Genomic DNA, 139,829 nt, shown 5'->3' on the forward strand with positions numbered 1-139,829 from the left:
CGACATTTCATCATCACGTCTCCTTAGGCTCTTCTGAGCTGTGATGGTTTCTCAGACTTTCTTCGTTTTTGATGACCTTAACAGTTTTGAGGAGTGCTGGCCAGCTTTTACTTTCCCAGGGCTGCTGTAACGAAGTACCACAGACAGAGGGGCTTAAAACCACGCAAATGTATTCTCTCACAGTTCTGGAGGCAAAGTCTGAGACTAAAGTGTCAGCAGGGCCGTGCTCCCTCCAGAGGCTCTAGGGGAAAGTCCTTCCTGCCTTTTCTAGCTTCTGGTGGCTCTGTGTATCCCTGGCTTGTGGCTGCGTCCCTCCCGTCTCTGCTTGTGTCTTCACGTGGCCATCTCCTCTTGTGCGTGCCTGCGTCCAAATTTTCTTTTTACAGAGACACCAGTTACCCTGAATTAGGCCCGCCCAAACGACCTCATCCTAACTTGATTCTATCTGCAATGATCCTATTTCCAAAGAAGGTCACGTTCCCAGATACCTCTCATAAAACGTATTTTGTCAAACGTCCTTCGGTTGAGTTTCGTTTGATGTTTTTCTCATGATTAGACTGAGGTTTAGATTTTAGGTCAGAGGAGCACAGAAGTGAAGAAGGTTTTGTCCCATTATATCAAGAGTACGTGCCGTCAACATGACCTTGGTCCCCTGAGTTAGGCACCCAATTCTTATTTGTTTATTTATTTATTTATGGCTGCATTGGTTCTTCGTTGCTGCACGTGGGCTTTCTCTAGTTGCGGCACATGGGCTTCTTATCGCGGTGGCTTCTCTTGTTGTGGAGCACGAGCTCTAGGCGCGCGGGCTCAGTAGTTGTGGCACGTGGGCTCAGTAGTTGTGGTTCGCGGGCTCTAGGGCACAGGCTCAGTAGCTGTGGCACACGGGCTTACTTGCTCCGCGGCACGCGGGATCTTCCCGGACCAGGGCTCAAACCCATGCTCCCTGCATTGGCAGGTGGATTCGTAACCACTGTGCAACCAGGGAAGTCCCTGGTTACTTTCATTATCCCTGATATCATACCATTTCATCCACATCCTTGTAATATACAAAGACTCCCTTCTAAAAAGGATAAACATAATGCAACATTATCACATCTAAAAAAGTTAGCAATGACCCTTGGGTATTTGATATCCAGTCAGTATCCAGATTTCCCCACGTGTCTTGTAAATGTCTTTTCTAAAACTCCCCGCCGCCACCCTGCTGTGCTGCACGGCTTGCAGCTTTGGGGATCTTAGTTCCTCCACCAGAGGTTGAACCCGGACCCTCGGCAGTGAGAGAGTGGAGTCCTAACCGCTGGACCGCCAGGGAATTCCGTAAAGCTTTTCATTTTATAATAATATTAGATTTACAGAAAAGTTGCAGCAATAGTGCAGAGTTCCTGATCATCGTCCACCCACTTTCCTCTGATGTGAACCTCTTAGATAACCATGCTACAAGCCAGGTTATCAAAGCCGGGGAATTAACATCAACCATCATCCTATTACCTAACCTCTAGACTCGTTAGAATTTGACCAGTTTTCCCTCTCCTGCCATTTTTCTGGGCCAGGATTCCACATTGCACCTCCTGTCTTTGTCTCCTTGGTGACGGCTCCTCAGCCTTTGTCTGTCATGACCTGTTTAAGGAGTTCTGCCCAGGGGGCTTCCCTGGTGGCACAGTGGTTAAGAATCCGCCTGCCAATACAGGGGACACAGGTTCGAGCCCTGGTCCGGGAAGATCCCCATGCTGCGGAGCAACTAAGCCCGTGCACCACAACTACTGAGCCTGCGCGCTAGAGCCCGCGAGCCACAACTACTGAAGCCTGTGCGTCTAGAGCCTGTGCTCCGCAACAAGAGAAGCCACCGCAATGAGAAGCCCGCGCACCGCAACGAAGAGTAGCCCCTGCTTGCCACAACTAGAGAAAGCCTGCACGCAGCAACAAAGACCCAACGCAGAAAAAAAGAAAGAAAGAAAGAAAGAAAGAAAGAAAGAAAGAAAAGAAAGAAAAGAAAGAAAAGAAAGAAATTTATAAAATTAAAAAAAAAAGAGTTCTGGCCGGTTATTTTATAGAACGTCCCGCAATTTGGGCTTGTCTGATGTTTGCTCATGATGTAATTACCAGCATGCATTTTGGGCGAGAATGCCGCAGGGTCCCTCTTAGTACATCCCCCTGGTGGGCCCATGATGGCAAAATGTCTCATTGCTGATGATGAAACGTCATACGTGTTTTTTCCGCAGGTAGTTCCTTTGAGTCAGGACCCAAACAAAGCCCACACGTGGCATTTGGTTGCTGTATCTCTTGGTGTCTTTTCACCTATAACCATCACCCAACCTTTTTTCTTTGCCATTTATTTGTTGAAGAAACCAGGTCGTTTATCTGGTAGAGTTTACTAGCCTCCTGATTGGGTGGGTTGTTTCCCTGATGTGGATTAATGGTTTCCTCTGTCCCCTGTAATCCCTGTGAATCAATCTACCTAGAAACATGAGCGGACTTCCTAGGTGGTGTGAGCTCCACCAGACAACACATCTAGTTTGTTTTCTCTCTGTATCTCTGTGTCTCCGTGTCTTTGTCTCTCTCTCCGTGAGACGTGTAACAACATTAACACCCAGTTGGTTCCCTCCCCTACCTCGTTAAAAATGACCAGTGGGTTCAGGTGGCACAAGTCTGATTCATTTACTGTGAAATTTCCACGTGAACGTCTCTCATAATGGTGTTAATGGCCACTGGTGATCATTGCTTACATACATCATTAGGGGTTGCAAAAATGGTGACTTTGAACACTTTCATTTCTTCTGCATTTATTGCCTGGAATTTTTCTGTTAAAAAACCCAGCTCAAGCACAAGAACTGAAAGCAGGGTCTCAAAGAGATATTTGTACACCCGTGTTCACAGCAGCATTATTCGCAATGGCCAAGAGGTGGAAGCAACCCGTGTCCATTGAGAGATGGATGGATAAACAAATATGGTTCACCCATACAGCGGAATATGATTCAGCCTTAAAGTGGAAGGAAATTCTGACACACACTACAACATGCATGAACTTTGGGACCTTATGCTCAGTGAAATAAGCCAGACACGGAAGGAGAAGTACTGTCTGATTCCACTCACATGAGGTCTTAGAGGAGTCAAATCCACAGAGACAGGAAGTCGATGGTGGGGGCCAGGGGCTGGGGGAGGGGGATGGAAAGTCAGTGTTTCATGGGGACAGAGTTTCAGTTTGGGAAGATGAGAAAGTTCTGGAGATGATGGTGGGGATGGTTGCACAACAGTGTGAATGTATTTTTTTTAAATTAAGTTATTTTTGGCTGTGTTGGATCTTCGCTGCTGTGCCTGGGCTTTCTTTAGTTGCAGCGAGCGGGGGCTACTCTTTGTTGCGGTGCGCGGGCTTCTCATTGCGGTGGCTTTTTTTTTTTTTTTTTTTTTTTGCGGTACGCGGGCCTCCCACTGCCGCGGCCTCTCCCGTTGCGGAGCACAGGCTCCGGACGTGCAGGCTCAGTGGCCATGGCTCACGGGCCCAGCCGCTCCGCGGCATGTGGGATCCTCCCGGACCGGGGCACGAACCCGTGTCCCCTGCATCGGCAGGCGGACTCGCAACCACCGCGCCACCAGGGAAGCCCTGCGGTGGCTTTTGTTGCAGAGCATGGGCTCTACGCACGCGGGCTCAGTAGTTGTGGCTCGCAGGCTCTAGAGCACAGGCTCAGTAATGGTGGCACATGTGGGATCTGCCTGGACCAGGGATCGAACCCGTGTCCTCTGCATTGGCAGGCGGATTCTTAACCACTGTGCCACCAGGGAAGCCCCAATGTGAATGTATTTAATGCCACTTAATTGTGCACTTAAAAATTGTTAAAATGGTAATTTAATGTCACATGTAATTTACCACAATTTAAAGCAATTTACAAAATGGAGTATGATTAAAAAAACATCTTTCCCCTATCAAGTAATTGGTTACCCAGAAGTAAAGGCTGTGCAGGAAAGACAGGGTAAATGCCTGATTCTTGACTTTTCTTTAGCAGTTTTCACAATAATCTGTTACTTCCTCAATATCCACAAAAGATCACCAGAGAGGTTTTTTTTTTCCTTTTGTGTCACTATGAACTCATGGATGTAACATCTGATGTGTTTCTATCCACTGCATATCTTCTTATTCTTATGCCCACATTGTTTCATCTTTGGCCAGTGGAAACCTCTTTGAGTTGGTCCCTAAGTCCTTTTGTTTGTTTGTTTGTTTGTGGGTTTTTTGCGGTATGCGGGCCTCTCACTGTTGTGGCCTCTCCCATTGCGGAGCACAGGCTCCGGACGCGCAGGCTCAGAGGCCATGGCTCACGTGGGATCTTCCCGGACCGGGGCACGAACCTGTGTCCCCTGCATCGGCAGGCGGACTCTCAACCACTGCGCCACCAGGGAAGCCCCCCTAAGTCCTTTTGATGTGACCCAGTGGCCTTAAGGGCTCATAGTTCTGGGGACTCCCCTGGTGGTCCAGTGGTTAAGACTCTGCATTTCCAATGCAGGGGGCATGAGTTCCATCCCTGGTTGGGGAACTAAGATTCCACATGCTGCGTGGTGCAGCGGAAAAGAAAAGAAAAAAGAGCTCATCGTTCTGGCACAGCACAATGCTTTCTGCTCATCCCATACTTCACAGCCCCAGCCCTGGACCCGGCCATTTCTCCGAGGAGCCCTGCTTCCTTTTAATGAGAGATGATATTTGGAGACCATAATCTGACCACAAAGTTAGGAAATCCACATTTTCTTCACTCATCTTTTGACTTTGAAAATATTTGACCTACAGAAGTTGCAAGACGATGACAATGAACTCCCATAGACTCTTCCTCTAGGTCAGGGGTCACTACCTGCTCTAAGCCTGTTTTTGTAAATAAAGTTTTATTGGCACATGGCCAGGCCCATTCATTTACACATGTTCCGGGGCAGCTTTCCGGATGACAACAGAGTCATTGTGACAGAGACTGTCTGCCCCTCAATGCCAAAAATATTTACTATTTGGCTCTTTGCTGAAAAAGTCTGCAGACCCCTGAGCTAGATGCTCCCACAGTTAACCTTTTGCTTTATATTTCTCTATAAACATAATCTAAAACTATACAATCTATTCCATAAAGAATATACACATTTTTTATTCTTTTTCTTAATTTTTTTCTAAGTAATTTGGAAGTGGGCAACATGACTCCAAAAAACCAAAAAAAAAAAAAACAAACAAAACAAACAAACAAACAAAAAAACCAAATGTAGTTCCTGCAAACAAACACCTCCTGTTATGTAACCAGAAGGTGTTGGTCAAATTCAGGAAATCTAGCACTGATGCAACAATAGTATTTAATATACAGCCCATACGAAAATTTCACCAGTTGTGCCAATATTGTCTTTTATAGCAACTCCCGCCTCCCCCCTCCCCTGTTGTTGTATTCAGTTGGGGGTCACTCATTGCATGTAGTTTCATATATCTCTGATCTCCTTTCTTCTGAGACAGCTTTAGGCTGTTGTTGTTGTTGTTGTCTCTTATGACCTTTTACGACCTCGAGTCTTTCCAAGAGGCCAGGCCAATTATTCTGTGGGATGTCCCTCAGTGTGGGTCTGTCTGATGGTTCCCACAATCAGAGGCAGGTGATCCACGTTTGGCAGGAATAGCCTAGAAGTGATGTGTCCTTCTCAGTGCCTTGTATCAGGAGGCCCAGGAGGCCCACGAAGCCCATTTTTTTCCCCCATTCCCTGTGTGTTTACTTGGTGTCTTGGTTAAGCTGCTCTTCACCGGTTTCTAAGTAAGGCATTTTCCCCTTTGTAACTGATAAATCATCTGTAGGAAAATACTTTGAGATTACGTAAATATCCTGCTCCCCAACAAACTTCCACCTAATTACTTTAGCATCCACTGACGAATCCTGCTTGGATCAATTATTGCTGGGATGGTTACCAAATGGTGACTTTTTTTCCTTCTTTTTTTTTTTGCCGTACGCGGGCCTCTCACTGTTGTGGCCTCTCCCGTTGCGGAGCACAGGCTCCGGACGCGCAGGCTCAGTGGCCATGGCTCACGGGCCCAGCCGCTCCGCGGCATGTGGGATCTTCCCGGACCAGGGCACGACCCCGTGTCCCCTTCATCGGCAGGCGGACTCTCAACCACTGCGCCACCAGGGAAGCCCCCAAATGGTGATTTTTTAAACTCTGTTATTGAGTCAGCACCTGGGAGTGGGATTGCTGGATCATACGGAATGGTCATTCTTTTTTTTTTTTTTTCCTAATTGTTTTTTAAAATACACATAACATAAAATGAACCGTGTTGTACATTTCAGAGGTATGGCTGAATGAATACCTTCGTCATTTTGCAACTGTCACCACCATCCATCTGCAGAACTCTTTTCACCTTGTAAAACTGAAACTCTGTCCTCATTGAACACTAACTCTGAATCCCCCCCTTCCCTGCCCCTGGCACCCACCATCCTACTTTCTGTCTGTGTGATTTTTAAAAAATATATTTATTTTATTTTTGGCTGTGTTGGGTCCTCGTTGCTGTGCGCGGGCTTTCTTTAGTTGCCGTGAGTGGGGGCTACTCTTTGTTGCAGTGCTCGGGCTTCTCATGGCAGTGGCTTCTCTTTGTTGCAGAGCACAGGCTCTAGAGTGCAGGCTTCAGTAGTTGTGGCCCACGGGCTTAGTTGCTCTGCAGCATGTGGGATCTTCCTGGACCAGGGCTTGAACCCGTGTCCCCTGCACTGGCAAGCTGATTCTTAACCACTGCGCCACCAGGGAAGCCCCAAGTCTGTGTGATTTTAAGATTGTTCATCGTTGATGCTCAAATTGTCTCAGGTTTGGCCAGCTTGTGTTTCTCCCACGGGTCCCCATCCTTCTCGGAGCCCTTCCTTACTCTCTGGTGCATCAAGACATTCCAGGCTCACCTTGTATGCTTCCTGCCCCATCCCTGGAATCAATCATTTCTCCCTAGAGTCCTGGATCCCTTCTTTTTTTTTTTTTAGGGCATGATATTTAGAAGCCAAGATCTGGGTGCTAGGTGTGCTCATTCCTATTGGGTTATCTCAATGGATGGAGTTAGGAAATTGATTTGTGTTTAAATATCAAGTCCACATGGATACTTTAATCCCATTTCATCCCTGCGGGGCTCTTCTATTTCATCTTTGCACCTCTCTCCCCCAGTGAACACCTGATTCCTAATAATATCAACACACTTGCTACTTCGCCACATTTGCTACTTCACTCAGTCCCACAGTACAGGATAGTTTCAGAATCACTACATCTATGCCACTCCCAAAAACGAACGTACTGAACCAAGTTTAAATTTTTTTTTGCAGTTCCCTTTGCCTTTAGAGTGAGTAGTGTGTCCAGAAGTTCCATAAGCTGGTTCTTTTCTATTTCTGTGAGGTTACGTTTTTCATTTGACATACCGTTCAGTTCATTTGTTTTCTATTTATGGTCCATCTTAAAGCTTCCGTCCTCCATCGTTGTTGATTTAAATTTTGTTGAATATAGAAAGCATTAACAGTTTAAAAACTATACAAAGAGGAAAACTCAAAGGGTGTCATCCCCTCCTCTCTTCAATTTCAATCCCATCCACTCCTGTAGGTAACCAATTTGATTGGTTCTTGGTTTATCTTTCCTTTGCAAAAACAAGCTGATATATGGGTATTTTACTCCCCCCTTCTTTATTATACAAAAGGTAACATACTTGTTACTTCCCCCTCAACTTAACAATACATCCTGGAAATCACCCTGTTCCGCTCACAGAGATCACCCTCATTTCTTTTTCATGGCTGCATAGTACTCCACGGTGAAGTGCAGTGTAATGCATCAGCCTCTCTCCTGTGTACAGACATCTGGGTTGCTTCCAATATTTTACACTTACAAATGGCAATGAGTAACCTTTTGTGTACTCACATGTGTATTGTTAAAGCTGTGTTTTCAGGACAGATTTCTAGAAGGGGGACTGCTCTTCTGTAGCATGGGGATAATCGTAAGATTAAATAAGGTATAATGCACGTATGGCCTTTCACCCAGTCAGCAGGTAATTCATGGCAGAAGGTCACCACTGTTGGACAGTTTGGCCTCAAATTAGCCAAACTCTGCTCTCTCATAGCATTTTAGTCTAGTTCTCAATTTGCTCTCTCAGCCTGGGGTGAGGGGCTCAGCTGGGGTTGGGGTTTAGTTGGGGTTGGGGCTCCACTAGAATTGGGACTCAGCTTGGGGTCAGGGTTCAGTTCAGGGTCAAATCTCAACCAGGGTCAGGGGTCAGGGTTGGAGTCAGGCTGTGGTCATGGGTTCCGCCAAGGTCAGGATTCAGCCTGGGATCAGGGCTCAGTCCAGGATCAGGGCTCAGTCCAGGACCAGGGCTCAGTCTAGGATCAGGGCTCAGTCTAGGACCAGGGCTCAGTCCAAGGTCAGGACTCAGCCTGGGATCAGGGCTCAGTCCAGGATCAGGGCTCAGTCCAAGGTCAGGGTTCAGCCTGGGATCAGGGCTCAGTCTAGGATCAGGGCTCAGTCTAGGACCAGGGCTCAGTCCAAGGTCAGGACTCAGCCTGGGATCAGGGCTCAGTCCAGGACCAGGGCTCAGTCTAGGATCAGGGCTCAGTCCAGGATCAGGGCTCAGTCCAAGGTCAGGACTCAGCCTGGGATCAGGGCTCAGCTGGGATTGGGGGTCAGCCTGGGTCAGGGATCAGAGTTGGGGTCAGCCTATGGTCACAGGTTCGGCCAAGGTCAGGGTTCAGCCTGGGATCAGGGCTCAGTCCAGGGCCCAGGCTCAGAACGTGCCATGTGTCTCCCTGTGAACGTGCCTGGGTCAGGTGGTCCCACGTGAGGCCGGGACTGGGGCTCGGGTGTTCATCCCCTCCCCCCTCCCCCCAGCTGCCTGCACAGCCCCTCCTCTGACAACCCCCCCTTCAGATCCGTTTCTGCTTGGTCACCTCCAGTGACCAGATGTTGCTACTCCCCAGGGCGCCCCTCCCTTTGAGCTTCCCTGTAACTGTCCCGCTCCAGAGCTGAGCGATGAACTCAGGGTTCAGGGGGCCACAGTCCCTGGGCTGTCCTCAACCCCTGTGTCCTGCCCACCCGCCACTCACGGGGGACACCAGAGCCCCTCAGACACCTGTGTTTCCCCCCACAGACACTGGCCAGGGCAGTGTCCCCCCGCCTCAGGCCCCCCACACATCACTCCACACATCATCCCCGACTTCTTCTCCCCGCCTTGGTGCCCACACACCTCCGTCCTCACCCTTCTCTGGTTGAGTCAGTGTGAGCCGGGTCAGGATGGCTGTGCGGTGGCGGTGGGGTGAGTTCCCCACTTCTGTGAGCCCCTCCCCCTCCAGATGTGAGATGCTGCCCCGGGTGGCGGTCCCCAGCAGCTCTACTCCCAGCAAAGCCAGCTCAGGGGCAGGAGAGGCAACAGAAAACCTGGGGAGAGAGGGTCCTGCCACGGAAGCCCCAGGTAAACGTGTGGGTGCGTGGGATTCACCTCCTGGCTGTGTGCTCTTCTGCGGGACCCGGGGCGGACACAGCCTCTCCAGGCCTCGGTTTCCCCTTCTGTGGACTGCGTGGTCCTGGCCCTGTCGTGAGGCTAAAACGGGGTGCATCTGCGGTATCGCTGAGGAAGCTGGTGGTGCTCCTGTGTGTGCGGCCGCTTGACGCACACTTATTAAGCACCTACTGTGCGCCAGGCGGGTTTGGAGCAGTTGGGGAGCCGGTGACGGAACAGCGGGTCCTGCAGGGAGTAGCTCATGGGGGCGGGGAAGTCATCCAGCCCGGGTGTCACAGGGGAACAGGTTTCCCCCGCTCTGGGACCCCACCCGCAATGAGGGACCGCGGGCTCGCAGCAGGCAGCAGCCGCAGCGCCCTCCGGGAGTCCGGGTGGTAAGCGACCGTTGGGATGCCCCTCCCCGTCCCGGCCTCACCCTCACCCTCACCCTGGGGGTACCTTGAACATAACAGGAAATTTCAAATAACAGGAAACCAAGACCGGGCAAGGCGAGCGGCTCCACCCTGCCTGGGGCGAACCACTCCGGGCCTCAGTCTGCCCCCGGGGACCGCGATGAACGCCACGGGGGCCCCGACCGAGGCCCCCGAGTCCTGCCAGCTGCTGGCGGCCATCGGGCACAGCCGGCTCATCGTCTTGCATTACAACCACTCTGGCCGGCTGGCGGGGCGGGGCGGGCCCGACGAGGGCGGCCTGGGGGTGCTGCGCGGGCTCTTCGTGGCCGTGAGCTGCCTGGTGGTGCTGGAGAACCTGCTGGTGCTGGTGGCCATCGCCAGCCGCATGCGCTCCCGCCGCTGGGTCTATTACTGCCTGGTGAATATCACGCTCAGCGACCTGCTCACGGGCGCCGCGTACCTGGCCAACGTGCTGCTGTCCGGGGCGCACACCTTCCGCCTGGCACCGGCCCAGTGGTTCCTGCGCGAGGGCCTGCTCTTCATGGCGCTGGCCGCCTCCACCTTCAGCTTGCTCTTCACGGCGGGCGAGCGCTTCGCCACCATGGTGCGGCCGGTGGCTGAGAACGGGGCCACCAAGAGGGGCCGCGTGTGCAGCTTCATCGGACTCTGCTGGCTGCTGGCAGCCCTGCTGGGCCTGCTGCCTCTGCTGGGATGGAACTGCGTCTGCGCCTTCCAGCGCTGCTCCAGCCTGCTCCCGCTCTACTCCAAGGGCTACATCCTCTTCTGCGTGGTGGTCTTCGCCTGCATCCTGGCCACCATCATGGTGCTCTACGGGGCCATCTTCCGAGTGGTGCGCTCCAACGGGCAGAAGGCCCCGTGCACCCCGGCCCGCCGCAAGGCTCAGCGGCTGCTCAAGACGGTGCTTATGATCCTGGTGGCTTTCGTGGTGTGCTGGGGCCCGCTCTTCGGCCTGCTGCTGGCCGACATCTTTGGCTCCAACGTCTGGGCTCAGGAGTACCTGCGGGGCATGGACTGGATCCTGGCGCTGGCCGTGCTCAACTCCGCGGTCAACCCGGTCATCTACTCCTTCCGCAGCCGGGAGGTGTGCCGGGCCGTGCTGGGCTTCCTCTGCTGTGCGTGTCTCCGGTTGGGACTGCGAGGGCCTGGGGACTGCCTGGCCCGGGCTGCCGAGGCCCAATCCGTCGCCTCCACCACCGACAGCTCGCTGAGGCCGAGAGACAGCTTTCGGGGCTCCCGCTCGCACAGCTTCCGGATGCGGGAGCCCCTGTCCAGTATCTCCAGCGTACGGAGCATCTGAGCCCACGGTTGGGGCAGTGGTCGAGCTGCCGGGTGCACGCCCGGGCGCGCAGGGATGCAGCAGCAGGCAGGCTGGATGCAGAGGAAGGAAGAGGGCAGCCGGGGGCATGCGTCCCAGGGCCCTGCAGTCCTCCCCGAAGCCTCCTGAGGCTGCTGACGCCGAGTGGATTTCCCACGGTCTCCGTGGGGCAGGAGGCAACAGGAGGAACAGAGAGCGCGCTGGAATAGGGATGAATGGGTTTGCTGTGTACGCAGTCCCCGTCCTGTGAGATTCTGAGGAAATCCCAGCCCCACAGTGGGCCTCAGTGGGGCTCCCAGGCTGCCAGGGCTAGGCTGGGTAGGGGGGTGTCTATGCCCCGGCAACGCGAGAGTTCAATGATGGGATGAGATGCTGCAGCCCCTTATTCACATGTGGCATCAGGGTGATGGGATGAGGGCTGTGGGTCTGCTGGAGCTGTGCCTGCAGCCCAGGGAGGGCCACGACACCCACCCCTTCCTGTTCACTTCCCCTTTCCCTGCCCTATCTCTCATCTTGGGTCCTGGGCGGCCTCCTTCCCCCACCTCTGGCCTCTGCATCTCTTGGAACTCAGTCTGGAGACCAGCAGAGGGGGAGCCGACTGGCCCTCCTGACCTCGGGGAAATCTCACCCACTTCTCCCTTTAGCACTACCTGCCTCTTCCTTCCCCATCTGTGAAATGGGCCTATAGCAGACGGAACCCACCGCGGGAGGCGGTCGGTACTCGCTCAGTGTTTTTGCCATGGCGCGTGGCATCAGTGTGTTGACAAAACATTCAGCGACGGTGGAAATGTTCTACATCTGTGCTGCCAGTGTGGGACCCTCCTGTGGCTACTGAGCCCTCGATAAGTGGCCTGTGCGACTGAAGACTGAACTTGGAATTTCTTTGCATTTAGACAGTTCACAGGACTTGCGGCAATGGTATGGGACAGCGCCGCAGGGGTCCACCCTCCGGATGTAGCCACCTTTGGCTGGTAGAAAGTGCTCTTTCCATCTTCCTAGCCAAGAAAGTGTCCGCAGGTCTTTCTGCCTCCGTCTTGCCAAGTTCTTGGGTCAGCATCCCGTCTGCCACTCTGGATGGGATAGCTCCGTTCTGAGCCTCCATTTCTCCCCTGCAGGATGGGGGATGCGGCGATGGGAAACTGTTTACTGCACTGTTTCAATAAAGCAGCCATTAGCCACACGTGGATATGTAAAATTAATTAAAATGAATTTTTAAAATTCAGTTTCTTGGTGCATTTCTTGGAGCTGCCGTATCAAAGTATCACAGACCGAGGGGCTTAAACAACAGGAATGCATTCTTTCATGACTTCCCTGGTGGTCCAGTGGTTAAGACTCCACGCTTCCACTGCAGGGGGTACAAGTTGGATCCCTGGTCGGGGAACTAAGATCCTGCATGCTGAGCGGTGCGGTCAAAAAAAAGAAAAGAGAAAAGAAATGTATCCTCTCATGGTTCTGGAGGCTGGAAGTCTGAGATCAAGGTGCCAACAGGTTTGGTTCGTTCTGAGCCCTCTCTCCTAGATTCTGGGGGTTTGCTGGCAATCTTTGGCATCCCTTGGTTTGTAGACTCCATTTTCACATGGGTTCTCCCTGTGTGCACATCTGTGTGCAAATTTTCCCTTTTTATAAGGACACCAGTCCTATTGGATTAGGGCCACCCTATTCCAGTGTGACTCAGCTTAACTAATTACACCTATAACCATCCTATTTCCTAATAAGGTCCTATTCTGAGGTCCTGGGGGTTAGGATTTCAAGACGTGAATTTTGGAGACACAATTCAGGCCATAACACTTGGTCACACTAGCCACACTTCAAGTGCTTGATGGGACATGGGACTTGTGGCCACTGTTTTGGACAGTGTAGACACAGAGCATGTCCATCATCACAGAAAGTTCTGTTGGACAGGACTGGAAAACGTTCCAAGCATGTATAAGCTGGGATACTTCTTACATTTTCCTGATTCCTGGTCCACGTGTGTTTATTCGGGACAGTGGCAGGCAGGGTGAGGTCTCGGTGGAATTTGGTGTGAGTGGAGCCTGGGCCTCCTTGAAGCTCTCAGCCTGTGTCCTGGGCCTGTGTGAGCTGGCCCTGTGGCCCCCTCTGCCCTGTGGGGTGTCACACTTTGCTTTGACTGAGCTGCACTCTTTGCTGCTCCCTCCCATCTGGGGTCTTTGCACCTGCCTTTGTTGTCCCCAGTAGAGTGGCCTGCCTGGCACGTGCCCTGCCCATCCTTCAGGTCTCAGCTTTAGCATCACCTCCTCCAGGAAGTCTCCCTGATTTCTCCTCCTCAGCCCTCTTCCGGGCTCCCACACCTGCCTGTGCAACTCCATCATAGATCCGATCGCGCCTGGTTACTCATCCACCTTCTCCCCTGGACTTGGAGCTCCATGAGAGTGGAGGTAGTGACAGTGTTTGGGCCACAGCTATGTCCCTGGCACCCAGCACAGGACCCAGCAGATAGCAGGTGCTCCATGACCTAGAGTGTTGGGAGAACTAGTCCTAGCATCATGCCTCACAATGAGCCTGGGAAACTTCTTCCTCTCTTACTCTCCACCCCCACCTTCCTCCCTGACTACGATGAAACTGTTCCCATGAATCCTGACTTCTGCTCTTAGGCGGCTCAGGTGTCTGTAACGCATCACCGTTCCCCAGCTCTGCCGCTCACCATGGGCTTCAGTTTCCTCATCTGTAAAATGAGGATATTGATATCCCCTGCCCTCCTGGGATGTTGTCAAGACAAGGAATATAAAGGCCCTCAAACTTACGTGTCTGATTTTGTAATAGGGAAGAACAAATCTGACTCTTTTTTTTTTTTTTTTCGGTACGCGGGCCTCTCACTGTTGTGGCCTCTCCCGCTGCGGAGCACAGGCTCTGGACGCGCAGGCTCAGTGGCCATGGCTCACAGGCCCAGCCGCTCCGCGGCATGTGGGATCTTCCCAGACCGGGGCACGAACCCGTGTCCCCTGCATCGGCAGGTGGACTCTCAACCACTGCACCACCGAGGAAGCCCCTGACTCCTTTTTAGACCTGTTCCTTTTACTTTAACCTTTCTGCCCTGTTGCCTGTGCTTAGTCATGGTGGCTTTGTACCTTTTGTACAAGAATGTTGCCTATAGCCTGAAATATGCAGGTGAGCCTATTCTCAAGGCTCTGACGTTTAAGAGTCCCTTCACACAGAGGTAAAATGTTTCAGAATAGGGAATAACATTTGTTTTGTTGGAGGTTTACAGGAACATCCTGACCTGACCTGACCTGCACAGCTGCAAGAACAAAGGATTCCAAAACCAAGAAGTTTGCAGCAACTAACCACGTCCCTCTCTCACTTGCCTTTAAAAGTGCTTTGCTGAAACTCTTTGGGGAGTCGGGGTTTATGGGGCATGAGACACTGGTCTCCTTGCATGGCCCTGCAATAAACCTTTCTCTGCTCCAAACTCCAACTTTTGGTTTGTTTGTCCTCACTGTGCATTGGGCACAGGAACTTGCGTTTGGCAACATTTTTTTTTTTTTTTTTTTTTTGCAGTACGCGGGCCACTCACCGTTGTGGCCTCTCCCGCTGCGGAGCATAGGCTCTGGACGCGCAGGCTCAGTGGCCATGGCTCACGGGCCCAGCCGCTCCGCAGCATGTGGGATCTTCCCAGATCGGGGCACGCACCCGTGTCCCTGCATCGGCAGGCGGACTCTCAACCACTGCACCACCAGGGAAACCCCCTGACAACATTTTAAAATGCCTTATATATCACTCAACGTTATCCTAGTCACCTTTGTACTAACTCATTTAATCCTTGGAAAATCTCCAGGAGGCAGGTACCATCATAACTCCATTTTATAGTTGGAGAAACTAAGATCCAGAGAGGTTTGGTAGCTTACACAAGGTCACACAACTGGGAAGAGGCAGAGCTGGGATTCAAACCCAGACAGGTGACTTTTTTTTTTTTTTCTGGGATCTTAGTTCCCTGACCAGGGATCAAACCCACGCCCCCTGCAGTGGAAGCGTGGAGTATTAACCCCTGGACCGCCAGGGAAGTCCCCACAGGTGACTTCTGGATCCCTGTCTGTTACTGCCTCTTTGATGAATGAATATAAAATGAATGAAACAAAGAATGAATGCCAGTTCCTTCTCTCCTTTGGAAAACTCGGAATGAATGTTCCATTTCATTCTTCGGACTGCCCCAAGGTTTCATCTCCACAAAGCAGGATTAGTTGAACCTCCCCATTTTACAGACAGAAAAACAAAGGCTCAGGAGAGGAGGCGGAATGGGCAGCCCTAAAGTCCAAGCCTCGTTATCTGAGCCAAGTTTAGGCCCCTTTCTTGCTTTGTCTCTAGGTGAGTGTGCGGTCTTGCCTGTTCATAGCCTGGCCTGGAAGAGTGGGGGTAGATGGAGAAGCAGGTAATAAACATTTGCTGATGAAGACCATGTGGGCCAGAATTTCTCAGTCTTTTCCCTGCCCTGCCAAGCCACTCCTGACTCCTCATGCCTAGGACCTGCCTGGGGATGGCTGGAAGCAAGGGACACAGCTGGAAGGGAGGGGCTGGTGTGTTGGTGTTTTCATGACTCATTCATTCATTCACTCAACAACTGTGTGTCAGGCTCTATTCTGGGCAATGGGGTTGCAGCTATAAACAACCTGGTACCTGCCCGCGGAAAGGTCACAATTTGCTGGGGGTGGCAAACGTCAAACTAAGAAATGTCCAACATCATTTCAGTAAGGAACTAGCCATGCAGAAAGTGGGAGGGGGCCCGCGAGTGTTTTGCAGGAACAGTGGATGCAGCAGCTCTGAGGCTGCACGAGCTTGGTGCGTTCTCATAATACCAACACTTATTGAGCGCTTCATGTATGCCTCATCCTTTCTAAGTGCATTCACGTGGATTATCTTATTGAATCCTCACACACCCCTGGGGAGCCGGGAAAGAGTGTTTGATTATTTATCATCATATTTGGCAGCTGAGGAAATAGAGGCTCAGAGAGGTGAAGCGACTTGCCCAAGGTCACACAGCTGGGAAGTGGAGGAGCTGGGACTTGAACCCATGCTGTTAATCAACACAACTGCCACCTTTCACTTGGGACCGAAGGGAGGCCCACTTCCCTAGACAACGGTATCAGAACCTGTGGGCCAGCGCCATGTGCTCTGCACCCTCTGGCCTCAGTCTTCCCATCTGTACAAGGGGGTGTGAGTTACTGATGCCCCCTACGGCCCCTGGCCCAGAGAGAATTGGGTTCTCAGGGGGGCCAGATTAGAAAATACAAATTTAAGGCACCCAGTAAAATGTGAATTTCTGATGAATGAATATTATTTTTTTTTACTGAGTATGTCCCAAATATAAATACGCCTATGTATAAATATATCACCAACCCCGGCACAACACCAAGCTGCAGACTACAAGTCCCATAATCCATTGCGACATCCCTTTAGGAACCTTCTGTCATGATTTCTTGATTCTTCTTTCATTCTTTTATCCAAAAATTATATAAACCACCCACTGTGTGCCAGGCCTTGTGTTAAACTCTGAGGAATACATAAGTGCACAAGCAGACACAAGTCTTTGCCCTCATGGTGTTAACATCTATATTTCTTGGGAGTTTTAAGTGATTTTTTTTCCCGAACTTCTGCCAGGAAGACTTCAGCTCCCATGACCCCTTGTGCTTGTTCAATGAGACTACAATTCCCAGGAGACCTAGCGCATCAGGCCGGCCCCTCTCTTCCTTATTCCCAACTTTCCTCCGGGTCGCAAGGTCACGTCCTGCACAACCCCCTTCCCCCCTCCACCTTCTATCACAGCAAAGACAGGGCCTCAGTAAGTTCCGCCGATTATATATATATTTTTAAGTCTCCGTATTTTCTGACTTGGGGTTTATGTGAAACCTTAGTCAAACGGTCCACCACAGCTTCTTCTCTCGGGGAGTAACGGAATAGGCCTACAACTCCCAGGTGGCTCCGTGCGCGCCGGTCAGACTACAACTCCCAGCAGGCAGCGCGGCGGGCGGGCGGCCCTCGGCGGTGCCCGCAGGACCCCGGAGCGGGCGCGGGCTGCCCGGCGCGGCGCCCGCAGGACCCCGGCACCTACTCACGCCTAGGTGAGTTCGCGGGAGCCGCCGCTGCCGCCGTCCCGTCCCCGCCGCCGCCCCGCGCGGCCCCGCCGCCGGCCAGGATGCTGGAGGAAGCGGGAGAGGTGCTGGAGAACATGCTGAAGGCGTCCTGCCTGCCGCTCGGCTTCATCGTCTTCCTGCCCGCCGTGCTGCTGCTCGTGGCGCCGCCGCTGCCCGCCGCTGACGCGGCGCACGAGTTCACCGTGTACCGCATGCAGCAGTACGACCTGCAGGGACAGCCCTACGGTGCGTGGACCCGGGCCCCTGGCCTCCCCCCGGGGCCGGGCTTTCCCCATGGGCTCCTGACCTCCCCCACCTTTGCCTCCCCGCACCAGACCTTCCGCTCAGCCTCTCCCGTCTCCGGGGCTCCGGCCTATGCCGGCCAGGATGCCCCCTCCCTCGGTTCGGTCTCTGCTCCCCGGGCCCCAGGACCTGCCTGTCCCACCTGTCCAGCAGGAGTCCAGCCCGCAGACCTCACTTGGGCCGCCAGACACTTACCCAGATCCCAGGCAAGTCCGAGCCTGGATACCTGGACCGAAGCTAGGCCCCCAGCTCTCTCTGCCCCAGCGACCCGCTGCGCTGGCTGCCACAGCACCCCGGCCCCGTCCCCGACAAGGGCTACATGCTCCAGAACGCAGAGCTTCCTCCCACCTTCAGGCCAAGCTGTCCCTGCTCCTTTCCTCCTGGGTCCTCTCTCTCTGATTCCCAGCTGGAACAGAGCCCCAACCTTGGGTCGTCTTCACTTGGAGTGGAGCCTCTCAGCGCGGTTCTGCCAGGCCGAGCTGGCCACCCTTGCACAGCTCCTGGCACCCCGGTGTGTTTTGTTCAGTGTCTGCATTCTGACCCCCTTCAGGGCTCAAGAAGCTCTGATCGCTGACCCCAACCTGGCTCCGTGTCAAGGCCCATCTCTCCCCAGGCTCTGCTCCCCGGTCCCAACTCATGAGCCAGGTTCCTCAGAATTCCTTAGCTAATCCTTCAGTCCCCTGCTTTTGGGCTCCTGGAATCCCTTGCACCCTATTTCTTGCTCCCCCCTTAGGTGCATACCCACCCCTCGGCTTCCTGGAACAACACCGGCCCACCCTGGCTCCTTCTTTCCAGGATTTCAGGCCCCCCCGGCTGGATCCTGCCCAGCTCCTGTTCCCCGGCCCTGCTCCCTCATCTGTCAAAGTTCTGACCCCAGTACCCAAGTCATTCTGAATTTCCCTCTCTTTCCCCAGCCTTGCTGTATCTGGTGTTCCAGAACCTTCTGGCCTCTGGTTTCTCTTCCAGCCCGGTGCCTTAGGCCCCCACAAGTCAAGGCCCGCCCTCCCCAGTCCCCCTGGTCCCCTCATGTCTGAGCTCTGGTTCTCTTGGATTAGCCTCTGTTGTTGGGACATCCGGCCTAGCCTGAGCCCCCTGGATCCCCTGCCACTGCCAGGCCCCTGGGGAGCCCCAGTGTCGGGAGATTCCCCTCAGATTCCTCATCACCCCGGAGTTATGTCGTTTCTGTTTAGTGCAGTGGTTGTCAACCCAGGGGTCGCTGAGTGATGACATCGGGTTGTCATGACTGGGGGGCTCCTGGCATCGAGGGGGTAGGGCCAGGGGTGCTGCCCCACACCCCACAGCGCCTGGGACGGCCTCTCCCAGAGAATGACCTGGGCCAGATTGTCAGCAGTGCTGAGGGGGAGAACTTGGGGTTACAGTGATGTCTCTAGACCCCAGGCTCTCGACCGGTGGGGAGGAAGGCCAGGAGCCCCTAACGAGTGGGCAGTTTGTATGCGTTGTTGACATCCCCTTGGGGAGAGGGTTTCAGCCGGTGCTGTCGCAGGTGGTCTTTTGAGATGTGGCTCATGCAATGGAAGAAGGGGATCTTCAGCACCTTTTGGTGGTTCATTGTAATAAGCTTGAATAGCCACGTGTGACTAGCGGCTGCCGTCCTGGTCTAGAGGATCCTGCAGTCCAGGATCCTAGAACTCTCCAGGTCAACCCGGCAGTCCTTCCCGCACCCAGTCACTCCGCTGTCCCCTCTCGCACTGCACTCGGAGCCTTGCCGGGAGCTCTCCCAGCACACCCAGCTCCACTCCGGGGCCCTTGGGCAGCTGTAATCCAGCAGCCTGGATGCCCCGGATTCCCCCACCGCCTGCTCAGCGCTGGCCTGCTTGCAGTTGTGGCCCCCTCTCCCCGCCCCAGACAGGTGCGCAGACCCGCTCCCTGACTGCATCATTCTCCTCACAGGTCCTCGGGAACCTTCTCTCCTTTCTCCCTGCCCTCCTTCCCTCTTCCCTTCCTTTACCTGAGTTCTTTCCCCTGTTCCTAGATTCCTTCCCGTTCTTTTTTCTGACCCGGTGTCTCCCCCCACCCCACATGCCCTCCTTTCCGGCCCCCATCTTTGTTGCTCATGGTGAGAAACCCGGATGCCGAGTGGGCTCGGGTGAGCGGAGGGGCCTGGCAGGGCGCCCACCTGTCTCAGCTCGCACGTCTACACCTCCACCCAGATCACACCAGGCAGCGTCCCCCATTGGCAGGGATGTGAGGTCCCCACCGCTGCCTGGGGAGATACTGGCGGGATAGTTCGGGAAGGCCCAGTGGTGCAGAGGGAGTTCCGGCTCCTCCCCGGTTGCGGAGCCTCTGAGGGCTGGTCTGCTGGGTCACTGCTGATTGCAGCGTCCCCAGCATCACGCACGCCCTTGGCTCCTGCCTCCTGGTGTAACCCTTGCTCTGGGCCTCCTTTCCCAACTTCCTGTTCGTTCCTGTTGAGAAACAGGCGGGCAGGGTGCCGGGAAGGGGAGGCGTGTGCTCTTTGAGCTGGGGTGTGACCCCACCCCCGCCCCCCGAATGGACTCTGGCCTTGTCTGGGCTGGGCCGCTCACGCCCATCCCACTTGGTCCCCTCAGAAACAGCCCTGGGAGGTGGGGATGTGGGCACCCACACCGGGCACGGGGACGGGCTCTCCGCCCCTTGCTGGTTGGTGGCTTCGCGCTACAAAGGACCAGTGCAACCCGCAAGGAGAGAGGACTGGCCCTGGGCCCTCGGTAGAGAAGTCTGTGACCTCTGTCCAGGTGTGGTCCCATTGTGGGAACCAGCGACTTCCGTCCAGGTGTCCAGCGCCCGCCCAGACGCAGGGGTGACCGAGGCTGCACTGGCTTCAGCCTCATGCCAGCAAAGACGGTCTCTGCTCTTGGGGCGCTCAGCCTCTGGGGGCACTTAAGGGGCTGGCGTCCACTTGATTCCGCTCTCACCCCCTCCTTCCCATCCCCTGGGAAGCCGGTCTCTGTAGGCTCCACAGGCGGTCCTCTGTGTCCCCACCCCGAGGTGACAGGTGACATCCGAGGCTGCGGGCTCCTGGGAGGCTGCGGCTGGGACACGTGGGACACGGGGGAGGGGCCTGTCCGGCATTCCCAGAGCTTCAGGGGCCCCTGAAGGTTTTTGCCGCTCTCCCCCGCCAGGCCCTCCCAGGCTCCCACGTTGCCCTAAAGCAGAGGAAAGGCCCCGGGGGGTTGGGGGGGGGTGGGGAGAGGCACACAGCCCCCAGCCTCGGGCGCACAGCCCAGCTTGGCTCCTTGGTCACAGACCCCGCCGCTGAGACAGCCCTGCCCTTTCCCACCTGGGGCGCTGTCCCTGCTGTGTTCTGCTGGGCCCCTCCAGCGGACCAGCCCTCAGGATGAGCTGTAGGAAGCCACCCTTCTCCCGACGGCACATTCTTGGGAAGCAGAGGTGGGGACCTCGCTCCCGGCCCTGAGCCTGAGTCCGTCTGGGCACAGGTGTCGCCTTGCCCGGCAGGCTTGACCTCCAGGCAGCACGCTCTGGCTCCCTGGGGGAAGGAGACCTGTTTCTCTGCGTTGTTATTTTGACGCTCACCGTGTGGGTCTCCGGCTGGAGGCCCTAAGGGCCATGTCTGGCCCCCGTGTGCAGTAGGGTTTGTTTGCTTGTTTTGTGCACCCTGGGTCAGCCTGGGCTCGCTGTGTGCCGTTGTCACCTGGGTGCTGGGGGCCCTGGCAGCTGGGGGCCTGCCTGAGCCCCCTTTCCCATCAGTCCAGGGATGGCCCCGAGGGCCCGCCGCTGCATGCCGTGCACCCGTGGGTGCTGGCGCCCCCTCCTCGTTCCGCTGAAATGTCCACGCAGCTTCCCGCCGCCTTTCTCCAGTAGAGCTCTCAGGACAGCAGTGCTCTGTGTCTGAGGGGACCTGCTGGCCTTAGGAAAGCGCTCTGCAATCCTGGCTGTAGCCTACTTCTGCTCAGGCGGGGAGGGGGCAGCTGCCTGGAAAAGCTTGTGAGCGGGGAGGGGTCCAAGCCGGAAGCAGCCTCTCCCTCCCTCCCTGATGCTCTGGCCCTTTCTTGAGCTCCCAGATGAGAGAAACGCGGGTGGTCCTGCCCGCAGGGCACACCAGGCCGCGTCTGGCATCATCTGTGGTTACCCTGACTAGGGGGCTCCTGGCATCGAGGGGGCGGGGCCAGGGAGGCTGCTCTACACCCCACAGCACCCAGGACGGCCCAGGGGGAACAGTGCAGCCCTGACTGGAAGAAGATGGACAAACCCTGGTGTTTCCCTTCCTGAGGGGCTTCGGGGAGACCGGGCGTTGGTTCGTTCCATGTCCTGAGCCTGCTGGGCTGGGAGTCACCAGGCGATGCTGGGTTTGCGCTGTGGTGAACGAGGTCCCTACCCCTGGAACCCCCAAGCTAGTTAGGGGAGTAGATAGCAAGGGCTCCGGGGACATGGACAAGGCCGTGTTAGAGCTGTGAGGGGAGGGGGCCCTGGTCTGGGGAGGGTGGGACGGGGGCCACTGATCAGGTCAGCCAGGGCAGGGTTTGGGTTTTCCTCAGGTCATTGGCAACTGTGGGGGGCAGTCCTGTAGCCTGGGGGCTCCCTCTGCTGGGGACTGGACCCTGGAGTGGGTGCTGGGCTCTGTGCTGGGGGTCTCCTGACACCCTGGGCAGGGCGTGAGGCACCTGTGGGGCACTGCGTCCCGGGAGCCACGGGGAACCTAGGGGAGGAGGGCTGGGGGAGCAGGACCGACTGGGTTCCAATCCCGGGGCTCCTGCTGACGGTCCTGCCTTCCAGGTGGGTGGCTTGGGGGGGTTACTGGCTGCCTCTGTGGGCTGGGGTGGGGGCACCCGCCCCTGAGCTGCTGCAGGGACATGGGGCGGGGGGGCACAGCACCCAGCCTGGCAGGCAGCCCGCATATCTTCGCGGGGCGGCTGGGTGGGCAGGGACCACGTCACTTTCTGAGGGATGACTGTGGCCGAGGTGCAGTGGCGGGGGAGGGTGCCGGAGCGGTGGGCCCAGCCCTGGTTTAGGAATGTAGGGGCGGGGGGTTGGTCCAAGGAGAAGGGTCTTTGTTTTCGTTGAGTTCTCGGAAGGCCCCGCGAGCCGGGGGTTGGAGTGGGTGGGCGGCCAGCTGAGGGACCACTCCCTGCAGGCACGCGGAACGCGGTGCTTAACACGGAGGCGCGCACCATCGACGCGGACGTGCTGAGCCGGCGCTGTGTGCTCATGCGGCTGCTGGACTTCTCGTACGAGCGCTACCAGCGCGCCCTACGCCAGTCGGCCGGTGCCGTGGTCATCATCCTGCCACGGGCCATGGCTGCGGTGCCGCAGGACGTCATCCGGGTGAGGCCCGCCCCGCCCCACCGGCTCCGGCTCCATCCAGTCCAGTCCCCGGTGCCAGCCCTCCAGGGGCAGCCCCGGGCCCCCCTGCCGGAAGCCGCCTGAACATTTGTCTCTCCCGCAGCAATTCATGGAGATCGAGCCCGAGATGCTGGCCATGGAGACCATCGTGCCCGTGTACTTCGCCGTGGAGGACGACGCCCTGCTGTCCATCTACGAGCAGACGCAGGCTGCGTCCACCTCCCAGGGCTCCGCCTCAGCCGCCGAAGGTGAGCTCGGGGCGGGGGGTGTGCGGAGAGGGGCCCCGCTGTGCAGTTTCCAGGACCCCCTCTCCCGGGCTGGGGGATGCTGCGGTGAGCTTGGCAGTCGGGAGCTCTGCTGTTTGACCGGTCCGGGGGCCATGGGGGAGAGTGAGCTAGCAAAAGTGGTCAAAGAATTGAGCCAAAAGGATCCAATCGCTGGTGTAGGAAAAGGAAGCTGGTGAGAGTGGGCAAGGCAGGCAGGTTTGTCCACACAGTGGACTCACCCAGCTCCTTGGGGAAACAGTTTGTGGGTATGTGTTTAAGCTGTAGAGGAAGGGTCATTCCTCCTGGCCAGATTATTAGCTGCGTGGATGCTAGACTGGGGGGTGGCAGACTGTGGCCCTCGGCCGCCTGTGCAAATAAAGTTTTATCGGCACACAGCCAGTGTTTCACACGGCTTATGGGCTTTCACACTACAGTAGCAGAGTTCAGTGGCTGTGACATACTGGCCCACAGAGCTGAAAATTTCGACTCTCTAGCACTTTACAGCGAAGGTTTGCCAAACCCTCGTCTGGATTAAAGTCTGGACAGTGGTCTTCTCCACTGTGGCAGCACAAGAGTGAGTTTTTGGAAAGATCTTAATTTCTAGTTAGAGCGGAGGGGAGGAGGAGGAGTCAGCTGCCTGGTGGAGTATTACGCAGCCATTAAGAAACGGCATCGGGTGTGAGAAAGTGCTTATTTTACATTGGTTGTGGAAAAAACGGAATATAAGATCATAGATCAGGATCACAACACTTTCTTAGGCGTAGCTTGTTTGTTTTGGAATAACGCTAGAGTTTATAAGAAGTTGCGGACATACCACGGTTCCTGAGAGACACCCTCCCAGCTCCCCCAGTGATGACACCTCCCATGGCCATCACGATTGTGGTTTGTGTCATCGTCGTCGTTGTTTTTCAGCCGCACCACACGGCTTGCAGGATCTTACTTCCCCGACCAGGGATTGAACCCCGGGCCCTTGGCAGTGAAAGCGCGGAGTCCTACCTACTGGACCGCCAGGGAATTCCCACTGTTGTATTTTTAAATGTGTAAAGAACGGAAGGGCTTGAGACAGGGTGAGCTCATGGGCGTTTTAGGGCAGTCGCTGCCCCCAGGTGAAAAAGTGGCAGGCGCAGTGGACCACTGGCTCACATGGAGCGAGGTGGGCACCACCTCACCTAGGCTCAGGACAGGATGGAACTTTCCTTTCTGTGAAACTTTGAGTTCTCACGCCATCTTCGCTTTCGGGGCTGGGCTGGAGGGTCCTGAGCCATCTGATGGGAAACTCCTGTTTTGGGGTCACTGCTGAAGTGATCCTTGGGAAGCTGGGTCAGAGGTCATGCACGCGCCTTCGTGATTTAGGAACGGTCCTGCAGGGCGAGGGCGCGTACGCACTCCTCACCGGCCTCAGTGGTGTCCAGGTGACTGTTTCACTGGCTCTTATACTGGACACCCAGCTTCTTTCCCGTGTCCAGTTACCACGTTGTATTCTAGTCTGTGTGGTCAGTTCTGCTTTTGCTCAGACTGAACCCCTGGAGTCTGGGGTGCTGGGGTGGTGAGCATGCCGGCTCTGGTCCGGGAAGCACCCTCGGCTCAGGCCGACCCTCCCCGCCCCTGTCCTCAGTGCTGCTGCACACCGCCACCGCCAACGGCTTCCAGATGGTCACTAGCGGGGTCCAGAGCAAGGCCGTGAGCGACTGGCTCATCACCAGCGTGGAGGTGGGTGCCCGGTGTGCCTCACTGCCCGTCCCCACTAGAGGGAGCCTCTGACCGGGAAATCGGGTCAGATGGCCGCCCGCCCGCCCTATGGAGAGATGGGCCCCCAGCCACACACCCTGCCTTGCCTCCTCCCTCCCCCCACCCCTGCCCCACCGAGAGCCCCCTCCCCGAGTGACCGGCCCTTCCCCTAACAGTAACATCGCGGGAGCTCTGCTGAGCAGGCGGAGAGCAGAGCTCTGGGCAGCAATTAAAGCCTAATCTCCCACCGGGAGGGTGGGTGTATGCAGGCATCCAGGCCAGAGCAAGGTCCAAGTCCTCCCCCTCGCATTCTCCCCACCAGGGTCAGCTCCACGGGACGCCCGTGGGGTTGTCTCGCTGCACCCGCCCCCCCCCAAAAAAAGCCTCTGGCGGTTTTGTTCCCTTCCCCCGACAAGGAGGCCGCAGCTGAGGCCTTGCAGAGCTGCCCTCTGTCCAGAGAGTAAGGGGCGTGGGGCCTCAGCACATGCTGCCCCCGGCTCGGCCCCGTGGGCCCTCCTCCTGACAGGATGACTTTCCCGACTGTTCCCTGCGGGACTTGACCGGGGGCCGGTTTACGCAGGAGGACCGGCCAGGGTGCCGGACCCCGACCCCCCGAGCTCTTCCTGCGCTGTCAGGACCTTGCCATGCCTGCCATCAGCAGGGCTCGGCCTTTGAAGGGTGGGCCTGGTTTCCCGCGGCCACCCCCCGTGTCCACAGTGTAGCCGGCAAAGCCGAGAACACTGCCGCCGGGTGGGGGGTGGCCACGGCCTCGGGCCGGCTGCCCCTTCATGCCTGTGCCTCTGCAGGGGCGGCTGACCGGGCTGGGCGGAGAGGACCTGCCCACCATCGTCATCGTGGCCCACTACGACGCCTTCGGGGTGGCCCCGGTACGTCCGTGCCCTCAGGGCCCCGTGAACACCCTGCGGGGCCGGTGTCGTCGTGAAGCTTCACTCCCCCACACGAGACGTGACAGCAGAGGGAGGGGCGCTCCCCGGGGAGGCCCACGAGACCCAGCCCGGGGTTCTCACTGGGGGCCGGTCATGCAGGCACCTCGGCCCGGCATGGCTGAGACCGCAGACCCAAGAGGAGAGCAGGTGCCCGTGCGGACCCCATGTCTGCACAGACAGTGTTGGGACAGGGGGCCCCCGAAGTCCGGTTCCCGGCACCCCCGAGGGCTGGCCTGGCCAGCGTCCCTCCAGGCTGCAGGCCACCCGGGGCTGTGCCCTCAGAGCCCCCGGCACTTTGGGGTGGGAGGTTCCTGCTGGAGAACCAACAGCCGGCTGAACCGGACAGTGGGTGCTGGGAGGGCCTGCAGCCGGGCGTGCGCCCCTGACCGCGCCTTGCGGGCCGCCTCCCCTGGGAGGCCAAGGCTGTCCTTGAGGACGCAGGGGCCCAGAGGCCGGCCCTGGACAGTCGGCTCACAGCCACTTTCTCACCCTTTTCATCATCCACCCCCACGGAGCCTTTTTAGACACCTGTGTCCTCGTTTTCCCTTTCTTGTGAAATTTTCTTAAATTTTTGAGATGTGATTCCCATAACATAAAATCCATCCTTTTAAAGCACGCAATTCAGAGATTTTTAGTGAATTCACAAAATTTGTGTAGACATCACCATTTTCTGCTTCCAGAGTGTTCCATCCCCCCAAAAGAAGCCCCGTCCCTATGAAGTCACCCCACCCCTCCCCCAGCCCCTGACAGCCAGGAACCCACTCTCGGTGTCTGTGGATCGGCCTGTCCTGGATGTTTTCCCTCAGTGGGGTCACAGCCTGTGTGTCCTTCTGTGTCTGGCTTCCCTCACTGAGCACCCTGTGGGCCCCTCCCTGTGAACTTGAACGGCGTCGTGTGTCCGTTGGTGCACTGTGACTGTGGGAGGGTCCCAAGCCATGCAAACAACCCAGTTTTTTTCTCTCCAAGAACCAGTCGTTCCCCGTGGGGAATGTCGCCTTAGAGCGCAGGACTCAGACGCCGGGTCGGGGTGGGTGGGGGGGTGGTGTTCACAGCGCGGGGGGGCAGAAGGCCGGAGGTCCAGCTGGAGGGAGCTCCCAGGGCAGATGTCCAGGCTGGACGGAGGCTGCGCACAGGGCTTCCCACGTGCGTGGGGGCCGGGCGGCACCCAGGGGCCGTCGGTCTTGGGTTTGGGCCGCGCAGGGCGGGTGAGCCCAGCTGCGCTGGAGATGTGGACCGGGGGCGAGATGCGGAGGGGGGTTGGGGGGGTGCAAGGCGCCACACGTGGACGTGGGGTGACGTCGGCCTCCTCTCTGCACACCCACAGTGGCTGTCGCACGGCGCGGACTCCAATGGAAGTGGCATCTCTGTGCTGCTGGAGCTCACCCGTCTCTTCTCCAGGCTCTATACCTACAAGCGCACCCACGCCGCGTAAGTGATGGGGGCAGGGCGGTTCCGACCCTGGAATCACAGCGTCAGGTCGTGGGGCCCAGCTCCTCCCGGGTGCACCCCTGGGAATCCTCCCCAGGACGTTGGGCTGCCCTCGCTCCCGGAAGAGCCGGGGACACTCCAACGGCAAGAAGCAGAAATACCTGCGAGCCGGTCGCTCAGGCTGGCGTCTCCCCGTTGCGGCCCCGGGCGCAGCTGGTCACCGGTGTGGGCGCTCGTCCCTATGCCACACTGCCCTGGGACGGCAGGGGCCCAGTGACGAGCGAGTCTCCCTGAGCTGCCGGGCCTGGCCCCACGCATGCAGGTGCCCTGAGCAGCAGGAGTGCTTACGTCCTGGGCAGGGAGGGGAGGTTGAGATCAGGGTGTCAGCAGGACCGCGCCTCCTCCTGAAACTCCAGGGGAGGGTCCTTCTTGCTGCTGCCGGGTTCCAGCAGTGATGGATTCCTCGGTCCCAGCTTTACGTGGCCTTCTCTTCCTCCAGGTGTCTCCCCTCTTCTATAAGGATCGCCGTGGCCACGGCGGGATGGATGGGGCTGCGGGGGGGGGGGTGGCGCGGGGACATGGTCCTTCACGACACCCCTGGCTTCAGTCCTTCTCGAGGGACGGGGTGCTGAATCACCTGTCACTTTTTATTTCCCGGTTGGTCCACCCAGTCTCTCCTGGTTTCGAGAGTTCAAAGAGGCCCCTGAAGCAATGCTTCTCGCCAGAGGGGCAACAGAGCTGTGCTTCTCACCTGGAGCCCCCTGGGGACACTGGGCCATGTCTGAGGACATTGTGATCATCATGACTCGGGGACTCCTGGCATCCATTGGGCGGGGGCCAGGGATGCTGCTGCATACCCCACAGCACCCAGGACGCCCCGATGTCAGCAGTGCCAGGATAGGGAGGCCCAACCCTGAAGGCTGGTTGGATTTCATACTTGGTGGGGGAACCACTTCCTCCTTGTCGGGGACCTGGACTCCCACGTGTCAACGCTGGTGCCCCACTGCTTCCCGCTAGGTACAACCTCCTGTTCTTTGCGTCTGGAGGAGGAAAGTTCAACTACCAGGGCACCAAGCGCTGGTTAGAAGACAATCTGGACCACACAGGTGAGCGGCCCCAGCGGCCAGGGTGGGGTCTGGGCCGCCGGTACTCCCCCCACCTCCACCCACCAGCCCTCACTGCACTCAGATTCCAGCCTGCTCCAGGACAACGTGGCCTTTGTCCTCTGCCTGGACACCCTGGGCCGGGGGGACAGCCTGCACCTGCATGTGTCCAAGCCGCCCAGGGAGGGGACGCTACAGCACTCCTTCCTGCGGGAGCTCGAGACGGTAGGTGCCCCGCCGGAGGCAAGGCTGGGACATGGGAGCTTCGTGCACCCTGGGGCCTCGGGTGAGCCTCAGGTGGGTTTTCCGGGGAGGGGGGCAGGTGGGCTTCTCCCTGGGTTCCAGAAGCAGGAGGTTCGGGGAGGGACTTGGGACCCGCCAGACGCGAGGGACCACCGCCACAGAGACAGGCGGGGTTGGGGCGCAGCCCGCGGGCACCGGGCAGAGCCTGACAGTGCCCCTCGCAGGTGGCCGCCCACCAGTTCCCTGAGGTGCGGTTCTCCATGGTGCACAAGAAGATCAACCTGGCGGAGGACATCCTGGCCTGGGAGCATGAGCGCTTCGCCATCCGCCGGCTGCCTGCCTTCACCCTGTCCCATCTGGAGAGCCACCGTGACGGCCAGCGCAGCAGCATCATGGACGTGCGGTGAGCACCGCCATCGGAGCAGGCATGGGCCGGGGCATCCACTGGTCCTGGGGCATCCGGCAGGCTTCCTGGAGGAGGTGGCGCTAGAATTGGGGCACAAGCCAGGAAAAGGGTGTGGCTCAGTGGAGGGAAGACTTGGGGCGGGGGAGGCAGGGTACCTCCCGGGGCAGCCCCGCACCCCACGCCCACGCTCACTCAGGTCGGGATGTGTTGCCTCTGAGGCTCCTCTTCTACAGTCCTGTGTTGCTGGCAGCCCTTGGTGTCCCTGGGCTTGTGGCCGTGCCACCGTCCCCACCTCCGTGGTCACGTGGCCTCTCCCTTGTGCCTGTGACCAAATTCCCCTCCTTACAGGGACGCCAGCCGTGGGACTTCAGGTCCCTCTACTCCAGTGCAATCACATCTTAGCTAATAACGTCTGCGGAGACCCTACTTCCAAATCGGGTCCCATTCCCAGGTTCCGGGTGGGCGTGAATTTGGGGGACACTGTTGCCCCCACTACAGGGCGTTACAGCAACTCCACCCTCAGCAGCCCGTGGAGGTGTGGGTGTCCTGACCTCCCCCAAGGTCCAGAGGAGGAGATAGGCCCGGGGCCGCCAGTCACTGAGGCAGACGCGCGTCCACGGGGCGCAGGCTCGGCCTGTGCGCCCTGGGTGCAGGGCAGCCCCGTCGGGGGCGGGCCCGGCCCAGAGAGGAGCCTGCAGTGTGGGGGGCGCCCGTCTGCTTGGAGGGCCGTCACCCTGCTTGTTTTTATCGTTATCAGGTATATGCTCGCTCTTGGTTTTTGGCGATTATGAACAATGCCAATTCCTGATACATGTGTTTTTAAAACTTGCCCTCGAAGGTCCCGGGTTGACTCCAAAACTCTGACCCGAAACACGAGGCTGATCGCCGAGGCCCTGACCCGTGTCATCTACAACCTGACAGAGAAGGTGAGCCCCCGCCTGCAGGCCCCCCACCTGCCTGGCCGCTCTGGACTCAGCCCCATGCTCTCCTCTCTCTGCAGGGGACGCCCCCGGACATGCCAGTCTTCACGGAGCAGATGGTAACGTGCGGGTGGGCAGGCAGGCGGGCGGGGGGTGCCGGTGGGGTGGGGCAGGGTCCCGTGACCACGGTCGCTTCCCCGCAGCAGATCCAGCGGGAACAGCTGGACTCGGTGATGGACTGGCTGACCGCCCAGCCGCGGGCTGCCCAGCTGGTGGGCAAGGACGGCACGTTCCTCAGCACGTTGCAGCACCACCTCGGCCACTACCTGAAGGAGGTCAGGCCGCACCACGTCAAGGCAGACAAGCGGTGAGGCCGGGCGCCGCCCCGCCAGCCAGCGGGTGGGCTCTTCTGGGGCCTTCCCCCAGGGCCAGATGGAGCAGACAGAAACACTGGACGAAAAATAAAATGATAAGTGAGAAGTGCAGGTGCCCCGTTAAACGAGTTCCAGGTGAACCACAATTGTCTCAGTGTAAGTATAGCCTACTCAGTGTCTGGGATATACTTACACTGAAAGCCCATTTCTTCTGTATCTGCAGTCCTCGTAGAACTGAAGCCCTGTGTTTTATGTGGCAGCCCTATACTCCCAGCTACCCTTTGTGGACCTTTTGTGTTCTGGGCCTCGGGTGACTCATACCCCAGGTCCCCTCCTGCCCTCGGGATGCTCTTCCCCACTGCAGGCCTCCTGAGTTTTGTCTTCTTTCTGTTCAGGGCTCCCATGCTCCCTGGTTGGGCTGAGCAAGGCCTGGGGAGGGGTGTCTGGGGGATCCATAGGCAGGAGACACCCCCCTGGAAAGCTTGGTGCCCCTCGCTGGCTCTCCACCTTCCTCCCAACTCCTGGTGCTCCAGGGAGAGCAAGCTCTTGAATAGAAGAAGAAACTGAGGCTCAGAGTGGACCTATGGCTGTGGAGCTGGGGGCCTCCAATTCCTAGGCTGTGGTCATTCTCCCTCTGTAGAAAGACTTCCCAGACCAGATAATTTCCACAGTAACCACGCTTGGTTTTGGAGGGTATACCCCGGAAAGCAACAGGAGAGACGTTAGTTGAGAACGAAGCACGGCCCTTCCCCAGGGGGCGGTGGCGGCCTGTGCAGGCACACGCCTGGGGTGCCCCCTTCCCCCGCCACGTTCCTAGGCTGGTGGCACCTCCGGTGGCCCTGCTGTCGGGGTGAGCCTGCTGAGAAAGCGCTCTCTCGCCAGGGACCCTGAGTTTGTCTTCTACGACCAGCTGAAGCAGGTGATGAACGCCTACAGGTGAGCGCCCTGGGTCACCGTCCAGGGGACTGGGTCCTCGGGACAGCTGGGGAGCAGCCCGCTGACCCACCCCGCCGCCCCCTCCCCTCCCCAGGGTCAAGCCGGCCATTTTCGACCTGCTTCTGGCCGTCTGCATCGGCGCCTACCTCGGGATGGCCTACACGGCGGTCCAGGTGAGCAGGGGACTGGGGAATGCGCGGCCTCTCAGGAGACCCCTTGGGCGGCCCGAGGGCCTTCCTGTTGGCGGGGTCGCCCGACCTCACTGGAGCCCTCCCGCTGCCCCCAGCACTTCGACCTCCTGTACAAAACAGTTCAGAGACTGCTGAAGGCCAAGACGCAGTGACGCGGCTGCTGGGCGCCGGCAGGAGGGCAGGGCCTTGCCCCTCGGCCTCGGCGGCTGTAACCCCGAATTACAGAGCTGTTCTGTGTTGCTCTTGAGGATTTGGGGGCTTCTTTCTCTTGTTTATCCTTTGAGCTCCCTCGGAGGAGCGCTGGTGGAGGTCTGTCTGGTCTGGGGCCTGGCCGCGGACTCGGGGACAGACGTGTGGATGAGCCCCTGCCCTGGAGTCGGCCCCGTGGCCCTCGGGGCGCGTAAGCCACGCCAGGAAAGAGGAACTGTGCCCAGCTCAGCCTCGGCCTCACCCCCGCCCGTGATGCTGACCGTGGACCTGGTGGTCGCAGGCCAACAGGGTCAGGGCCAGGCCACCCCCGTGCTGGCTCTGCGTCTGACCTCGAGGCTGTCCCCAGCCCCTCCGTCGACCCGGGTACTCCCTTCCCTCCCGTCTGGAGAGGGTGGCACCGCCTCTGGGTCCCCAGGTTCTGGCCGCCCCCTCGCAGCCTTGTGCCCTCACCCAGCTGGCCCTGGGACGCGACTCCCCTGAGCCCCCTTGGGCGGCTGGCGCCTTGAACACCTGGCAGCCTCCCCAGGGGCCCTTGCGCTGCTCACCCTGCTTCGTGCTGCCTCTGCCCCTCCTGCCCCTGCCCCGGACTCTTGGGGCTCCGCGCTCAGCCTGTCCCCCTGCGGAGCTCCCGGGGTGGGGGGCGGCCCCTCTGCCCCTTTCCCTGGGCCTTGGTTTTCTCATATGCAAGGAGGAGGATGCTTTCGGGGGGAGTGGGCACCCCCCCATCCCAGGAGGAGACGTGACCATGGGAGCAGCTCTTCCTGCGACCATGAGGGGGTGGGTCTGGGCCTGAGCCCCACAAACCAGGTGCCTGGTGGGGCCTGAGCCGCTTGGAAGGGGTGGAGGGGGCAGGGCTGGGACTGACCTCAGGGAGACCCAGATTCATTAGCAATACAGTCAGTTAAGTGTTGAGTGCTGGGGGGCCAGAGTCCAGGAGAGGGGACTCCAGGGGCCTCCTGGCCACCATGGAGGCCTCGCCTGCCTTCCAGTTCTGAGGGGCCTGGAGGGGCTGGGGACTGGCTCGCTCCCAAAGCCTCCCGACGCTCACTGGAGGGAACGGGCTCCTGGGGGCTCCTGGCTCGGCTGGACCGTCCTGTCAGGCCTGGGAGGGGCAGGCGTGGAGGCTGCAGGTCCTCTGTCTCATCCCATCCTCTCCCTGCCCGGTGGCCCATCTCCCCCAAAGACTGTTTACCGAGTGCCCCGCCACCTCTGGGGCGGGTATGGGCCCGGCCCCGCCTGGCCCATCCTATCCTTCCCCACATGTGAGTGTGTGAGCCGTGGACGAGCTGTGGTTGCCGCGTGAGCGTCCTTCCTCCCCAGGGCGCATGGTCAGGATCGCTGACCAGTTGGAGTCAGGATGCTTGTGGGACGCGGCCGGACGATCAGAAATAAAGCCATAATGAATGACAGCCTTGCGTGTCCTGTCTTGTCGGGGGCTGGGGCCTCAGGGTTCAGACCTGCCCACCTGAAAGTGGTTTGCGTTTCCCCGGGGGGTGGGGGGGCCTGGTGCCCGTATGGAGAGCAGGGTCAGCATCCCTCCTGCCCCCAGCTGAGACTGCTACCACTCCCCACTGCAGAATGGGGGTAAAAACCAGTTCAGAGCTGATGGGACAGCGGGCCATGTTCCTTTCCTGCGGTGGCTGTCCACGAACTCAGTGTCTCAAAACAGGGATTTGTCGTGTCCCAGCTCTGGATGCTGTGAGGGCGAGGATCCCAGGTCTGTCCCGGCTTCTGGTCTCTGTGTCGTGTGGCCAGTCTTTTCTGTCTTCTCTCATAAGGATGCGTCTTTGGGTTTAGGGCCCATCCTACTCCGGCAGGACTGCATGCCAGCTAATCACATCTGCAAAGGCCCTATTTCTCCATAAGACCATAAGTCTGAAGTTCTGCGTGGACGTGACATTTGGAGGGACACCATTCAACCTGATGCAGGGTGCAATGGCTGTGTGAAGGCCACGCCCACTGGTCAGGGGCCGCCGCCGCCGCCGCCGCCGCCGCCGCCCCCCCCCCCCCCCCCCCCCCCCCGCCCCGCCACCCAGCCGCAGACCAGGCTACGGGGAGGCCCTGGCTTGGCTGTGGTGCCCCGTGCAGCTCAACGCAGGGGTTCCGGCGTCAGGTTCTCTGCTCTGGCCTGGGAGCTCCCGAGGGTCTGCCTTGAACAAAGCCCTGCCCTCAGGAGCTTGGGTTCTGGGGGTGGGGTAGGATACACAGTACAGAGACGTATGCTGCGGGGACATGAAGCCACAGGCGACGGAGGCAGTGCGGGGGGTGCAATTTGGACGAGGCATCGGGGGAGCCAAGGGAGGGGGCTGTGGGATCCTTTATCCCAGGGAGGTGGGACCCTGGGGGGCTGTGGGCAGAGGAGGGGGCGGGGCCTGACTCAGGTGCTCACAGGCGCCCTCTGCTGGCGGCTGCGGGGGGACAGACAGGGGAGGGCGCCAGGCGCCGAGGACTGTGCTTGTCCAGGTGGGGGCACAGGAGGGGAGGAGTGGGCTGGCTTCCCCGAACCCAGAGGAGGGGCTAGGAGGGTGCTCCTGGGACCGTGTGAGCCAGGCCGCAGGGGGTTGCTCAAGTTGCCTTAGTGACGCCCATAGGGTCAGGGTCACAGCTGCCTCTCCTCAGACCCCACTCTCCTCCCCCCACTGCCCTCCCCCACCCCGCCCCCCACTGTCCTGAGGCTGGAAGGTGGCTCTGGCCCCAGCACGGACTCATGTAAAACTCCCCACGTCTCAGGGGCAAAGCCAGTCCCTCATCTCCTCATTTCAACACAGGTTGATATTTCTTCCTCGTTTTCCACAAAACTGTTCCATTGACTGTAGCCAAGAAAAGGAAAATCGCAACAGCGGCCCGGCAGACAGAGATGGCCACCATCTACATGCTGGAGCCTTATCCTGTCCCCACACCCCCAGGTGCGTGGATGTGTGTACACGTATGTACCTGAAACCTCGTTCTGGAATTGAGGTTCATGTATAAAAATGATTTAAGTGTTTGTCTCCATAGGCACAGTGGACAGGCACCCATGAAGCCATCCCACATGGGGGGCGTGGTGTGTGCATCGTCCCAAACGCCCCCGGCTCCCCTTACACCCCCTCCCTCCGCCCTCCTCCTCCCCAGGCACCCGCTGGTCTGGTCACTACAGATCAGTCTTGTTCGACTGGTGTCAACCAGTATTTCCCCACCTCCCCGCCACATGCCAGGTACCGTGCGGGGGCCCGCAGACGCAGCCACCAAACGGAGACGGTGGGGCTCGCGGTCCGCTGGGGAAGACGGATCAATAAAAATAATGGCCGGTGGACACGAGGGGGCTCTTGAGTGAAATCGGGATGACAGGACGGTGGTCCAGGCAGAGGGCACAGCCCGTGCAAAGGCCCTGGGGCAGTACCATGCCCGGCGTGTTGCAGGAACAGCAAAGAGGAAGCCCGTGTGTATGCAGCAGAGTGAGGGAGGGGGAGAGAGGGAGGAGGGGAGGGCAGGGAGGCCCCCAGGACGTTGGTGGGCGTTTGCATTCTGCTCTCAGTGTGATGGGGAGCTGTAGGGAGGGGTGGGCTGAGGAGAGGAGAGATGTGGAGAGGTCACTGGCTCCCAGGGGACAGTTATGAAGATGACCACATTCCTTGGGCTCCCTCAGTGCCCATGAGCATCACCCGAGGTCCCCATCAACCCTGGGCGGCAGCAAACGGTTTGGGCAAAGGTGTCCTCCAGCGAGGGCATTGCACCCCCCCACAGGGACCCCCAGGGGGTCACATCCAATGGCTTTGATCTCTTCCCAGGGGTCTTTGTTTTAAGGCTGTAAAACAGGAAGAGCGTCCCATGAAACCACCTCGGTCCCTCCCCCTTCTGCACAGAGGCATCGTCCACTGTCTGTAACTTTGTCATTCTTTTAAAAGCGTTCACGTGCACATTTATGGATCCAGGGACGATATTCAGCATTGCTTGGTGTGCGGCCTACACATCTTATATGGGTGGCATTGTGCCGTCCCTCTCTTGCATTAACTCTTGTTTTGGCGTCTCCCACTTACACCCCACACCCCTTTTCCCTGCTGTGTAGTATTCTACCCTCAGAAGACACCACAACTTACCCACCCAGCACCCTGCTGATGGACATACCATCGCAAGCCTTCATAGGTGCCTCTTGGGAGGGAGCGTGTTTAACCAGAGGTCAGAGAACTGTGGCTCGTGGCTGCGTCCGGCCCGCTCCCTGTCTTTGTAAATAAAGCTTTATTGGCACACGGCCACACCCACCAGACTGTGTATGGTCCATGGTTACTTTCTCACCAGGGACCCACCAACCCCCAAGTGCTTACCTTTACGGCTCTTTCCAGGAAAATCTGCGGCCCCCAATCTGCCCTCTGGTTTTTCTCCTTTCTCATCGTGGGAAAACTTTGGCCGCTACCAGAGCAGGGTGGCTCTGTTGTCCTTTTGCGGGGGACATACATCCTTGGCTTCTTTCGACATTTCAGTCTCAGTTCTGAGAGTTACTGCTGATTTTAATCGCCGTTTGACCTGCAGCAGGTCCAGAGGAAATCAAGCGGGGGTGGGGGGAAAGGGGGCGGGTGGGCCATTGCAGGAACCGTGAATGAAGTGGGAGTGTCATTCCTGAGCGCAGTGTGATGTAGTGTCTGTGGGGCATCTCACCGGAGAGTCACTGTTTCCCCCTTTGTGATGAATAAGCAATTTGCAGGGAGATCCTTCAGTCTCTGCAAATACCACTCCTCCTCCAGGTCACCCCACGGTGTCAGCAGCGCCCACTGACGATTCCTGCCCAAAACCAGGACCCTGGTGCCCAACGGGGACCCTCCTTCCATCCCTCCTAAAGGTACAGGTCAGGCTCACATACCTGCTTTTATGTCCAGTTTACAGAGAACAAAAGGGAAATCCAGGCAGGTGAAGCATCTTGGCCTTGAGGTCGCGTGGCAAAAGGGCACAGCTGGCGTTCAGACAGGTTTTTTTAATTAAAAAAAAAAAAAGCCTTATTGAGATATATTCACATACCATAAAATTTACCCTTTTAAAGTATATAGTTCAGTGGGTTTTAGTACGTGCACAGAGACGTGCATCCATCACCTCTATCTAATTCCAGAACATTCCATCACCCCAGAAGGCAACCCCGTCCCCGTGAGCAGTCACTCCCGTCCCCTCCCCCAGCCGCTGGCAACCACGAAGCCACTCTCTGCCTCTGTGGATTTGCTTGCTCTGGACGCTTCACAGAAACGGAATCCTACAATATAGAAACCCACGCGGTTTTGATGGCAAGGGCCTGGATCACACTGAGGCTGGCTCATTCAGAAACGGGAATTTATTCTTGTCTTTCTCATTCTAACTTGGGGGGAAATAAAACCCCTGACGACTCTGGCGTTCAACATGGTGTGCACCCAGCCCCTCTTGTTCCCAAGCTCAAATTCCCAGGCCAAGAAGCCCTGTGGGACAGGTGTCCACTCCTGTGGCGAAAGGGTGGGGGGAAGGGGCCAGGGTCCCTGGGCGGCCACGGCCGGATCTCTATTCCTGTTTTCAGCCCCTCCTTCCTTCCTTCCCCTTCTCCAGGCTTTCTCAGGGTTGGCCAAGCTGTGCTTCAGACCTCCCCCTCCCCAACCCCGTCCTGTCCAGGGAGTGGGATTTGCTGAAAGAGGGAACAGGGAGGGGTTGGTCCAATGAGGAATCATTTCCCATCCCTGAAGCCAAATAGTGGGGACCGGGGAGGATCCGGGGTCCCTGCAAGAAAGTGGATGGGCAGCTCCTTCCCAAGCGAGGGAAGGCAGTGGAGTTGGAGGCACTGAGAACTGGAGAGCTCTGGCTGCTTTATGTCCTTGGGTGTGTGAAGGCGGCAGGCATCTGGGGCAGGTGGGGACTGCGGTGTAGTGTTTCTGGGGGACGCATCCTGAGCCCCTAGGCCCTTGTAGGATGGGCCTAGGGCTTCAACCCCCTGGAATGTGCCAGAAGAGCTGTACACAGCCTGGGCAGTGAGGGTTTTCGAGGCATGGAGGGGGCAGAGCCAAAGGGCACCAGGGTCAAAGGGGACGGGGTGCGGCTGACCATCACCCAGGAAGACACTCAGGCTGGCTGTGCAGAGACCACTGAAGGGAAGGGGCCACCGGCACAGGGCAGCTCCAGGCTGGGCCCCTCGCCCCACTTGCTGACTCTGTCCCGCTGGCTGACCTTTCCGCCACCACCAATAACCCTCAAGCAGAGAGGGACAAGGCAGGGACTCAGAAAGGACATTTCCCTTCGTGGGCTCAGCCTTCTTCACACCCACACCCTATGAAATGAGAGTCTTGCTAGTAAAAGTCAAGACGGGAACGCAGTGGATGTCTCCTCATAACTTTGCTGCCCTTACCTGGAGGCAGAGTCCCAGGCCGCACTTCAGACCCGCAGGATGGGGATCTGCATTCCTGGCAGGATGCCCAGGTGGTCTCGTGCACACTCTGCCCTCTGACTCCAACCTGGCCCCTCTGCTGAGGTAAGCACCTTACCTGTCCACATCAGCAGTTCTCACCTGGGGCAGTTCTGCCCCCAGGGGACCCTGGGCCGTGTCTGGGGACATCTGTGGTGGCCACGACTGGGGGTGCTCCTGGCACCGAGTGGGTGGGGCAAGTATGCTGCTCAGCCACCCACAGAGAATGACCTGATCCCAAATGTAGACAGTTTTCCTTTAAGATAAATTTATTTAAGTTTGGGTAATTATTTTGAGAAACCCTATTCTGAGAGATGAACACTAAGCAAGTGCAGAGGTCCTGGGGCAGGTTTTTGACGACAGATCCAGAGAGCCAGGCAACTTGCCAGAAACCTCCCAGCCCCGGATCCCCCAACAGGCTCTGTTCCCACCCTCATTGCCTTTTAAGTAACAGCCCAAACCGTGGGCCTCCTGCCATGATGCCAATGTGACAAGGTTTCCTCTGGCTGATAATAAATCAGAGAGTCGGCCTCGAGGGCTTCAGATGCTTTCAAGCGCACAGCCTCAGTTTTCTCAGCCATGACCTTTTCCCTGATACGGCTGAGGTGTGTCAGGGAATAAACTCCAGGGATGAGTATTGTTCAGGATGTGGGATGCTGAATTTAAGTTCCCGGAGGTCAGACTCAAGCTAGACTGGGCTGTTCCCCTCAGTGGAAGAAAGAGGCTGAGAAAAATGCCTCTTTGACTCACAGGAGAGCTGGTGGGGTTTTATTTTTATTCTTTTAAATGACTCTCCCGGCACATCAGAGGGCCACAGGGCTTCAAGCATCCTGTCTCCATGGAGACAGAGCCTGTCTCCAGCCTGGCTCCACAAGCCCAGCCTGGGGCTGAGCCGAGAACCAGGGGCTGGGCAGGGCCAAGGGGTGGAATGTTCTAAGAGGACTCTGGACCCCTCACCCGGGCTCTGCTCCTCCCCCAGTCCTGACGTCCTGCTCCTGTCTGGGGGTGGGCAGGTGGCTTCTGGTAACAGTCATGATAATAGCCATTTATTGAATGATAAAGATGTCCCAGGCGCTATGCTGAGGCTCACCTGTTAGCTCACTGAATCCATGCCAGGGGCTTCACCCACTTAATCTCACTTGGCAAATAAGGAAATGGAAGCTTGGCTGTGTAAAGCATGGGAAAGATGGTGTGGGATCACGGGAAGCGTGTGGGTTCTGGAGTCCAGCTGGCTGGGTTCAAATCCCAGTACTCTCACTGTGTGACCTTGCCCGAGTGACTTGACCTCTCTGGGCCTGTTTCCCCCTCTGTAAAGTGGGTATGGGAACAATACTTACCTCTTATGTTTGCTATGAGGGTGAGTTTGCCTGGGGAGCAAAGTTTAAGGGGGGGGGTGCCAAAAAACATCATCAAGATAAAGATTATTTTAATGCACTTTTTCTTTTCTTTTTATTTGAAGATCTGGGTTGTGTTATTTATTTATTTTTATAAATTTATTTATTTTATTTATTTATTTTTGGCTGCGTTGGGTCTTCATTGCTGCGCGCGGACTTTCTCTAGTTGCAGCGAGCGGGGGCTACTCTTTGTTGCAGTGCGCAGGCTTTTCATTGCGGTGGCTTCTCTTGTTGCAGAGCATGGTCTCTAGGCGCGCGGGCTTCAGTAGTTGTGGCGCACGGGCTTAGTTGCTCCGTGGCATGTGGGATCTTCCCAGACCAGGGCTCAAACCTGTGTCCCCTGCATTGGCAGGTGGATTCCTAACCGCTGCACCACCAGGGCAGTCCAATGCAATAATTGAAAAAAACCTAAAAATAATGCTGAAAAAATCCGTGGTGAACAAAATGTCAACATTTTAAATAGAATCAGAATTACTGAGGTTTCCTTTGGCTCAGTATGGCACTGTTACTGATCCTGTTTTTATTTTAAAATAAAAACAAAGAAAATAAATTTAAAATGAAGTCCTTGTTGGTAGACTGCCCCCAGTGGCTGTGTGGTGCTCTTTCTCTTACAGCCACTGATCCCTGTTTCTCCAACCCTGCCTCAGGGCCTTTGCACTTGCTGCTTCATTCTCATCTTTGCTTGAAGGCCATCCTCTCTAAGGCTTCCCTGAATTTGCCTCCTAAAGCCGTCCCTCCACTTCTGTTTCCTCCATTGCATTGATGACAGTGTAAAATATCTGGTTTATTTGTCTGTACCCACCCCAGGCATTTGCTGTGTGGATCAAATGAGTTCATACATGTCAAGCACTTAGCACAGAGCCTGGCGCCTGGAAAGAGCTATGTGGCTTATCAATAAACAAGTAAGTATATAGCAAATTAGAATTAAATTAATTAAATTAAAATGAGTATAAATGCTATGGAGGAAAAAGGAAGCCTGAGAAAGGAAGTAATGGTAGCTGAACGATTTTCGATCAGGTGGACAGAGAAAGTGATGGGAGATTGAAAGAGTGGGCCATGCACCATTTGGGGGAAGGGAATTTCAGGCACAGCCCGTGAAAAGGCCCTGGGGCAGGACCATGCCTGGTGTGTTGGAGGAACAGCCAGGAGGCCCGTGTGTCTGGAGCAGAGGGAGCGAGGGGGAGAGAGGGAGGAGGGGAGGGCAGGGAAGGGACAGGGCAGGCTGTGCGTGGCCTTGTGGGCTGCAGGAAGGACTGGGGTTTTAATTTTGGGACATCTTTGGAGAGTTTTTTTTTTTTTTAAGTGTAGTTGATTTACAGTGTTGTGTTAGTTTCAGGTGTACAGCGAAGTGGTTTGGTTTTATATATATATGTATTCTTTTTCAGATTCTTTTTAAAAATATTTCTTAAAATTTATTAATTATATTATTTATTTATTTATGGCTGCATTGGGTATTTGTTGCTGCGAGCAGGTTTTTCTCTAGTTGCGGTGAGCAGGGGCTAATCTTCCTTGTGGTTCGCGTGCTTCTCATTGCGGAGCACGGGCTCTAGGCACGTGGGCTTCAGTAGTTGTGGCACGCGGACTTCAGTAGTTGTGGCTTGTGGCTCTGTTGCCCCGCGGCATGTGGGATCTTCCCGTACCAGGGCTCGAACCCGTGTCCCCTGCATTGGCAGGCGGCTTCTTTACCACTGTGCCACGAGGGAAGTCCCTTTTTTCAGATGCTTTTCCATTTCAGATTATTACAAGGTATTGAATATAGTTTCCTATGCTCTACAGTGGGTCCTTGTTGTTTATCTCTTTTATATGTGGTAGTGTGTATCTGTTAATCCCAAAGTCCTAATTTATGCCACCCTCTTCCCCTTTGGTGACCATAAGTATGTTTCCTATGTCTGTGAGTCTATTTCTGTTTTGTAAATAAGTTCGTTTGTATCATTTATTTTACATTCCACATCTAAGTGATATCATATGATATTTATTTTTCTCTGTCTGACTCACTTCACTTAGTATGATAATCTCTAGGTCCATCCATGTTGCTGCAAATGGCATTATTTCATTCTGTTTTTTATGGCTGAATAGTATTCTGTTGTGTGTGTGTGTGTATATATATATATATATATATATATACACACACACACCAGAATATATATATATATATATACACAACATATCTTTATCCATTCATCTGTTGATGGACATTTAAGTTGCTTCCATGTCCTGGCTATTGTAACTGGTGCTTCTGTGAACATTGGGGTGTATGTATCTTTTCGAATTAGAGTTTTCTCCAGATATATGCCCAGTAGTGGGATTGCTGGATCATAGGGTAGCTCTATTTTTAGTTTTTTGCGGAGCCTGCATACTGTTCTCCATAGTGGCTGCACCAATTTACATTCCCACCAACAGTGTAGGAGGGTTCCCTTCTCTTCACACCCTCTCCAGCATTTATTGTTTGTAGGTGCTTTTTTTTTTTTTTTTTTTTTTTTTTTTGCGGTACGCAGGCCTCTCACTGCCGCGGCCTCTCCTGTTGCGGAGCACAGGCTCCGGATGCACAGGCTCAGCGGCCATGGCTCACGGGCCCAGCCGCTCCGCGGCACGTGGGATCTTCCCGGACGGGGGCACGAACCCGTGTCCCCTGCATCGGCAGGGGGACTCTCAACCACTGCGCCACCAGGGAAGCCCTGTTTGTAGGCTTTTTGATGATGGCCATTCCGACCTGTGTGAGGTAATACCTCCTTGTGGTTTTGATGGAGAGTTTTAGGCAGGGTTGACATGATGCCCATAGAGCACTTGGCCCAAATGCATCCATATCCTTCGAAATATTTTGGACAGTATGTGCACATGGCAAGTATGACAAAGTGTTGCTGTTGATATAACACAATGATTGCTACTTCTATTTCATAAGTTACAAACTTAAAGCTGTGCTGAGCGCAGTGCCTAGCACGTAGTATTATCAAAGTGTTCTTTCTTGTTGCTCTTATTATTCATGATTGTATACTTAAACATTCCAAGGACAGCCCTGTAAATGCCAAGTAAGCACCGTATAGAACTGTGCGCTACTTTTAGTGTTTTTCCTGCTGTTATCAGTGGGAGGAGCCCGTGACACCTGGGGGCCTGGTCTGTCCTGCCTAAAGCTTCGCCGTCACCTACCCAGAAAGCAGGGGCTACGGGCCCGGTGGACTCAGTTTACCGGGCCAGACTGGGCGCCGGGATGCGGGATGTGGGATTCAGGATGTGCCAAGTGCGATGTGGGATGCGTGATTCGGGGTGCGCGATGAGCGCGGAGGCGGGATACGGGATGCTGGATGGGCGATGCGCGCGGGGGGCGCCGCCTCGGCGAGGCGCGCTCCGGCCGCCAGGGGCCGCTGCGGAGCCGCCCTTTTGTGGTCCTGATGCTGGAGCGAGCGGGCGCGCGGAGGAGGGAGGAGGGCGCGGGGACGGGGCGGGAGAGAGGCGGGAGGCGGCGTCCGTCGCTCCAGCTGCGAGTCCGCCCGCCGCCCGCCGCCGCCGCCGGCTCGGTCCCGCGCCCGCCGCCCGCCTTCGCCCGCCATGGCCCGCCTAACGGAGAGCGAGGCGCGCCGGCAGCAGCAGCAGCTCCTGCAGCCGCGGCCCTCGCCAGTGGGCAGCAGCGGGCCCGAGCCCCCCGGGGGGCAGCCCGACGGCATGAAGGACCTGGACGCCATCAAGCTCTTCGTGGGCCAGATCCCGCGCAACCTGGACGAGAAGGACCTCAAGCCGCTCTTCGAGCAGTTCGGCCGCATCTATGAGCTCACGGTGCTCAAAGACCCCTACACGGGCATGCACAAAGGTGGGCACTCGGCCCCCTCCCTCCCCTCCCCTCTCCTCCCTCGGCCTCCCCACCCCACCTTCCGGCATCTTCTCCCCCCGCCCCCCCACCAACCCTCCTCTCCTCACCTCCTCCCTCTGCTTGCCTCTGCCACGGCATCATTTCTCCCCCCCCCAAACCCTGTTCCACCCACCCCCTCCTCCCCCCTCTGGGGGTGCAGCTGACAGATCCGAGCTGGCCCCCTCCCCTCCTCCGCCCCCTCTCCCTCCCTCCCCACCTTCCGGCATTCTCTCTCCCTCTCCCTCTCTCTCTCTCCCTCTCTCTCTTCTCTTTCCTTTTCTCTCCTCTCCCATCTCCCTCTACCTCCCATCCTCCCCCCCCCCAGCATCCTTCTCCTTCTCTCTCTCTCTCTCTCTCTCTCTCTCTCCCTCCCTCTCCCTCTCATTCCCTCTAGACCCCCACCCCTTCCTCCCTCCCTCACCCACTCTTTCCTGCCCCTTTGCTCGGGGAGCTGCCTGAACGCTGCCACCCCTCCCTGCCGCCCCCCCTCCCCATTCATTCGGCCTCTCCAGGCCCCGTCGGGGAAGTTTGCACCTCTGGACTCCATTGCTTTGGTCATTTTCACAAAGCCAGGCCGGTGGGGCAGGTCCAGCCGGCCACGGGGGACACGGATGCCCAGGATCCCGGGCTAATCGGTAACTACAAAGAAAGCGGGGTGGGGGGCTGGGGTGCAGGCAGCTAAGCCAGTCAGGGGGAGCACCAGCCTCGGGTGGTTAAAAGGCTACCGTTTGCCCTCCCCCCTGCCCACCCTCTCTGTCTGGAGCAGCATCCCCCCTCCATTTCTCTACGCCCCCCCCCACCCTGAATGCCGCCTCCACCTTTGGCTCAAGTTAAAACTGGCCAAGCCTGTTAGCAGTGTGTTGAAGGCTGAGGCCAAAGACGATGAGCCTGGACCGTCCATCTGGCAGAGCCCAGATCCTGGGGTGGATGAGGAGGCGTGGGCGACCTGTGAGCCCAGCGGGGGAGGCAGGTGGGGTGAGGAGGCCTGCCCGCCTCCCTGCCACCTGATTCTCTGATGGCATGCTGGGAGGGGGTGCCAGGGACTGTGGCCCCAGCCCTGGGCTCTGATCACGGCCCAGTATCTGAATGGGGGTGGCCCTGACAGTTCTTCCGGCAGGGGCTGGGGACTGCGGGTGGGGATGGTACAGGCTTTGTGCTGACACCCCAGGTGAGACCCTGGAGGGGTCTTGGGGATGGATCAGGTCCCATGACCTATTTCAGGCCCCATTCATGCCTGTCCTCCCTTCAGTGTGGCGGGCATGGTAAGCATGAATACGTGTTTGTTGAATGAATGGATGAATGAACGAGTGAATGAATCAATGAATGATGGGTCGGGGCAGGCCACAGGGAGGGTCTGGTGGGTTGGAGCCCAGGCCTGCCACTTCAGCTAGACCCTCCAGCCGGTACCCTGGGGGAGGAAAGCAACTCTTCCCATCCCCCACCTCTTTTCAAATCCAACCATCACCAAAAAAAAAAAAAAGGGCCTGGAAAATCTAACTTCTCCCTGTGGCCTAGGAGGGCAGAGGGCTTGCACTCATCCAGGCTAAGGGGTCCACAGCTGTACGGAGGGCTCTTTCCACAGCCCTCACCCCCTGGTGTGTCCGAAGGGCCCTTTTCTAGAAAGATTCTGGTGGGGTGGGGGAGTGTCCACGTGGTCCCCCCCAAATGTTGAATTGAAAGGCTGTCAGTGAGCTCTGGGTCAGGGAGACAGATGGGGTACCGGGAGAAGGAGACACCTGGTGGCCCTCCCCTCGTTTCTCATTTTTAAATCTCCCCTGGAGACCCCTGCCGCCCCCGCAGCGTGGGAAGGTGAGGGAGAAACTGTGGCTGGATTTTCACCTGGTCAGAGCCTCAGTTTACCTGCTGTTAACAGAGCAGACTCTCATGAATGTGGGTGGGATTATTTTTTTATGGCCGGAGAATGTTGGGATCGGGGGCATCTCAGGGTGTTTCCCATTTGCGATCTTTCCTTGGAGGGTGAAAATTAGGAAGCTGGGTGTCCATGATACCTGGTCCTCAATGTCCACTTTGCAGGAGACTTGGGTCGGGCTGAGCCCTGGATGCAGGGCCTGGGGGGTATGGGGGTGGGGGTCTTCCCCTTCTATCCCCTCCCCCAATAGCATCAGGACCCGAATGGTTCCCCCTCCTGATCCCACCTTTGCTGGGCCTGGCAGGACCTTACCTGTGGGGGGGAGCTGGGGGGAGCTGAAGGCCAGCAGCTGGGATCGAGGCCTGTTTGTGGGGCTCAGCTGTGTGACCTCTGTCTGGCCAGTGGCTGCCCCTCTCTGGGCCTCAGCCAAAGGGAAGTGGAAGGATGACTGGGAGGTTGTGGTGTGGGGATGAGCTCCAGGCCCCTCCTGCCAACATGTCTCTGGTTTCGTTTCTGGGGAGCCTACAGGGTGCAGGGTGCCTGCTGGGGGTGCTGGCTGAGAGCCATGGGGTGGGAGTGTGGACGCCGGGTTGTGGAGAGAAATCCCCTGAGAGCTTTCTGGGCCGCCGGAGGCTGGGCACCAGGGGAGCTGAAAGGGCCGGGGTGGGGTGAAGTGAAAACACCCATTGTGGTCCCCGTGACCCCAGCACCCAGTGGGAGAAGGACCATCCAGTATCGCATTATTCTTACGATCACCATCACACCCTTAATTTTCACATTTGGGGGCCTGTTTTGATGCCCAGTGAAGGGATCATCACTCCCATGGGCTTGTGAGCACCTGTGCATTTCATCCAGAAGGGAAAGTGAGGCTGGAGGGGCAAATACTTGGTCCCAAGGACCGACCAGAGCTGCCCCCCAGCTGTCACCCACCTGTCTCCCTCCCAGGCCAGAGGAAGCAGAAGTATATCTGTGTGATGAAGGAGCGACAGTGTTCCCCAAGCTGAGGATGAGGACCACCCCACACCGCGGTGGGGGGGGAGGGGAGGGGGCGGGGCTGTGACATCTGACAGCCATCGCCAAGGGTGGAGGGTAGGGGCACCTCATTTTCTACGGGCCCGTGCTGGGACCAGGAGAAAGGCAGGGAGTCCAGCCGGGTCCTTGGGCTCTGGGGATGGGGCAGGGTTAAGGGGAGAAGGCAGGGCGGGAAGTGAAGATTCCTCAGGAACAGGGCAGGCCCCTGGGTGCTGGCGTGTTTTGTTTTTAAGAGAGAGAGATGAAGACAGAGGTGGAGAGACACAGCAAGAGCAGAGAAGGAGAGAGATACACCGAGATGGAGAGAGGGAGAGACCCAGGGAGCCGCCCCCAGACCCCCCCCCCTCCACAGGAAGAGGCAGAGAGAGGGCGGGAGTGGGGCAGAGCTGGAGAAGGGGGGCAGGGAGACCACGAGACCTTCCCCCCGCCCAGATCGGTGCCCCATTCAGAGAAAGGAGGCCTCCCCCGGCGCTCCCAGCCCAGCCCGGGGCTCAGGCCAGGCACTGGGGGGGCTCCCACTGGCCAGAGGTCTCCCAGTGGCCAGTGTCCAGTCATCACCCCCTCCAGTCACCTGCTGGGGGACAGGCCCCCTCTGGGACCCTCCCTCCGAAGGCGCTGGGTGCACGTGGGGTCCCCCGAAGTGCCTGGTGTGGCTCGGGCCGTCCCTCTCCCGATCGGGCTGAATATTAATACCCAACCTGCCCGGGGCAGGCGCCTGCCAGAGGGCTCGTCCGCTGCCGCGCGGCCCCCATTTATGGTAATCACATATATATTTGCATGTTAATGACAATATTTGTCTTAAAGCGGAGGTTGTGAGGGGGGCCGGTGCAGGTGGAGGGGGCGGGTCGGGGCCTACGGTTTCCATGGGAGCACCAGCTGCTCGGCTGGCGGCTGGGGGGAGGCTGGAGCACGCCGCGATTGAGGCGTGAGATTCCGAGTGTGACGTGCCAGCCCCAGGGAGACGGCGGGCTGGGCGGCCGGCAGGCGCTGCCTGGCGGGGGGGATGGAGGGAAGGGACAGCGGCGGGGGGCCTGGGGAGAGCCACCAGGGCTGGCTGTGCGGCTTCGAGCCAGGCACACCCCCCTCAGTGCCTCAGTTTCCCATGATGATGGGTTTAACAGGCTTTTCCGAGGGTGACTGTGACATCGTTTCTGCCTTCCTTCAGGCTGAGGGCATTGATTGAGCGCCTGCTGTGTGCCGGCGTTGGTGCAGGGCTGAGATTCCGAGCAAATAGGAATCCCTATGTGGCACAATGGAGTCAACAAGCCGTAAATCCATCTACCCCTATGGCCAACATTCATGAGCACCTGCTGTGTCCCAGGCCCCGTCCTAGACCCGGGATACAGTGTTGGGCAAACAGATAAAAATCCTCTCCCAGACTCCTCCCACCCCCAGATCCCACATGGTGGGGGACACAGTGAGGAACCAGGAGGTTACAAGGCACTGATGTCAGGGCTGCGATGGTGGAAACACATCAGCGGGGACAACCCAGAGGAGGCCGCAGCCTCCTCAGTGCTGTTATCTATAGAGTTGGGAGGCCAGCGGGACCTCCCATCTCGGAGAGGGTTGGGGGATGTGAGGACCGGAATGGTGGTTAAAGCTCTTGACACAGGGCTGGGCACAGAGCCATGCTTATTATACGAGTAAGCTGAGACCTGAAGGGTGGGGAAGATCTGTTGACGGGGAAGGGTGTTCCTGGTAGAGTATGTGCAAAGGCCCAGAGCAATGCTGATGCTGACTCTGGGAAAGTTCAAGCAGGGGAAAGACAGAGTTTTTGCCCTGGTGGGAAAACAGCAAAGAGTCCTGGGAGCCCCAGGGTCCCCTTCTGATGTGGGGCATATCTGGCAGGGCTTCTCTGAGAAATCCTGGCATGGGGGGGTGGACCCACGAGCTATCTCTGAAATAGGCCGGTGACTCTCTTTCACCCCTGATGTTGGCAGATGAGACCCTCTCCATTAGGAGCACTCAGTAGGACCACACTCACTAATTTAGCCAACACTTCCTGAAACCTTTTGGGGCCTTGCCTTGTACTAGGCAAGAGAGATCTGAGACCCCTCTGACTGGTAGACAGAGCTAGACATTGGCACCTATAGCTGGAATGGTCAGGGTTGTATGAAAGGGAGGGGATGCAGGGTTGAGGGAACTGGATAGGAAGTTGAAGGCTCTGCCTGGGGACTCTGGCTGCATGGCAGAGGGGCATTAGAAGTGGGGTTTTGAAGGATGAATAGGAGCTTGCCAGGTGGAGAAAGCGTTTCATGTATTTATTCACAGAGCACTTTTTTTGTTCTGGGCCCTTTTATGGGTGTGAAAAAAAGCAGTGAGTCAGCTAGGTGGATGTCTCTGTCCTCCTGGATGTGGACAGAGGGAACTGGGTTTGCAAAGGCCTGGAGGAGTGAAGGAGCACAGATGGAGTAGAGGAGGAATTAGGTGAGGCATGGGAGGTGAGGCCAGAGAGTTGGCATGGGCTGGACCCTGAAGAGCCTCTTATGCTGGACTGAGCTTGGACTCCTTCCTGAGGACACTGGGGAGCCATGGAAGAATATGGAGCAGGGGAGGATCTCAGACCTGCATGAAAAGGGAGCTTCATGTCCTGTTAACTGTCATGACCACCATTGGCCTCTTTCCAGCCTCCCAGCCTTGTTCAGTATATGCACATTTCCTACACACCAGGATGGGTACAACAGAAGCTTCCCCTTGGGGCGAGGCTCACACTGCGGGACAAGAGGGTCACAAAGAAGCAGACATGTGCTCAGGTCGCAGTGGTTCTTAGAAAACCAGGTTCCCCTCCCCCACATGGATAGGTGAGGAATTGGGACTCAGAGACAGGCAACACCCAGACTCAAGTCACACAGCAGTATAGCTAGGTGTCACACCTCCCAACCTGAGACTTGACCCACTTTGGAAGAGAAATAAAGGAGTCAGAGAAAGAGATGTGATTGTGGAGACATAGACTCAGGATGAAAGCCATCCAGGGATGCTGGCTGTCCTTGTCCAGGGCCAGAGGGAGGGGCTGCTAGGTTTGGAAGACACTGACCTAGCAATAGCTCTGTTGGTCTGGGGTCACGGTCATCATCACTGACATGTAAGCTCTGTGACGGCAGGGACTGTGTCTTGTTCACCATTTTGAAGTGGATCATGTGGATGAACAAGGGCCTAAGGGAATGAGAGGATGGGAAGGTAAGGGAGTGGTTGGATTGGGGGGGAGGGCTGGTCAACAGGTGGATAGATGGATACGTGAGTAGATAGTTCTAGGTATGAATGGACGGATGGGTGACAGTGACTTGGCTGTATGAGTGCATTGCTGGATGAAAGAGTGGGTAGACAGATGAAAGGCTGAATGGATTGATGGATGGATGGGTGGGTGGGTGGGTGGGTAAATAGATGGATGAATAGATGGATGGATGGATGGATGAATGGACGGAGGAATACATGGGTAGAGGGGTGGATGGATGGGTGAGTGGATGGATAGAGGGACGGATGGCTGGCTGGCTGGGTTGGTGGACACCCCTCCAACATTTACCACCTTCCTCCCCACCTGAATGGGAATGACCATCAGCTTTGCAGCCGGACAGGCTTGGTTCCTGTTCCTGGCTCTGCTTTTTATTTCTGTGTGATCTTGGACAAACCACCTTATCTTTTTTCTTAGCCTTAGCGTCCTCATTTGTAAAAGAGAAAGAATATCAATAGTTGTCTTACAGAGTAGTTGTAAAAATTAGAATTAGTTTATAGAATGTGGTTAATGCAATCACTGTTAGTAGTGTCTTGCGTATACTTGGTGTCAGTAAATGGTTGGGTAGCCAGATAGTCAACAACTGTCTGTCAGGTCTCTGGGATGTGCCGGAGCTAGGCTCTGGGGGACACAAAGCAATCTGGGGGGAGGAGGGATTGACAATAAGTGAGCAAACAGATGAATAAGATTTGGGTAGGAGAGAGTCGCTCTGGAGGCAGTAAAATGAGATGTGTGTTGGAGGGTGACAGCTGACGTTGAGTGACTGAAGATGTCAGGAGGTGATATTTGGGATGAGACCTGCATCACAGATGAGAAAGCTGTTGTTCTAAACCCAAAGGAAAGGCATTCCAGGAAGAGGACATGGCATGTGCAAAGGCCCTGAGGTCAGAATTAGTTTGCTGTGTTGGGAGAATAGTGGCCTGTGTGTCTCAGGGCCCAAAAATCTGGAGGTAGTGAGCACAGCATGTGCAAAGGCCCTGGGGCAGGATGGGGTCCGGTGTATTGGACGAACATCGGAGATTTCTGCCACCACGGTTGAGCCCAGCTCCTCTGAGGGGCTCCTGAGAGATGGCGGGTTGCCTGCAGATGTCATGTAGGGTAGATTGTGACCTCCCCTAACTGTCCTCCTACTTCTCCCAGCAGCCTTTAAGGGTGGAGTCTTCATTTCTGAGAGGTGGGGAGGGGGCACTCATTATGTCCTTGTCCCTGACCCTCTGCTAGGAGGAGGGACCCAAGGAGGCATTCCCACCACAACTAGGGGTCTCCTGAGCAACCTTATGGGGAAAGGCAGGCTCAGAGAGGGGAGGGCACCACCCCAAGGACACACAGCACGTTCATCATAGCAATGTCTATATTGGAAGGGCTTTGGTGTCATCTAGAGCTACCCCAAGTGGGTGGGTAGGGCTGCAAGGTCATTTCTTCACCTGCCTACCCACCCCCTCTCTCAACTGTTTTTTTTTTTTTTTGTCCCTATTATGTGCCACCTTTGAGTGAACTAGACCTCCTGTGCCCACGAGGAGCACAATGTGCTGTGAGAAAGTTGTCAGCACAGCTGAGTGGTCCTAAGGGTGGTGATTTGTGGTGATTTAAAAAGTCAAATCGTCATCTCTTGGTGGGGGGAGGTGAGGAGGAAGGGGTCCAGTGAGGTGCGTCTCACCCAGAGCGATCCTGCCCCCTGGGGGACACTGGGCGTTGTCTGGGGACATCTGTGGTTGTCATGAGTGGGGGGGGGGGTCCTGGCTTTGGCTGGTGACCAGGGAGGCTGCTCCACACCCTACAGCACCCAGGATGGCCCCCACAGAGGATGACCCGGCCCCGATGGCAGCAGTGCCGAGGGGGGGACCCCGATCTAGGATCACACCAACATTCTAGCCTGAGCGGTTAGTGGTCAGCGTGGTGTCATGTAGACAAGCCCTCAGGGTGCTCAGGATAGAACCATGGAGTCACCCTCCCTCTCCCCACCTCACATCCTCGCTCACTCTGCTCCAGACACACGGGCCTCCTCGCTGTTCTCCAACACGCCAGGCCCGGTCCTGCCCCAGGGCCTTTGCATGGGTTGTGCCCTCTGCCTGGACCACACTTCCCCCAAATAATCACATGCCTCCTCCTTCATCCTCTGCAAACGTCACCTTCTCAGTGAAGCCATCCTACAGACATGATTTATAATCTCAGCCACTCTCCAGCACTCCAAACCCTTCTTCCCTGCTTTCCCCCTTTTTTCCTGTGAAAATGAGAACTTCTGATGTACCATAGATTTTACTTTTTATTTTAGTGGTTTTTCTCTCCTCCCAATAGACTAGAAGCCCTATTAAGATGGGATATTTCTGCCTTTTGTGTTCACTGATAGGTCTCGAGTGCTTAGAAAAGTACCTGAAACACAGCAGGTGGGTGGGTGGATTCACGGATGTATGTATGGATGGATGGATAACTTGATGTGTGGATGGATGAATGGGTAAATGAATGAATGATGGATGGATGAATAAAGTACTGGATGATAAATAAATGGATAACAGATGGATGGATGGATGGATGGATATGAGGATGGACAGGTGAATGAGAGCATAAATGAATGGATAATGGATGTATGTATGTATGTATGGATGGATGGATGGATGGATGGACAGGTGGATGAATGGATGGATGGATGGATGGATGGGTGAGTGCACGGATGGGGGAATCACTGGTGCAGCGATGGCGACTAAATCCGTGGGAGGAGTCAACATGGCCGTAGGCAGGAAGTCGGGGGTCCAGATGAGCCCTGAGAAGCCCCAGTGTGTAAGGTGGGGGCAGAGGAGGAGGGAGCAACAGAGGCTAAGGAGCGGCAGCCCAGAGACGGTGTGCCCGATGGAGTGTGAGCCCTGGGTCCTAGTCTTGCCCTCTTGGACAGGAAGCAATGAGTTTATAAGCAGAGGGAGGGGCCCATCAGCCCCGCTATTCTCAGCAAAGTGGGGGATGGCTTCAGGATGAGAGGATGGACAAGGAGGTGGAGAGGGTGACCGGGGACAGGGGGTGGTGGAGAGGTGGTGCCACAGCAGAAGGGAATGTCTCCTATAATCTTTAGTGGACGGTATTCTTATTTTATGGATGAGAAAGTGGAGGCTCAGAGAGGTAAAGTGGCTGGCCCTAGATCACACAGCAGAAGGGCATCGGGCAGGGTTAATTCCCCGTCTTTAGTCCCTTGATTAGCACTGAATTGAAAGATCTTGAGCCTGGGGTGCCGCTGTGCGGTGGGTGGGGATCAGAGGGGTTTGAGACGAGGACTTTGCACAATCGGTCATGGATGGTGTCCTGGCTGGGGAGGGGAGGAGATGTTGGTGATCAGAGAGAAATGAAAAAGGCTGTCTCTCCTGCTTTTGTTTCCCCAGCACAGCTGGTACATGACAGGTGCTCAGGAAATATTGACTGACCTGATGCTGGGCATGGGGGGGCGGGGGGAGGGAGAAAAATGAATCAAGTGTAGTCACCGCCCTCCAGGAGGTGGTCTTGATATTAGCAGGTCAGTTTGGAAACAAAGTCATTCAGTCAGTATTTATTGAGCACCTACTCTGTTCCTGGCACTATGTAAGTTCTGGGGACCCCAAACTGAACAAAACACAAACTCCCTCCATCCTCTTGGAAGTGGCATTTCAGTGGGGGAGACAGAAAAAAAAAGTCTGTGCCATTTGAGACGGTGACAAAGGCACAGGAAAAAATAGAACAGGGTGGGGGGTGGTTGAGGAATGTTTTTGTTTTTTTTCTGGTTGCATTGGGTCTTCCTTGCTGCACGCGGGCTTTCTCTAGTTCCATCCAGCCAGGGCTACTCACTGCGGTGGCTTCTCTTGTTGCAGAGCATGGGTTCTAGGCGCGTGGGCTCAGTAGTTGTGCCTCGCGGGCTCTAGAGCACAAGCTCGGTAGTTGTGGTGTATGCGCTTAGTAGCTCCGCGGTATGTGGGATCTTTCCACACCAGGGAATCAAACTCATGTCCCCTGCACTGGCAGGCAGATTCTTAACCACTGTGCCACCAGGGAAGTCCCAGGACTGTCGTTTTAAACAGGGTGCTCCATGGAGGTTTCACTGAGGGGGTGACATTTGAGCCAAGACCTGAAGGAAGTGAGAGGGTGAACTGTGCAGAGATCTGGGGGAAATACATCCCAGAACAGCTTGTGCAAAGGCCCTGGGGCAGGACGGGGCCTGGTGTGTTGGAGGAACAGCCGGGAGGCCCGTGTGTCTGGAGCAGAGTGAGTAAGGGGGAGAGGAGGGGGGAGGGCAGGGAGGGGAAGGGGGAGGTCGTTCAGGGCCTCGTGGGCCACGGGGAGGACTTGGGCTTTTACCCCAGGGAGGTGGGAGCTCTGGAGGGTTGTGGAGGGGCGGGGCCTGGCTCAGGTGTCACAGGCGCCCCCTTGTGGCTGCTCTGGGGAGGACAGACTGTGGGCGCCAGGGCGTAGCTGGGGACCAGGGGGTAGGGGACTGAGTTGGTCCAGGTGCGGCTGGACCAGGATGGAGACCAGGAACAGTGGCCAAATTCTTACTGAGCACGTGCTGTGTGCTGGGCCCGATGCTGGACACTGGGAACACATAAGTGACTGGGAAACTACCTGTCTCCACCCCCCTGACCCAGCATCAGCTGGGGCTGGGGAGGCTTCCCTGAGGAGCAGTGGCTCAGTTGCGACCTTCAGGTTGAGGAGAAATGAGCCAGGCAAAGATAAGGGTGAGGGTGTGTGAACCAAGAAAATGGCAAGTTCAAAGGTAGTCAGCGAGGGACTTCCCTGGCGGTCCAATGGTTAAGACTCCGTGCTCCCAATGCAGGGGGACCAGGTTCGATCCCTGGTCAGGGAACTAGATCCTGCATGCTGCAACTAAAAGATCCCGCATGCCTCAACTAAGACCCGGCACAGCCAAATAAATAAATATTAAAAGAAACAAAAACAAAGGCAGTCATTGAGATGCCAGGCGTGGGGTGTGTCCAGGGTCAGGGTGCAGCCAGGGACACGACCAGTGTCCATCAGGGTCAGTCCCCAGACCTACCAAGCTGCCTGGGAAGTGACAAAAATCCCAGACTTATGCATGAACATAAGGACTATGAATAGTAAAAAGGAAAAAAAAAATGTTTTTCTTTTCATTTTTTTTTTCTTTTTGCTGTACGCGGGCCTCTCCCGTCGTGGAGCAAAGGCTCCGGACGCGCAGGCTCAGCGGCCATGGCTCACGGGCCCAGCCGCTCCACGGCATGTGGGATCTTCCCGGACCGGGGCACGAACCCGCGTCCCCTGCATCGGCAGGCGGACTCTCAACCACTGCGCCACCAGGGAAGCCCCTCTTTTCATTTTTAAAACAGTTTTTTTAGTTCATTAGATCAATGTAACAAGCTCCAGCGACTTAAGTCGTTCCCCAAGGCTCTGAACTTTTCTGGAACTCAGAAGCCCTTTACCCACCCCCAGTTTGGGTTTAGCACCAGGGGTTGTTTCTGACTTGCTGTATGACCTCAGGAAAGCTGCTCAGCATCTCTGAGCCTGGGTTAACTCCTCTGTAACATGGGGATAAAAATAGTGTGAGAGGGCTTCCCTGGTGGTGCAGTGGTTAAGAGTCCGCCTGCCGACGCAGGGGACACGGTTGCGTGCCCCGGTCCAGGAGGATCCCACATGCCGCAGAGCGGCTGGACCCGTGAGCCATGGCCGCTGAGCCTGCGCGTCCGGAGTCTGTGCTCCGCAACGGGAGAGGCCACAACAGTGAGAGGCCCGCGTACCGGGAAAAAAAAAAAAAAAAAAATATATATATATATATATATATGTATATATATATATATGGTGTGAGAATCCAGGGATGGCAGGGAGAGCAGCTGCATGAGGGCTTGGCTCCATTCACATGGCTGGTACCACTTGGGGGATTTTTAGTCAGTCCTGCGGGGGTCCTTCCCATGAAGACCCCCAAACCCTCAGATCCAGCAGGGCCCAAACCGGGTTCCACCTCTTCCTTCCAAACTGCTGCTGCTCCTGGGTCCCCATCGGTACCAGTTTCCTGCGGGTAGCCATTCCAAACGATCACAGGTTCTCTCTCAGTCCTGGAGGTCAGAAGTCTGAGATCAAGGCTGTGCTCCCTCTGGAGGCTCCAGGGGAGGGTCCCTCCTGCCTCTTCCAGCTTCTGGGGGCTCCAGGCGTCCCTAGGCTTGTGGCTGCATCCGTCCAGTGTCTGCCTCCATATTCCCCTGTCTTCTGTCTGTGTCTCCTCTTCTGTCTTGTATAAGGACACTTGGCATTGGATTTGGGACCCACATGTTGTCCAGGATGATCTCATGTCAAGATCCTTACATCTGCAAAGACCCTTTTTCCAAATAAGGTCCCATTCCCAGGTTCCTGGAGTGGATGGATCTTTTCTGGGAGGACCAGCATTCAGTGCGCAGGGATGCTTCTCATCTTCTGGGCTTCCCTAGCCCTGTGTCCCCACCTCTGCCCCAGGCTGACAACACACAGGGGTGTGTCTATCTCTGCCTCTACCCAGCCTGGAGCCTTAGCATCACCCATTAGTCAAAGCATTGTCTCCAGAACCCCAGCTGAGCAGAGGCCTGTTGCCATGGAGGGACAATGGCCACCTCTGCCCCCTTCCTCAGAGAGGAGCATCCCCAGGGCTGGGGGAGGAGCCCTGTGTCATGTGTCATGCAGGTATGGGCTTAAGTCCTAGCCCTGTCCTATCTGTGGGTGACCTGGGCCACTGGGAACCTCAGTCTCCTCACCTGTAAGGTGGACACTCTTCTCCCTACCATCGTAGGCTCTGTGGGGTCGGCCTGGGTCTCCATGTTTGGGAGGCCTGTATTAATGGTTCAGTTTATCTGTGCATCAAACAGTTGGTGTCTAGACTAGATTGTAGGTGGCCCACAATGGTCTTTTCATGGATGCTCTTAAGGCCACGTTTGTCTTAAAATACTAAAGGTGTGGAGTGAGTTCAGGGAAGATGGCAGAATTGGGTGCCTCTGCCACTCCACACCCCAGGGACAAAAGCCCCAAAAGTGCAGTGGATGGGAGTGAAGCCCATGACATCAGATACCCCTGGCTCCAAATTCCAGCTCCACCCCTTACCTGCTGTGCAATCATAGGCAAGTCACTTTGTCTCTCTGAACCTCAATTCCTCCATACAATGCATAACACCTCCCTCATAGGATTCCTGCAGAGGAGAGAGGGGCGTGGAGCCAGGTACCCAGGACAGCGAACGCCCTAAGTGTTCAATGATTTGGCTGTTATTGCTACTACTGTTATAAGAGGGGAAATATTGTGGTGCAGAAGGGCTGGGACTGGAGTTAGACTTCCAGGGTTTGAATTCCACGTCTGGGACCCGTCGCTGTGTGACAGCTCAATGTCTGGTGTTTCCGTGTCCCCGTCTTAAAATGGGGAGAAAACAGATACAATAGTGCCATTCTCTTGGGCTAGGCTGAGGGTTTGAAGGGTTCATATGGGTGATGTCTCTATAAGATGCTTGGCACTCAGTGAACTTCAACTATTACTGTCATTATTACAACTTCAAGTCATGAAATTCCAAAAGCTGTGATCTTGGAGCAGAGAGCAGAGGATCTCGTCAAGAGGAGGGACCCTCAGGATTTCCCAGTAAAGAAGGGGATCTGCTGCTTGCTTGCCTCCAGGGACAGGGCACTGCCTCCCTCCAAAGAGAGCCATGATGAGGTGGATCTAGTTGTTAGACAATTTTCATATATTGAGGAAATCTCTTGTTTCCCAAGGATCCCCCCATTGGTCCCTATTCCACCTGGGGTGTCGAGAGGTCAGCTCTTGTCCAGGCTTTGAAAAATGGGAGTGGGTGTGAAGGGAACCATGGGGTTGTCAAGTACTGAGCATTCTGGGTTATTGGTTCTTGGAGGTGGGGCTGCCCTATTGACCTGCCCCGCCTCTACAGAACCCCAGGGCTTGGCCAGCGCGGGGCTTGGAGTGTGTTTTGCTGAACACCTGGTCCCACCCTCTTGTCATTGACGAGGCTGGTGTATAGGGTGAGGGTAGCCAGGGCTGGAATCTGCTGAGAGGCTCACCCATTGTGGGCACTGGCTGGGCTGAGATTTCCCTGGGAGGGTCCCTCTAGGACTAGGATGCAGCAAACCAGACCCCCTAAATTGAAATGGGGTCCATGGCCTCTTCAACATTTGATCCAGCAGCACATTCTGTCAGAAAGGTGGTACTATTTTAAGGTTCCTTACAGGGAAAGTTAAGGCAGAGGCCTGTGACCCTCCACATAGGCCTGGGGGGCCTATTTCCCTCATAGGCTCTGGGGGAAATTTTTAGAAAAGATGCAAACTCAAGGCAGTGTATCCTAGTGGTTAGCACACAGTTCGAGGCGCCTGACTGCCTGGGATGTTCCACTGTGTGACCTTGGGCAAGTCACTTTTGCTCTCTGTACCTCAAGCCCTCATCTGTAAAACGAGGACAATGCCAACAGCTCCTTTGTGGGGTTATTGTGAGGATTAAATGAGTCAGTATTGAGTATAAGCTTATTAGCAATAAAAACTAAGGAGCTTAAGGCTTCCCTGGTGGCGCAGTGGTTGAGAGTCCGCCTGCCGATGCAGGGGACGCAGGTTCGTGACCCGGTCCGGGAAGATCCCACATGCCGCGGAGCGGCTGGGCCCGTGAGCCATGGCCGCTGAGCCTGCGCGTCCCTGTGCTCCACAACGGGAGAGGCCACAACGGTGAGAGGCCCGCGTACCGCAAAAAACAAAAACAAAACTAAGGAGCTTTATTAACATCATCACTAAAAGTCTGTGTTTGTTGGGAACTGTATTTATTTGTTAAGGCTGCTGAAATAATGTGCTGCAAACCAGGTGGCTTAAAAAAACAGAATTGTAATCTCTCCTAGTCCAACAGGCCAGAAGTCTGAGATCAAGGTGTCAGCAGGGCTGGCTTCTTTTTTTTTTCTTTTTTTTTTTTTTGGCCGCGCTGTGTGGCATGTGGGATCTTAGTTCCCCGACCAGGGATCAAACCCGTGCCCCCTGCATTGAGAGCGCGGAATCTTAACCACTGGACCGCCAGGGAAGCCCCAGGGGCTGGCTCCTTCTGAGACCATTAGGGAGAATCTGATGCAGGTCTTCCAGCTTCTGGTGGTGCTGGCAGTCCTTACCATTCTTTGGCTTGTCATACATCCCCCAGATTTCTGCCTTCATGTTCACATGGCGTACTCCCTGTGTGCATGTCTCTGTGTTCAAGTCTTCCCCTTTTATAAGGGTACCAGTCTCATATTGGATTAGGGTCCACCCTACTTTACTATGACCTCACCTCAACTAATTGCATCTGCAACGACCCTATTTCCAAATAAGTTCACATTCTGAGGTCCTGTTGGTTAGGAGAACAACATATGAGCTTGCGGGAGGAGGGAAACAGTTCAACCCTAATAGAACCTGAAATTCGAGGCTCTATTATCCAGAAACTGGTGAACATTGACACGTTTTCACCAATTAGAAAAGAGAAGCTAAGAGGCCGAGAAGAGATAGGGCCAAGAAAACAGGGAAACATTTCAGTACCAGGGACAGCGGCTCGCGTGTTTGTTTTGGTTTTTTCTCTCGCTGCAAACCTTCCAGACCCAGAGGCTGACGGAAGGTTATTCAGGGGTCTCACCTACCCTTCCTTCTAGGGCCAGCACACTCCATCTTCTGCATATAGGGCTCCACAGGCAAGAAAGGACCCAAGGAGAAAGGGCTTTGCCCCTATTTTACATCTCCCTGCAGCCCAATTTCTTGCCAATCATGCCTAATTTCTCTCAGTCTTTATGGCCGATTTTCGTAGTGCTTCTCCTTTCCCTGAAGACCTTGGGAGATTCTATTCAGAAAATAGAAACACCAAAAAAAAAAAAAAGTGGAAAGATGAGGCATGTATTGGAAGAAGACATGGGCATCAAATATAATCAAAAAAGAATAAGCACACAAAATTTATAAAGAGGGGATGTTTGTAATATATCCCAATTACAAGTTTTTATTCTGGTAAAATTACATAACAAAATTTACCAACTTAACCATTTTTAAGTGCACAGCTCAGTGGCATTAAGCACATTCACATTGTTGTGCAACCATCCCCACCATCACCTCCAGAACTTTCTCATCTTCCCAAACTGAAACTCTGTCCCCATTAAACACTGATTCCCCATCCTCCTCCCCCAGCCCCTGGCCCCCACCATCTACTTCCTGTCGCTATGCATCTGACTCCTCTGGGTCCTCCTATGAGTGGAATCATACTGTATTTGTCCTTCTATGTCTGGCTTATTTCACTGAGCATCAGGTCTTCAGGGTTCATCCATGTTGCAGCAGGTGTCAGAATTTCTTTCCTTTGTGGTCCTTTTATAGATGGACCACATTTTGCTTATCCGTTTATCTGTTGATGGATATCTGGGTTGTTTCCACCTTTTGGCTGTTGTGAATAATGCTGCTATGAACACGGGTGTGCAAATATCTCTTCGAGTCCCTGCTTTCAATTCTTTTGAGATATATACCCAGAAGTGGAATTGCTGGATCATATGGTAATTCTATGTTTAACTTTTTTTAGGAGCTGCCAAAGTATTCTCCACAGCGGCCGCACAATTTTACATTCCCAACACATTTAAATGTTTTTTAAATGCTAGAAGCTGTCCTCAGCTCTGCCTGGTGCCCCTTCCCCAGGGCTGCAGGGCACCTCTCAGGCCTGGGGCGGGGACCCCTCCCCATCACCAGGCCCAGCTGGTGGGAGCAGCCGCGTAGTGAGCGCAGCCCCTCAGGATGCGGCTTTAATTAGCTCCAGCCTGGGGCGGAAGTGGTGCCCACGGAGCTGTTCCTAGGGGCTCTGCACAGGGGGTCCTCTTCGGGGAAGGCAGAGAGACCATGGGGAGGGAGCTGGGCATGGAGAACACAGGACTCGACAGCATCAGAGCAGCCAACCATGGTCTCATTTCACAGACAGTGAAACTGAGGTCCATAGGGGTTAGAGAGGCAACCCAGCGCTGGAGCCCGGATCCCTATGTCCATCCCAGGGAACTTGCCTGCATCCTCTAGCCCGCCTCGGGCAAACATCTTTCAAAATATCTTTGATCTCATTGGCCTTTCTCTGGGCGCCTCCCTCTGCTCGCTCCTCTTCTGTGTCTGTCTCTCAACCTTTCTTGTCTCTGTGGCTCTCACGCTTCTCACCCCCCGCCCCCATTCAGGACTTCCTCCAATCACGCCCTCTCTCTAGACTACTTTAGGGCCGGCCCCGCCCCTTGCCTCTCCTGATTGGCCCTGCCCTTTGACGCCACACCCCCACCCTTGTAGCTCCGCTCCCCACCCCTTGGTGGGTCAATCCCACCGCACCCTTGGACCATCCTCTCTGATGGGGGAAACTGAGGCCCACACAGGGGCAGCGTCCCATCCGAGGCCACAAAGCTGGTTAGTGGCAGAGTCACTGTGCTCCTCATTCCAGGGTTGAGGCCTCTTCTGACTCCTTGGGGCTGCTGGTGCCCTCCCCACCCTCCTCCCTGGGGCAGCAGCTCTGCCCCCTCTCCCCTCCCCCACCTCGCCCCGCATTTTAGCATCAGCCACGGATTTAATTAACAGCTGATTCTCCTCTCTGCCTTTCCCTGTCTCACCCTTTGGGAAATGTACGTGTGGGAGGGGAGAGCTGAGCTACTCCTGCCCCACATCCAAAGGGGACTCCAGCCTCCTTTTCTCTTTTTGTTTTTTAAATTGTAGTAAAATACACATAACGTTAAATTTACCACCTTAATCATTTTTCCTTCTTTTCTTTCCTTAAATTTTTTTTATTGTGGTTAAATACACATAACATAAAGTTGACCATTTTAACCATGTTTAAGTGTGCAAGTCAGTGGCATTAAGTACATTCCCACTGTTGTGTAACCATCCCCACCATCACCTCCAGAACTTTCTCATCTCCCCAAACTGAAATTCTGTCCCCATGAAACACTAACTCCCCACCTCCTCCCCCAGCCCCTGGCCCCCACCATCTACTTCCTGTCTCTATGGATGCGACTCCTCTGGGGACCTCGTGTGAGTGGGATCACACAGTATCCTTCTGTGTCTGGTTCTCTCACTGAGCATAACATCCTCCAGGTTCATGTATGTTGTAGCATGTGTCAGAATTTCCTTCCTTTTAATTTATTTATTTGGCTGTGCCGTGCGGCATGTGGGATCCTAATTCCCCAACCAGGGATCGAACCTGTGCCCCTGCAGTGGGAGCACGGAGTTTTAACCACTGGACCGCCAGAGAAGTCCCGTTTCCTTCCTTTATAAAGCTGAGTAATATTCCATTGTACAGGTGGACCACGTTTAGTTTATCCATTCATCAGTCAGTGGACGCTTGGGTTGTTTCTGCCTCTTGGGTATTGTGAATAATACTGCTGTGAACATGGGTATACAGCATCCTTTTCTCCTAACACCCATTTTTGTCTCCCCTCCAGGCTGTGCCTTTCTCACCTACTGTGCCAGGGACTCCGCCATCAAAGCTCAGACTGCCCTGCACGAACAGAAGACCTTGCCCGGGGTGAGTCCTGGGTGCTGTCTGGGAAGGGAGGGAACACACGGAGGAGGTGCTTTCGGCCTGGGGAAGGCTAAGGCCCTTCCTGGGATCAGCTGTGAAGCCCACGTGCTTCTGGACTCAGAAAGAGGCATAAGGAACAGGGAGACAGAAATCACCAGAATGAGCATTTCTTGTGTGCCTACTGCATCCCATGCTGTATACTTCACATCAGGGTTGTTGTGTGGTGTGCAGGCTGCATACTGCACAAGGGCACCTGACTTAGCATGTGAGTGTCATTGGACTGAAACCTGAAGGATGAGGAAATATTGGCAGGGCAGAGGGACAGCCTGTGCAAAGGCCCTGGGGCAGGGCTGGGCCTGGTGTGTTGGAGAAACAGCGAGGAGGCCCATGTGTCTGGAACAGAATGAGCGAGGGGGAGAGAGGGAGGAGGGGAGGTCAGGGAGGTGAGAGAGGCAGATGTGCAGGGCCTGTGGGCCTCAGGGAGGAGCCTAGACCCTACCTGTTTCTCACCATAAAAAGGGAAGGGGTTCTCTTTCCCCTTGTTCTTATGGAGCAAATGAAGCTATGGCCCCTTAATGTAATAGTTCCTCCCCAGGGAAAGCTGGCCCAGGCTCTGTCCCTGCTGGTCTCTCTTATCAGCCCTGTCCTCTTTGGGTGGGCAGGAGGTCCCTGCCCCCAGTAAAGGATGGATGGTCCCCCTGAGCCAGCCAAGCCAGGTCTCCAGTGAGAACTGTGGCACCCCCCATGAGTTCGGGGGTGGGGGTGTCGCCCCTTCCCTCTGGAAATCTCAGGGACCCTTCAGCCTCAAGAAGATTCAGCAGATGCTTTGGTGGCATCATGCCATCACTGCTGGGAGCATGGGCACAGCACGGCTGACAGTGGACAATCTGGGGTTCGCCTGCCAGGGACATGAAGCTGTGGCAAGGGTTTAACTCAACTCTGAACAAGCATCACAATGTTTGGGAGGGGGTGGTCTCAACCTTATCTTGCAGAACAAAGAGCCCCTCTTTGGAAGGTGAAGTGGCAGAGGCAAGAGCATACACTTTGGTGGCCACATCAGTGGGCTCCTCATTTAGCTCCCACCTGTTTTTGCTGTGTGACAGTGAGCCAGTAACTCAACCTCTCTGGTCTTCAGCATCAGAAGAGTATAATGGGATGAAACTGTACAGAAGGTCATGGAGGGATTCACAGAGTAGGTGGCATTTGAGAAGAGACTTTAAAGATGAGAAGGCAGGGCATGCCAGGAGAAGGAACAGGACTTGCAAAGGTGACTTAGAGCCTGTGGAATAAACACCATCCGGAACTCACTCTTCTCCCTCCCTTGGACCTTCTGTCAATACCTCCCCAAATCAACTGGAAACTGGAGGGCAGGTCCGTCCATATAGGTTAGCGTCAAGGGGCACAGTGGAGTTCTACGGACTGTATTAGTTATCTCCTGATGCACCACAAATTACTGCTCAACTTAGTGGCTTCAAAAAATCAGCATTCGGGCTTCCCTGGTGGCGCAGTGGTTGAGAGTCCGCCTGCCGATGCAGGGGACGCAGGTTCGTGCCCCGGTCCGGGAAGATCCCACATGCCGCGGAGCGGCTGGGCCCGTGAGCCACGGCCGCTGAGCCTGTGCGTCCGGAGCCTGTGCTCCGCAACGGGAGAGGCCACAACAGTGAGAGGCCCGCGTACCAAAAAAAAAAAAAAAAAAAAATCATCGTTTGTTATCTCACAGTTGCCAGGGGTCAGGAATTGGGGCATGAGTTTGCTGTGTGGTCCTGGCTTTGGGGTCTCTCCTGAGGTGGCAGTGAAGTTGTCAGCCAGAGCTCGACTGTTGGCTGGAGGCCTCAGCGTCTCTCCCCGTGGGCATCTCCCTGGTGCCTGCTGCTTGAGGGAGGGGCCTCACAACAGGGCTGCTGGCTTCCCCCAGGGCATGTGATCTGAGCAAGCGAGAGCCAGGAGGAAGCCACGGCACCTTTTATGGCTTCCTTTCAGAATGACACACTCTCATTTCTGCCATATTCTATCCTGGCAACTTGCCAGGAGCCAGGGGGCCTTGGGGAGGGACACCTTGGAGGGACAAAGTTTGGTAGTGGATTTGTCCAAGTTCTGGCAGCCAGCAAGCAGCAGAACAGGGATATGACCTTCATGGTCTGACTGCAGACCCCATGCTAGCAACAGCTCCAGTGCTGTTTCCCAATCCTTCCATATCCAGTGGACCTTTTTTTTTTTGTGGCATCAGGTCCTGGCTGGAAGCTCTGACTCTCTGTTCAGAGAAATCAATACCCACATGGAGATTTGCCAACGTTCCTAGAAGTTTCCCTCCGCCCCCATCAGCTAAGTCCCTCTTCCCCATTCCCCTGCGCCCATTTTCCTGATGGGATCACTGAGATCCAAAGCCAGTGCCTTTGGCTGCCTGAGGCCTCAGGGGCCTGTTCCCTCTGTGTTGGGGGCTAAAGCTGGGCTCTGGCAGACGGTGGAAGGGCCAGGAGTAAAGGAGCCATCCCTCCCTGTATGCCCCGCCCCTCTTTCCAGGCTGGTCCCTGGTCCGAGGCCCCTTCAGGATGTAAAGATGCCAGTTGCCCGGGGTTCCTTCTCTGTGTCAGGCTCAGGGCTCTCTGTCCTCCTCTCTCTGCTCACTCTCCCAGCCCATGGATCGAGTTCTTTCATCCATCTATCAAGCCACCAGCAAACTTTCATTGAGCACCTATGCTGCACTTCTCTCGCCAGCTCTGTGTGCAGAAACCACCCCCTGGTGACTCTCCCAGGCACCCCAGACCCAGCAGAGCTCAAACTGGCCACAGCATCCCCTTTGAACAAGTTTCTCCTCCTCCCTCCCCCATCCCCCCCAGCCCTGCCATCCCCACATCCTGCTCTCCAGAGCCTCTCCTCCATGTGTCACCCCTCCCCCCACTTCTGTGATCCTGTGGGTTCCCATCCCAGCTACACTCCTCCCAACCTGTGTGACCTTGACAGTATCTTTCCTTAAGAGGCTCAGTCATCCTTGTCTCCAAAATGGGCATCACCAGGTCCATCTGACCAGGCTGGAGAGGGGGTTGTTAAAAAATGTGGGTACAGGGCTTCCCTGGTGGCACAGTGGTTGAGAGTCCGCCTGCTGATGCAGGGGACACGGGTTCGTGCCTCGGTCCGGGAAGATCCCACATGCTGCGGAGCGGCTGGGCCCGTGAGCCATGGCCGCTGAGCCTGCGCGTCTGGAGCCTGTGCTCCGCAAAGGGAGAGGCCACGGCAGTGAGAGACCCGCGTACCGCAAAAAAAAAAAAAATGTGGGTACAAAGTAGATTCCATTTTTGGAGATGTTAAGCTCTTATATTTTGGTCTCTGGCAGCCCCTAGTTCCTAGAAATTCCTCACTCTCCAGATACTAAGGACCCAGAAAGAACACCAACCTCTAGGTCGTGTGGAGAACGTGTGGGAAACTGCTTTCCTACCTGGAGAATCTCTACGCTGCTTTCAAGGCGACCCCTGTTATCTCCTCCCTCTGCTTATCCCTGACCCCTCGGGGCTGGGGGTGTCTGCGTCTGCCTATGTCTCCCCCTAGATTGGGGGTCCCTTGAGGGCAGACCCTGACTTTCAGGATGGGAGTAAATCCGGGGGTGTAGATGTCTCCTAGGGCCACTCTAAGAAGGCACCACAAACTGGGTGTATTAAAGCAACAGAAGCTTACAGTCTCCCAGTTCCAGGAGCCAGAGTCCAAGATCCAGTTGTCAGCAGGGCTGCCCTCCCTCTGCAGGCTCTCAGGGAGATTCTATCCCAGGCTGTCTCCCAGCTTCTGGTGGTCGCTGGCAATCCTTGGCTTGTAGACGCATCCCTCCAACCCCTGCCTCTGTCATCACGTGGCCTTCTTCTCTGTGTCTTCAGCTCTCCCACCTCCCTCTGCCTTTCTCTATCTCTCGCTCTGTCTTTTTAAAAAAATATTTATTTATTTATTTATTCATTGGTTGCACCGGGTCTTAGTTGCGGCTCGCTGGCTCCTTAGTTGTGGCATGCAAACTCTTAGTTGCAGCATGCATGTGGGATCTAGTTCCCTGACCAGGGATCGGAGCCGGGCCCCCTGCATTGGGAGCGAGGAGTCTTTGTTTTTTAAATTAATTAATTTTAGTTTTATTATTTTTGGCTGCGCTCCGTCTTTGTTGCTGCATGCGGGCTTTCTCTAGTTGCGGCGAGCAGGGGCTACACTTCGTTGCGGTGCGTGAGCTTCTCATTGTGGTGGCTTCTCTTGTTGCAGAGCATGGGCTCTAGGCACGCGTGCTTCAGTAGTTGTGGCACAAGGGCTTAGATGCTCCTCGGCATGTGGGATCTTCCCAGACCAGGGATGGAACCCGTGTCCCCTGCATTGGCAGGCAGATTCTTAACCACTGCGCCATCACGGAAGTCTGTACCTTTCTCTCTCTCTCTTTGTTTTTAAATAAATTTATTTATTTTTGGCTGTGTTGGGTCTTTGTTGCTGCGTGCGGGCTTTCTCTAGTTGCGGCAAGCAAGGGCTACGCTTTGTTGCGGTGCATGGGCTTCTCAGTCCAGTGGCTTCTCTTGTTGCGGAGCACGGCCTCTAGAGTGCAGGCTCAGTAGTTGTGGCTCACGGGCTCTAGAACGCAGGCTCAGTAGTTGTGGCGCACGGGCTTAGTTGTTCTGCGGCATGTGGGATCTTCCCGGACCAGGGCTTGAACCTGTGTCCCCTGCATTGGCAGGCGGATTCTTAACCACTGTGCCACCAGGGAAGCCCCTCTGCCTTTCTCTTATGAGGACACCAGTCATTGGATTTAAGGCTCACCTAAATCCAGGATGACCTCGTGTCCAGATCTATCACTTAATTACATCTCTAAAGATGCCTTTTCCAATAAGTTCCCACTCACAGATTCCAGGGGTTAGGACTTGGACATATTTTTAGGGAGGACAGCCATTCAACTCACTACAAGGGGTGACCACAAAATGAAGAGCCAGATATAAGGGTCACTGTGGGCAGCATCTCAAGGGAGAACCAGGTGACCTGCGTTGATGGCCTCACAGAGGGCAAACAGGGTGGCTTCTTGGAGGGGGATGCATTTGAGCTGAGTCTTGAGCAATGGGGAGGATTGTGGCAGATGGGGGTGGTGTGAGCACGGGGTATACCAAGACTTGGAAGCAGGAACATGCCTGGCCTGCTGAGTGCAAGGACATGTGAGAGCCTGACGGACGAGTTTACTGCCCCCAGGGACACTGGGCAATGTCTGGGGACATTTGTGGTTGTCATGACCAGGAGATGCTGCTGGCATCTTGTGGGTAGAGGCCAGGGATGCTGCTCCAAACCCCACAGTGCACAGGACGGCCCGCCACGATGGAGAATTCCCCAGCCCCAGATCAACAGTGCTGAGGCTGAGAAACCCTGTTTAGAATAAGGAGATGGTTAATGTTCTAGAACGGTGCTAATAGAAATAGACTGCAAGCCATGTATAGCATTTAGATTTTTCTAGGAGCATCACTTAATGAGTAAAAAGAAACAGTTGAAATGAATTTTAATGCTATCTTTTATTTTAACCCACTATCTCCAAAATCCTATCAAGAGGCAGTCAGTAGAGCCCACGTAAAACTTATTAAGGAGATAGTTCACATTCCTTTTTTTCATCCTAAGTGTTCCAAAATCCGGTGTGTGGATTGCACACTTCTGGTCCATCTCAAGTGGGACACTCAGTGGTTATCAGAGATGCTCGATCTGGATTTGCATTTTATAAAATTGACAGTTGAAAAAATAGATTCGCTTGCCCAAATTGTCCTAAACATACTTAAAGGTTTTCCAAGAATGAAGTCGGCTAGTAACAGGTTTTAGACTTAGATTTACCTTTATATTAATTTTTTTTAAAAAATAAATTTATTTATTTATTTTTGGCCGCGTTGGGTCTTCGTTGCTGCACGCCAGCTTTCTCTAGCTGCGGCGAGTGGGGGCTACTCTTCGTTGCAGTGCGCGGGCTTCTCATTGCGGTGGCTTCTCTTGTTGCGGAGCTGGGGCTCTAGGTGTGTGGGCTTCAGTAGTTGTGGCACATGGGCTTAGTTGCTCTGCGGCATGTGGGATCTTCCCGGAGCAGGGATGGAACCCGTGTCCCCTGCATTGGCAGGCAGATTCTTAACCACTGCGCCACCAGGGAAGTCCTATATTAATTTTAACTGAACACAATTAAACACAGTTCCGTTTCTCGGTCACACAAGCCACATTTCAAGTGCTCAGTAGCCACGTGTGGCTGTCGGCTGCTTAGTGGATGGCATAGTTCTAAAATGTTCCAGGCCAAGGGTCAGACAGCTTTTTCTGTAAAGCAGAAATGTATGGCTTTGCCGGCCATACAGCCTCTGTCACATCTACTCAAAGTGTAAGACAGTAACAGATGACAAGTGAACAAATGGGCATGGCTGTGTGCCAGTAAAACTTTATTGACAACAACAGATTGGGGGCCCGAATAGCGCTGTAGTTTGCCAATCCCCATTATAGACCATTGCTGTCCAACAGAACTTGAAGGTGGAAGTGTTCTCTCTGCGCTATCCAATAGGGTGGCCACTAGCTCCGTGTGGCTATGGAGCCCTTGAAAAGGGGCAAGAGTGACACAGGAACTGAAGTTTTAATGTTATTTAATTTTAATAGATGTAAATTTAAACTTCCAATGTCTACATGTGGCTAAGGGCTACCGTACTGGACAGTGCAAATCTAGAATATTCTAGATCAGGGATCAACTACTGTTTTGGAGAGCCCAGACCCAGAATGTTCCAGACCAGGGCTCAGCCACCATATTAGACAGTGCAGACCTGGAATGTTCTAGACTTGGGGTCAGCTACCATGTTAGACAGTGCAGACCTAGAATGTTCTAGGCTGGGAGTCAGCTACCATATTAGACAGTGCAGGCTACAATGTTCTAGAACCAGGAGCATGGTGCAGTGTCATCATACCTCTAGGCTAGGGAGTTCCCCGTCTCTCTTTGACACCTGCTGACAGTTGGGGATGGGTGAGGAGTCTCAAGCAATGCCCTTCTCTTCTTGGGCCTCAGTTTCCCCAGGGTTATCACTGTTTCCCAGCACTGCCGGGGCACCTCATCCATCTGCCATGTCAGGGGGGCACCAGGGCTGCTGCTCACCCCATTTGAAAGGTGGGGAGACTGTGGTGAGAGAGAGGAAGGGACTTGTTTGACATCACCCAGCAGAGTGAGGACAGCAGCTCCACCCACCCAGCTCCACAGACCTTGAGCCTCTGGCTTCTCTGGCTCAGTTCCTGCAAGCTGGCCCCCTTCCTCCCTGGAGGTGCGGGCTGATGTTTGATAAAGAAGAAGGAGGTGGCTCGGGGCTGGACCCTGGGGACAGAGGGGCCCCTGGGGGCCACCTCCTGACTGGGGCAGCATTCTGTGGGAGTAGAGCCTGGCTTAAAAATTTTTTTCTTAAAATTTGAAAAATACTGCACACTTAGAGAAAAGTGCATGCAACCCAACTGATTACAAAGCAAGCACCCTGTTACCACTACACAGTTGGCACCCTAGACACCACGCCGTCCCATGTCCCCAAGCCCAAACCCCTCTCTTCTGTTGGAGGAGCTGCTGCCCTGACTTTTACGGTAACCAACGCCTGCTTTCTTCTGGTACCGCGCCCGTGAGATTCAATATCACGCCTCAGCGCTTTGCACTTTGTCATCGCTGTGTGGTATTCCATGGCTGCGACACACCATTTATTCGTCCACTCTCCTGCTGGTGGACATTTGGGTTGTTTCTAGTTTTGCTCTTAAGGCATAGAGATCATTGCCGGTGTTTTGTCTTTGGTGGACACGTGCCACGTTTGGGTCAGGTGCATACCCAGGAGTTCCGATCCCTGAGTACGTGTATCTTCCAATTCTGATGAGCGAAGAAGCTGATTTGGGGGGTGAGCCTCCCTGCCTGAGAACACCCGCAGAAATGGAATCAGCCTTTCAGAACAAGCGCTGGAGGCTTGCTTGCTGATCGCACGAGGAGGCATGGGGGCTACTGCGCAGGAGACCCCCTTGCCTGTCAGCGGCAGCCGAGCACAGGCGTCTGAGCCCCCTCCCAGGCGTCTCCGCCAGAGGATGAAGCCTCGGCCGGCCGCAAGAGAAAGCCCACCCCGCGGGCTCACGTCTCCGCGCACACCCGCGCGCACCGCTCGGGAGTCGGGGGGCGGGGAGGCCGGGGCTGGGTTGCGGCGCTAGAGACGGACAGCCACCATCTCTCCTGTCCCCGTGTGTGTGCGCGTGTGTGTGTTGGAGGAGTCGTATAAAGCGGACGCTTCTGTTTTTCTGTCTCTTGATGACCCAGGAGGGGAGTGGTCCCCGTCGTTCGCCGGCCCGGTGCATCTCTCCGCGCCTTGGCAGAGCCCAGGCCCCCACCCCCCATAACGCTGCTTTCTGCAGCGAGTGACCCACCCACTCTCACTTCCAGTTCTCTCCTCGAGTATGACAGCAGCGTCCGTGGGGGACGCAGTTTAATCAAATCTCAGCACTCTGGAATAGGATCCTACATTGAATAACAGAATCCCAGAATAGAACCCAGAATGGACCGCAGGACCCTGGAATCCACGCTGGGCAGATGTCTCTGATTCCCGCAGGAGTTCTTTGCTGGCTGTCAAACCCCAGGACGGGGTTCCTGCGGATGGAAGGGATCCCCCCTCCCCTCCTCATACCCTCACCCCCATCGACAACAGGCAACAGGTCCAGCTCCTGCCTCTTGGACGGTGAGGGGCTGGGCCATGTGAGGCAATGCCATCTCTTTCTTTGTGAAGGCCTTGGTGGGTGAGGGATGCCCCAGACCTGGCGGCCGCCCTGCTGCTCATCTGAGCACCCTGGAAAAGGATGAGTTTGTCCAGCTATGAGCCCCCCCACAGGCCCCTCCTGAAGCCCCTTCTGTGCACACAGGGGTCTCTGAAGTGGTCCCTTTGCACGATCCAGCCCCATATCCCATGACTCGGCTCAGAGTCAAGCCAACCCTGAGAATGGGCGGGGGGGCCCCAAAGTGCCAAATGTCTCATGATTTGACTTCCCCAGACCTCAGTCTCCTAGTCTGTAGAGTGGGTTTGCGGAGTGTTTTGAGGGTCCTTTGAGGTGACACAGGCCAGATGCTGAGCGCACACTTGGCAAATAGATGCTGAGTGAATGAACGCAGGGTCCCAGGCAAGTCGAGCTGTGGGACTCTGGCCAGTCATGTCTCTTGCCGAGCCTGTTTTCTCCCGTGAAATGGGGACAGTGCAGACATGCCTGGCACGAGCTCTTGGGTTACTTCCCGTCCAGGGCACTGTGCCCAGCACGCCTGCCTCACTCTTGCCCATAGGACAGGAGTCTGGAAACCATAGGTCTCGTCTCGTTTCATCTCAGTTGTCATTTGTGGACCCTATGCTGGGTCTTTCTGGGGAGGAGTTCCCAGAGCCCCCCAGCCCTGACTTCAGGAGTTCATCCCAAAGAGGGACGGTGTGTGTGTTGGGGGATGTGTCACCACCAAGGCAATGCCTGGGCAAAGCAACCAAAGCAGATGGGGATGGAGGGGAAGGCTTCGGGGGTGGGTGGCATTCAAGGGGCTTGTGGGGCGCATTCCAGCCCTGTGTCCTCGGAGTGTGGGAGGAGGAGGGGCTCGGAATGGCTGGGACTGAGCAGTAAAGGTGCCTCGAATGCCAGGATGAGGATCTGTCACTCTACCCCAAGGGCAATAGGGAACCAAGGCAGAATCTAGACCAGGAGAGGGGCTTGGTCTGGAGGTTGGGCTGGGGCTCGTGTGGGAGAGGAAGAGGCTGGAATGGTAGCCTGGGCGGCCCAGATAGGGGTCCACTTTGCTTCCTTCCCTTCCACACCATCCAGAAACCACCCAGTTGGGGCTTTCCCTGGGCCCCCACATCTAAAGGCATAGCTTTGCAAATCCAGGAGAATATTTTGGGCCCCAGCCTGTCTACCGAAGAATCTTCCTACAGTTCCTCCCCACAGTGGCCTCAGTTTCCCCATCTGTAATACACACAGGTCAGACATACGGGACCCTGTTTTCCCAGTGGTGTATGGCTTGATTGAAGTCACTCAGCAAAAGCTAGGTGGCAGAGCAAGAACTGGATTCCAACCACTTAATGTATGCCCACCCAGAGCCCTATCCCACCTGATCCTTGGCTGGAGGAATGGCTGTGTCTTCAGAGGCCCCCGAGGAAACTGGCAGTAGGTCTGACCCCTGCTTCTGATTTTCTCCTCTCTCTTTCTGATTTGCTATCTGTAAAAGGGGCATGTTCCCATCTCATAAAGTTGTTTGGAGATTAAATGAATCAGTGGACGTAGGTATGGCTCCAACATGCTCCCCCCGCCCCACCACCAACTCCTATTCATACTTCAAAACCCACTGCAGATTTTCCATCTTCAGTGCACCCCCAGGATGATAGCCTTTGGCTCTTCATTGTTCTCGGCTCTAGGCTCTCCCAGCACTTGATCCTTCCCTCTGCCCCAACCCTGACCCCATGAGTCTGGAAGTGTCTGCATATGCCTCTGTTTCCCCCTCTGCCAGACTAGTGGGGTGCTCCCTGAGGCTGCAGAATTACTCACCATGAGGCACAGGGGAATGTTGTTGAATAAGTGTAAAGAGGAAGGGAGGGGGCAGGGAAAGGGTGCGGTGATGGGGAGCCAGAGAAGGTGGAGGAGGGAGGAAGGGCACTCGGCAAAGACCTCAGTGGGACAGATGGAGAGAGGGAGCCGGAAGGAGGTGGGCAGAGCCAGATGGGCGGGTTGGGGTGGGGGGGAGACCCAGCTCTCCCCTGGCACGCCTCCTCCCGGCTTGGGCTGGCAGCGCGCGCAGGGCCCGGCCTCTGGCGGGCGGATCGCCTGGGCGTTGGGCGCGGAGAACGAGGCGCGGAGCCCGGAGCCCGAGTGTGCGTGCGGCGTGTGCGCGCCCGTGCGCCCAGGGCCAGCCGGGCGGGAGGCGGCACATGGATGCCAGCCTGGCGCGCGTCTGCAGGCCGGTGGGTAAGGCGAGGCGCGGGTCCGCGGGGTGTGGATGGCCGGGCCTCGCAGCCTTGGCTTTCGAGTGGGCGACTAGAGAGGAAGGGGCTGCCCACCTGGCTTCTCAGAGCCAGACCAGGACCACCCCCCCACCCCCCCGCCGACCTGACCCAGGAGGGGGAAGAGGCCTCCCAGTCGGAGGCGGAAGGTCCCAGGCTCTGCAGCGGGTGGGGGAGGTGGGAAGCAGGTAGCCAGGCCGCGAGAATGGGGTGGGGATGGAGGATGCCGTGATGGGGGCAGGTTCCCTCCCTGTGGTCCCCCTCTCTCGCTCCCTCCCTCGGCTCATCCATCTCCAGAAGATTATATTTAAATATCTCTTTTGTGCAAGGCAGGAGCTGGGCTCGCCCCTAAGAGGCGGTTTCCATGGCAACAACAATTGCCAGCTTCCGTGTGGTGAATCAGCGTTGCCATGGCAACCCCATCCTCATCTGTCCAAGGTGCTGGGGGTTGGGGGGGGAGGTGAGGGCCAGCGGAGGCGGGTGAGAGGGGTGGGGGAACGGGAGGCTGGAGCCCAGGTGCCCCATCCCCCCCACCTCCCTTCACCACCTCAGTCTGCCCTCAGCCCAGAAAGTGGTCCCATGGGTTGAAATAATCTCCCCTCCCGCCTCCAGCTAGAGGGGTGTGGCACCCAGGTGAAGAGGGCCCAGGGTGTGTGTGTGTGTGTGTGTGTGTGTGTGTGTGTGTGTGTGTGTGTATGGTGGGGGAAGGGGGATGTGGTTTGGCCTTTCCCAGGTGGTCAGGGTTCCTCTGAGGGTGTGGCTGGGTGGCAGGAAGATTGGGCTGGGGGAAGTGGGGGCCAAGTGGGGAAAACAGAAGCCTCTCTGGTCAGGGGCTCCCAAGGCTGTGTTCACATTGAGGAGGCCCATATGTGCCCCAGACACACACTCAGAAAGAGGGAGGGTATCAGAGCGGGAGGGGCTCACCGAGGGGAAGGGAAGCAGAAAAATAACCTCTCCAGGCCTTGATTTTGACATCTGTAAAACAGCGTAAAAATTGTGCATCTTTCTGAAAGCTTGCTGGGCAGCTGCACTGTGATTTAAAAACATGTTTATCAAGCACCTCTGAATGGCTGTGGGGATCTACTCCGAGATTGTCTGACCTGGGAGGAGGGCTGGGACCAGCACTCTTTCCAACCCCAGGCCTGGTGCAGAGGGACCAGGTGCCTTTCTATGCTGGTGGGTGTTGGCCACTTCCTTCTCGTCAGTTCAGTTCAGCAAACTCCTCTGATTCTCTGCTGTACCCTGCCCTGAGGGGCGGGGTTGTGATGTTATGGTCTCAGTCTGGAGGGAAACAGAGCAACACATAGACACTTCCTGCCCTGAGGCAGAGGGAGGAAGGGACCCAAAAAGGTGGAAGGATTGCCTGCATGGGGACTTTTGAGCTGGGTTTTGAAGGATGAGTAGGAGTTCACCAGAGGCACCAGGTTGGGAGGAAGATTCTGTCCTAGAATCAACAGAGAAGCAAATGGCACCCAACCCCACATCCCTCAAATCTGTTCTGAAATATTCGCATTAGCTGATACCCCTGGCTGGGTAAGTTGCAGGAGTGGGGGTTAGAGAAGGATTTCTTCCACTGAACAGTTCACTGGTTTCTTCCATTTTCAGTGCTGGGAGTGGGGGACAGAGTCCAGAATAATAAGTCCAGATTGCAGGCCAGTCCACTGAAGTATGACAGTTCCCCCCACTCAAGGCTCAGGGAACTGGCTAAAAGTAGCTGCCTTGGTGTATCAGTCAGCTACTGCTGAGTAATAAACTGCCCCAACCATTTTATTTGTTCATGATTCTGTTGGTTAACAAGCTCAGGCTGGGCTTAGCTGGGCAGTTCTACTGGTTTGTCCTGAGTCATTCATGCAGTTGCAGTCAACTGGGGCTCGACTGAGGCTAGCTGAGCCAGGACTCCCATGCATTGTGTGTCAGCAGGGCATCTCTGTGCATGAGATCTCCCGTCTTCCAGTAACTCGCCTGGATTTGTCCACCTGGCAACCTCCATGGTTCCAAAAAGGCAACTTCTCTTGAGGGCAAGGCTTGGAACTCTCACAACTTCACTTCCACCACATTCTCTTGGTCAGAGCAAGTCACATGGCCAAGTCCAAAAGCAAAAGGTGGAGAAATAGACTCCAGTTCTTGATGAGAGGAACCACAAAATCACATCACATACAGGGACTGCAGGAGTTGGGCCATCTTTGCAAACAATCTATCACACTTGGGGAGGCAAGAAGACTCCCTGGATGAAGGGTTATTGTTACTGGGCTTTGAAGGCAAAGTGGGAGTTTTCCAGGCAGCAAGAGCAAAGCCCTGTAGGTGGGACCATGTGTCACTTGGTGTGACTGAGGTGCTGGTTGCTGCCAGAGGTTGGTGGGATGCTGAGGCTGGGGAGGTGGACAGGAGTGCCCAGCAGAGCTCAGGTGAAGCTCCCACCCATGCTACCCCCACTGCCCACCTTGACCTCCCTCCCCCCTCTCTCCACAGATGGCACGGCCAATCCAGGTGAAGCCTGCGGACAGCGAAAGCCGAGGAGGTAGTTGTCATCTCTCCGTGGCCACCAGGCTGCGGGTTGGCAGAGGAATGGGAGGAGGGAAATCCTTGCACAAAGGTGGTGGGAGAGGCAGAGGCCCAGGCTGGGGTGGGGTGGGAGAGTAGGGAGGCCGTGTCCCCTCCTCCTAACCACAGGGCCACAGGCCCAGCAGTGGGAGGTGTGGCCAGGTCCTGCTGCTTTCCCCTAGAACTTGAAATACCCCACTCATCTCAGGGTGCAATAATGGGGATCTTCAGACGCAGAGGGGATGGGGTCCCTGAAGGACTATGGATTGGTTTCTGGGCTCTGCGTGTGTGTGCATGTTTGCATGTCTGAGCAAGTGCAGGTGTGTGTATATGAGCATGCCTTCCTGGGCACGGCTGTGCGCAGATGTATGCGAGTGTGTGCCCAAGTGCATGTGTGTTTCTGGCAGGTGCAGTGGGGGTGCCTGCCTGACTGTGTGCACATCTGCGTGCCTGGGCTTTGCGTGGGTGTATATGTTCAAGCGTGTGTGCTTGACTGTTCCCGGCTGGGCGCGTGGGTGTGCAGGCTAGGCCCTGTGTCTGCATTAGGCTGGACCTCTGGGTGGCTGTGTGCCCATGGGGAGATGCTTGGCTGTCCCCAGTGGGATCCAAGGCTAGTCATTCTTGGATATTTTTGACCCCCCTCCCCATCTCAGGTGGATGGGGGGCTGAGGGAGAGCAGCCAGCCTTGGAGGTGCTGTAGCGGGTAGGGCTGTTAGGACCTCTGTGTATGTGTAGGATCCTGGTAAAGCCCATCAGGAATGGGAGCCTGTTTTCACACTCTCCAGCCTGGCTTCCACTGTGGGTCAGGGACTAGAGCGGGGGGATCTGCATGTTTTCATCTCTGTCTCTCTGTCTCTTATTCTCTCTCTCCTTCTCTCCCTCTCCATCTCTGTTTCTCTCTCCTAATCTTCTTCTCTCCTCCTATCTCTCTGGTTCTCTTTGTGCTTCTCTGTGTATCTCTCTTTGCCTCTTACTGTCTCTCTTTGCCTGTCTCTGTCTCTCAGTCTCTCCCTGTCCCTCTCTCTCTCCCTCCTATGTCTCTCCCTCCCTCCCACCCCTATGAGTGACAGCTGCCAGAGAACGGGTTTCCATAGTAACCAAGCTCACCCTTCCTGGAAGAGGAAGCTGCCGCGTTCCTGATGACAGGGGAGCAGTGCAATTCCCCCGGGGGGAGAGGGGGACAGAGTTCTGGTACCTCACATGGGAGAGGCTGGTCCAGACTGGCCGCTGGCCTTAGAGTTGGGCAGGTCCCAGCCAGGCCTGCAGCCAGGCCCCAAGCCAACCCCAGGCTCCCCAGGCACCTGGTCTTGTGCCCACACACTGTTCATTCATTCAATAGACGTTGATTGCTTGGCCCCTCCTGAGCCCTGGCAAGGTTGGGCAGGGAGCTCTGCTGGGCACTGTGAGGATGCAGGGGCCCTCAGCGCTCACCCCTGCCTGGAAAATCTAGATGGCAGACAGACAGACAGACATGGACCCGGGCCAGGCAAGGCAGTTCCTAACCCTGGTACTATGTGTGGACTCTGAGTGCATAGGAGGGAGAGGCCGTTTTGCCCAGAGGGTGGAAGCAGTTGGACAGAGAGGCATTCCAGGCAGGGGGCACTGCATGAGGTGGGACCTCGCAGGCACGTGGAAAGGTGGAGAGACCTAGGCAGGGAAAGCGCATGGCTGTGTCCTCCCTCACACGCGAAGAAGAGGGCCCGGGGGGGTCCAGGTGCCCTGCTCCACGCCCTGCTACCTCCACTCTCTGCTGGAGGGACGGAGAAAATTCCCGGAGCCTAGGACTCGTCTGAGGTGGTGTCTCCGCCCACAGGGGACCGGAAGCTGTTTGTGGGGATGCTGAACAAGCAGCAGTCAGAGGAGGACGTGCTGCGGCTGTTCCAGCCCTTCGGGGTCATAGACGAGTGCACCGTGCTCCGGGGGCCCGACGGCAGCAGCAAAGGTGATGGGCCGTGCGCGGGGCTGGCTGCTGGGGGCGGGGCTGGAGGGATGGGGCGGGGCGGAGCGGGCACAGGAGAGCGCGGCGGGATCCAGGGGGCGGGGCCGGGATCGTGGGGCGGGGCTGGCCCACAGTGGGCGGGGCCTAGCACGTGGAGAGCGGGCTGGAGGGATGGGGCCCCGCTAGGTACACAAGAGGGTGGGGCTCGCTCGGGTGGCGGAAGCGGCACATGGGAGGGCGGGGCCGGCTCTGGGGGGCGGGGCGAGCAGAGACTGTCCAGTCCTACGCGGTCCTACTCGTGTGCTCGTGTCCGTCTGGGGCTGCCTGTCTCCACCTGACTCTGTCCATGGGGCTGTTGCCGTCTGGATTTGCCTATGTCCTGTGCCTGATCCTACTTGCTCCACCGTTCCTGTATGGTTGTACCATGCAGGAATGATTGTTTAATGATCTCCAGAAACTTGTTTTCTGGTCTACTCACGTTACTGCATGTACCTAGGGTTGAGTATCACTCCGCCTGTGTCTCTTAGTCTCTGACACTCTTTCTGAGTGTCCAAATGGCTATTTCTGTTTGGGTATCCATGTGCCTGATGGTCTCCGTCTACCTGATTCTACGTGTTGAGGTTCATCTGTCTGGGACTGAGTCTCAGTTTGCCTGTCTCTGCCCTGGCGACTTTATCTTACTGGGACTGAATGTATCTGATGGTCCCTGACTGTTTATTTGCCTGACTCTTTTCTTGTAATTGAGATATGATCACATACTGTAAAATTCACCCTTTTAAAGTGTACAGTGAAGTGCTTCACAAAATTCACAAAACTGTGCAACTGTCACCACTATCTAGTCCCGGAACATTTTCACCCCCCTTACCCCAAATCTGCCTGGCTCTTCCATAGCCCTCTCTCTGTCTGCAACTGTAGCCTATGACCGTCTGTCTGGATTTGCCTGTGTCTGGTGGTCTCTGGTTGTCTGTCCACCTGATTCTCCCCTTGCCTGGTGACTTTTCATCCCCATCTATCCAGCTCTGGCCACATGGGCGTATCTGTCTGGGTCTGAGTGTACCTCTGCCTGAGTGTGCCCACAGGACTGCATCTCTCTGTGTCTGTGTCTGATGGTTTGTCACTCTAATTCTGCGTATCTGATTACAACGCTGGATCTTGTGGCATTGGTGGCTAGCGGGCTTTCTCTAAGCCCATCCCCTTCACTTGTTCTAATGGGCAGGGCCTGCCTCTCCACCTGTGCACCACCTCCTCACACCCTCTGATGAGGTCTTGGACAAACCGCTATCTGGCTGGCTGGCTGTGTGCTTGTCTTACTGTCTGATCCTTCCTTGTCCAGCTGTCTGTCTGAACAAATGGCTGGCTGTCTCTCGGATGTCCGACTTTTGGGCTGCCTGTGTCCACACTGACCGGCCGTGCAGGGCTGTCAGCCCCTCTCCTGTGGGCTCTCACCCGTTCCCCTTCTCTCGGAGCAGGCTGTGCCTTCGTGAAGTTCTCCTCCCATACGGAGGCTCAGGCGGCCATCCACGCCCTGCATGGCAGCCAGACCATGCCGGTGAGTCGGAGTTGCCCTGGGCGATGGGGGTAGGGGTGGGAAAGGAGCAAGGGGGCCCGGCCTTACCATCCCAGCCATCTGGTAGCCCCTGGCCCTTCTTCAGAGAGGTCATGGTGGGGAGAAGAGGCGCAATCTCTGATGGTGGTATGGGTGGGTGTATGTGTGTGATTGTGTGTGGGAGCCTGCAAGTAAGTGTGGAGTGTGTATGGATGTCCTGCCAGCACGTGGCTGCCCGTATGCGAGTATGTGCAGGCCAGTGTGTGTGTTGGTGTGTGCACGTGTGCATGTCTGTGTGTGAGCGTGTGGTTGTGAGTAGGTGGGTGTCAGTGTGCACACGAGGTGTGTGTAATGGGTATGGATACGTGTGCACGTGTGCGCTGGTGCATACACACATGTGTACACGTGTGACTGCATACGCACAAGTGTGTTAAGTGGGTGTGTTCGTGTGAGCACACGTGTGCAAGTATGTATCTGAGTGCACATGTATGTTTATGTGCGAGTGTGTGTCTGGGTGACGTGGGGGGAGCTAGTGCACATGTGTACATCTGTAGGAGTGTGAAGGCAAATGTCTGTGTGTGGAGGAGTGAGCATGCATGTGAATGTAGGCAGTCACGTGTGTACATGTGTGACTGTGTGCATGTGAGTGTGTGAGTATATGTGCACGTATTTGGGAGTGTATGCATGTGTGTGTGTGAGTGTCAATGGTGAGTGTGCGGGCAGAATGCATGTGTAAGTGTGTGCAGATGTGTGTGAGCCCCAGAGGAGCAGGGAGAGATGGGGCTGGAGGGGCCTGCAGTTCAAGGCTGAGAAGCGTGGGATTCCTCCTAGGGTGATGGGGGGCCCCAGAGGGAAGGGACCAGGTCATTTGGAAATGTCCCCGTGGGGCCAGAGTGGGGACGAGTCTGGAGCCGGGAGCCTGTGGGCCTGCAGCAGTGAGAGCCTGGAGGGGACCACACAGGTGTTGGGGGTGGCCCTGCCTCCCAGGAAAGTGGCCCTGGGAGCCACCATCACTGTACATAAATGTCCAAATCTGCCACGGGGAAGACAGGCCTTGGGGACCCACTCTCTATTGTTCTGGGAAATGGGTGTGAAGAGCAGGGCAGTCTCAGATCCTTCCTTCTATTGCTCTCTGGGTCCTCAGGCATCAGTTTTAATCCTTAGAGGGGCAGGAGTCAGCTCGTCCGAAGGTCAGGCTTTCTTCTGCTCCGAGCTGTCCAGTGATGGAGCTGGTGGGCGGCACAGGGAGTGAGCTCTCCATCAGAGGAGCTTTTCAACCTCTCTGATGGTTGGAGCCTTACCTGTTCTCAGGTATGGGTGACAGCTATAGGGTCCTCCACGCGGGCCCCCATTGTTCCCTTCCAGCAGTTGGATTCTCCACCCATTTTGAGAGTGTGGTTGACAGTCAGGGTCCTCACTATGCCCCAGATGCAGCCCCCCGCGCCCGGACGCCCCACTTGTGCGCACGAGGGGGCTGCAGGGTCAAGTGCGAGACCTGGGATGCTGATCTCCAGACTGTCCTCACTGTGGCACCTGGGACTTCGAGGGTGGGGCTGACAGCTGCTGCTATCCACACCCCTACACCCCTCGTAAGGGACCCCAGAGTCCCGGCTACGTCCCCCCTTCTTTCCCTCCCTGCTTGCGGCTGCCCCTGCAGGGTGCCTCCTCCAGCCTGGTGGTCAAGTTTGCTGACACGGACAAGGAGCGGACACTGCGGCGCATGCAGCAGATGGTGGGCCAGCTGGGCATCCTGACGCCGTCCCTCACCCTGCCCTTCAGCCCCTACAGTGCCTACGCCCAGGCTGTGAGTGACCCCAGCAGACACACTTCTGTCTCCAGCAGGGCTTTTGAGACTTCTCTGGGGATCTGGCTCAGTCTGTCTCACTCTCTTTCTCCATCTATTCTCGGTCTAGGGCTTCTGCCTCTTTGCCCATCTTTCTGTTTCTCTGGCCCGGTCTTTCTGACTCAGGGCCTTATTCTGGCTGTGGCTGAGTCCCCAAATCCAGGCCACTTCCTGACCCCAACCTCAGCTGAGCCCCCAACCATGGACTATGCTCCGAGCCCAAGCTGAGCCCCAGCTCTGGACTGACAGGACACCAGACTCAACCCCTACACCCAGCCTGAACCCTCACCCGGCGTGAACATCAAATGAAGATCCAACCTTTAGTTGACCCCCAGATCCTAGCTGTTCCCGAAATCTAGATTAGCCTGAATTCTAGCTAAACCTCCTGGCTGACTCCAAGCTGAGACCCAACCCTGAGTGAGTTCAACATTGGCTGAGCCCTGGTTCCAGACTGAGTCCTGATCTTAGACTGAGCCCTAATCCCTGGCTGAGCTCTCATTCCTAAATGAGCCTGGAACCTAGTCTAGGCCCTGATCCTACACTGAGACTTAATGCCAGGCTGAGCCCCAATTCCTAACTGATCCCTGACCCCGACCTGAGCCAAGACACCCGGCCTGACCCCCTAGTTCCTGGAGGACCCGCCCCCCACCTCATGAGCCGTGATCTCAGGTCAGGTGCCACTTTGACTGTGCACGTTGACTCCCTCTCCACCCCCAGCTCATGCAGCAGCAGACAACGGTCCTGTCCACCTCAGGCAGCTACCTGAGCCCTGGCGTGGCCTTCTCACCCTGCCACATCCAGCAGATCGGCGCCGTCAGCCTTAACGGGCTGCCCGCCACACCCATCGCCCCTGCCTCTGGTGAGAGTCCGCCAGGGACCCATGGATGGGTGGGCAGGGCCGGGGCCAGGATCAGGCTCCCCGTGACACTCTTCCGCTCCCCAGGACTGCACTCGCCCCCGCTGCTCGGCACCACCGCCGTGCCCGGCCTTGTGGCTCCGATCACCAACGGCTTCGCAGGTGTTGTGCCCTTCCCTGGCGGGCACCCCGCCCTAGAAACCGTATATGCCAATGGCCTTGTGCCCTACCCAGGTAACTCGGGTGGTCCCCGGGGGCCGAGGAGAGTGGTAGGAGGCAGGGAGGGTGTCCCCGGGGACAAGCATGAGTCCCTATGCCTTGGTGTCCAGGGAACAAAGGGGCAGGACAAAGGGAGTCTCAGGTGAACAGATACTAGCTGTGGGCACAGAGAAAGAGGTTAAACATAGAAACTTTGCATCCAGACCTTTCTGGGTTCGAATTCCAGTTCAGTGGCCCTGGGAGGTTTCTTTAAGTCTCTGAGCCTCAGTTTGCTCATCTGGGAAATGGGGCGGATAACATCAGTCATCTCATGAGATTGCACTGACGAGGCAGTCAGTCTGTAAAATGCTAACGCGTCACCTGGTACCAAGAATGGCACCATCAATCTTCATTAGTAATCGTTACCATTTGGGAAAATATCAGTGCCCATATTCATTCATTCACTCATTAATTCAATATTGACCATGCACTGAGTTGTTGGGCTGGGCTCTGCCCTCCTGAAGCAGAGGTCTCACTTTCCTCTACCCTATACCATAATTTCAAGGCAAACATCTTCCCACACCTTGCTTAGGTGAAGTATGTCATCTGCGTTTCCACCGCTGAGAATTTGTTTATTCTTACCTTGCAATGATTGGCGCTCATGGGGAGTTTCAAAAATAATATAGAGAGGTCCTGGTACCCCTCACCCAGCGTCCCTGGATGCTAACGTCTTATGTAACCACAGTATGTTGTCAAAACTAGGAAACTGACATTGGTACAGTACAATGAACTCAACGGGAGTTGGAGAGCCTACTCAGACTTCACTATTTACAGGCACTTGTGTGTGTGTGTGTGTGTGTGTGTGTGTGCGTGGTTCTATGTCATTTTATCACAGGTATAGTTTCATGTAACCACCACCACAATCTACATACAGAACTGTTCCATCACTATAAAGTAATTCGTTCATGCGACCTCTTTACTGTCTTACCTCTCCCCCATCACCACCCCATCTTCTAGCAACCTCTCTCCATTCAAGATTTTTTTGCTCAATTTTCCCCAGACTCTCCAGCTCTGGTTGCCTAGACAAGCTCTCCCCTAACCCTGTGTCCTCCCCTAGGGACCGTCGGAAGGTCACAGCCACGTAGGGGATCCATAGGGTGTCTGATGATCAAGGTGTGGGGAGGGATAAAGGGAAGGGATGGGGATGGGTGGTGATCAAAAGCAGAGACCTGGAGTCCTGGAGAATCCAGAGAATAAAAGAGAGGACCAAGGCGGGTCAGGATGGGGACAGAGAGTTGGAGTTGATTGTTAAACCTCTCTGGAGTCTGAGAAACCTGGATTCGAGTTTGGCTTCTGTCATTTCCTACCTGAGCGGCCCTGTGCCAGCTGGTTTTCCCCACCTGTAAAATGTTTCCATACCTGTGAAACGTTTATGCAGAAGTGAAGCTGGGGGTGGGTGTTGCCGGGTGGATGGACGACTTCTGCTGCCCCCGCCCCACTCAGCCCCTCCGTCTGCCCCGCAGCTCAGAGCCCGACGGTGGCCGAGACCCTTCATCCCGCCTTCTCCGGAGTACAGCAGTACACAGGTAGGGAGGCATTGCGGCCCCGCCCCGCGCGTGACCCTGCCCCTCGGCCCCCGGCGTCCTACCTGGGCTAGCCACGCCACGCCCCTAGCCACACCTAGATATGGTCCCTGCCCTCAGAGCCGTCCTCTCATCCTACCTTCCCTCTTCTGCCTGTGCCTACTACTTTGGGCCCAATCCCAGTTCTTGGCCTCCCCCACGCCCCGCCTTTCTTCAACATTTGGCCCTGCCCCTCATAACCTGCCTTTGGTACCGCCCCTCATGTCCTGCCCAGACTGACCCCGCCTCTGCCAGGGCCTCGCTCGGATCTCTGGCTTGTCTTCTAAAGGCTGCCTTGGCCCCGCCCTCAGCCAGGCCACGCCCACTATGCTCTTCCCTGTTGCCTTGGCCCCTCCCTCCAATGCGACCACGCCCCTCCCAGACCCGTCCTCGAATGACCACGCGGCCTCCTTCTTCCCTAGACGGGTCCTTGGCCTTGCCCTCAGACCGTCTCTCCCATGTGACCACACCCCTCCGCCTTCCCTAGACCCGGTCTTGGCCCCACCCTCAGCTGTGACCCCGCCCCTCACGTCTTAGCCCCGCCCCCACGCGCACCGGCTGCCCACCGGCCTCACGCCCGCTCCGCCCTGTGTCTCGCTCCCGGTTTCTGCAGCCATGTACCCCACCGCGGCCATCACGCCCATCGCGCACAGCGTCCCCCAGCCGCCGCCCCTCCTGCAGCAGCAGCAGCGAGAAGGTGAGGGGGCCGCGACCTCCCCTGGGCGCCAGCCCCGCCCTTTGACCGCCCCCCTCCACCTCCAGGACCCCCGGCTCGGCCTGGCCTCGGGGAACCGCTCGGCCTGGGGTCCGGACAGACCTGGGTTCAAGCCCCGGCGTAGCCCATGGGTGTTTGAGGGGGCGACTGACTCTTCCTCTCTGAGCCTCAGTCTCCTCCTCCGGAAAGTGGGAATGGGGCTAGTCCCGACCCAGTAGGGATAGCAGTGACCCAGAACGGGATGATTCTCTGAAATTTTTTTGAGAGAATTTAAGGGGTGGCATGGTGAGGTATCTCGGGGCAAATGAGGCTTCCTCAGTAAAGTCAAGGGGGCGAGGAGTTAGATTCTGGAGTCGGAGGACCGGGATTCAAATCCACCCAGTTCTGACTTGTGAGCGTCATAAGGAAGGCACCTCACTGCTCCGGGCCTCAGTTTCCTCATCTGCCACTCAGGCGACCACCTTACTCCCCTTGCTATGGAGTAAGCAGCGGCGGTTCCTGACACATGGTGGGCACTCAGCCAGGGAGGCCCTTCCTCTCCTTCATCCATCTAGTGGGGGTGGGGGCGGGGGCGGGGGCTGGGGAGAGGCAACCAACCAGAAAAGCCCCAAATCGCCCCACGACCTGGGAAGCTTGCGGGTGTCCTGGCCCGCAGAGTGATTTCTGTGAGGCTCGGTTCAATTTCTCCCTTGCCCTGGGCCTGCAGGAAGGGGAACACTGGCAGGGTGCAGTGGAGAAAAGCTGGTCCCGATGCAGTCCGTGCTGCTGTAACAGGATGTATGCTTTCTGGAAAGTCACCTGAGTTTGCAGAACCTCACGATACCAACTACAAGGCTCGTGGGGGAAATGGGGTCGTGGTACACCATTCAGAAATGTTGGCTGTGAGGTGCCAAAAAAGAAAAGAGATAAGATGCTAATGAAAACAGTAGCACAGTTTTATGCGTGTTAGATAGTTTAGAGATACCCGAAGAGTACAATAAATTTGGTACTTTATCTTGGAAAAGACCGCAAGTTTGCAGGGGGAAGTGGCATCCGAGGGGTTGCAGCATGTGAGTTACCTTGAAGTGATGGAAAGGCTTGTCTGAAATCAGACGGAGAGTCGGAACCCCAGACGGGGATGGGCCCTGCTCATAACATACTTGGAGAAATGAGAAAGTTGGATGTTGAAGCTGTGTGTGTGTGTGTGTGTGTGTGTGTGTGTGTGTGTGTGTGTGTGCGCGTGTGCGTGCGCGCGCACATTTTGCTTTCTTATGAGGTTCGGTGCAGCTGCGTGTGGTTTTCTGCATTCACCTAGTGTTTCTTGGAGATGAGATGGCACACAGACAAACACAAAATTCTTGTTTGCTCAAAACTGTTCCATAACATATCAGTTGTATGGGAACACACTTGCATTTTAAAAACAAGCATGTTAGGGAATTCCCTGGAGGTCCAGTGGTTAGGATTCGGTGCTTTCACCGCCGTGGCCCTAGGTTCAATCCCTGGTCGAGGAACTAAGATCCCACAAGTCTTGGGGCACGGCCAAACAAACAAAAACAAACAACAACAACGACAGCAACCAGAAGCATGTTAGCAGAACTGTGGTCCCTATCAGGAAGATAAGGGTGGATGTGGATGTGAATGTGTAATCTTGGATTTTGTATTTTCTGGGGTGGGGAATATTCATTGTGAGGGTGGGGGGATTCTCGGTGGTTTGAGGGCTACCTTTTTGTGGGGGGACCTGGGAGAAGGTTGTCTGTAGGTTTTGGATTAGAGGCAGGTTTGAGGACTGTTGATGACTTTGGATAATCAAGGTTTTAAAATGCTATTATTATTTATGGTTCTTATATGAGCCATGACTGGGGATTACTGGGGGAGAGGATGACTCTGAGGGTTAGCTGTGCTTTAAAAAATTATTTCTGGTTGATATAGCATATCATTTAAAAATTACCGGCGGTTTCAGGATATCTGGGGTTCGGGACTAGAGAATAATCTCTATTTTACTTGATTTTATCTTTGCATCATTTTTGAAATTATCCAAGGTTTTGAAAATTATCCAAGGTTTGGAGGGTTGTCCAAGGTTTTGAAAAATATCTGGATATTTGGGGTTTAGGACCAGGCAATTACTAGTCTGATTTTATTCTGTGATCATCAGACTTTCAAAAAGGCATATTTCATTTTAAAACCAGTTTTAGAATTATGGAGTTATTGCAAAGACAGTACAGAGTGTCCGTATACCCTACGCCCAGTTGATCTGATTTCTATAAATGACCAGGAGTTGGAGGCTTAGGGATTTTCCGGGGTTGGGGTTGTATGGGATTTTTGGATTATCTGGGGTCTGGGATGGAAGAATTTATCTCGGTGTGGAGAGTAGGGATCATACGAATTTTATAAGTTCTCTGGGGCCTGAGGATCGTTAGAGGTTTGGAGTGTCTGAGTGTGGGATTTTATAGACAAGGGATTAGGGCTCCCGGCCTCCCCTTCCTGCCACTTCCACGCCTCTTCTTTCTGAGTGTCACGGGGCACCCCTCTCCCAACAGCTGGAGATGTCAGATGTGGGCTCCGGACCCGTGCCCCTCCCCCGGGGGTCCGCCTCCTCTCCTTGGGGGCTTTATGTCTTTCTCTCCCCCACCTACAGGTCCCGAAGGCTGTAACCTGTTTATCTACCACCTCCCCCAGGAGTTTGGAGACACGGAGCTGACGCAGATGTTCCTGCCCTTCGGCAATATCATCTCCTCCAAGGTGTTTATGGATCGGGCCACCAACCAGAGCAAATGTTTTGGTGAGTCCCTGCTGCGGGTGCCCCCTCCTGCTTGCCAGCCCCGTCCCACGCGCCCCTCGCCCTGGAATGGGGGTTGGGAGGGTGAGGTCAGCCATGAGACAGGTCTGGTCCAAAAGAATCCCTGGAGGTCCAGTGGTTAGGACTCCATACTCTCACTGCCAAGGGCCGGATTCAATCCCTGGTGGGGGAATTAAGATCCCATAAGCCGAGCAGTGTGGCCAAAAAAGAAAAGAAAAAAAAAAGAATCACATTTATAATCAAAGTAAACACTTATTAAGCACCTACTGTGTGCCAAGCACTCACCATGCAGCATTTCTAAGACTCCCTTGTTCATTTATTCATCAACAAAATAGACATACGGTACACCTACTGTGTGCCACCGCTCAGCATTGTGCCTGGCACACAGCAGTGCAAGAAGCCAACAAAAATCCCTGCCCTCTGAAAGCTCACAGTCTTGCCACTCTGCCTGTAGAACTTTCTCCGATGACAGAAATGCTCTACATCTCTGCTGTCTGAGCCGACCACCCCATGTGGCTGCTGAGTGCTTGAAATGTGGCCAGTGTGACCAAAGGACTGAATTTTTTATTTTACTTAATTTTAATGAATTTCAGTTGAAATAACCACCCATGGCCGGTGGCTGCCGACCAAATTGGAAAGCACAGGTCTAGGGGGAGGAGATGGAAATTAACAAATATAGGATATAGGCCAGGGAGTTATAAATGGTATAGACAAAAATAAAACTGGTGAGAAAATACAGACTGATAAGGAGGAGGCAACACTTCAACTGAGACCTGAATGATGAGGAGCCAGCCATGGGGTGTCCTGGAGAAGAGTGTTCTAGGCAGAGGGAACCGCGTGTGCAAAGGCCCTGGGGCAGGACAGTGCCTGGCATGTTGGAGCAACAGCGAGGAGGCCCGTGTGGCTGGAGCAGAGTGAGCGAGGGGGAGAGAGGGAGGGGGGAGGGCAGGGAGGGGACGGGGCAGGTCGTGCAGGGCCTTGTGGGCTGTGGGGAGAACTTCCTTGTCCCCAGAAACAGAGGACATTAAGGCTCAGAGAGGCACGTAACTTGTCCAAAGTCACACGGCAGCAAAGAGGCAGAACCTAGGTTAGAACCAGTCTGTTTGACTCCAAAATCTGGGCTCTGAACCCACCCTGTCCTCTTGGAAGGGTCGACTTTTGACTATTTATTAAGCACCTCCTGTATATACTCGTTATCCAACCATAAAAGGGAAGAATTATCCCAATTTACATGGGGAGGAAAGAGAGGCACAGAATGGTCAAGCGACATGCTTGAGGTCACACAGCAAGTTAGGGACACCCCCCCGCCTCCAGTGCCCAGGCTCTCTCCTCTACATCCTGCTTCCAGGAAGAAGAAGGAAATTTCTGGAGGAAAACCTACTCTGTCACATTCAGCAGTCAGGGGGTCACATGCCTTCTCTGAGCCTCAGTTTCCTCCTCTATGTAATGGGAGGTGTGGGTGGTGTGAAGACATCCACCCACCCCAGCTCCAGATTCCCCTATGGTTCCCCGTGGGCCTCAGCCAGACCCCTCAGCCCTGACCCCACCATCTCTCTGCATGACCTCCCACCCAGCCTCTCCCATGGAGCTCAGGTATCCCACCCCCAAATGCCCGCACATGCAGTCCTCTCCCCCTGGAGGACCTCCCCAGCCCCTGTGGTCTCTGCACAGTCCCCCAGGAAGTCTGTGAGGACCAACATGTGAGGGGCAGGAGTAGGGCCAGGTGGAGGGTGTCATGCTGGTGGAAGCTTAAGGCAGGGGTGGGGGGATGCTGGAGTGTTTCTGATGGCCCAGGGTGAGGGGGGGTCTGGGACTGGAAAGAGAGAGACCAAAAGAGAAGAGACAGAAAGGGAGGAACAGAGAGAAGAAACACAAAGATACACACACACACACACACACACACACACACAAAGACAGAGAGAAACAGAGAAATGGGACTGGAAAGAGAGACAGAGACCAAAAGAGAAGAGACAGAAATGGAGGAACAGAGAGAAGAAACACAAAGACACACACACACACACACACACACACACACACACACACACAAAGACACAGAGAGACAGAGAGACAAGGACAGACAGACAGACACAGTCACATGGGCAGACAAGACCCCAGATGGAAAGAGATCTCAGAGGAGGCACAGGGTGGGCATCCAGAGCCTCGAAGGAGGCAGGCATGGGGTCTGGGGAGGGAGAACATGGCCCTCCCGGGGCCCCCAGAGACCCAGCCTGTCCCCAACGTCAGTTGGGAAGTCTCAGCAGAGCAGGCCCCAGGTAAGGAGTGAGCGCCCCGTCCCGCAGGCGCGCAAGCCCAGCGCGTGTCAGAACCAGGCCAGGGCTGCTGTGTGTGCTCTGCGAAGCCCTCCCACCTCCCTGGGCCGTCTGCCCCTGCGAGCGTACACCCCCGCCCCCAGGACCCCGCGAGCCGGGCAGCCAGGGCTGCAGCGCTGGAGCGAGCAGAGGACGCCCGCGTTGCCCTCCATCGTGGGTCCACCCCGGTCTCCGCAGGCTTCGTGAGCTTTGACAACCCGGCCAGCGCGCAGACCGCCATCCAGGCCATGAACGGCTTTCAGATCGGCATGAAGAGGCTCAAAGTGCAGCTGAAGCGGCCCAAAGATCCGGGACACCCCTACTGACCGGCCCACAGCGCCCCGAGGCTGCGGGCTTGGCCCAGGTGAGCCGCCAGGCGGCCCCGCCCCTGCTCCCGCCCCCACCCCGGTCTTGTCCGCACCCCCTCCTCATTCTCCAAACCCTCCCGAGGCTGGGGGGATGCTGCAAGAGGCTACAAGGAGCCCCCAGGTTTGGTTGACGGGGACAGAGCTGGACGAAGACACCCCCAATCCCCCCCACCCCCCACCCCCGTGGTCAGGGCTGGAACCAGAGCAGTAGGATGGGGTTGGGGAGGGTAGTTAGGGAATCCTTCCTGGAGAAGGCTTTGAAGGATGAAAAAAAAAGTTCACCTGAGAGATGGGGCTTGGTCTGGGGTGGGGGCGGGCTCTGGGGAGGTGTTGCTGTCCTGTCCTAAGAATCTGTTCTCTCAGCTGGGCCCCTCTGGGAGCTCTTCATTTGGCATAATTCATACCCAGTGGGTTGATGGGAGAGTGGAATATTTGCCCCACCCGACAGCATGCGGCGGGGGGTGTGTGTCGGAAATCCCCTCGAACAAATGAGCAAATCCCCAAGAGTGTTTGTGCCATCAGAGTGAACACCTCTGTCAACTCATCGCTTCTTTGGGGAATGAGCCGTGAGCCTCAGGGGCCAATGGGGAAACTTATAAGTGAGCCCAAGCCTTGGCAAGCCTCATCTGTGAAATGGGCCCGTGCCTGTGGCCTCCTCCAGGGGTCGTGGGGCGGAGTCACAGGGCACTCGGTGTTTTCCCGGCTGAGCCCAGGACCAGCCACCTGGAAAGCTCTGGAGAAGTCGTTTTGATATTTTCCTCTTAACCGCCGTCACCATCATCATCCCAGAGGCTCCTCTGGGGTCTGGTGCGAAGCAGGTGCTCAGTGAGGGGCCGTTCCCAGACCCTGCCGGGGCAGCACCCACAGATTCGAGGGTGTTCAGTCACCGGGTCGTGGGTCGTCGGGGGCGCGCTCGCGGAAATCCGCCACCAGAAGCCAACAACAGGATATCGGCGTGCTTTGAACATGCTGACAGCAAATCCTCACTAAGCACCTACTGTGCGCCAGACACTGTTTCCAGCACCACGAATGAACAGAAATGGGGGCGGGGAACCGCTTCGTGGAGCTTCAGGGGCAGGGAGCTGGGAAGAGGAGGCAGAAAGAAATGTTTGTCCCCAGTGGCCGGATGAGGACACGGGCTTGGCGACCCTCGGTCCCTTCCAAGCCGGGTGTGTCAGCCTCCAGACCCCGAAATGGACTCTTTCTGCAAAGGTGGGGCCCTTGGTTCCCAGACCCTAGCCTGGCCAGGGCAGGGGGTGGGTGGGAGGTGATGTCGTCGGCCGACGTGACTCTCCCGCTCCCAGCGCCGCGCCCTAACGCCCCTCCCTTCTCCGCCAGGTGAGGGGCCTTCCCACTTCCAACCGATCCAGGACTTTTACGTAAATTACAACTGAGTTTGGACACCAGCCCCCCCCTTCCCCCCTGACCCCCTCCCCATAATGTGAAACGCTGCCCAAGGCCACATGGAATGGGGAGGGGGCTTCATGGTCTGCGGGGGACTCCTGAGTTGGGGGCCAAGGGGTTCACTGCCCCCTCCTGGGAGATTTCCTCGCTCCCACCTTCCTCCCACACACACAACCTTTGTGGCTTCCCCAAATGAAATCGCAACTTTTCCTATATATATATATGCATATATATATAGAGCTATAGACAGTATATATATTTTTTGAGTATAGATCAAGGGACCAAACTTTTCCGACTTCCTTCCATCCAAGAGAAGGTGACCCTGGGCCGGTCACTCAGCAGGGACGCTCAGAAGGGCTGAGGCTGGCGGGGCAGCCCAGTGTCCCCCACCTCCCGCTGTCATGTCAGACCAGGGCGCCGGCCAAGCACTGGGAATCATCAGCCAACGCGATATACCTCCAGGACTTTTGACACCCCCCTCCCCCCGCCATCGACGATTCTCGCGAGCCTGTGGGCTCAGCCGGCTTCAGTGTCCCTGGTCCTAGCTGCAGCTTCTGGAACCCCCATCCCCTTCGTTCCAGGGCCCTGCCTTCCCCAGTTGTAGGCACAAAACAGACCCCTTGGCCTCTCCCGCCCTCTCCCGCCCTCTCCCCTCCCCAGTCATAGCCTTACTCATGTGACCAATAGCCCTTAGCTTTCCGTCGGGGACAGACAGGGTCGGGGGAGCCCCCCACCCCTGGAGCCCCTTCCCAAGGGTAGGCGGCCACCCTCCCTGCCTTTGGATCACCAGCCTGGAATTCACAATCTCATGACCAAGATCGCCACGTGCACTGGACAAGCCCAGCTTGCACGGGCTCAGCATCCCTTCACCGGAGATACCTCTACAAAGTTTTTTTTGTTTTTTTAATCTTTCTGAGCAGGTACAAAGAAGAAAAGAAATGGGGGGAAAAATCAAACGACAGTGAATTTTTGTTTCCTAGTTGGGGTGGGGAGGGAAATCCTGTGGGGTGCCTCTGTATAGCTACCCAAACCGTGAAAACCCCCCTTGAAGCACAGAGTCAAGTTCGGGTTTTTTTTGTTTTTGTTTTTTGTTTTTTGGACATCCGGTGGGGCCTCGCGCCAGACGAGGCACCAGTGAACTTCATAAACTCAAGAAAAAAAATTTTTTTGAAAAGAAAAACAAAGCATTCCCTTTTGTTTCTACCAAAATGTGTTGACCGACCCAGAAAAAAAAAAAAAGAAAAAAGAAATAGCAAAAAAAAAAGAAAAAAGAAAAAAAAAAGAAAAAGAAAAAATATCTTCTGACCAACCTGTTTCGGTATTCCAGAGTTTGATAATTGTTCCGAGACCCTGTCTAGTGCGCCTGTGTCCTGTGCGTCTGCGTGTGCGTGCGCGTGTGCTCAGGGGTGGCGGGGCCTCGGCCGTGTCTGTCCCGCCTAGCCCCCGCCAGGCCTGCTTAGGAGTGCGTGCTGGCGTGCAGTGGCGTGTGTCCTCTGGTCCATGTTTACCGGCTGTAAATACCATTTTTATACTCCACATCAAAGACCTACGTGATTTGTACGATGTACTTTATTTCTGCTACAAGTAATTTCATGAAGTTTCAACTTGCAAACCGACTTTTGGAGACAAACCGCGCCACACACACACGCACACAGAGAGAGAAAGAAAGAGGAGAAAAAGACTTGGAGGGAACTTTGGGTTGACTTGGTTTGAATCTCGAGGTCCCTGTCACTGTGGCGTGTTTCAGGTGAGAAGCTGCAGACTTCATCTTCATGTCCAAAACGCCTCTCTTTGGTCTGGAGAAACTGAAAGTTTATTTAATAAAAATTTTACTTGCTAAAGGACTGGGTCCTCCCTCATTTGCCCTCTCTTGTCGAAAAAGACGAAGTACATCTGACCGGATCGGGTGCCTGGGCTAGAGATAAATCGGATTTAGAGTGAAGGGGTGCGGGAGGAAAAGGGTCTGACATTCCCATGGCCGGGATTCAGACGGATTCATCCAGACATTGAAGAAATGGAGTGTTCTTTCTCAAGAAGAGCCGGTACCTGTGTTTGTTGATTCACACATTCATTCATTCATTCAACAAACGTTTATTGAACGGCTACTGAGTGCCTGACCCTGTGCTGGCCACCAGGGACGCAGCAGTGACCAGATGGTTCTGGGCTCTGCCCTCAAGGACACTCACTATTCATTACACATTTTTGCAATTGGGGTAAAAATTCATGCAACATAAATTTCACCATTTTTACCATTTCGAAGTGTACAATTCAGTGTATTAAGTACATTCACAAGGTTGTGCAACCATCACCCCTATCTAGTTCCAGAAGGTTTTCATCACCTCAAAAAGAAGCTCCGTCCCCATGAGCAGTCACCCCCGCCCCGTTCCCCTCCGCCAGCCCCTGACAACCATGAATCCACTCTCTGTCTCTGCAGATTGGCCTGTTCTGGACGTTTCCCATCGGTGGAATCACACCCTGTGTGTCCTTCTGTATCTGGCTTCTCTCACTGAGCATCGTGTTCTCAGGGTCCATCCACGTTGTAGCGACTGTCAGGGCTTCTCTCCTTTTCATGGCTGAGTGATGTTCCAGTGTGTGGGCCCTTGGTTCCACCTTTTGGCCATTGTGAATCATGCTGCTGTAATTATTCGTGTGCATGTTTCTGTCTGAACATCCGTTTCAGTTCTCTCAGGTACATACCTAGGAGTGGAATTGCTGGGTCCTGGTAACTGTGTTCCCACCAGCAACACGTGAGAGTTCCTGTTTCTGCGCATCCTCACCAATACTTGTTACACAATAGATTTGAGTTGGAATGTTGAGGGAGAAATCCCCGCATTGGACCTGACACAGTCAAGGACCCAGAAATGTACCAAAGAGGTGAGACCTGGAGGAGATAAGATCTAAGAGATGATGTGGCTTTGGCTGAAAAAACAAAGCAGTTTGAGGCCCCTGCCCCACCCCAGTGAAAGCCTCAAAGGTCCTAAAGAAAAAAATTCCTGAGAGCTGGGATGGGGAACCGTGGGCTCCAGGGTAAAATCCTGGAGTAGGGGTGTGAGTAGGGGGGATGGCCACACCAAAGCTGAGCCTTTCCAAATTCATGGGAGGGGTACTAACCACTCGATTTAATGAGCTACTTAATATCCTGCCAGGGGCTTTGCAGAAACGATGTCTTTTAATCTTACCAAGGACTCATCCCATTTTACAGTTGAGGAGACTGAGGCTCAGAGACAGGAAGTGCTTTGCTCCAGCTCCAGCAGAGAGAACGAGGCCCATCTGGAGTGGGAGCTGGAAAGGTGAGTCTGAGTCCACCTGGAAGGGTTTTCCAGGTGGAAGGAACAGCCTGGGCAAAGGCTCAGAGGCTTGGCATGTTGTGGTCATTGGATCATTGGCTGAGACCACAGCACTGGGTGAAGAGATGGATGCAGAGATGACAGGGGCTGGGTTACAGAGGTTCTTTTGCGACTGAGCACCTTCTGTGTGCCGGACCTTGTCCCCGCCCACCCAAGGTTTCAATCAAGGAGAAAGTACTTTTGGACAAAAAATCAAAAGTACCCTATCCCCACAAGAAAAAGTAATTCTCAAGTACGCTAAAAGTTGTAATCACAATGAGACCAGCAAATCTGGGAGAATTTTTATTTTATTTTATTTTATTTGGCCGTGCCACGTGGCATGCGGGATCTTAGTTCCCTGGCCAAGGATCGAACCCGTGCCCCCTGCAGTGGAAGCGTGGAGTCCTAACCACTGGACCGCCAGGGAAGTCCCTGGGACATTATCTTGATGTCAGTTCGGAGCTACAGAGGATTTTGAGCAAGGGAGGGGTGTGATCAGGTTGGGGTGTTAGGAGGATACCTGGGTGACCTCTGTGCTGCTGGTGGGGTGTAAATTGGCACTCTGGAGAACATGGGCAGAATAATATTCCTACCAAGCATTTATTAAGCACTTACTATTTGCCAAGCATTGTTTCAAGCCTGTGTCATCCAATATAGTAGCTACTAGCCACCTGTGGCTATTTACATTTCAATCCATTTATCAAATTATTACTTCACTTCCTCAGTCACACTAAGCCACATTTCAAGGGCTCAAGAGTCACACATCCATCACTTGGGAAGTTCTCTCGGACAACACTAGCCTCAACATTTTACACGACATAACTCAACCTGCCACAGCCTTGTGAGGTATGTCCTATTAATGGCCCCACTTTATGAGCCAGTAAACTGAAGCCCAGAGAGGTTAAGTGACCTCCCCGAGGCTGCACAGCAGTAATTGAACCCAGGCTCTCAGGCTGGTCTCTTAACCACTATACTATCCCAATTCCCTGTCCTGTGTGGTGGCTTCAATTTGAATGTATTGTTATTCAAGTTGTTATTTGCGATAGCCCAATTTAAGCTTTTAAATTTAACTCAAAGTCAGGGAATTCCCTGGCGGTCCAGTGGTTAGGACTCGGCGCTTTCACTGCTGGGGCCCGGGTTTGATCCCTGGTTGGGGAACTAAGATCCCTCAAGCCTTGCAGCACACGAAAAAAAAAAAAAGTACATAAATAAATTTAACTCAGAGTCATTAAACATTTAGAATGTGTACCCATGCAAAACAGAGATTCTACCTGAGAAGAATAGGGTTGTGCTTGGGATGGCTGAGCCCTGGCTGTCATGTAGGTGTTCATCCAGGGGGAATAGGCTAAGTGACACCCAGGGCATATCAGTTAGCTGTTGCTGCATAACAAATTAACCCCCCCACCCCGAAATTTAGCTGCTTAAAACACTACACATCTATTATTTCACCCAGTTTCTATGGGTCAGGAATCCAGGAGTAAATTAGCTGAGGGGTTCTGGCTCAGGGTCCCTCAGGAGGTCACAGTCAAGACATCAGCCAGGGCTGCCTCATCTGAAGGCTCGACTGGGGCTGGAGGAGCTGCTTCCAAGCTGGTTCCCTCCCATGGCTGTTGGCCGGAGGCCTCAGTTCCTCACCACGTGGACCTCGCCATAGGGCTGCTCATGACATGGCAGCTGGCTTCCTCCAGAGAGAGTGTGATCCAATGTGGGGGTGGTGGTGGTGGTGAGAGAGCTAGAGAGAGAGAAAGAAGAATATATATATTTAAAACATTCTCTCTGAGGACGTGTATATGATTGTAAGAATGAGAAGATGGGACTTCCCTGGTGGTCCAGTGGTTGAGACTTCGCCTTCCAATGAAGGGCGTGCGGGTTTAATCCCTGGTGAGGGAGCTGAGATCCCACATCCCTCATGGGCAGGGAACCAAAGCATAAAACAGAAGCAATATTGTAGCCATTTCAATAAAGACTTTAAAAATGGTCCACATCAAAAAAAAAATCTTAAAAAAAAAAAAAAGAATGAGAAGGAAAGGCTAGACGTGGACTTCCCTGGTGGTGCAGTTGTTAAGAATCCGTGTGCCAATGCAGGGGAAACGGGTTCAAGCCCTGGTCCGGGAAGATCCCACATGCCACAGAACAAATAAGCCCGTGTGCCATAACTACTGAGCCCATGTGCCACAACTACTGAAGCCCGTGTGCCTAGAGCCTGTGCTCCACAACAAGAGAAGCCACTGCAATGAGAAGCCCACGCACCACAACAAAGCGTAGCCCCTGCTCGCCTCAACTAGAGAAAGCCTGCACACAGCAATGAAGACCTAATTCAGCCAAAACTAAATAAGTAAATAAATAAATTTATTTTAAAAAAAGAAAAGGCTAGAAGTGTATTCACCAAAATGACGACGGGGTGGCTTTGGGGGGAGTGAAGAATTAGAGGCCAAGATTAAGCAGAGTTGAACCTCAGCTGCAATCTTTACAAGGTGAATATATTTATTTTTCAGGAAATTAATAATTAGGTTTAAATACTTTTTTTTAAAGATGAAAGAATGGGAAAGACAGGTGTGAGAGTTATTTGGGGGAAAGTACCTACATGTAACTCAACTGCTCCACTGCCCTTCGGAGAGACCCTCAGAGCAAGGAATGGGGTGGGGCAGCCTCCAGCCAACAGCCAGCGAGGAACTGAAGTCTACCAGCAACCACATAGGCTTGGAAGCAGATACTGCCTCAGTCGAGCCTTCAGATGAGACCCCAGCCCAGCACAACACCTTAATTGCAGCCTGTGGGAGACCCTGAAGCAGAGGACCCAGCTGAGCACCCCAGATTTCTGAAACTGAGATAATAAATGTTTTAAGCCACAAAGTTTTAAGGTAATTCATCATGCAGCAATGGTAACTAACACATCAGCAAAACCTCATCAACTACAACGACAGAAACTACAAAGTACATGGAATAAACCTCAGAAAAATCTGCAGAGAGAAAACGGTAACATTTTACTGATATACATTTTTTAAAAAAACAACCAACAAACAAAAAACCAAAAAACAGACAAGTGGTGAAGTGGATGACGGAGGTACCCAGGGCAACTCACGATCTTAAAGGATCAGTTCTCTCCCTGATGAACCTTGAACATCATCATAGTTCAGATCCTTGCAATAGTTTCCTTGGAAGTGGATAAACCTATTCTCAAGTTCATGTGCATAATTGAATTGTAAGCGAAGCAAGGCTGGAATGTACCAAAATGAATGACTGTTTATTGAGCATATACTATGTGCCAGGCACTGTTCCCAGTGCTTTAGTTATTAGGATTAACTCATTTAATCACCGCAGCAACCCCAGGTGGTCGGATCTAGTTCACAGATAGATAATGGAAATACAGAGAGGTTGGGTGGCTGGCTGCAGAGCCTGCCCACTGGACCTCTGCGCCACACTACCCTATACAACAGTAAGACCCATTATAAAGCTACAGTAACTAAAATAGCAGGTCATCGGTGCCTGTCCTATTTTATTTACTCTTCTATTCCCTAGAGCCAAGCACATAGTATCTGCTCGCTAAATGTCCTAAACTCATAGTGCTTAAGTCTGGAAGCTTGAGCTTAAGTCTGGAGACTGCCCAGGGTTTGAATCCCAGTTATGACATTTATGAGACCAGTGGCCGATCTCTCTTCAGCTCAGTCCCCCCCACCTCTGGAAAATGAGTCTAATCGGGCACGCTTCTGAGGGCTGTTGTGGGGATGAACGAGTTAATATTTACAAAGCCCAGAGTAAGCACTACAGAAGTGTCAAAATAAATCAATCCCGCGGAAAATTCACTTTCCAGAGGCTTCGCTGCTGGCCACCAGCAGGGGACAGCAGAGACTCACGCCTTCGTTCAGTAGTACTGGAGCCTTCACTTGAAATGCCACAAGCATATATTGAGCACCCAACGTGTGCCGCGCGCGCGCTGGGGGCCGGATGAGGTGGTGAGGAGATCCCTGGGCTCTCTCCTGGGACATAAAAGCTACCTTTCCCAAATTTCTTAGCCCGTCCCTTAAAGCCTGTGGGATCAGCCCCACCTCCCTACTGCCCCCTCCTCTCTCCACATTGAATGTGGTCCAGCTGCCAGGCCATTGCACGTGCGGTTTCCCACGCCGGGAAACCCTCCTACCCTGGAGTTCTGAGGCGCTGGGTTGGGGTGGAGGCACAGGTAATCTTCCGAGCAGAGGGAACGGTACTGGCCAAGGTGTAGAGTTGGGAATGACCCGGGCCCTAGTGACAGAACAGGGAGCCCTTCAGCCTGGTTGGCCTCAAAGCTACACAGAGGATGCAAGCAGGGCACGTGGTGGTCAAACAGGGTGTCACTGGACGGACGTGAGGGCCACGAGGACAGAGACCGGCATGCTCACATCTGGGTCCTTAGTTTTTGCTGAGCTATTCAAGGTGTGCATGCCCTTGAACAACCTCATTCTCTTTCCAAGCCTCAGTTTCCCCATCTGTAAAATACTGTGCACCATCCAGGATTGTTGATACGATCAAGAAGATTAATGCACACGAATAACAGCCGTTGTCATTATAATATAACATTGAGAGAAGGCAACACAGGATCTCCCGAATCAGAAACGTGAACTCTCGGACATCACTCCTACTGGATTCGAACGTCAACAGGCATTTACTGAGCGCCTGCGGTTTGCCGGGCGCTGCCGTAGGTAGTTACAGGAGACACAGCCGGGAACAAAATGCACCCAAACACCCCCTGACCACGCCCCCAGCGTATCGCCCCGCCCCAGACCCGCCTCCTCTCCGCCCCCTCTTTCCTGAGCCTACCAGAACGAGGTAGAGGTGGAGGTTATCTACATATTCATGAGCCCATCAGCCAATCCACAGCCTGAACTCAGGCCTGTCTTTGGAGCCTGGGTGATTGTGACGTCAGGAGTGACGCAGTCAGTGATACTTAAAGGCGCAGTGACCTCCTATAGAGTAGGGAGTTTGGAATAGATTTAGAGCGACACACACCTGCGTCTCTTTGGGGGTCTGTACAATACAGGTTGGGATGTGCGAGGCATAGAAACCAACTCAGACTAATAGCACCGAAAGAGTGTTGCTTTCGTGGGTGAAGTCAGGGATGCGTTTGGCGCGCGCACTCCCTGCCAGGCACTTGTCCAGCGCCGGGTTCTTGCCTGGAGCTGGAGCTTCAGCACCGGGGGTCGCGGACAGCTCCAGGGCCCAGACAGAGGGCCCTGAGTGGGTGGGTGTGCGGGTGTGTAGAGGGCTCTGGGGACAGGGTCCAAAAAGAGCCCTAGGCCCTCAGCCAGCCCACGGGAACAAGGGCCTACTCTCTCTGCCTGTCTGCCCCCCTATCCAAGCCTCAAAGGAGCCCAGCCCGCCAGATCTATGAATCCACCTGACATCTCCAGCCGGATGTTCATTAGGTCGAAACTGTTCCTGGTCCCAGCCCTGCTGCTCCCACGTCGTCTCCATGTCTGCAGATGGCAGTTCCATCCTTCCAGGTGCTGGGGACAGATATCTTGATGTTATCCTTGACTTCTTGCTTGCTCACCCCATAACCAATCTATTAGGAAGTCCTGTCGCCTCTGCCTTCAAAAGTCTATCTTAAATCTGCGCACTTCTCCCCCCACCTCTGCCTCCCCTTGACGCAGCCCTAGGATCTCCCACCTGGACCAGCTCAGTCCCCTTCATCCAGGCCCTCGGCTCCAGTCCTCACCGGCGCCCCCCCGTCTGTCCTCCCCGAAGCAGCCACCAGGAGGCGCCTGTGAGCACCTGAGTCACGCCCTGCCTCTCCTCTGCCCACAGCCCTCCAGGGTCCCACCTCCCTGGGGGTAAAAGCCCAAGTCCTTCCCGCGGCCCACAAGGCCCTGCACGGCCTGCCCCGTCCCCTCCCTGCCCTCCCCTCCTCCCTCTCTCCGCCTCGCTCACTCTGCCCCAGACACACTGTCCTCTTCGCTGATCTTCCACCATGCCAGGCATGGCTCTGCCTCAGAGTCTTTGCACTGGCTGAGCCCTTTGCCTAGAACCCTCTTTTCCCTGGATATCAGCTCCTTTCCACTCACAGCGAGTGGGGGTGGGATAAGTTAGCAGGGGGCTAACTTTCAGGCATCACAGGCCCTGTAGACCTGGTAGAGATATTGGTCTCTATCCCAAAGGCAATAGGGAGCCATGGAGTGTTTTATAGGAGGGAGAGGTGAGACAATCACATCTGCATCTTCTGGTTTCCCTCTGGCTGTTGTGTGAAGAGCAAACTACCCACTATGTAAATAGAGGAGGCTTGTGCCGGCTCCCAGGCGGGCAATGGTGTGGCTTAGATGAGGCCAGGGCCCCCCAGAATTCCCCTTGGGAGAATCTGGGGTCTGCCTTGATTGTGCTATGTCCCCCAGAGCTCAGTACAGGACCTGGCATACAGCAGGTGCTCAATAAAAGTCTGAGGAAGGAAGGAAAGAAGGAAGGAATGTCCCATGCCCAGAACCCTGGCTTGGAGACATCTGACATTGCATTGGGACCTCACAACAAAGCCGCGAAGAGGACATCATTGGATCCATTGTACAGATGGGGAAATTGAGAGTCAAAGAAAGAAATATGCCTGAGCAAACCTCAGGTCAAGGCCTCTGGTGGTAATGGAAGGTTTCCAGGGGGAGGTGGCATTTGAGTGGGGCCTGGAAAGACAGGGATGAAGGTCAAGGGCCAGAGGAGGGCACTCTTGGCTACAGGAAAGGCATGAGCGAGCGTCACGTCGTGCGATGGTAGGAGGATGAAATCCAGCTGGAAACCTGATGGAGAGATTGTGCAGGGCTGGAGGTCGGGTAAAAAGGTCCTGAGCTGGGAAGGTCTGTCCGGTGCAGAGAAAAGAGCTTCCGTATCTGCCCCGCGCCCAGACTGGGGAGTCACCCCCTCCCCTTGAGTGTGGGAGGGGCCTGCGACTTGCTCTAACCAATGGAATATGCGAAGGTGATGGCGTCACTCCCACGGTTAGGTTACTTTTTCCTCCCTTGTGGTTTTTCCAATTGTAGTTAAATACATGTAGCATAAAATTTACCATTTTAAACATTTTAGGAGTACAGCTCAATGACATTAAGTACATTCATATAATTTATAATATAAGCATTTAATGCTATGATTTTTCTCCTAAGCACTGTTTTAGCTACATCTCACAAATTTTCATTTTCATTGAATAAAAAGTATTTTCTCATGGCTCTTCCATATAGGTTAGTAAGAAGTTTATGGTTTAATCTCCAAATCTTTGGAGATTTTTTTCACATAGCTTTCTGATTTTTTTTCACATAGTTACTGATATCTAGTTTAATTTTGTTACATACTTTGGATGATTTGACTTTTCTTAAATTTAAGGTTCGTTTTATGACCTACCTTGGTGCGTATGATTAAAGAATATGGTCTATCTTGTTGAAGGTCCCATGTTAACTTGAAAAGGATGTATATTCTGCTGTTGTTGGGTGGAGTGTTCTAGAAATGCCATTTCAAGTTGGTTGATAATGTTATCAAGGTCTTCTAGTTCTTTGCAGATTTTCTGTCTACTTTTTCCACCAACTGCTGAGAGCATAGTTTGAAGTCTCCAAGTATAATTGTAGATCTGTCACTTTTCCTTTCATCTTTATCAGTTTTTGTTTTGTGTGTCTTGACTGTATATTGTTGGATTGTTTGCTGGTTGTATGTGGTGAGATGCATACACATTCAAGATGGGTAAATTGGCCCTTTTATCATATACGTCCCTTGCTATGATGTCTGCTTTTAAAATTTTATTTATTTATTTATTTTAGTTTTGGCTGCGCGCGGGCTTCCTCTAGTTTCGGTGAGCGGGGGCTACTCTTCGTTGCAGTGCGCGGGCTTCTCATTGCAGTGGCTTCTCTTGTTGCGGAGCACGGGCTGTAGGCGCGCGGGCTTCAGTAGTTGTGGCACACGGACTCAGTAGTTGTGGCGCACGGGTTTAGTTGCTCCGTGACGTGTGGGATCTTCCCGAAACAGGGCTCGAACCTGTGTCCCCTGCATTGGCAGGCGGGTTCTTAACCACTGCGCCACCAGGGAAGCCCCCCAGTATATTTTAAATGACTATTTTCTTGGTATATTTCCCCCGTCCTTTTAGTCTTATCTATGTCTTTGTATTTAAAATGGGTGTCTTGCTAATCATGAATTTCCTCAGCTTTTGTTTGCTGGAAAAGCCTTTATTTCTCCTCCATATTCAAATGATATTTTCACTGGGTATAAGCTTCTGGGTGGACAGTCTTTTCCCATCAGCACTTTAAAGACATCCTTTTTTTTTCACAATTAAGTCTGTGATCATTCTTGTCTTTGCCCCTCTGTAAGCCATGTGTCTTTTTCTCCTCAGCTGCCTTCAAGAATTTTCTCCTCATTTTCAAATTTCTGTGTTTTGAGTATGACATGTCTGGCTATGTATTTGTGGGAATATTTATTCCGTTTGGTATTTTCTGAGCTTCTTGGAACTGTGATTCGGTGTCTTAAATTTTGGAAAATTATTGGGCCATTCTCTCTCTCTCTCTCTCTCTCTCTCTTTTAAGTCAATTGAGGGAATCCCCTGGTGGTCCAGTGGTTAGGACTCTGAGCTTCCAATGCTGGGCCATTCTCTCTCAAAATATCCTTCTGCCCACTTTTCCTTGTCCTTCTGAGATTCCAGTTACACATTTGTTAGATCATTTGATCTTGTCCTATGGCCTTTGGGGGCTCCCAGCCCATCTACAACACCTCTTTAATGCTTGATCATCTTTTTAGGAAAGACAGAACAGGCTTCAGGCTTGTTTTCTGTTTAGAGTTGGACAGGACTGGGGAGGATTTTTATTGTATTTATCTTTTCAGCTGACCTTGACTGGTGGCAGCCTGTAGTGGTGAGTTGTACTTTTCTCTTTAAACACATCCAAGTCTTTTTCTAGAAACGGTCGGATGGAAAGAAAAATGTTCGGTAATACTCGGACACAGACAAAAGGGGGTGGGTGGTCTGTGAGTGGCAGGAGGTTGAGGGGGGGCTTTCCTACCTAACCTCCTCTTTTGGCATCTGGGGAAACTGAGGTTCAGAGTGGCCCTGGGCCCTCTGTCCTTGGGATTGGGGGGTGGGAAGTGGAGGAGGTGCTGGGGGGACCCTCACTGGGCCCTGGTCCAGCTCAGCTGCCACTGAGGGTTTGGGCATCCAGCTGGCCCGCAGGGGTCTCAGTTTCCTTGAATGGAGATGTAGCTGATGAGTCAGGCCCCTTGACCGGATGTGGGGGGGGGAGGGGTGCCCAGCAGCCTCACCAGCTCCCCTGTCGCACAGGGCATGGCTGGGTCTCTAGGCCTTTCTTGTTCTGTCTCTCTGTCTGTCTCTCTGTGTCTCTCTTTGTCTCAGCCCCTCTGTTTCTCCCTGGCTCTCCCTGTGAAGTCTCCTTCCCTCGCCCTTCCTGTTTGAAAGCCACCTCCTACATCTGCCTTCCGCCACGGGGCTCTGACCCACTGTCTGAATGGCTGACCCCCACTGCACATCTGTGGGGGTAACGGTCTCCTACGATCACAAGGTACTGAGGCAAATTACAGTTACGGGGCGGGGGCCTCCGTGTGGGTGAACTGCGTCCGCTGGGCTGGGCCCTGCCGGCCTCAGCTGGGCAAGCTGGCCGAGGCGTGGCCCCGCTTGGGGCCACAAGAGCCATGCCCGGCCCCTTGCCCCTCCCCACCCCCCTTGCCAGGCCTGCAGCTTTTGTGCCAAGAGGAAAATGCCTTTGGGGAGAGTCAACAGGAAATGCCAATGTTTGCAAAACCCTGACCCGCTCATTCATTCATTTCAACAAATAGATTACCGAGAGCCTACTCTGTGCCAGGCACTGTTCCGGACACTGTGGCCAAAGCCGTGAAGAAGACAGACAAAAGCTGACATCCCCCCCCTCCAGCTGGGGGCCACAGACAATCAATAAGTAAAGTGATTAAGGGAAATAAAGCTGGGAGGGGGCTGCATGTGCGTGGTGGCAAGCACTATTAAGTAGGGGGCTGGGCGGGCGCCTTAGGAGGTGTCATCTGAGCTGAGACCCGAAGGAGGCGAGGGTGGAAGCTGGGTAGGTGTTCGGCATCCCCCCCAAATCACGGAAGTGAGTTCTACTTGCTGTGTGTCCCTGGGTTCGTGACTAAATTTCTCGGACCCTCCGTTTTCCTGTCTGTACTGACCTTACACGGCTTCTGGCGTGTAGTAGGTGGTCAAGAAACAGTTGCTGTTAATAACAGTGATCTGAATAATCAAATCTGATCCACACCCTTGCGCTTGGTCAGGGATCGGTGGAGCCTCTTGTGTGTGGGAGTCCCAGCTAGGGCTCAGACCCAGGTCCTGTCCTCTGGGAGTCCCCAGGCCAGACACAGAAACTCTCAGTCCTGTGTGCTCAGGGTTGGAACCTAGGGCCAGAGGGTGTGGGTTGCACAATGTCTTTCCAACAAGAAAAAGGTGGCTGAGGGACTTCCCTGGTGGTCCAGTGGTTAAGACTCCGCCCTCCCAATGCAGGGGGCCCCGGGTTGGATCCCTGGTCATGGAACTAGATCTCGCATGCAGCAACTAGAGATCCCGCACGTTGCAGCAAAGATCCCGCGTGCAGCAACTAAGACCTGGCTCAGCCAAATAAATAAATAGGTATTAAAAAAAAAAAAACGGTGGCTGATAATCCAAGCCTCTCAGGGTGGGAGGTAAGAGCGTGTACGTGTAGCCCAGACGGTGGACAGGGCATGGCTGGGTGTCTCTCTGTCTCTCTCACTCACTCTATCTCTCCATCTCTGTCTCTCTCTCTTAGTGTCTCTGTTGCTCTTTATCTCCGTCTGACTCTATCTCTCACCCTCAGGGACAGGTGGGGAATATTGGGCTGGTTTTGAAGGATGCATAGGAGTCCGCAGGTGACGAAAGGAGGAAGGGTGTGCCGGACAGAGGGGACCAGGAGGAAGCCAGGCCCAGTCTCAGTGGGGGCCTGGGGAGCACGGAGGGTGGTAGGCAGGAAAGAGAACCCGTCAGAGCCATGTTTTAGGAAGAATCCGCCAGGTTGGTGGCAGAGCAGAAGGGGCGGGCCTGGGGCAGCCATTCCCAGCGTGCCACTGTGCTCACTCCCGATGCCACAGGGGTCAGCTTTGGTCCCCATTCATGTCCAGTCCTACTGCCACCATCTCCCATTCCCTCTGTCCACTCCTAACTGGCAGGCTTAAAGCCCAGTGGAAAACCAGATGCCACACGCTCTCCAGCCAGACCTCACTGCTGCCACATCAGAGCTCCCAGCAGCTCCTGGCCAGGCCAGGGGGTCCTTCCTGCTGTCCACCTTCAGTCTCTCCTACTGCCAGTGTCAGGCCAGGGCATCAGCCCACACAGAGCAGGGACCAGCCCCTTCTCATCGAGCTTAGGCACACCCTCGGCGCTCCATAAATGCACAACAACCATTAGATGATGAGATCAAAAGAATCCGCCTGACTTGCTTCTGCTCAGAAACTGGGAGAAGGAAGGAAAAAAGTGAGATGATGATCCCACCCCCTTCTCTGCGCGTCTGCATTTTGTCTCGTCCCCCATCCCCACCCGTACCACGTCCTCGGTGGTCAGCTGACATCTTCAGGACAGGGAGAGTGAAGCCCAGAGAGGCCCAGGGACTGGTCCGAGATCACACAGCCAGGACTCAACAATCCAGGGCCCTCGGATGCCACCCTCTTTGTACACCGAGAGTGCCTCTCTCCCCACCTCTCAAAACGTACCATCTGCTGTGCCTTGGCTTCAGGGCCCCGCCTGGAGTTAATGAGGCTTCGGGGCCTGGGCACCTCCCCAGCCAGCATCCAAGACAGGGGTGGGTGGGAAGGAGGGAGGGAGGGTCGAGGCCCCCCGCTGCACGCACCCCAACTCCCTCCGGCCCCCGAGCTTTTTTCCCTGATGGAGTTGATGGGAAGGCGAATCAGCAGGGGAAGGGGAGGACAAGCCACACGCCTTCCGGGGGTGGGAGGGGGGTATTCCCAATCAGAGGCTCATTCACAAATCCACGTACCGGCCGCTCTCTCTCTCTCACACACACACACACACACACACACACACACACACACTCCACGGCCTGCGACGGCCTCCTTGGGCTGTGGGTGGCCACTTGCAAGAGACCGGCCTGGTGTGTTTCAGACCAATGCATCTGCATCCCTCCCCCTCTCTCTCAAGCCTGTGATCTCCAGCTCTGAGAGTCCCCGGCACCTTCTTCCGACTCCCCCAGAGAAAGCCCCTCGCTCGGGGCTATGGAAGTCTGGACCCTGGACCTGCACCCTAGGCGGCCGGCCCAGCCTGTGCTCCTGACCGAGTGAGGCAGCTCGGGCTGCCCTTGCCTCCTTCCAAGAATGGAGGTGCCCGGGCCCCTGGTGTCCAGCAAGCCGGGCGAGACCTCGGTCAAATGGCAGCTCTGCTACGACATGACGGCCAAGATGTGGTGGATGGTGAGTGCGAAGGCACCCACCAGTGCCGGGTGCGCCTCGGGTGGAAGTCTTGGGGGGCAGGAGGGGACAGCGGGGAGCCAAAGGGCTTCTCGCCCCGTTCTCTGGCCTCTCGGATTCGGGGACGCTTGGACATTTGTGAAGGGCGTTCAGACGTGGTTGGCGGCAGCAGTGACCCCTCCCTGGGCATTTGGAAATGGAGGAGAGGTGGTCAGGAGCGAGGAAACCAAGGCCAGACAATGGAGAGAAAGCCATTCCGGAGTCTCCCACCTGGAAGCGTGGCCAGGGCTGCCCAGAGGCGGTTAAGAGTCCGAATGTGCCGGTGTCTGTGGCCAGGAGGGTGCCGAGGCTGGCCGTCCTCTGGGAAGGTTTGCAGTATGTTAGCTGGATCTGAAACCTTGCAGTAGCCATGACTCTGTTGCCCCAGGGCCTACGATAGGAAGTTCTGAGTAGAGCGAGGTCTGGGGGCTAGGAACGCTGGGTGGGGGGCTCAGGTTAACAGACAGGAGACGGGAGACTGAGCTGCTGTGGGACTCTGGCCACACCTCTGCCCATTTCTGTGCCCCCAGACCCTGGGGAGGGAATGGGCGCCCTGTAGCATCCACCCTTAAGACTGGGCACCCTTCTGGAAACTTCGAGGGGGATGGCCATGTTCCCTGAGTCGGGACCCAGCTGATGGGAGAGAAGACATTCTGGGGCAAGGCAGGCTGTGGCACCTGGGGGCTGGGTGTTTGCTGTCTGAGGCTCTCCAGCCAGCATGAAGGCCACAAGCCTGTGCGCCATTGTCTGCCCCGTCGTCCATCCATCCCTCTGTCCCTCCAGGAGCTGGCCTGCCGCCCGAAGTGGAACTCTGAAATCTTCTACCTACCTATCCAGTTCTAGGTCTGAACCTGGGTGTGCTGTGTGACCTTGGGCCAGTGGCTCGCCCTCTGTGTTCCTCAGGTTCCCCTATCAGGGAAATGGGTTTGGGGCCTAGACGTCTCAGACTTCTCAGCAAGTGTTCTCCGAGGAGAGCTGGGCCTTGGGTGGAAGACCTCCCACGACCCCTCATTACTGCTGCCCCTGGGGTTCAGGTGACTCAGGTGGGTTGGGTGAAGCGGGAGTTATAGAGTATCAAGGTTTTGGGGTCCATGAGGACAGAGATGTTCCCACGTCCCTGAGTAGCGTCGCGCATTGGTTTCATTTTTCATTCCTCATTTAGCCAACATTGATTAAACACCTGCTGTGTCTCCAGTCCTGTTCTCCTGCTGAGGACACAGCAGTGACCCAGACAAAGACCACGGTCCTCTTGGGGCTGATCTTGCAGTGAGGGAGACGGAAAATAAAAGTATCAGTGCACAAAATCAGACTTAATTATGATTGTGGAAGGGGTTCTAAGGAGCTGGGGGCTTTGAGTTAGGCTGGGCAATCTAGGAGGGCTTCACTGAGGAGGTGACATCTCATCTGAGACCTGGCAGATGGATGACAGAATTCATTAGAAGAGAAGGGGGAAGAGCGTCCCCAGCAGGCACAGCCCATGCAAAGGTCCTGGGGCAGGATGGGGCCTGGCGTGTTCGAGGAACAGCCAGGAGGCCCGTGTGTCTGGAGCAGAGTGAGCGAGGTGGGGAGAGGGAGGAGGGGAGGGCAGGGAGGGGACACGGGCCAGGGTCGTGCAGGCCCATGTGGGCCATGGGGAGGACTCAGGCTTTTACCCTGAGGGAGGTGGGAACGCTGGAGGGCTGTGGGCAGAGGAGGGGCGGGGCCTGCTTTACATTCTTTAAAGCTCCCTTGGGCTTCTGTGGGGAGAAGGGATAGTCTGAGGCTGACGTGGCAGCTGGTACCAAGGGGAGGCCAGGGCAGCATCCAGGCCAGCCATGATGGGGGCCTGGGGGTGGAGGGAAGTGGGTGGGTTTCTGATGAAGAAAGGCAAGAACCTGATGATTAAATTGGAAGCTCAGATAATGGCGTGATTTGCTTAAAGTCACAGGGCAAGTGGAGGGCAGAACTGAGAACTGGAGAAGAGGCCTGGGGCTAGAGGTCAGAGGTGAGAGAGTGATTCCGCATCACCTTTCTCCAGGGTCCTGGGAATGTCAAGCAGTCTGTGACAAGGAGAATTGTTCTGTGCAAACTTGAGGTCTTATCAAGAGAGGTAGAAGCCCCGGTACAGAGGAGGTTATGGATCCACTAATCAGCTAAGGACAGATGTCAAACTGCGGTATATCCAGAAGAGGAAAGAGGATGGGGTTCAGCAGCCTGTGGAGAAAGATTGAGAGATTCAGGGCTTCAGCCCTAAAAAGATGCCTGGGCAAATTTGGTTAAAATTTGGTTAAATTCATCACCTTGCTCTGGGCTCAGTCCCAAGCTGGGTCATCTGGGCCCCCCCACAGAAGATCAGCCCCAGCCCCACCCACATGGAGCCCCCAACACAAGAGCTGAAACAGCCAGACCCAGCCAGACAGTTCTCAAATGTCCCCAGGTGGGGCTGCCCTTGGGCACAGGAAGCTGATGTGGGAGCTGGGGATGTGGTCTGTGCAACCCCAGAGGGCAGAGCTCAGCCTCCGCAGGGGTCAGTTCAACGTTGGTAAGGACTATCACCCCCCTGGCTGAAAGGTAATGAGGCAACTGTCACAGGAGGCATCCAAGCCCCGCTTGGTGGGAATTCCATCCTTTTAAGTAGAGAGGACCAGGCCATTCTAAAAAGGTCTCTTTATGCTCAGAGCAGCAAAGATCCCTAGGTGAGTGAGCGACCCCCAGGCAGCATTCAAAATGTGGGGCTGGACAGGGAAGTGTGAGTAGGGGCCAAAGATTCCAGCCTCAGCCCCCAAATCCCAGGCAGACTCCCATCTCCTGCAGCCATTGGAGGCACGGCGCCCAGGGTCCATGGGACTTTCAGTGCTCTCAGAAATATTTAAATTTATTTATTTATTTATTTTACAACCAGAAGAACGCAAAATGTGATAATAATGAATATATAGCAATGCATCTAGCCTGAATTATGTTGACATGTATACCAACGCAAGCAGAAAACATAATATTTAATAATTTTATTATTTAGGGAGGAAGGCCAAATGCATCGGGCCCTCCAAAGTCATAATGCGGCTACATTCATTCAGTGTCTGTTCATTCGTGCAAAGAGCAAATTCTCTCACTTCTTGGTGCCTCAGTTTCCTCATCTGTAAAATGGGGGAGGGGTGCGTGAAGAATAAAGCCTCTTCTCCTACAGGGTCTTTGTGGGATAATCCAGTGAGCCAATGACCATGGAGGTGTCTGGCAAACTGTTAAGGGCTGTGCCCAGGTCAGGAACTGTGTGATACTCACACAGCTAGAGCAGGAGAGATTGTGGTTAGATTCCAGGAGAACTTCCGTGGCCACTCCACCTATTCAGCGAGTGCCTATTACATGTCAGCTGTGAGCTAGGCTGACCCAGCCCTGCCCTTCTTGGGCTCATGGTCCAGTCGGGGGTTAGGGAGTTAGAGAGAAAATGAATAAATGCGTGAGAGAATTCCAAATTGGGAGGAAGTCTGCAAAGACATTAAAGGGGAGGGTAATGGGCCTGAGGAGGAAGCCAGGTGGGCAGGGAAGGCCTCTCTGAGTTGCAGCCTGAGTAATCTCAGGGACCAAAGGACTGGAGGTAGTGAGCACAGCCCGTGCAAAGGTCCTGGGGCAGGACTGGGCCTGGCATGTTGGAATAACAGCCAGGAGGCCCGTGTGTCTGGAGCAGAGTGAGCGAGGGGGAGAGAGGGAGGAGGGGAGGGCAGGGAGGGGACAGGGTAGGTCGTGCAGGGCCTTGTGGGCTTGTGGGGAGGACTTGGGGTTTTATTCCAGGGGCACTAGGGAGCCCTGGGAGGGCTGTGAGCAGGAGAGGGCCTCCCCCATCTGCCGAGGGGGTCCCTCTGCCCGTCTGTGAGTGCCACCCGCTGCCTCCCCCGCCGTGTGCCCGGCGCTGGGGTAGGATTTGGGGGGCACATAGTCTCCCCAGCCCCCAGCCCGCACCCGCCCGGCCGCCGCCCACTCTGCCCACATCTGAGGGACCGAGGAGCCGGACAGTCTGCTGCAAACCACGGAATGTTTCCCAGAGCGCCCGGGCCGGGAATGTCGGCGGTGAGGAGGGGAAGGGCGGGGAGCCCCGGAGAAGAAAGTTGGGGAGACACAGAAAGCAGGGCCAGGGAGGGGGGGTGGGCCCAGGCAGCACAGAGGGCTGAAGGGGTCACCATCATGCCCCCCCACTTTACAGACGGAGAAACGGAGGCACAACCAGTACCTGACCGCACCCATCAGCTCCCCACCCCACCCCGGCTCCAGGTCCCAGCACTTTCCTACCTTCTGGAAGTCCTTCCTCTCTTCCATCCTTTCTTCTCCCGGGCAGGCAAACATGGGGTGTTCAGAGCCTCCCCTGGGGGCTCCTGAGGCTGCCCCTCCAAGAGCAGGGTAGAGCTGGGCTGCTGCTCATTCTAGAAGTCAAGAGAAGGAAAAGCCATGGCTCAGAGAGGGACAGTACTTTCCCCAAGGTCACACAGCAAACTACTGTAAATTTGCAGTGCTGAGCCGAGAGCTCAAGATAATAGCCATTTGGAGTCCTCCCAACAAGCCTATGAAGAAGGAACTGCCATGATCACCATCTTACAGATGGGGATACAGGCTCGGAGAGGGACGGTCACTGCATGAGGACGAAGGGACGTGACAGGATAATGCGGTGGTTCAGAGCTTACCCTCAGGACCAGCCTCTGTCTGTCATCCATGAGAGGCTGCTATTTGGGGAGGTCACTTCACTCAGGTAGTGGGTGTCACACCCCAGCCCCACACAAGCTGATGACAGGGTGCTTCGGTCCACCTTCGCCCCTGGTGGCCTTGAGAGGCTCCGAGAGCCCGAGGCCTAGAGCCAAAGACAGGGTGGCGGTGCCTGGTCTTTGGATGGAAACTCAGGGAGCAGGGAGAGGGCCCTGGCCGGGGGCCGGGGTGGGGCTCCCTGGAGGAAGTGGCATTTCAGCCAAGCCTGGGGGGATGCTAAGGCTTTCAGCTCAGAGAGACGGTGGTGAGGGCATTCCTGGCAGAAGGAACTGTGCAGACACAGGTGTGGCGGTGGGAATGTGCTGAGTGTGACAGAGCTAAAGGCAGGAGGAGGTGAGTGAGGTAGCAGAGGGAGGCGAGAGAGAAGTGTGAAGCCAGACCCTGGTGGGAGCTGGGCCTTCCCTCCCGGGCAGCAGGGAGCCATGCTGGGTGAATGAGTAGGGAGGGGCATGGCCAGATCTCAGGCAGCTGTGGGATTGGGAATGGGGGCTGGGAGGAGAGTGAAACGGTGATCCAGATGGTAGAAAAGGAGACCTGAGGAGGGATGGGGGAGAGGCCCGAGGGGGAGAATGGGCAGAACGTGAAGACCCACAGGCTGCGGAGAGGGAAAGGGGAGGAGGTGAGGCCGATGCTGCGATCCCAGCCTCGGGGGCGGTGAGCGACGGTGAAATTGTCCCTGAGGTGGGGACATGGGGTGGGGGAGGGGCGGAAAGAGGCTGAGTCTAGGGATCCTAGGGGATGTCCTGGGGGGGATGCTGAGTAAGGTGTGGAGAAAACCACTGGGGCCTAAAGTGGTGCATGGTACATCTCACGTGATCAGTAACTGCTTATCCATGGGAGGGAGGGACAGAGGGTCAGGGAGGGATAGATAGAAGGATAGAGGGATGGACGAGTGGGTGGGTAGATGGGTGGGTGGGTGGATGGATGGCTGGATGGGTGGATGGGTGGATGGATAGGTGGGTGGGTGGATGGATGGATGGATTGTGGATGGATGGGTGGGTGGGTGGTTGGATGGCTGGATGGGTGGATGGGTGGATGGATTGTGGATGGATGGGTGGGTGGGTGGTTGGATGGCTGGATGGGTGGATGGGTGGATGGATAGGTGGGTGGGTGGACGGATGGATGGATTGTGGATGGATGGATAGACGGGTGGAGGGATGGGTGGGTGAACATATGGACGATTGGATGGATAAATGGACAGATGGGTGGGTGGAGGCTGAAGACAGAAGTGGCTACCCTGAGTGTGAAGGAAAAAGGGCCCAGCACAGCCTGGTGAGGGCCAGGCCAGTGAGATTTGCGGGGGGGGGGGCAGAAACCATGTCAGTTGCCCCATAACTCTCTCGCAGTGAGGCCCCCCCCGTCCTCTCCTCTGTCCTCACTCTCCACAGACAGCTGTGGGGCTAGATACTCCTCTCCACACACACATGGCTCAGCTCTGGGGGGCCCACCGCAGACAAATCAGTGGAAAATTAAAATAGTGTCTGTGTGCTGGTTATTGGCGGCCTCAGCTGGGCCACTTAATGACCCCTTTCTGGGGATTGTTACCAGCTGGAGGTGGCTGGGGGTGGGCATCAGCGCCGAGCCACCCAATCTGAAAGGGAGAGGGAGGGGGTGGTCCCTGGAAACAGTGCTGCCGGGAGAGGGGAAGGGCCATACGGTGGTCGTGATGGGAATCCAGGAAAAAGATGGTGCTGGGCTCTAGGTATGGACCAGCCTGGGCCCCGCATTCTGGTGGGTCCTCCCTCAGGGCCTCTGCCCTGCAATCCCTCCTGCGGGGGTGCCTGGTAGTTTCAGCTCATCTTTTAAGTCTCAGGCCCAATGGCACCACCTCCTGGAAGCCCTCCCCAGACCAGATCAACTCCTCCAATCATTTACTCTCTGCCCTGCTCACCTGTATGTATAATGTTAAGAGCAAGAACTTCACTTTGCCACTCACCAGCTGTGTGTCCTTGGGTAAGTCACTTTCTCTCTCTGTGCCTCATTTTCCTCATCTGTAAAACAGGGATGATAATAACCCCTTCCTCATAGAACTGTTGGGAGGATTCAGTGAGCTATTCAGGGCAAACTGGTAATTACTGAACATTTACTATGTGCTGGGCAATCCCATTTTAGGGATGGGGTCACTGAGGCCCACAGTTAGATAAACTAACCTGATACCGTCATTGTGTTGTGCCTGGACCAGGACAATCCCTTCTGCCCTGATTCCCCCAGCTCCCACCCTAGTCTCCACAGTCTGTCCTCCCCATAAGGACCACCAGAGGGTGCAGGTGAGCACCCGAGGCAGGTCCTCCTCCCTCCTCTGCCCACAGCCCTCCAGGGCTCCCACCTCCCTGGGGTAAAAGCCCAAGTCCTCCCCACCGCCCACAAGGCCCTGCACGACCCGCCCCGTCCCCTCCCTGCCCTCCCTCCTCCCTCTCTCCCCCTCACTCACTCTGCTCCAGACACATGGGCCTCCTCACTGTTCCTCCAACACACCAGGCACGGTGCTGCCCCAGGGCCTTTGCACGGGCTGTGCCTTCCACCCGAAATGCTGTTCCATATCCTTTGGCCAAACTGGCTTTGTCTCATTCTTCAGTTCTCAGCCCAAATGGCCCTCGGACAGCCCCCCCTTCCCAACTAAAGCCGGTCTTTCTGCTGTTCTGTCCTTACCCCTCCCCCATTCTTCTCCTGAATGCAACAAGCACAAGTTGCAATTATATTCTGTGTCATTCTGTATCTCCCACTGGACCACAAATGAGAGCAGGGATTTCTGCCCTGGTCTTCTCTGGGTCCCCAGCACTCCACATAGGACATGGCACACAGGAGGCGCCGAATAAATGTTTATTGAAAAATGAACAAAGGAGTAGATAAACATCACACAAATAATGTGCATGACAGCGCAGTCACAAACTCCCATCTCTCAAAGCTCAGCACCTTTATTCGCCCTGCTCTGGCTGACTTGATGATAATTTTAAAAGAGTAGTTCATAGATGCCACTCTTTTTTTTTTTACTTTCCGTTTTTAAGATTCAGTTACATACGAGATAAGACAAATCCAGAGGGCAGAAATAGACCTCGATATATTTGGGGACTTTTCCAGTTGGTGGAGAAATGACGGATTCTTCGATAAATTTTGATCGAAGGACAGCTTTAAGGAAAAAAAACTCCAACATTTTATTTTGGTATAGTTTTAGAGAAAAGTCACAAAGGTAACAGAGAATTCCCATGTACCCTCACCTGACTGCGCTGATGGGAAAATCTTTCTTAACAGCTGTGCATTTGTCACAACAAAGAAATTAACATCGGGACAGTAGTATTAACTAAACTCCGTCTTTTAACATCACTACCTGAGTTTTACCATTTTTTCTATTAATGCCCTCTTTTTGCTCCAGGATCCCACATGGCGTTTAGTCATCATGCCTCCTTAGGCTCCCTGGGCTATGATAATTTCTCCGTCCTTTCTTGTTTATCATGACCTTGACTGTGTCGAGGAGGACTGGCTGGCGTCCTGAGAACATTCCCTGATCCGGGTTTCTTGCATATTTTCTCATGATTAGACCGGGGTTTTGGGGAGGAAGACACAGAGGTGAAATGCCCTTCTCATTACACCCTATCAGGGGTCCCTGACGTGCACACGACGTCACCCTGAGGGTAACCTTTTTTAAAAAATTGAACAGTAGTTGATTTACAATATTGTGTTAGTTTCAGGTGTACAGCAAAGTGATTCAGTTACATATTTATTCATATATTCTTTTTCAGATTCTCTTTCATTATAGGTTATTACAGGGTATTGAATATAGTTCCCTGTGCTATACAGTAAATCCTTGTTGTTTATCTATTTCATATATAGTAGTGTGTATCTGTTAATCCCATACTCGTAATTTATCCCTCCCCTCGCCTTTCCCCTTTGGTAACCGTAAGTTTGTTTTTTATGTCTGTGAGTCTGTTTCTGTTTTGTAAACAAGTTCATTTGTATTATTTTTTAGATTCCACATATAAGTGATATCATATGATAGCTGTCTTTCTCTGTCTGACTTACTTCACTTAGTATGATAATCTCTAGGTCCATCCATGTTGCTGTAAATGGCATTATTTCATTATTTTATGGCTGAGTAATATTCCATTGTATATATATATACCACATCTTCTTTATCCATTCCTCTGTCAATTGACATTTAGGTTGTTTCCATGTCTTGGCTATTGTAAATAGTGCTGCTATGAACACTGGGATGCATGTGTCTTTTTTAATTAGAGTTATCTCCGGATATACGCCCAGGAATGGGATTGCTGGATCATATGGCAACTCTACTTTTAGCTTTTTAAGGAACCTCCATCCCATTTTCCATAGTAGCTGCACCAACTTACATTCCCACCAACAGTGTAGGAGGGTTCCCTTTTCTCCACACCCTCTCCAGCATTTATTATTTGTAGACTTTTTGATGATGGCCATTCTGACCAGTGTGAGGTGATACCTCATTGTAGTTTTGATTTGCATTTCTCTAATAATTAGCAATGTTGAGCATCTTTTTTTTTTGATATTGAGTTGTATGAGCCGTTTGTATATTTTGGAAATTAAGCCCTTGTTGGTCGCATCATTTGCAAATATTTTCTCCCAGTCTATATGTTGTCTTTTCATTCTGTTTATACCCTGAGGTCAACCTTGATCACGTGGTTATGATGGTCCACCAGCTTTCCCCACTGTGAGGCTACGCTTGTCCCCTTTTCGTGCTTTTTTCTTTGGAAGCCAGTCACTAAGTCTAGCACCCCTAGACTCGCCTCCAGGAGGGAGGAATAGCTACATGAATTATGTAAAATTCTTCTGCAAGGGAGATTGTTCTCGTCTCCTCCATTTATTTATTAATTCGTTTATTATGATCAGTATGGACTGATGACATGTTAACGTTAGGTTCTAGTTTATCATCTGATACTGCATTATTCATTTTTTTGCTTTGATTTTTTTGGCTTTGACATTGGAGCTCTTTCAGGTGGCTCCTGTGAGGGGGCAGGACAATTTTTTAAGCCTTGGAGAAGAAAACTTAAATTGCCTCCCTATACTATATCTTTCAGCAATATCCGTTACAAATGGGTCAACAGTGAAGCCATAAAAAAATTAAAACACAAAAGTACTAGAAGAAAATATGGGAGAAACTGTTTATAGGATCAGAGTGGAAAGGTCTTTCTAAGCAAGCACAAAGTCCCCTGAAGTCATAAAAGAAATGTTATGTTTTATTATATAAAAAATAAAATTTCATGGAGGGCAAAAAGGCCCCAAAATCAACAACAAATGTGAGAGAAATATTTGCACATACTTGCAAAAGATTTTTGCCAGACAATAAATATGTAAAGAGTGCCTACAAATCAACAAGAAAAGACCAACTGAAAAAAGATGCAAAGGATATGAACGGACCATCCCAGAAAAGACCTGAAAGAAATAAAAATGGATTCAAAATCTGTGAAAAGATGTTTGACCTTATAGGGTGAGACATTCACAATAAAGATACAATGGGATTTCTATCGTTTGGATTGCTAAAAAGCTGAAGTTTTCTTGTATGCTGCATTGTAAGCCATGGGTCACTGGTTCTCCACCAGGAGTGATTTTGACCCCAGAGGATACTCTGCGATGTCTTAAGACATTTTTGATTGTCATGACTAAGGGGAGGAGGCTACTAGGATCTAGCGGGAGGAGGTCAGGGGATGGGGTTCAACACCCGACAATGCACAGGATGCCTGCCCCTCCCCCAGCAAAGAATGCTCCAGCCCAAAACGTCAATAAGGAAGCAAGCTCTTTTGTGTATTACTTGGGAGAACATACATTTTTTAGAGGCAGTTTGGTATTATAGCATCTGCCAAAGTTTAAAGTGCAAACATCTTTTAAAAAATTTCTTTCTAATTGAAGTATAGTTGATTTACAATGTCGTGTTCGTTTCAGGTGTACAGCAAAGTGATTCAGTTATGTATATATTCTTTTGCAGATTCTTTTTTTTTTAATTTATTTTACTTATTTATTTCTGGCTGCGTTGGGTCTTCATTGCCGTGCAAAGGCTTTCTCTAGTTGTGGTGCTCAGGCTTCTCCTTGCGGTTGGCTTATCTTACTGCAGAGCACGGGCTCTAGGCACCCAGGCTCAGTAGTTGTGGCTCGCCGTCTCTAGAGCACAGGCTCAGTAGTTGTGGTGCACGGGCTTAGCTGCTCTGCGGCCTTTGCGGATTCTTTTTGATTTGAGTCTAGTTCCCTGTGCCATCCAGTAGGTCCTTGTTGGTTATCTATTTTATACATAGTAGTGTGTATATGGTTTTAAAAAAATATTTATTTATTTGGTTGCACCAGGTCTTAGTTGCAACAGGCGGACTGCTTAGTTGCAGCAGGCGGACTCCTTAGTTGTGGCTCGCCAACTCCTCAGTTACAGCATGCGAACTCTTAGTTGCGGCACACATGTGGACTCTAGTTTCCTGGCCAGGGATCAAACCCGGGCCCCCTGCATTGGGAGTGCAGAGTCTTAACCACTGCACCACTAGGGGAAGTCCCTGTAGTGTGTATATGTTAATCACAAACTCATAATTTACCTTTCCCCCCAACCCGGCAAACACCTTTCAACACCACATTTCCAATTCTTGCAATATATCCTCCATGTCTGCAGAGATACGTGTGTGAAGGTATTTGGCACCATATTGTTTGTGGTAACAAACACTGGTAACAACCAAAATTAGCCTCAAGAGAAGACTAATTTATACAAACCGTGGTCAGCAGAAAACAGGATGGTGGTTCCTCAAAAACTTAAACACAGAATCACCATATGACCCAGCAATTCCAATCCTGGGTGCATCCCCATCTGAATCGAAAGCAGAGTCACAAAGAACTATTTGCACACCCCATGTTCATAGCAGTATTATTCACAACAGCCAAAAGGTGGAAGCAACCCAAGTGTCCGTCGACAGATGATGGATAAACAAAATGTGGTCCATCCATACGATGAAATACATTATTCAGTCTTAAAAAGGAAGAAAATTCTGACATGCTCTCCAACATGGATGAACCTTGAAGACATCATAGTGAATGAAAAAAGCCAGACGCAAAAGGACAAAGTGTCTGATTCCACTCACGTGAGGTCCCTAGAGGAGTCAAATCCATAGAGACAGGAAGTAGATGGTGGGGACCAGGGGCTGGGGTGAAGGATGGGACGTCAGTGTTTAAAGGGAACAGAGTTTCAGTTTGGGAGGATGAGAAAGTTCTGGAGATGGATGGTGGGGATGGTTGTACGACAATGTGAATGTGCTTAATGCCACTGAGCTGTGCACTTAAAAATGGTTAGCATGTTAAACTTTATGTTATACATCTTTTACCACAATTTTTTTTTTTTAAAAAAAAGTGTGCATCCATGCAGTTGACTTCAGTCCTTAACAATCTGCTTTGGCTGTTGATGGGCAACCATCTCTTAGGACAAACCAAGTGATAAAGGCTGCAATGCTTATGGGTCCCGCGAGAGGGCAGCACATGACCGGGAGACCCGCCTTAACGCTTTGATACACGTTCGCACGTTACTGAAGGTTTCCTTTCTGTTTCCCACCTTTTTTGTTTTGTTTTATTTACCTCTGTATTTCTATCCTTTTTTCCTATTACTGTCCCTCCATAGGCAAACGTCTCAAGTGTTCAACGTGTGTCTTTTTTACATCTATGTGTCATTGAAAATGTATTTTGTTAGGTTGCATGTATAGGTAATATGCCTGGAAAGATGATGCCTGAGTGACTGTGTGGCTGTGTGCCAATAAAACTTTATTTATAATAGCCAGGGATGGGCTGTGTATTGGTCAGGGCTCTCCAGAGAAGCAGAACCAATAGGGTGTGTGTGTGTGTGTGTGTGTGTGTGTGTGTGTGTGTAGACATAGACAGATAGATGTAGAAATAAAGATAATTATTTTAAGGAGTTGTCTCATGCCACGTGGGAGCTGGCAAGTCTGAAATTTGTAGGGTAAGCCAGCATGCTGGAAATTCAGTTATGAGGCAGTGTTGCAGCCTTGAGCCTGAAATCTGTAGGCCAGGCAGGCTGGAGACTCAGGCAGGACTTCTGTGTTACAGTTTCGAGGCAGAATTCCTTCTTTCACCAGGAAACCTCAGTGTTTGCAGTTAAGTCCTTCGACTGATTTGACGCGGCCCACCCACATCCTGGAGGGCCATGTCCTTCACTTAAAGTCAACTGATGCAAATGTGAACGGCATCTACACAATCCTTGCACAGCAACATTTAGACGAGGGATCACAAAATGTAACCATCTCAGGCTGAATTCGATCCATAGGCCACAGCGTGCCAACACCCATGTCTTAATTTCCTGGGGCTGTTAGAAATGTCACAAATCAGGTGTCTCGAGCCACAGAAATTCGCTGTCTCACAGCTCTAGAGGCTAGAAGTCCAAAATCAAGGTGTCCGCAGGGCTGGTTCTTTCTGAGGCCGCGTCGAAGAATCCGTTCCACATGCCCCTCCTTGGCTTGTAGACATCTGTCTTCATGTTCACACGGCCTCTCCCTGGGTGCACATCTCTGCCCACATTTCCCCTTTTTAGAAGGACACCAGGCATATTGGATTAAGGCCCACCCTAATGACCTCATTTTTGGCTTGATCACCTCTGTAAAGGTCCCATCTCCAAGTACCGTCACATTCTGAGGTCCTGGGTTTTAGGACTCCCGTGTACGCATTTGGGGAGGATACAATTTGACTCGTAGTACCCTGTTATAAATGTGGATGGTTCTTTCTCCTTACTGTATAATATTCCATTGTATGAACATACCTCACTTTTTTCATCTGTCCTAGTAAGGATGGGCATTCTGGTTGTTTCTATTTTGGGGTTTTTATGAGTGAAGCTGCTATGGCCGTTCCTATATGTGCCTTCTGGTGAATAGATGCAGCATTGCTGTTAGGTGTGTACCTACCTGTGTCAACTGATAGTGACAGGATGCTTCCCAGGGGGCTGCCGCAGTCCACACACACACACACACACACACACACACACACAGGTGGGTTCCCAGCAACCCTCAGCATCATCCGTCTTTCTCATTTTGTCCCTCAGACAGGTGTAAAGTGATACAGCTGTGCTACTCTGCATTGCTCCTGGGTTGACCACTTCTGCTTCCCTCTGAAAGTCGCCTGTTCACACACGTTGTCCACTTTGCTCTAGGGGTGTCATCTTTTTGTAATGGTTTTGAGGAGCAGGGCCACTGTATTGCACACCTCCAGGGCAAACATTCCCACTGGGTTGTCTTAGAACTCAATTAGACTAGAGTGAGAATGACTTCCCCTGCAATATGCAATACAGCAGCCCTGGGTAGGAGTTCCTTGTATACTCCAGCTATTGGCCCTGCCATTTCTCCTCCTGTCCCATCATCTCTCTATTCACTCTGTTCCTAGTGTCCTTGACTGGACAGAAATCTTTAATTTTAATGTCAGGGAATTCACACATCCTCTGCCTTCTGGCTTGTGTTTCTGAGGCTTTGTTTAAGAAGTTCTTTCTCACCCCCAGGTCCTAAAGTTCTTTTCCTACATGTTCTTCTATCAATGTTCCTGTTTTTTCTTTCACATTTAGGTCTTTAATCTGGGGGGCAACCATCTGCAGGTGACATCAACCAGGGAACCAGTTTGAGTTTTCTCATGGAGCAAGCCAGTTTTCCTCAATGCTGTTGGTCCAGCCACCCGAGTCTTTTCGTCGTTGGCTTGAGGCATCACCTCTGCAGATATCCGAGGATGCACCTCTGGGCTCTCATATCTCTCTGATGGGCTCTCATATCTCTCTGATGGGCTCATTTGATTATTTTAAACATCTTGCCCCATTGGATGCCGTTGGTGAGGTGTGGACACTTACTCTATTTGACAGTTGGGGAAACTGAGGCTCGGAGAAGGGAAGAGAACTCCCAAAGTCATACTGTGGGAGGATGAGGGTAGAGTCAGGACCGGAAGCTGGGGCAGGTTGAGTGTTTTCATTGGTTCTGTTTATATCCGGTAGTGTAAAGCAGGGGGTCGCAAGTTTTTTCTATAAAGGGGTAGATAATCAATATTTTTAGCTTTGTGGGCCAGTCAGCCTCTGTCATGACTATTCAACACTGCAGTTCCAGCATAAAAGCAGCCATAGATGACATGTAACTAAATGGGATGGCTGTGTGCCAATAAAACTTTATTTCTAAAAACAAGTGGTGAGGCGGACTTGGCCCCTGGGCTGGAGTCTGCTGACCACTGGCCTAAATGTTTAGCAAACCCTGCTGGGTGTCCAGCTCTGTTCTGGGCACTGGAGATACAGCAGTGACCAAGACAGATGTGCACAAACACAGAAATGAATAACTTCTAACAATGAGGAGGCTATGAAACAAAAAACAGGATGACAGGTGGGTGGCAAGTGGGAGGGGAGAAGGGAGGGAAGGCCTCATAAAGAAAGTGTCCTGAAAGATGAGAAGCCAGCCTTGAAGAAATTGGGGAAAGATGTCCCTGGCCAAGAGCACAGCCCATGCAAAGGTCCTGGGGCAGGAATGGGCCTGGAGTGTTGGAAGAACAGCGAGGAGGCCCGTGTGGCTGGAACAGAGTGAGCGATGGGGAGAGAGGAAGGAGGGGAGAGCAGGGAGGGGACGGGGCAGGTCGTGCAGGGCCTTGTGGGCTGTGGGGAGGACAGTGGGATTTTATTCTTAGGGTGATGGGAACCATGGAGAAATCGAGGGCCTTTTTACAGATGGGATGGGGTAGGGGCAGGAGTGAAATCCAGAAAACCAGAAAGGAGTTGTGGCAGCCCCCGTTGGGCAAATGGCTTCACCTTCCAGATTCTCAGTTTCCCCATCTGTAAAATGGCACCCATGAAACCCACTCACTCCACAGCAAAGCAAGAGCCCACGGTATGTTCACACGCGCAGGTCTTGGAGTCGGATGAAGATCCGAGGTCTAACTTGAGCTGCTAGAAACCACCTAGGCCCGGTCAGTGCCCCACACACAGTAGGCCCGCAGGGATGCTACAGGGTGTGAGCAGTGGCGGAAACTGGGTAAATGCCCAATTTCAGGAAGATAGAGGCACGGAATGGGGGTGCAGAACAGAGGGTGAAGGGTTGAAGCCGTGCCCTGCTTGGCAAGTCCTCGGGGGCAGAACCCCTCCTGTCCTCTCCCATTTCACTCTCCCTGGGTCTGTGCCAGTCACGGGGTGGGGGGTTCCCCAGAACTTCCTAGTAGATTCAGTTACTATGATGGGTGTGGTTCCTGAAAAGGCTGGGGACTGGTGGTAGGGATGGGAGGGAGTGGATCGTGGGGTAAGCCAGCACGGGGACCACCCTGTGGGACGGCCTGGGCCATATAAGGAGCCTCTACTGCTCCCTCCCTGCCTCCGGGGACATCAGACACCTGCAAGGGGCAGCGGGCAGCCAGCCTGGGAGTTGGGAGGAGTGGGAATTCCAGCCTGTCCCTCATCCAGTCCAGCTACTGCTGCCAGCCGAGGCCCTGACCTTTCTCCCAGATCCCGGAGCTGAGTAATCGTTACCGGAAAAATAAGTCAGGCAGCTGAGTGGCTGCAGCGCATCCCCCTGGGGTTGGGGTCACTCTGGGTCCCCAGTCTGGTTGCTGGAGACCAGGGTACCATGGCCGTGATGTGTACCGGGTCAAGGTTCCTCCTCCCCTCCCCCTGCACTCTCTACCCCCTACTGTGCCCACACTGCCCCCAACACAGGTTCCCCACCGCCCCGAAGTGACACTGCCCACCCCTCTCACAGCTCCCTGCAAGGTCTGACAAGTGGGTGCAGAAAAAGGCCCAGGCATCCCTGGCTGCCCCAAGCATTCTCGAGCCTTGGTCCCGCAGACGCCTGGATCCAGGAGGAGCAGGGCAGCAACTTGGCTGGGAGTCTTGGACATCAAAGGGAGCTGGATTTGAACTTCAGCTCTGTCATTTCTTTGCAGGGTGACCTTGAGCGGGTGAGCTTGAGCAGTTGACCCTCCCTTTCTGAGCCTCAGTTTCCACCTCCGGGAAATGGGAACAATAAAACAGCCCTTCCTGGTTTTGTGAGGCTCCCGAGGGATGCCCATGTGAACGTCCCAGACAGAGCATGGTCCTGAGCGGCTATGCAGTACACACGAAGAGCTCCCCAAACGTGTGCAGGGTGCTTCCCGGGTGCCGGGTCCCTGTGGAGCTGGAATTCCAGGGAGAGAGACAGACCACAAAGGAAGAAGAACAGGGTTGAGGGACACTGAGTGCCATAAGGAAAACAGAAATGATCGTTAGACTTTACTATTGTTTCACCTGGCGTTGTTGATAGCCAATGGGTAGTGTGGATAGCCCACGTTCCACACAAGGCCTCCCAAGGCCTGCGATTATTCAGTGCCAACTGTGCACCATGCTCCAATCGCGGCTTAACCCTGCAAAACCCATTTCCCAGAAGAGAGTGTGAGGTCTCGGGTTTGTCCAAGGTCACGAGCCAGTTGTGCCGGCAGGGCCTGGGAGCGGACCTGCCGGGCGGCACACTTCCTGGACCTGCCTCCCCTCCTTGGGCAGAGTTGGCATCCTCCCAGCTGCACCGGCCCCACCAGCCCTGAGCTTCCCCCCAGCAGGGGTCCAGGAGGGCTGGACTGGGGAGGGGTGTGGCCGGGGCGGACACTGGGGCAGGGCAGAGAGGGAGCAGGGTGCTGCCTCTGACCCCCAGGGCTGCCTGGGAAACGCCAACGCCTAATCCTGGCTCCAGAGGACACGTTGTACTAGAGATTATATAAACCAACCTCTCCATTCGTTGGTTTAATTCTTTCAGGCTTTTCCCCTCATCTGTCATTCTTTAATCGCCCTGTTAACGGAGCTCCCGTTCAGGCCTCTCTCTGCAGCCCGAACCCCAGCCACTCCCGTCTCTCTCCGTGAAGATCCAAGTGGGGGCCTCTGCCACCCCCCAAGGCCAGGTCGAGGTGGTGGAAGGGGTGCCGGGAGGAGGGGTGGGCATAGCGGATGCAGCGTGTCTGAGAGACGGGAGCATAGGGCCCAGAGCAAAGGCACCCAAGTCAGGCTCTGACCCCACTCTCAGTTTTCTCCTCCAGAAAGTAGGGGGCCCGACCTCCAGGTTGCGGGGAAGGCCACGAAAGGAGCGAGCACATAGTAGGTGGTCAGTTAACGCGGGCCGGTCACCATTCTGATGAACCAAGAGGTGGGATGCCCAACCCCACCATGGGGCAGTGGGTACAGGACAGCCCAGGACTGGCCCTGGGACCCCATCCCCATGACCCTGGTGACCCTCGCCAAGACTCGGTGCGTCCCTCTGTGAAGTGGGGAGGCCACCTCCCCTCAGCTAAGCCTGTCAAGAGAGTTAATCCTGAGAGTTCTCATCATAAGGAAAAAATTTTTTTCTATTTCTTTAATTTTGTATCTACATGGAATGAGGGATAAATGTATGGTGGTCATCTGAAAAATTAAAATAATTGAAAAGCCTCTTATCCTTGAGAAAAAAGAAAGTTAGAACCTAAAAATAAGTAAATAAATAAATAAATACATAAGTCAGGCCCATTGCACAGATGGGCAAACTGAGGCTGGGTTCCCCTGTGCATCCGGGACAGGGCTGGGAGTTGGCGCCCAGTGGAGGGGAGGCTAAGATGGAGAACTGAGCTGAGGGCATCAGTCCCCATGGCCCGATTCCAAGTCATGGCCGCCCCTGCTCTGAACCTCTGTTTCCCTCCTCCAACAGATGGGCCGGGTGGGTGGCGATGTCAGGGTGCCCGCCCTCCCCACCCTGCCACTCTGCCCCTTTACGTAACCCAGCAGCACAGCCGGAAATCACAGTGCCAACGACTCTCTCCCTCTGTAACCGACTTCCTGTGGTTATGGCCCACCTTGGATGCCAGCCGCCCTCTCCCCACCGCGCCCCCCACCCCGGGCCGCAGAGCCAGGGAGTCCAGTCCTTATCCAAGGCTCCCACTCCCAGGAAGCCAACCCCCTCAAGTGGTATGTCTACCTGGGTGACCGTGGCTGCCAGGGGCCATCACCAGGCTCCTTCTGCTGCTCGCCTGGCAAATCGCTTACTGGCTGCCTTCTAACCCACAGCTGGAGGTCAGAGGGCAAAGGGCAAAGGCCAAGGAGCTCCCTTTTCAGATCTAGAGGAGCAGGAGTTGCCTCCTGATTTCTGGAAGGGAAAGAAACCTCCCATTTGGCAGGACTTTTCTGAGCTGCTGGCAGGATGCGGGAGGGAGCCCCCATGGTGGGAAGAGGAGACCCCAGCCCTGCTCAAGGGACATGAGGGGGCATCTGTGGGGACACGCCTACAGCCAGCAGGGCAGCCTGCAAATAATGGCAACCACGGCCATCATATGACTGTGCCCATTTTACAGATGGGCAAACTGAGGCAAGGATGCCTCCTGCCTGAGGCCACGCCATCTGTGAGCAGCAATGCTAGGGTCTGAGCTTCCAAAGGCCTGACTGCTGGGGCCCGCTGGGTGGGGGTGAGGGGAGGAGGTCTCCTGGGCTCTCTGGGGCTGGAAATCGCAGTGCCACTCCCGCTCCCATTGTTGCACGGAACTGGATGGTCTCTTCCCTGCAGTGGCCCCTGCCAGGCACGTCAGTGAGTTCCTCTGGGACAGATGGGGAAAATGAGGCCCAGAAACTGGAAGTAACTTGTCCTGAGTTCCCACGCGATGGTGGGAGATGCCTAAGCTGGGCAGCACTGGGGGCCAGGTGGGCAGTGTCCCCACGCCTGCCCTGGATGGCTCAGCAACTCCCACCCCGTGAGATCCGGCCTCAGTTTCTCCAACTGAAGGAGAGATGCCAGAGAGACACGAGCAGGACCTCGGAGGCTGGGCCCGGGGCCGGCGTGTGTGGGCAGGTTTCAGAGTTCCAGGCGGTGCCCGAGCCTACACCCCGGTGCCCGCGCCAGGCCCTCCGGCAAAGGCTCTGGGTGGAGGCCTTCCCCGATCGCCTCCGTGGAGGGCTGGGCTTGACTCCGGCCGCCACATTCCATGGTCCTCTCGCTGTCCCGAAACATGGCAAGCTGCCCCTCCAGGTCACCGGGCAGGCATGTGGCAAAAGCAGGATTCCAACCCGCCTCAGCCCAACTCCAGAGCCAAGGCGTCTGGAGAATTTCAAAGCGTTCAGGGATGCAGCTCGCCGGCCAGCCAGGAGTCCCCCTGCCCACAGGCAAGGGCTCACACCTTCCCTGACTCGTCCGGAAGGGTCATCGTTCACCTGCTCTTTGCTCTGCTCCACTTTCAAGGGCGTGAAATGTGTCCAGAGGGGGAGAAATTCGGGGTAAATTTCCTGTTCCCCGGGTCTCCAAACCCAGGAAGTGCTACCAGGTGTCTAGCCCCAGTCTCTCTTGCTGCTTTGCTTCCCTTCCCTGCTATTTGGAGGGCTGCAGAGATGAGCCCAGAGAAGCCGGGGGCGGCGGGGGTGTGTGTGTGTGCTGCACCCTGAGCAGGTCGACAGCAGCACCTCCCACATTCTGGGAGGGTTGGGGTGAAGGGCTAGGGAGGGCCCAGGGTCGCAGAAACAGGGGTGCAAGTCTGAGGTGACCTGGGAACTTGTATGTCACATGGGGCCACAGAGTCCTGAAACGGACCTGCTCTTCTCTGGGCCTCAATTTCCCCATCTGTAAAGTGGGGGCAATAGTACTACACCCCCTCATAGGGCGGCTTTGAGAATCCCTGCATTGAGTGTGTAAAAGATTTAGCACAGGCTCGGGCCCCCAGCAGGCACTGGTTGATATCGGCTATTGATGCTCCTATTATGATACCAGTGAGCGAGTCTGTCTACACTGCAGGCAGCGGTGCTACCCAAAGCATTTAACGAGTAGCAGAGCCCAGGCTGACTAATAAGAAGAGATTTCAGCTACGGACGCTGGGAACCGACCTCTGGATAGGTGAAGAGGAGGCTCTGTGTCCCAGGGAAGCGACCGTGGTGGGGGGCGGGGGGTGAGCTGGACCACAGGCCCGCAAATTGTGCGTTCTTGTGGAGCCCAGGGCAGCCTGGGGAAGCAGACACAGTGGTCACAGGGCAGAGGACAGAGAGCCCAGGACAGGACCAGGGCAGTGAGGAGGCGGAGGGAGCCTGAGCTGGTCTCGGGCTCAGTGTGTGATGGTGGGTAGGTGCCTCGGTTTGCACTCCTGTGAAATGGGTTGAGGAGAAATGGGCCCGTCGATGGGGGATGTGTGTACCCGATGGAGTCACATGTAGAAGAGGCATGGGAGGTACCTGGCACAGAGTAGGTGCTCGAGAAACCTGTCGTGCTTTTGTTGTCCATGCCTCCCATAGCTGTCAGAAGGATCAGTGAAGTCCACCCTGTGAGGGCCTGGGCTGCGGCAGCAGGCAAATACGTGCTTGTTGGGTAAATCGTGACGTTCAGGCAGCCTCTTTCTCGCACACAATGTTTTTCAGTTTCCAAAACGCCTCGACCTCTCCTGCAGAGATTCTCCCCGCGTGGACCCTGTGGGTATCTGGGGCCACGTCATTCTCTGTGGGGCTGTCCTGGGCACTGTGGGCGATGAGCAGCCTCCCTCTCCCCCGACCCGTCATGACAACCACGAATGTCCTCAGTATCCCCTGGGGGGCAGAACCGCCCCCTTGACAACCTCCATGGCCTCAGTAGCACCCTCACGTTCAGAGGTCTCCTTTAGCAGAAGAGAGAATTCAGGCTCAGAGAGGGCGCACAGCACATCAGGGTGGGGCCAGCCCCTGCTGCTGCCCCAGGCGCCCGCGCTGCGCAGGACTCTGGTCCCACCTGGGGAGAGGTGGGCAGTCAACGCCACCGGCCATGCCAGGGTTCCAGGAACTGGCAGAAGGAGCCCAAGACATGCCACAGTTGCAAAATCTAAGGGCGGCATGCCGGCATGCCTGGGCAGTGCCACTGCCTCGGCCCCGTGGGCACCGCCAGGAAAGAAAAAGCAACTCAGAACTGGGCACCAGCACAAACGGTGGAAACCGAGGCATTGGGATGCGGCGGTGGGGGCGGGGAGGGGAGGAGAAGGACCCAATCAGAGACTGTGCCTTGCTGTGTGGCCTATCAGGACACAGCTGGGTACGTGCTGACCAATGAGAATGCCACAAAGAGTCAGGCCCCATCTCCAAGCGAAGCCCATTGGCCCAATGAAGGGGTGCGGGGTGGGTCCATTTGGTCCCCCAAATCTAGCACTCTGGGTCCCTTACAGACATCCCTTTGCTGGTGCTTCTTAATTTGGGGGCCTCGGGGTTGGTTTGAGGGAGCTCCTTGCTCAGTTATGTGCCCCAGGGCTGTTATCACCTTATCAAAGCCAGAATTATACGTAAAAGTTCAGTAAGTCATTCACTAAACATTTATTGATCAATTGCCACGTGCTGGGCAATGAGCAGGTGAAGATGAGCAAGGCAGATGCGGAGGAAAAGCCACACTGAAGGAGAGGAGTCTGGGAAGAGGAACAGCCCGTGCAAAGGCCCTGGGGCAGGACCGGGCCTGGCATGTTGGAGGAACAGCCGGGAGGTCCATGTGTCTGGAGCAGAGGGAGCGAGGGGGAGAGAGGGAGGAGGGGAGGTCAGGGAGGGGACGGGGCAGGTCGTGCAGGGCCTTGTGGGCCGCGGGGAGGACTTTAGTCATCGTGAGGGCAACGGAGCCCTGGAGGTCTTTAGACAGTGGGATAATGTGTTGTGCCACCGAAGGACTGGGATTTGGGGTACGGTCCTTCCTTTCTCTGGGCCATAATCGCCTCATTCATCAAATTGGGGAGTGATAATACCTACCTAGGGAGCTGATGTGACGGTAAAGGAAGGTTCCAGCAAGGTAGCTGGTACACGGTGGGTACACAGCCTTCACCTGATCCAGCCCAGCCCCCATTACCACCCACCTGAACCAGCACATCCCCTCATCCTGGTTTCCAGCTCCCACCCGTGCCCTCAGTCTGTCCTCCGCGCAGTAGCCAGGGGGCCCCTGTGAGCACCTGAGTCAGGCCCTGCCCCCTCCTCTGCCCACAACCCTCCAGGGCTCCCACCTCCCTCCCAGTAAAGATCCAAGTCCTCCTGGGACACACAAGGCCCTGCACGACCTGCCCCGTCCCCTCCCGGCCCTCCCCTCCTCCCTCTCCCCCCCCTCGCTCACTCTGTTCCAGACACACAGGCCTCCCCGCTGTTCTTCCATTGCACAAGGCGTGGCCCTGCCCAGGGCCTTTGCACGTGCTGTGCCCTTTGGAACGCTCTCCCCCCAGACACCTACATGGCTCCCCCTCCACCTCCTTTAGGTCCCAGCTTATTATATTGCACCCCCAAGCTTGACCCCCCACTTCCCCTCCCTCTCTCTCCCTTTCTTTATTTTTCTCCGTGTTGCTCATCACCACCTGACGTCTCCCTCCACATCTGGCTCCCTATCTGTCTCCCCCACTGCACCATCAGCTCCATGAGGGCAGGAATTTTGCCTTTTTTGTTCCCTATGGCAACCTCAGTGCCCAGAACAGTGCCTGGCACAAGAAGGTGCTCTATAAATGTTAACGGATGAATTAATGAAAGAAGACTTTAATTATCTTTACCCCCCCCCGAACTGTTCCAGCTCAGCCCCTGTCCATCCCCTCCAGCCCACCCCTTCCCCACCACCCCCAGCCCTGGGGGGTGCCCCTGGGGTTCGCTGGGCCGAGAGACGGAACAGCAGGTGTGGTGAGAAGTACCAGGCAGGGGCCCCCCAGCGCTCCAGAGTCTGGACAGGGCCCCCCATGCGCTGGCAGCAGGGCAGCCCCCTCCAACAGCCGTCAGCCACTTCCGCTGTCCGCAGGATTTGCTTTTTGAATTAGAGGAGGGGGAGTAATCGGGGCGGGCCGTGTTTGTGTTTGTGGGAAGGCTTCGTGGCCTGGTGGCCTGGCGCGGCCTTGCTAGACGGCTGGCTGGGACTCAGTTCTGGCCCGATTCCCGGGAGGGAACCGAGGAAACGGGTTCATGTGGGTGTGTGCAGACGTGTGTAGGGGTCTCGACCCCCCATCCGGCCCAGAAGCCCAGCTTGGCTCATCTTGGGGGGCGCCGAGGCCTGGGCAAGCCCTCCGCTCCTGTATTTGGGCCCAGGGTCCCTGCCCCGCAGCTCCAGAGTCTCTGCCAGCCAAACCCTGGTGCTGAGGTTTTCGATGATGAACAGATGGTCTCAGGCCTGGCGGGGAGTGGGGTGCTGGGCTGAGCCTTGGAGGGGCACCGCAGCCCCCCTGAGCCCCCCTGCATCACCGGTGCAGGGAGTGCCTCTGCGTCCGGGGTTTGGGGGGTACCATCCTCGGAGGGTCCCCCGGTTTGGCCACGTCATGGTTGGCAGAAGACAGCCTTGTGGGGAGGGCGGAGGCCTGGGCCCGCTGCCATGTCAAATTCCTCCCGGCAGCAGTTGGGGGGTGGGGGGAGGGAGAGGTTTTTTTGTTTTTTGTTTTTTTTCCAACAGAATCCAAAGGAGGAGAGAGAGCTTTTGGCAGGAGGAAGGCATTGGAGCTAAGCCTGGGCCCGGCTCACTCTGAATCACGCTCCTGGCCTTGCGCTCGGCAGCTGGAGGGGGCTGGCGGGAAGGGACAATGGTACTTCTCCTCTGCCTGCACCACCTTCTCAGAAAAGGGGGTGGCCTCCTCGAAGGACAGCAGACCTGGCCTTCAACCAACCCCCAGCCCTGGCTGCTGTCCCATCACCCACTAACTGCTCAACGGGCTTTGCTGCTTCCACACCTTTACTTAGGCTGTTCCTTCTGCCTGATTGCCCTTCCCATCCATCTCAGGGTCTCCCCAGGCCACCTCGGATCTGGTCTTCCGTCCCCCTGGGCCTAGAGGCCTGAGGTTGGAGCCTGAGGCCAAAAAAGAAATTTAAAAAATCAGTAATACCAATCCTGACTTTATTTACACGTGACATTTTGTTTGTCACAGATTTTCTGCAGATGCTTTAACAGATTAGTTGTCTTGATGACTGAGCTTTCGGTGCCCCCTTAAATATTGCACCCCTCTATAAGTGCCTCTACTGGCCTCATCCACGTTTCAGCCCTGGGGATCTAGTTTGTGCCAGGCTGAAACCAAGGCCTGGGGATGGAGACAAGGCAAAGAATACGAAGGTCAGGCGTCTGGCCCCCATCACTGGAGACACACACTGAAAAGGAGAGAGCCACATGGGCGCTAGCGATAATGGAAAAGCGCCAGCACTGAGAGGCCCACTGGTCACTCAGTTTACCCGCTGTGTGACCCTGGGTAAGTCATTTCCTTCCCTGGGCCTGAATGAGGCCTCTTCTATCACACAATCTAATAAGGGTTTTCCTGCCGACCCCGAGGGCTGTTTGTGCATGAAATGGCATAATAGCCGGAGATGGCTGCCTACACAATGTAAGCTGTTATTAGGGCTTCAGGGCCACCCTTGGGCCTCAATTTCCTCATTTATAAAATGGGCGTAATGATACCTGCTATGGCTAACTTTCCAGGGCCCTGGAGGATTCAAAGGGGAATAATGATGCTTTGCAGAGGGACCTTGTGAAGGCTGAGAAAGTGGGGACAATCGCTTCTGTTGGGAAGTCTGGACCCCTCGCCCCTCCATTAGAATAACACCTCCTGCAGAAACATTGAAAAGGTATACTGGCTGTGTGACCTTGGGCAACTCCCTCAACCTCTCTGGGCCTCAGCATCCTCATCTATACCATGGGAATGATGACAGTACCTTCCACTTGGACCTGTAACAATGAGTTAATGCGGAGATCAGCAAACCACATCCCAGGGGCTAGGTTTTTCTGTTCAGCCATCGAGCTAAGAATGTTTAAATGGTTGAAAGAAATCATAAAGAATAATATTTTGTGACAATTATGTGAAAGTCTCATTTTGGTGTTTGTCAATAAAGTTTTATTGGCACCCAGCCATGCCCATCCGTTGACATGTTGTCCAACGCAGCTTTTGAGCTACAAGGGCAGAGCTGACTGGGTGCAACAGAGACCCTCTGGCCCGCAAGGCTGAAAAGGGTCATTCTCTGGCTCTCTGCTGAAAAAGTTTGCAAGCCCTGGCTTCCTTTGAACTTCAGTGGGCACACAATGCGCTTGGTCCAGGTGTGTCCACTACTGTTATTAAATCTGGGCTCTTTTTCCCCTGTCGATGTCTAATCTCCAGCTTCTTCCCCACACCACTGAGGATTCTTGAAAGTCTGCCTTACTCCCCCATCCTGTGCCATCTCCTCCACAATCCCCTGCGGCTGGGCACTTAGGTTGTTCCTATTTGCTAAGGCAGAGCTGCGGTGGACAGCCTCGTGTCTCAAGCTAGTTTGCTTTTATGCAACAAACGCCCTCCATCATACACTGGGTGCTAGGTCCTGTTCTAGGCGCTTGGCAAATATCGACTTATTTCATCCTTGGTATGACTACTGTGTTCCCCTCCCCCATTTTACAGATGGGCAAACTGAGGCTCAGCAAATTGAGGTGACTTGCCCAGGGTCACACTGCTGGGATTTGAACCCAGGCTGGGTGACTCCTGTCTGTGCCTTGGGCCGCTCTCCTCGTTCCTTGAGGTAGAGACCCAGAAGCCCAGTCCTTGCAGCAGAGGGGTACAAGGATTCAAAGACTCCATTGGTTCACTGGCAAACTGTCCTCACTGGATATATTTGAAGATCACTTAGGGCCAACGTGGCGTCTGATGCTTGAGCCCCGCCTAAGGCCTCCCGAAGGCAGGCCCTGGACTCTGAGATTAGCCAGGAGAACTGGCCATTTCTTCCAGGACAGGGAAGTGACAACCCTTGGGTAGAATCCAGGTGTGGATTTGGGGGCCCCCGCCCCAAACCAGTAGCTGCTTTTCCCTCGGGCCTGGGAAGGGGGGCGGGGCCGGCAGGGCTCTGCAGAATCCAGCAAGCTTTGGATTTATCCCTCACCTTCCCCGCTCCCCCACCCCTGCTGCCATCTGATTGGCACTCTCCCCATCACTCACCAGGTCTGCAATGATGCATCTGCTCCCGTGTTTGTTCAGTCTTGGCCACCAGATGTGGGGCAACTGAAATTCCCCATCCCTTTGGAGGGCGTGTCAGATGGTGCAACCACTTTGGAAAATAGTTTGGCAGGTTCTTAAAAAGTTAAACACACACCTACCACCGTGGGATCCAGCTTCGACTCCTAAGTCTTTTGTCTAAGAGAAAGGAAAGCCTATGGCCATGAAAGACTTTGACATAAATGCACTTAGCATACGACTCATTCCACTGCCAGACATTTACCACCACGAGGAACAAAAGCAAATGTTCATGCGAAGGCTTGTGCACGGAGGTTCATAGCAGCTTTATTTGTAATAGTCCGGAACTGGAAACAACTCAGATGTCCCTCAGCAGGTGAACGGATACAAGGTTAACACATCCAGACAAGGGAATACTAGCCAGTGATAAAAAGGCATAAGCTATTGGTACATGGAACAATGTGGATGAGCTGCAAAATAATTATGCTGAGTGAAAGAAGCCAGACACAAAAGAATGTTATTGACACTTGACCACGCCCATTGGTTTACTTACTGTCTGTGTCTGCTTTTGTGCTAGAGACAGAGCTGAGTAGTAAGTGACTTTGGGTAGTCAGTCAGTCAGTCTCTGGGCCTCAGTTCCCACATCTGTAAAAATGGGGCTAAGCATATCACCTACGCACAGGTGTGGGTATCTGTGTGGCTTTCTTCATGTTCTTATGTAAATGTTGGACGCGTGTCTTTATCATTCAGCGATTTGGGTTTTCTTTTTTTTTTCCTCTGCATAATAACGGATCTTGGAGATGAGCTCATATCAGTGCTGTGGTTGAGGAACGCTGGTGCGTGTGTGTGATTCTTTTAAATATACATTTAACATATACACATATTATATAATGTACAAATATAAATTATAATATTTAATAATTATACATGTGTTCATAATATATGCTATATAATACATGTTGAGTACACATAAATTTTATGTGATTCATTTTTATACGTATATAGAGACTGAAGATACACACACATATGATTCTTTTTAAAAATGGGATTTTAAACAGGCGTCGTCCCTCTGAGACTTTCACTTATTCAACAAATATGTATTGAGCATCTACTATGTACCGGGCACTGTTCTCAGTGCCAGGGACACAGCTGTGAGCCATACAGACAGCCTCCCCTCCCCTGCCATGGAGCTGACAGTGTTCCCGGAACATCCTAATTTTGAGTTCGTGATTTAGCTGTTTATTTGGGATTTAGATGCTGGCATGAGTTTAATCCCAGTCTGACTCACGACTTGCACTTATCATTGTTCCATTTATTAGTAAATTTAAGTGTTTGCTAATAGAATAAATACCCAAATCCTCAAAATAAATACCACCAGGGTAAACAGAACTTTCACAATAACTCACACCTCAAAGTGCTTCTTCCCCGTCCTACTTTCTGGGCTCCTCTCCCCAAAGTTAACCATCCTCCTGAATCCTCTCTTTTCTTGAAAATAATTGTATCTCAAATATATATTTCCCCCAAATGTCGTCTCATTTTAGTTACTCTGAATTCATAAAGAGGGACTCACGCTGTGTCTAACATTTGGGGATTTTCTGTTCCACTCCGTGTAATGTTGCTAAGTCTATCCTTACTGTTTGCCTGTGGCTGAGAACACCACTGTGGCTGCTGATTAATATGCCACTGGATGAATTTCCCACAATGCACTTCTCCATTCTCTCAGCAATGAGCACATTTGGGTTGTTTCTGGGTGCCCGCCTTCTTCACAGTGCAGTAATGACGATTTTGTGGCATGTTTCCTGGGGCAAAAAGCCAGGGTTTCTTGTGGCTATGTATCTAGGCGAGGAAAGGCTATGTTATGTGGCACATGAATGTTCAGTGTTGTCATTAATATCAGTCTGTTTTCCAAAGTGGTTGCAGTGTGGAAGAGCCCTGTGTACCCACAGCCTCTCCATCATTTGGTATTGTTGGACGTTTTCAATTTGGGGCAATGATAACGGGGCCTTGATGTGGCTTTGTCAGGCATTTCCTTGATCCTTAAAGAGGTTGGACATCTCTTCATGCACTTATTGGCCACCCGTGTTTCATTGTTTGCGTGCTTTCTGCACACTTTCTTTTGGGGTAGCTGCCTTTTTCATACTGAAACTTTTTTAAAATTTATTTTTATTTATTTATGGCTGTGTTGGGTCTTCGTTTCTGTGCGAGGGCTTTCTCTAGTTGCAGCGAGCGGGGTCCATTCTTCATCGTGGCGCACGGGCCTCTCACTGTCACGGCCTCTCTTGTTGCGGAGCACAAGCTCCAGACGCGCAGGCTCAGCACTTGTGGCTCACGGGCCCAGTTGCTCTGCAGCATGTGGGATCTTCCCGGACCAGGGCTCGAACCTGTGTCCCCTGCATTGGCAGGCAGATTCCCAACCACTGCGCCACCAAGGGAAGCCCTGAAACTTCTTTTTAAAGGATTGTATCATCCCATCAGAAGGCTATACCATTATTTATAGCATGCATTCTCAGCAGGGACAAAAATAAGTTCTTGGGGGGGTGAAAAAAAATCTTACTCTTTTAATGTACAAAACGCAGATATACATACAGTATATAAACAAATATTCAGTGTATCTGGGTATTAAAATTTCATAAGGGATGATTAGGAAAAAAATGTCTAAAACAAGTGGGGGGGATAATGAAAAAAAGGCTGAGAAACACTGACTTATAGCAATTGTCACAAGTCTATGGCAATGAGGGGCATACATACCTTTTCCCAAGTTCAGGATAGACTCCTGGAAATTGGACCATAAGGTTTGAACTTGGCTTAGGCCTCTGCCATGCCTGCCAAACTGCCTTCCCAGTTCATATACACATTTACCTCCAGGCAATTTAGGAAAACGCCCGTTTTTACCACATCCTCACCAGCACTGGGTTTTATCAACTTAGAAATCTTTACTGATTTTGATGGGTGCCAAAGCATGGTAGGTTCTCACTGTTCATCATCCTTTCTTTGGTCTGTGTAAGCCTGGACATTTTTTATGTGTTTACTAATCAGTCTTTTACTAATCTGTCTTTTGGGAATGTTCTAGGGTGGAAGCAATGTAAGCCAACACATCTGGAAGAAAGGGGATCTTTTATATACAGTGGCAGTAACTTAGCAGAGTTGTGTCCTATAGTTATACAGAAAGCAGAACTTGTAAGTGATGAACTTGGATATTTAGCAGAGGGGACTTTCCAGTCAAGTGTCGAAGGTGCAGCCCCGTTTCTTCTCGCTGCTTATAGCAAAATTTGAGAGGAAAGAGATAGAGGGAAGAACTGTTAAGCAAAAAGGAACCAGGACTTGGTAATTTGGGAGACTCTCGCAAAAGAAGCCAAAATCAGGAGGTTCACTGTCAGGAAAGTGTCCTCCGGACCATCAATCATCACTTACCAACTGGGTAAATCATCACTTACCGACTGGATAAAATTGGGCAAGAGTCTAAACCAATCTGAGCCTCAGTTTCCTCATCTGTGAAATGGGGATACAAAGGTAATAGCAATCAACTACGTGCCAATAAAAATTTAAAAAAAAAAAGGTGATAGCACCACCCACCTCATGGGGCTGCTGTGAGGGTAAATGCATAGCCTCGTGTAAAGCATTTAACTCTATGCCTGCAGGCCCAGGGGTGGCCTTGTGGGGAAAATGATGGGTGGGGGACAGCTTCTGTGCCCCTACTACTGCCATCTGGACCCGAATCCCTGCCTGGCTGACATCAGTCCACCCCCCCTCCTCGCCTCTCCTCCCAGGTACCTAATTCCCTGAGGTAGGGGAGGAGCTGAGGGTTCAAGCTGGGGATTAACAGAGGCAGATTAGAGTCGAGCTGAGAGCAGGGGGTCTCTATCCTCTTGACCCTTTCTTCTCCGGAGCCAGAGCCGGTATATCCACCCTGGCTCCTTTTGGCTTTAGGTTTGTGAGAGGGGAGGCCACCTCCAGAACCTCACCCCCTCACCTGCAAAGCACCCTGGAAGAGCCGTTAGGATTAGGATCCTTGGGCTTCTGACGTGCTGGTTGAGGAGCTCCCCCTCTCTTGGCCTCCTTTTCTCTTCTTAAAAATGGGGAAAGGAATGTGCAGATGAAGTCGGAAAAGCTCAGCGTCCCAGAGCGAACGCTCCCTGGACGCCTGAGATATTGGCTACATACTGAACACCTACTATGTAGGCAGAGCTGCTGTGAACCACCGTTTGCCTGAGATTTTCCGGCCCCCGGGGTGCCCAACGACGCACAAAATTAACTTCCAGAAGACCCCAGAGTCAGCCATGGCTCCAGAAGGGCGGGCCAGGGCCTGATTCTGTTCCCGGGGTGCTGCCTGCCCCCGCCCGAAACCCTGGCGTCCTCCCTGGGGAAGCTGAGAACCACCTCCCCAAAGGGGTCCCTGAATACTGGAGCCCCAGTTGGGGGGAAGTGAGGTCGCAGGCAGGGGGAAACCCAGACAGAAGGACGGCAGCAGAACCTCCTCCACCCCACCAGGTCGCGGCAAGCCCCCTCCCGTCGTCCCCCAGTTGCGCCAGACGCAGAGCCTGAGAGGGGGCGGGGAGAAGGGGGCGGTGCCTACTCTGCGGCTGCCGGAGGAGGGGGGACTGCGGGAGAGCGCGTGGTGGGGGGCGGGGGCGCTGCGGCACGGCTTCCCAGCCCGCAGCAGCCCGCGCAGCAGGGGCGGGGGCGCTGACCCTCCGCGGCCCGGCCCCTCCCCCCGCTGCGGAGGCTTCTCCCTTAATCTCGACCCGGGGAGGGGGCGCCCGCTCCCCCCCACACCTACCGAGCCGCCGCGCGCGCTCCCCGCCCCCCGCCCCGCCTGGAGCCCCTGCGGGACCCCCAGGGAACCCCTGCCCCCAAGGTCTGTCACCCTCAGTGTCCTAGTCTCTGTCTGTGTCCCCATCTGTCCCGTCTCCCCGCTGTGCGTGTTTGTGTCTGTGTATCCGGGACACCTGCACTCAGGGGCAAGGGTGGCTGCTGCGATGGCCTGGGGGAGGGGTCCTGGGGGGGTCGGCGTGTGGCTCAGCCCGCGGTCTGAAATATCTTTCTACGATTGTCAATCTGTGTGCTTGTCTGAGTGACACCCTGCTGGCTGTGAGTCTGTGTTTGTGACAGCGTGGAGGCTGTGGGTGTCTGGGTGACACCCCAAAGGCTGTGAGCATGTGGGTCCCCGTGTGTCTGTCTGGGTGACACCGCAGGTTGTGAGTGTGAGTCTGTTCGTGGCATCCTGCAGGAGGTGTGCGTCCAAGAACCGCATCGGCTGTGAGCGTGGGCCCCGGTGTATCTAGGTGACACCCGCAGACTGTGTGTGCCTGTAACACGCCGCAGGCGCGTCGGTGTGTGTTCTGTGTCGGTGTCGGAGTCGAGGAGGCCCGGGCCGCGAGTGTCCCCAGCTGTCTGCGTGTGTGTGTGTGTGTGTGTGTGTGTGTGTGTGAGCGCGCGCGCGCCGTGAAGGTGGATCCGCTCCCTCCGCAGCGAGCCCGACCCGGGCCCCACGACCCGCCGCCGCGGCCGTTCGCCTGGCCTCCCCTCGCGCGGGCCCGGCCGGGGATGGAGCCGCAGCCAGAGCCGCCAGAGCCGGGGCCGGGGCGCGGAGCGGCCTGAGGCGCGGGCGGCGCGCGGGACCGGGGGGAGGGCGGGCCGAGGGGAGGGTCCTGGGCCGGGGGGGCGGGCACGGCGCGCCCCCTCCCTCGCGCGCTCGCTCCCTCCCCCGCGCGCCCTCCCTCGCCGCCTCCTCCCGCCGCCTCCGGCCCCCCCTCGCCGGGGACCGAGCGCGCTCGCTCCGGCGCCGGCCTCGCCTCCTCGCAGCAGCGCCATGGTACGTCGCCGCCCCCACTTTCGTTTTCGCCCGGGGAGTTTTTGGGGTGGTGCGTGGGCTCCGGGCGAAAGTTGAGAGGTCTGGGGGGGCAGGGGGCGGGGGCCGCCCGGGGGAGGGGCTCGATGCGGGGACCCCACACACACCCGCCGCCCCGGGACCCCCGCCCGCCAACCCAACACCCCCGCGGCTAGGGGCGGAGCTGGCGCGCGGGGCGCAGCGGGGGACCCCAAGTGGGGGGCCCCTCGCGGGCACCAAGGAGTTGGAGGGGAGGGCGGGGCTCCCGGGAGAGGGTCCCCCACAGGCCAGGCCTCCGCCCCCTCCCTGGCCCGGCGGGAGAAGGTAGGCGGGAGGGCGCGGCTCCGGGCGCAAGACCCCCAAGCGCGCAGCCGGCTGGGAAGCCGGGCCCAGTGAGGGGGCGCCCGAGGGGGCCGTGCGGGGCGGGGGTCGCGGCGGCCCCCGCGGGCTGCCCCGGCCCGGGCGAGCGCGGCGCGCCAGCTAGCGGAAAATGGCCGCTGCGGAGAGGTGCGGAGAGCGCGCAGCGGCCGCCGCCGGGCGCCTTGAACTTGGAGCCGGGAGGGCGGCCGCTCTCGGCGCCGCGCAGGGGCAGCCACCCGGCCGGCCCTAGCGCCGCCTGAGCCCCGCCCCTCGGCCGACCCCAGCCCCGCCGCGGTCCCAGCCGGGAGGGGTCACCGGGTCTACGCCGGGCGCGCCCCAGGCCCGCGAGCGCCGGTAGCTGCACTTGAGGGTTCCGGTGTCCGGTCCGCCGGTGTCAGTGG

At 54.8% G+C, this 139,829-nt stretch overlaps 4 protein-coding genes across 10 annotated transcripts in view; all 4 read left to right on the plus strand.

Moving 5' to 3' along the window:
• The first annotated feature begins 9,778 nt into the window (after nt 1-9,778).
• On the plus strand, nt 9,779-11,173 carry S1PR4 (sphingosine-1-phosphate receptor 4). The gene has a single exon (XM_060146735.1). The coding sequence runs from the start codon at nt 9,854-9,856 to the stop codon at nt 11,171-11,173; it is 1,320 nt and encodes a 439-aa protein (XP_060002718.1). The 5' UTR covers nt 9,779-9,853.
• Nucleotides 11,174-17,223: 6,050 nt separating this feature from the next.
• NCLN (nicalin) lies at nt 17,224-35,869 on the plus strand. Of its 7 annotated transcripts, none has more exons than XM_060145619.1 (17): nt 17,227-17,520; nt 22,670-22,860; nt 22,982-23,126; nt 23,934-24,026; nt 24,760-24,854; nt 25,679-25,759; nt 27,144-27,247; nt 28,265-28,353; nt 28,436-28,575; nt 28,818-28,996; nt 29,838-29,925; nt 30,000-30,038; nt 30,123-30,286; nt 31,176-31,229; nt 31,324-31,402; nt 34,447-34,536; nt 35,676-35,869. In XM_060145619.1, exons 1-17 carry the CDS (start codon nt 17,337-17,339, stop codon nt 35,835-35,837), a joined length of 1,977 nt encoding a protein of 658 aa, XP_060001602.1. In that variant the 5' UTR covers nt 17,227-17,336; the 3' UTR covers nt 35,838-35,869. The 7 variants fall into 7 exon arrangements, 6 of the variants coding, with proteins under 6 accessions (XP_060001608.1, XP_060001602.1, XP_060001604.1 ...); XR_009539822.1 differs by having other exon boundaries at nt 17,228-17,520; nt 34,399-34,536; nt 35,676-35,735; XM_060145621.1 differs by lacking the exons at nt 34,447-34,536; nt 35,676-35,869 and adding an exon at nt 31,516-33,039 and having other exon boundaries at nt 17,228-17,520; nt 30,126-30,286.
• Nucleotides 35,870-43,066: 7,197 nt separating this feature from the next.
• CELF5 (CUGBP Elav-like family member 5) lies at nt 43,067-92,150 on the plus strand. Its single transcript, XM_060146737.1, has 13 exons — nt 43,067-43,211; nt 61,758-61,840; nt 75,283-75,331; nt 77,168-77,296; nt 78,763-78,842; nt 80,497-80,643; nt 81,400-81,541; nt 81,626-81,772; nt 83,260-83,322; nt 83,972-84,055; nt 86,688-86,831; nt 89,357-89,522; nt 90,865-92,150. Exons 1-12 carry the CDS (start codon nt 43,067-43,069, stop codon nt 89,482-89,484), a joined length of 1,341 nt encoding a protein of 446 aa, XP_060002720.1. The 3' UTR covers nt 89,485-89,522; nt 90,865-92,150.
• Nucleotides 92,151-138,922: 46,772 nt separating this feature from the next.
• Nucleotides 138,923-139,829, plus strand: part of NFIC (nuclear factor I C) — a 65,582-nt gene continuing 64,675 nt past the window's right edge. The window contains exon 1 of the mRNA XM_060145627.1: nt 138,923-139,053. Coding sequence (XP_060001610.1) covers nt 139,051-139,053 — 3 coding nt within the window. The 5' untranslated portion in view covers nt 138,923-139,050. The remainder of the gene's footprint in view (nt 139,054-139,829) is intronic.

Source organism: Lagenorhynchus albirostris, chromosome 3 (genome assembly GCF_949774975.1).
Source record: "Lagenorhynchus albirostris chromosome 3, mLagAlb1.1, whole genome shotgun sequence".
Classification (NCBI taxonomy): Eukaryota; Metazoa; Chordata; class Mammalia; order Artiodactyla; family Delphinidae; genus Lagenorhynchus; species Lagenorhynchus albirostris.

Bases quoted from the DNA above. Each gene is read 5' to 3' on its own strand.
- S1PR4 (XM_060146735.1), top strand. From the start codon at position 9,854: ATGCCCCTCCCCGTCCCGGCCTCACCCTCACCCTCACCCTGGGGGTAC.
- NCLN (XM_060145619.1), top strand. From the start codon at position 17,337: ATGCTGGAGGAAGCGGGAGAGGTGCTGGAGAACATGCTGAAGGCGTCC. The intron at 28,576-28,817 runs GTAGGTGCCCCG...TGCCCCTCGCAG, and splicing joins TCCTGCGGGAGCTCGAGACG to GTGGCCGCCCACCAGTTCCC. The intron at 30,287-31,175 runs GTGAGGCCGGGC...CTCTCTCGCCAG, and splicing joins CACGTCAAGGCAGACAAGCG to GGACCCTGAGTTTGTCTTCT.
- CELF5 (XM_060146737.1), top strand. From the start codon at position 43,067: ATGAAGGACCTGGACGCCATCAAGCTCTTCGTGGGCCAGATCCCGCGC. The intron at 61,841-75,282 runs GTGAGTCCTGGG...CTCTCTCCACAG, and splicing joins AACAGAAGACCTTGCCCGGG to ATGGCACGGCCAATCCAGGT. The intron at 84,056-86,687 runs GTGAGGGGGCCG...CCCCACCTACAG, and splicing joins GCAGCAGCAGCAGCGAGAAG to GTCCCGAAGGCTGTAACCTG.